Below are 144,179 nucleotides of genomic sequence, written 5' to 3'. Positions count from 1 at the left end.
ACTTTTGTTGTATTTTGTAAGTAGACTTCTTGTTTCTTTATATATTTTTAAGTATTTCTGAAGTCAGATTTTTATTGAAGTTTTGTAGTTTTTTTAGTGTTAATGTATTTTTATTTTTGTACTATTTCTGTAGTATTCCCGAAGTATTTATCATGTAGTATTTCCATAGTAGTATTTTTTTAGTATTTCTGTAGTACTTTTTTGTATTTTGTAAGTAGATTTTTTTGTTATATATTTGTAGTATTTTTGTATTATCACAATATTTTTATGATTATACTATTTTTGTAGTGTTTTTTAGTATTTTTGTGCTATCGCAGTTGTATTTTGTAGTATTTCGATATAAGAATGTTTGCTGTATATCTGCAGTATTTCTGTAGTATTTTGTAGTACAGTGTTATTGTAGTTTTATTTATGTTGTATTTTTGTAAAATTTTCATAGGAAATATTTTGTAGTATTGCGATAGGTGTAATTTGCAGTATTTCTGTTACAAACCTATTGTAGTAGTATTTTTTGTTGTAGTATTTCTTTAGTAGTTTTTTATATTATAGTATTATGTATTGGATTTTTTTCTATTTTCAGAATGAAAGCAAAATAAGATATGAGGTCCCTGTTTTTAAACACTATATTTGATATTTAGTTTTGTAGTTATTGTGTAGTATTTTTGTTGTATTTCTGTAGATGATGTTTGATCGGACACACAAAGTGACAATGGGGACAATGTTGGCAGCAAGAAAGTTAACCACTCTTGGGGGCCCACTAGTGGTTAAGCATCCGCTTAGCTCGCTTATGCCTTGGGCCGGCTCTGCATGCATGCGCCTCTGTCCGACTACGACTATATTAAATCTAACAATGCATAAAACTGCAGCCCCCTCTTTGGTCACTTGAATCTTAATAAATGGGGGACATTTACATATCTAATGATGCATCAGGGGAAGTAAAAAACGCATATTAACTGTGCTGTTAATGAGAATGCCAACGATGCTTGGCTGCACTCCTCTATAAGGAAATTGTACGAAGGCGTGGGATGTCAATAAGATTTTCATTGCAACTGACACTATTCAGAATTATAATCACCAAACTATTATTACTGTGGATATAATTTAAAGCTACCTTCAAAACCAATCTGAAACACTAAAAAACACATTTCAACGACAGTTCTTTGGAATTCAACATAATACGCCAGATGAGATTAGATCCAATAAATTTGTGTACTTCTCTGCAGCAGGGAAGTGTTGGCAATACCAGCCTTAAGAATCTCCAACCTAAAGTCCACTTGAGGCCTTTAAATCTTCAATAAAATAATCTTCTATCCTCTCCTCTCGCCCCAGACTTAATTTTATAGTTCCAGCAAAGGGGAAAGCAGATTTACAGATACTCCACAGCTCAGTGGATGAGCATCTTTACTAGTTCCCTGCTGATTTCGAATAGATTAAAATATTACTCCAACGTTTCTACTCATTGGGTCCTTTAAGTCTGTACACTTACCCGCCTCTCTCTCTGTCTCTCTCTCTCTCTCTCTTTCTTTCTCTCTATCTATCTCATCTATCTATCTTGCTATCTAGCTATCTATCTACAGATGGAATCCATCTATCCATCAGTTTCAATCATCTGAATGAGTCATTTTAGTCCAACTCCAATGGGATTTTACATGCTAACACACGGGCACACTCTAAAAAGTGAAATCTGGCCCACATATTTGGCAAAGTCTGATTACTTTGTTTTCAGGTAAAAAGAACATTCCCATCCACTCCAAGTAACCCTCACCACACAACAAATCTTTGTATAAGCCAACTCATTTGGGAGTAGTGTCCATGGTAACACACACTGAGTAGGAGCAAAAGAGAGTGAATATATTTCAAAGGGAATGAAGTAATGCGCTGATCGGAGTCATCCAGACTATAAAAATCCATGAAACGATTTGCAATCACAATATCGTGCAAAATAAACTCCAAGGAAGGTTTATTTAAAGTAATTCTATTTTAAATAGATTTTATGACTCATGCATATCCATCCTCTATCTAAAAAGTATACCAGACTGACATTTCTGTTAACGTAAGGTTTACCATAAGGAAACACCTTCCAGGAGGATTGGAAGGCGCAAGATGACAACTACCCACAATTATGTGGATCAGCGTTTTGAATAAAGTGGATATTATTGCCAGCTGCATTGGGAAAACACAAACTCCTCTGTGCTGTTCTCCGGAGTCACTCCGCGACATCCCATGGTGAGGTTTTAATTAAATCTTTACCACACACTCCAGCTCTCTCATCCTTCCTCATCTGCTATTTTGGCTAACGAATGATTCGCCCTTGTCACGTGTGCATGTTTGTCATAGGGTAGGGGAGGCGAGAGGGCTGCTGGAGGTGTGGTTGCAAAGAGCGTCTGATTATTTGAATTATTTGTGGTAACACTGTGTCTCTGTGAAATTCTTATGTAATACCGTCACATCACACCTACAGAAAAAACTCACAGTTTCCTTGGTTCTTTAAACAGTGACTTATTTCACTGCTCGCATTTTTAGCATACAAGCCGTCATTCAGGCCATTTTATTCAATAGGAGACAACAATGCGTTTGTGCTTCAGTGAGGAGGAAACAGTCATGCCCTTCTTAAGAATTGTTGTGTTTATGCTCCACTCAACAATTGTACAATGCAAGGACCTACTTCCAATAGGCCAAAGCTTTAAGTTATATGGAGTGACTGGTACAAGTCAATTTAATAAAGCAAAGTGTACAAAGGACCAATATGAATAATTAAATCAGTACATTAAATAAGTGACAAGTAAAATCATTTTCAAAAATTAAAAACAAAAAAATATATATTACACTGAGAACCGCCCTTTAATATGAAACACTTTGATGATAAAATTGTCTGCAACATACGCTATGCAATTTTATGTGCAGAGGGGTTTACATCTATTGATTTATATTCAGAATTATTTTATTTCACATATTTATTGTGATGCGTTTTGTTCTTAAACTTTTATAATCACTCTTATACAGTGTCTTCCCTAGGCCCATCACCACCCTAAACAGCACCCAAGATTAAGGAAAAATATGTATCTGGCTATGTAGAGAAAAATGAGTATTTACATCTCATTGTTATATTGCTGTTAAATATAATTGTTCTACGGTATCATTGCTATATTGTTTTGATACACTTACAACTTAAGCCAGTCTCCAAGCACTACCATGTGAATATTTGTTGGCTTTTTTTTTCTCTTTAAAGTCGTATTACATGTATACCCCAGAGTAAAATGTTTAATTCAATTGGATACAATGGTCACCATGTTGTTATCAATAAGAAAATAGACAGTTTTAATTTCAATTTCATTTTATTTTTGCGTATTTCGATATTAGTTTGTGCATATTGTGACTTATGTTTTGTATTTATATTGATTAATTATTTAATATGTTCATACAATTTTCTTTTTTCTGTTTACTTATTGATGTAATTATTTGGGAGAGGGAACTATTCCGTAAATTCTTTGGAAAGCAATTTCAAATTTACTCAGGAATAGGTCAAATGGAATTTCTGTTATTAACTATATTTCATGTTGATGATGTCTGTGTACTGTCTGTTCATTCTCCTCATGTTGAGGTTAGTGAGTTTTCATTTGCCTTCATGAAGGTTTTAGATCTGGGGATGGTGTGATAGTAGTCTGTAGTCTGTACAGCTTTTTAAGACTTCTTGTGATTAAGGGCTATACAAATGAAAAGGATTGGACTAGACTTGATGCTTTTGGTCCAATCACTTGGATTTGTTTCACTCACTTGGAGTAAAGATTCAATCAATTTATTTGATCTTCACATCACTGTTGCTTTTTTGCACATCAGCGAAGACATTTGCTTCCTGAAACAAAGTCATCTAAAAGGGTTTTTGTTTACAATTAAAAAAAAGATAAAAATGAGTGCACTGCATTGTCTTGTTCAGATCCCAATTGTGTATGTTTTAAAATAAAGCCAGAAATATTTTAACATTCAATCAAGTCCAGAGTTTTTAATTTTGCTCAGCCATCCTTCATATTTAAATTGCATATGAGTTTTGACATTTTCTTCAATTTGCTGATTTAATTGGACCTCAAATGGATAGCATGTAATTACTTATTGTGGCTGGCGGCTTCAGTCATCCAGATGCATGTTCACGCTCAGCTTCTGAGTGCAGTTTAAATGGGTCAGCTCTCGAAATAACCTGACTCTTGAAGAGGTGGTATTATTACCCCTCACAGCCCCTACACCGTCTCCCAACTTGTCATTCATATATCTATAACAGAGCATGGGTGTAGCCAGCCAGTTTTGGGGGCTCAAGGACCCCCAATTCAACCAAAGCACCCCTTAAAATTATAGCATTTTTTAAACTCTATTTTCCTTAATAAAGGACAGGACAGGGTTAAAAATAATGAAAAACTCTAAAATATAAAAAAGGGAAAACAAAACTAAAATGTGAACAATGGAGAGTCGGAACTACATCACGTCCCTGAAATGGTTCACTGACTTCAGTCCATTGATTCCCAGGACTGCATTCGCCCCTACCCAGCTCTCCTTTTGCTTGGCTAGTGTCACTTACGGCGTACTGTCTGTGGAGGCTTTGGTATATTATGGTGGGAATATATTGTTATGGAAGCCCAAGAGTGCTATTATTCAATTAAAAGACAAACATCCCCGATTCATAAAAACGGCCTTAAAACGAACATTCAGTTGATAAAAACAACCTTTCAAAACAAAAAGCCTTTAGCAAAATATTTTAAACAAAATGTTATCATAATTTAATTGTAAATGTTATATTACTTTAAGTGAATTAAGAATAATGTTTTTAACCAGCCAGACACTCAGCACCCCCAAAGCCATGAACCTTAAATCGCCCATGTAAGAGCAATTCATGTTAACAATCCCCTTCACTGTGTAACCCCAGACATAATTTTAAAAAGTCAGAATCTGAATGAGTTATAAGAGAATTAAGTCAATCAGTTAAAAAAAGAATGTCGTTTCTGGCAATTTCGGGAATCAAGTGTTTGAAGCAAACTTTAATTTGCAAAGAAATACACATTGGATGAGAAATGCAAGCAAACATAATGAAGTGGCGTCATATAACGTTGCTGTAGTTTTTATTTTGTTCTCCTGGCACTTGTCTATGATGAAAATGTGTGATGCAAGAAAGACATTGATTTGGTAGTAAATAATGAAACCTATTTCACACTACATAAAGCAACCATAGTGTTTAAGCACCCCTGTGCCAAATTTGAAATGGTGTGAGTTTGACCCCGGATCCCTTTTGCACTCTCATTATTAGAAATTACATTTTTTAGTAATTGTTGTTGTTTTGCTAATATAGTAGTTACCACCCACTTGGGATAATAAACAAGAAAGCCTGTTTTACAATGAGTGTTCTACTTAGTATGGTTAAAGTCACAGCTCAAAATTGTTCCCAGTGTGCTTTTTTTATTTTAACAATTTTTTATTATTTTACAAGCTCACTGCTTTTCAACACTTAAGGGGTGTCCAAGAACTGCACCCAAAACAAACACAACTTATATAACAGCATGACATTATTGCAACGAATCATTCTAAGTGTGCTGCATTTCTAATCAAGCAAGCCATTCTTTTTTTTCAAGACACCTCATTTATCCTCAGCAGTTGAGCATTCAATAATTAGACTCACAAATGATATAGAAAGCAATTTTTTAAAAAAATCTGTTTTTATCTATGTATTTTTTATCATTGACATAAGTGTTCTTTATTCTGTGAACTGCAACCTTGGATGTCCCGAAAGACGTTTCAAAATAATGTACTCTTGTTTTCTATTCCTCCTTGTGTGTTCACAGTAAGGGTTTAACAATGCTGTAGTATATTTTTCAACCCATCAATAATTCCAAACTTGACTAATATGCAACAACTCCTGCAACTGCAAAGCAACAATAATGGAAAAAAATGTTACAATGTTCCTAGTCCAGTGAATTATGAATACAGTATACTAACTTGTTCTTGACAGTTGCAGGCATGTAGGTAGAAAATTCACGATTACGCCACCTTGTGGCCATATATATGAAGATTTCATTTTGACAACGCATGAAAATTAGATGAACGATAGATAAAATAGCTAGATAGCTAGATAAAAAGTTGGTAATCGGATGACCAATTTGGAGTTCTGTGGTTGAAATGTTATGCTGTTTAATGCCATGAACTATTAGTTTTGTTGGTTCTCGACTTTATTGAGCATGTGCATATTTCATTAACATTCAATGTTCACATTATACAATACAAACATTGCATAAGACATCCAACTACATACTTTTATGATCCACCAAATTGTACAATACATATTATTTATATATGTCTGCACTTCAGCTATGTTCTTTATTTCGTTTATATCTGTGTTTTTGTAATGTGGCAGGCATCAATTGACATTTATTTCTATTTTCCACACACATCTACAAGCATTAAATCTTTCCACAATGTATAAACAATGGATATTTAAGCAAATAAATTACATTCACTGTCAAATACAGCAATCATAAATAAAAATGCTCAACATATTTAAGTCATAGGCAGTCTTTACCATGGAAAATAGTAAAACAACATAAAATATATCAATTTAACAGTTCCATATACTAAAGAAATAAAACAAAAATACAAATCTGACATAGAGACTATTTAGCCACTCCAAATATCTGAAGTCACGAATCACAAACCACAGCAATAAGTTAGAGCACCATAATGCCTCTAAAAATTAGAAACTTGAAAATTCAGACTCAACTGCACATTTGATTTCCATTCAATAATTCAAAATTTGAGGTTTCCAAACACGGCACATACACAAGCATAAACAGCAGCAGAAGATTGAAGGCAGCAAACTGCATCAGTCAACTTATGTGCAAACCAATAGTGTAATTGTTCAGAACAGTTACAGAACATTCAAAAGTTGATGCATCAAAGAGCAAAAGGGGTCACTGTTGCCACAACATACAAAGATAGCATGAAGACTCTAGTTTGGTAGTCTCCAAAAAGCATGATATTGCCGTACATACACATTCAAGTGGGAATCCATCCCCCATGGAAGACATTTTAGTAAGTTTGTACATCAATGACCAATGATTATAGGTGCAGAAAAATCCCATCTACCATCTATGCGGACACAACGTTGAGTAATGACAAACCTGTAGTGTTAATCTCATATTTGGAAAGTATGTTTTTATATTACAGAATGACCTTACAGTACATAAGTGACATTCCTTGGCCTAGTACTTTTTTTCTCTAGATGTGTCATTATTTCTTCGTCGTACACATTTCTATATTGCATCGCTTGTATATTGAGTAGATAACATTGAGAACATTTTTCATCCATGCTGTATAAGTGCATCAGGAAGAAAACAAAAACATTGCCAACCACAAACTGCATGCTCACCCACATCAAAAGTTCAACTTTAGTTTTATCCGACCAAGGACATTCTCCCAGTCCTCATCTGGATCATCCAAGTTCTCTCTAGCAAACTTCAGATGGTCCTGATGCTTCAGTATTTGAGTCGGTTACTGTTTGCTGCAGGTCAGTCACTTGATTCCTCCATGTGGTCCTGGAAATATTGCTCACTCTTCTTTTGATCATTTTGAGCCCACAGGCTGAGCTCTTGGGTGAGGACCCAGATTGAGGGAGATTATCACTGTCTTGTGTGTGTGTTTTGTTCCTAATATTTGCACCCCCTGTTGGATACTCCACACCAAGCTGATTGCCTCTTGCATGATTCAGACCTTTAATTTTGTTTCTATTATCCTTCTACAGATCATTAGTCTTGACCAGGGGTCAGGTACCAAAAATGTTTAAAGAGCCATATTTGACCCAAACAAATATAACACATAACGTATTTATTTATATTGGAAATGAATGTCTGGGTCGTGTTTGTCCTCCTAAATAAAACATATTTTTCCATTATCAAGCCTTAGTGAAAAAGCGTCATGGAGCCACTAGGTAGCGCCAATGAGATTTATGTGGCACCGAAACCGCTCGCTGCCAATCCCCAGTCTTGACCATAGAGTGTAATTGTTTCAAAGTTTGGATAGGTGAGTTCTATACACAAATAAGGACTGTTAAAACACAGAACAAGTAGAAGAAAAAGTAGCTTTTGAAATTTAGAAGGGACTTACAAATTATGCTTGTTAGTAGGTGACCAAATTCTTATTTTCAACCATAATTTACAAATACATTCTTTAATAATATCCAAATGTCATTTTATGTTAATTGTGAAGTCATGTATAGTTGGTGGTTGACTGTATATATATATATATATATATATATATATATAATATGTATGTATATATAAAAGAAAGGTATATCTATTGTTGCTTTGTCAGATTCTACTGTAGTTGATTGAAACCTGAATACATTGACTGTACATTATGTGATTTCAAGTATTATTTTGCATTGAATTGTGTGCAAGTGAATTGTATATGAAAAAAAAAGTTTGAGTGCATGCTTCTGTCATCCTTGGTCAAAAACACATGAATAAAAAGCTCATAATAAAGCCTCTGCTAGGTTGGATGCTTTTTGCTTTTTGTTAAGGTTTTGTACATAAAAATAGGAAAAATTGAGTCAAGCAACCCACTTACAAGTTTTACAAAGTTTACCTGGCCAGTCTATTGTTAAGATAAAGTACATAACAATACATTTACAATCACCGAGATGGGAAGATACAACCATTGCATTTCCTTGTCGTCATGCAGATAAAACATCACAACTAGTTGCTAACAACTCCACCACATTCTACAGGATGTGCTCAACAAAGAGCATAATTGATTTTGGGGGTTGGTACATGAAAATAAGATTAAATTGAAAGGGTTTTTTGGTACTGCTGGTTTAAAAATGAAAGCAAAATGTTGCGGCCATTCTTGTTTGCGTGTGCTAATGCATATACAGGCTTTTTTGGTCAGTTGTGTCTGTATAGTTGATTCTGGATTAGGTGTACTTTAGTGACTACGTGCAAATGTATTAGCAGGGATCAATTTTTCTGTGTGCCAGCCAGGCCAGTTTTCTTGCAGTGGGGGGAAGACATGGTAAATATGACGATGGCGTCTCAGTCTGAGAAGAGACTGGCAAAAGATTTGCGTAGGTTGCGAATGGTGTCAGCCTCATCCTGGCTAAGGCTGACTGCTGGCTTTGGGGTTTCTGGAATGTTGAAGGTATTGGTAAGATACTGCGATTAGCTATGAAGAGGAAATGGCAATAGAGGAGAATGAGAAGCTATTATCGTCATGCAGCAAACCCAGGGAATGAAAATTGTGGACAATGGTTAGCAATGAAGAGAGAGAGGATGAGTCTGAACACTTTCAATAGGTGCAATCATTTTCGCTTTTTGGTAGTGATCAAAATAATAAATGAATAATGTCACCGAGTGTTATGTGATGGTCATTGGAGGAAACAATGGCATTCATTTGAGCTCCATTTATTTTTTCCTGTTATATTTTAACACATTAAATGCAAGAAAGATTTTTATATGGTGCTCACATGAAAACATTGATCACTGCTATCGATTGTAATTCATGCACGTGTCTATCTGAGTGATGCTTTAATACAGTTCAGTTATTGGGACTTTTGTGTATTTTGTGTGTTCAGAAATGTCTAAGAAGGCATCAATTAAATTGAAATAAACAAATAAGGTAATTTAAAAATATGTTTGGCAATCTAAAAAAAGATTTTGGGGAATTTCACAGATTGCTGGGTGCCTAAATGTAACACAAATGAAAATTGAGATAAAAAAAACTTTAACTTTGGCGTAAGCAACATTTTTGAATGAGTTTTACATGAATCCATTTAAGTTGAGCTCCACTACCACAAAATATTGTCAAGTATTTTACCCCAAATAACAACAGATTTTTTTGACTATGTCCTGCACCCTAAAACTTAGGGCTAGTACTCGTATGTACTCACCAACAAAATAAAAACGTAAAGAAAGCTTTACTGCATGCTTTACTCATTCAGAAGCTGGTAAGTGGGGCTTCGAGGTCTCGGTACTTGCTACGTAGCCAGTAGTACTATAGTCAACTGTCCTGTTTTACTATTACAAAATAGAAATAAGATGGTTAGTAAATTGCTTTTAATTTCATGCAATTTTCTGAAAAATTATAATGTCAGGTTTTAAAGCTATTTCTTGAAAAAAATGCATTTTTGCAGAGATTTTTTAGGTACTACTGGTGTTGTAAATGTTGTTGACTAGAGAGTAAAAAAAAGGATATCAATACTGTCTAAATGAGTTTTGTGTACTTAAAACAGTATGACCAGAAGCTGCATTCAAAAAGTAGAGGACTGGGTTTTTTTTCTGAAAATTGCACTTGAACTTTTTGGCAAGAAAAAGAACCATGCACATCCCAGTGAATCTCTACAAAAACAAAATACAGTGTCTCATGCATATATCAATGCAAAAAGTCTGGGATGCATGCCATAACATTTGAACAGACTGGTTTCATTCCTACATTCGAGTTTGCAAATGTGCCGCCTAGACAGCGCCTACTTACTTCAATTAAGCAGAAGAGCCCACTGTCGTGTTGTCCTGGCTGGGCTTTTGAGGGTGCTGGGGCTTTTGCTGCAGTGGCGGGCGTCCCCCAGGACCCACTTGGCCCTGGACGGCCGGTCGTGGCTGCTGGATAGTGGTCCCACCCGGGCCAGCGTTTCTATGTTGACCCCCTTGTGATTGCTGTCTTGGGGGCTGGGCAGGTCTTGGTTGCTGGGGTTTCTGGCCGGCGCCCCCCGCAGGAGGTTTTGGTTGTTGCTGCGTGGCAGACTGTTGTCTTTGGGTCTGAGGTGAGCCTCCTTGATTTCGAGCACCTTGGTTAACCTTGGTCTGGGGATTCGGGTCAGTTAAACCCGAGTTTGCTGTAGCTTGCTGACCCTGTACAGCGGCACCTTGTTGAGGGCCACCTGATAGGAAAACAATCCCAGCATATGGACCTCTTTAACCCTCTTCCAGACATTGTTAGTTTTCTGATAAAACGCACCATGTTAACAGGTCAGAAGCCACCCTTATCTCAAACAATGATACATCTTCCATTCTTTCTCTTCGTTACCTTGTTAGACTTCCTTTATCCATGAAAATATTGTGGGTTTTTTTTTCTATATTTGTTGTGGGTCTCTAGTATACTCCTCAATTTCAAAAATGTTCTTCAAAAATGTATTTTTTTACCTGACAAACACTCGGTGGTATTACAACACAACTGCTAAATATACAGTTGTGGTCAAAAGTTTACATACACTTGTGAACAACATAATGTCATGGCTCTCATGAGTTTCCAGTTATTTCTACAACTCGGATTTTTCTCTGATAGAGTGATTGGAACAGGTAGTTCTTTGTCACAAAAAAAAGATTAATGAGGTTTGTTTTTTTAAAGACTCTATTATGGGTTAACAGAAAAAGTGATCAAATCTGCTGTGTCAAAAAGATACTAACCGCAACACGAATTAGCAATTTTGGTGACTTAGGAAGTTGTGTCAGTGAAATGAGCTTCATAGCATGGCCTCTTAACTTCTTGTGAGTTATTATGAGTGACTACGGCTGGTGACTTCTCCGAGGCCATTTAAATAGGGTTCATTGGATACAAACACCCACGGACACTGCAAAGGGATAGTCAAAGAAGCTCACCATGGATCATTGACTTGAAGAAGTCAGGAAAGTCACTTCAAGAGCCGTTTTAAAGCAGACGCATGTCCCAAGAGCAACAGTATAAAGTGTATGGCACTGTTTTGTCACTGCCACGGTCAGGAAGAAAATGCAAGCTATCATGTGCTGCTGAGAGAAAATTGTTCAGGAGGGTGAAGATTCAACCGAGAATCACCAAAAAGCATATCTGCCAAGAATTAGAAGCTGCTGCAACACAGGTGTCAGTGTCCACAGTCAAGCGTGTTATGCATCTCCATGGACTGAGAGGCTGCCGTGCAAGAAGGAAGCCCTTGCTCCAAAAGCGGAACCTTAAGGCTCGACTGAAGTTTGCTGCTGATCACATGGAGAAAGATAAGACCTTCTGTGGTCAGACAAAACAAAAATCGAGTTATATGGCCACAATGCCCATTAATCTGTTTGGTGGAGAAAAGGTAAGGCCTTTAACCCCAAGTAAACCATGACTACCGTCAAGCACGGTGGTGGTAGTATTAGGCTGTGGGGCTGTTTTGCTCCCAATGGCACTGGTGCTTTATAGAGTAAATGGGATAATGAAGACAGAGGATTACCTTCAAATTCTTTAAGATGTCCTCAAATCCTCATTGGATCTCGGGCGCAGTTGGCTGTTCCCACAGGTCAATGACCCCAAACACACATCAAAAGTGGTAATGGAGTGGCTAGATCAGGCTAGAATTGGGTTTTAGAATGGCCTTCCCATAGTCCTGACTTACACCCCATTGAGACCTTGTGGACAGTGCTGAAGAAACAGGCCCATGCCAGAAAGCTATTAAATTTAACAGAACTGCACCAATTCTGTCAAGATGAATGGTCAAAGATTCAAACAGAAGCTTGCCAGAAGCTTGTGGATGGTGACACAAAGATCCTAATTAAGGTGAAAATGGCCAAAGGACATGTTACCAAATATTAGGGCTGCTGTATGTATATTTTTGACCCAGAAGAGTTAATCATTAAAATAAATGTAAGTGGTGTTTGTATGCATTTAAAATCTAAAACGTGTCGGTGGCGACTCCAACACAAGAGGATGGTTTATGGTATTTTGAAATTAACATGTGTCCATTGTTAGAATGAATTAGTTGAGAAAATGCATAAATATATTTGGTTGATCTATCTCATACTTACAATCGTATATCTAAAGGCCAAACCATTTTAATCTTTATTCTAATCAGTAAACTAAATGGAGGCATACTTTAGTTATCGTTGAATTTATAATGATCTGCATTTGCTTTATTGTTAGCATTGATAGTTTTTCACTGTTTTTTAAAGTTAGCCCTATCATATTGACAGAGATTAAGTATTGCCTTTTTACCAGAAACGACAACATAAACTATTTCTAAGCCCAAAAAGAACGTAATTTTCACTTGGAGCCTCTTTATAGAAATTGTGGAAGTTTGATTTTAGGGGGTTTATACCGGTTCATAATTTTCTAAGACTGTTGTTGATTTTTATTGGTGTCATTGAACTATTTCACTCTATTTCAACCATTTATCTATCCATTATTTATTTATTTATTTATTTATAACAAGCAATGGCCTGGCCAGGCTCAATGTTGCCAAGCATTCTACCTGGGTGACATTGTTGGGCCTGTGATTTGTAAAAAAAAAGAAAAGAAAAAAAAGGGGGCCAGGGAGTCACTAGGGCGTGCCAAAGAGCCCCAGTTGTACACAAAGCAGATGTTTATCAATTTTGTTTGGTATTTATTTAGGGTGCCTTGACACAAAACCTAGCTAAAGACACTTGTAGAGGCCTACAATGTAACTGGTTACATTTTTGCAAAAATCGGTTGAGCCATTTCAGAGCCCAAATGTCAAATAAAAACACTTTCCGTGTCTTGTGCGTTTACAAGATTTGCTCCTACTTACACTATTTTTGGATGGATATAACTGTGGCATCCATTGTATATACATATGGATACACTGGTGCTGTTTTTGCCATGGGGACAGAAAAAAATAGAAATGTCCGAGAAAAATACCCCTGGGGCTTTTTTAGAGAGTAAGCCTGTCATAATCTGGTTTGGACACTTGGGTAGGTGTTTTGAGACCTGGTTTGTTTTATTTTATTTATCCTGGTTTTTGTCAATAAATACCATCCTTTGTTGAGTACACCTGTGTCCTGTGCTTCTTCCACGCAATTGAGTCCACCTCCGCAAATGTGACAAAGCTGAAGTTAATGTGTGTTCGTCTCTCTACTAAAAGTCCAACATTACTTTGGGAGAAGTCCCACTGTGCTTTAGAGCATTAAATATTCCTGATAAGGGGAAACTGCATGTGTGCACAAGAAATTATATTATGCAAATACATTTAAATGCAAGTGTAATCAGACAATGAAAAGACTAACCCAACAACTGAAATCGTAAAACTCTGTGTCAGACAAAGACGTTCATCCGATTGTTGTGTGTGTTTGGTTGGTTGGATCCCTGAACCATGAAGGTCATAGGGGCACCATTTCCTGTAGTGTGTCTTGGGCAAGCACAGTCTGGTGGCGCCCGTCCCTCTTGAGGCCAACATAAATTTTCACCTGGTCTCGAACCGAGGGCCTTTCATGCCTTTCTATAACCGGAATAATGACAATAATCTGTTTCTCATTGCCTGTGTGTAAATGAACCCAATGCTTTAATGGGATTTAAACTAGTACTAGATTGACCATCCTCTTCACACTATTCTTAACCGATTGCACTATTGGTATTGTATGTACTGAAAAAGTGTGACATGATGGATGGTCCACTGTGTTTTGCAGTTTGTTTTTTTCAGTTCAGCAAAGGAATCATTTACCCAAATAAAAACATTTTTAAAGTTCTTACCTTGTGGAGAGGGTCGTTGTTGAGACTGTGTAATTCTTGGTTGAGATAGAGGCTGAGGAGACACTGCTTTCTAAAATGCACAATAAAAGAAATATATAGACAACATACGTGATTTATTGCAAAGATAAATTCAATACATGTGACTTTTACCTTTGGTCTTTGGAAGTGGCATGTTTTTTGCTGACCTCACTATTTTTGCATAGATGCAGCCAAACATCAAGCGAAGTACCCATTTTCCACTCACAGTAAAACAACATATCCCGTAAGGAGATGCTTCAGCGGAGCGAGACATAACTCAAGGCCCCAACAGGGGAAATGTTGATGTGAACAAAATGCACATCAAGTTAAAAGTGTTCAGGACGATTGATTTAAAAGGATCTACCAAAATTCGAGCTAATATTTCAACTGAAATATTGTAGAAAAAATCATACTTTTAACTTCAAATCAAATCATTTACACAAGGTTTGTACACATTTTTCACAGCCAAGTTGCAACACTTTCTAAGGATTTTCAAAGCCAATTTTCCAATTTCTCCAGTACCACTAAGAGAAGAAATGCAGTGTAAGTCATGTATTTTGCATATCCACAAATACACATATAAATATTTTTGAAATCTCTACCCATTCAGGTGTTCAGTAAAAATTACAGTAATATGCAGTTTACTATTTCAGATGTAGGAAGTTCTTCCCGTTAAATTTAACACTGGGAAATGCTACCTTAATTTTTTGCAGAGTCCATAATAAACGTCCAAAATTGATGCGTGATCCTTGCACTAATACACAGCCTGTTTAGGTGTAGCATGCATCTGTTCTTTTGGGCTCAACCCATAAGACAATACCACACAAACCTTGCTGCCATTAATCACAAGGGGAGAAATGCAATGGCAAAGCAAAGCCACTAAAGAGTAGTGTCTGCGTCATTTGTAAGCAGATTGTTGAAACGCATGAAAACAATATCGAGCATTTACAAGTACTTTACCTATAAATCAAGCATTCTCAAGGATTTCAAGCACCCATATGAACCCTGGGTAAACAAAGTAATTTCACACCTGTGTAGCTGCGATGCGGCCAGTGGAAGAACTTAAAGCGGGTAGAATCATCTGGTTCATTTTCGAAACTACTAGTTCTGCAATCTGGACACGGTCCTCATCCTGCTGGTCACCGATCAGTGGCATTGAGCAGTCATCAACCTATGAACAGAAACGTAGATCAATTTCTTGTACATAACACCGCAGCATTTTCGACCTAAATTCGATGCCCTCGAGTACCTCTATGATGTAGTCCTTTCCATCTTTACCATGAAGCGCCTCCACAGCACAGATATCCAAACCTCCAAAGATGTTGGCGCAGGTGTCCACCCACATCCTGTATCTGTGATTGAACAAAAACAGATTCAGTTCTTGAATTACCAAAAAAGTACTGTGAGAAATGTCAAGGTAATAAATTCACTTTATTGTTTCAATGAAAGTACAAAAGAACCAACTTTTTCAACTCTCAAATAAAAAAAAAGAATTCTTACTGTATGTATTTTCATTCAGTATCTAATTATATATGTGTATATATATATATGTGTGTGTATTTGTGTGTGTATTTATATAGGAGCAGCACGGCGGCGCAGTGGTTAGCACGTGTGCGGCACAGTTCTGAGGTCGTGGGAACCTCCTGCGTGGGTTCAAATCCAGCTACCGGCCTTACTGTGCGGAGTTTGTATGTTGTCCCCGTGCTTGCGTGGGTTTCCTCCTCCGGGTTTCCTCCCACATTCCAAAGACATGCATTTCAGGTGAATTGGCCGGTCCAAATTGTCCCTAGGTGTGACTGAGCGAGTGAGTTGTCTGTCCACGTGTGCCCTGCGATTGGCTGGCACCCAGTTCAGGATGTCCCCTGCCCACTGCCTGGAGATGGCTGGGATGGGCTCCAGCCCCCCCGCGACCCTAATAAGGATAAGCGGTACAGCTAATGAGATGAGATGAGATGTGTTTATATATATACCAGTATATATATATATATGGATGTATGTATGTATGTATGCATGCATGCATGCATGCATGCATGCATGCATGCATGCATGCAATCAATTGGATCCTGGGTGTGGTCTATCTGTGGTCAATCCACTAATTCCCCATTGAGCAGCGTTTAAGTACCGATTCCAAGAAAGAACAGGAGAGATGAGCAGGTTGATAAAGTGAATGTTCCTATCCCTCCACGCCTCTGGGGTAAACGGCCAGTTGCCAAATCCTTTTTTTGAAGTAAGAAGAGGAATCTTCTTTTATTGGGATTGGAGACGAGGTGTTCTCAGCCCAGGAGGGCGGGGGGTTAAAGGACCAGTGTGCACCGTACAAATAATGAACAAAATTTTGCCCTTTTTCCACTACATGGTTCTGGCCTTCCTCCCCTTGCCTCGCCCGGCATTTTTTTGTTTGGAAAAACTCTGAGTTAGTTTTGGGCCTCACCCCCTATTTCTCCCGAACGTTTGGCAGTTAATAAAGTAATCTTTGTTAAACCCTTTAAAACTGTCTCTTGGTTGTGTAATTTCCCGGGTGTAAAACCCACCTGATTCCCCGAATGCCACAATTTTAACATAATTTCTGTGCAAAAATTCTCGAAATGAAAGGCTAAACATGGCAAAAACTTATACAAAGTCAAGCTTTTTTTTCTCATTTGCTTTTCAATTGGCTCCCTAATTGACTTTAAGCATTAGCACATGGCGAGCAATATTCCAAAAAGGAAGAATGTTATATATACTTAAATATTCAGCCATGTCTGTTTAATTGATCCTTAGATGTGTTTGGTTCTACGTTTAGCTTCAACTGAAGTTTTACTGGACATCTTAAAGGTTGCTGCTAATGCAATGCGAGTTTGTAGCATCCCAAATTTCTAATTTACACACGTCATTTTTTTCTAGAGTACCCAATTTTTTATGTCCCCCCCAAAAAGCATACACGAGGACACTAGTTCAAAGTCCCACTATTAATTATTCATTTTGAATAATGTTGAATAAGAATGAGAATTTTTGAATAAAAGACTGTTCTGATTTTTAATACTGTGTGCCTTAAGTAAAGGCACCACTTTTTAAATTAAACGTTCCCATATTTTATTAAGGGTAAGAATTAAAACAACAACTTCACCATAACTAAAAAAAAATCTGATATAATATTTATAAAAAGAACAAAAAAATAAATATAGTAACAAAGCTCTAACTTTCCCACCTTACAGTAACTGTTGGCCTGCCCCATTTTACATTGTGAGCATGCAAAAACGTACTTGTCAGACATGGCAACCTGCTCCAGCATTGATGAGCCTGTGTTGGTTTTCCAATTGCCAGAAATTGATGTTCTCCTGTAAGAGAAGATTGAACCATCTGAACGTTTGAGTTCTTGTTTACTTTTTTTTTAGTTGTTTTTTTTCATTTTTGTTTTTTAGAAAGGGTCCCTCGACTTATGAATCCACTCACATGTAGGCCTTGTAGTTTTCACCAATCTTCTGAATGCGGACGTCATACTTGGCATCGATGAAAGGCTCAGATGTGGCGTAAGTCTTGGTCAGGGCGACAACACTGGCAATATCTTGAAAGTCATATTGGTTGTCCACTTTCACCTACAATTGTCCAAAAGTAGGCATGTTCTCATATGCTCTTGTTACAGAATGAGAAATGTAGGTCTACCTTTCCCATTCCTGAGTGAGCATGACCCATCTTTATCACGACCGGGAAGTGAGAGGATGTTATCTAATGAAAGAGTACATTAGAAATTAGCTCCTGTAATATAGGATTAAGTAAATCACAATTTACCATTTCCTTGTGGTTAGGATAATAAACCTGGTCAATCAGTGGAAACTCCTCCGGTCCATGCAGTTTGTGAAGCCTTGACATCTGTGCAAACTTTAAAAACCAAATTGACAACCAAATTTAACCAAAATTGGTCCTTTGTATTTTTCTATTTTAATCTAATAATACAATATCAAACCACCTACCACCCAGGGTTTGTCACAGAAATTGTAGACGGAGTGCAAAGAATTAACGCTAGGCAGTCCGGCATACTGAAGACCGATAACTAAGTTTCGGTGGTCACCGTTCTTGTCCATGCTAAAGGCATGCTGTCTGATCAGTACAAAGTCTGGTTCAAATGATCTGCAATGAAACAAAGACAAAGGTTACCAGGAGCCAGGTCAATTCATTACATAGTACTGTATGTACCTAGTTTAAACACCAAATGAGTAATCTTTCACGTACTTAGTAACCTTATGGCCGTTTCTAATTGCATCAATGCTAACTGTGTAGCTTCCTGAAGAGTCAGCAACCAGGTTGATTTCGGAGAATTCTGCCTAAAAACAAGTGAAAGATAAGGCCATTTGTACTTAAAAGGGTTTACATATTACTGTGAATTTAATTAGAGGTTTTAAAATGACAGATTGAAGAAAAATAAAATTAATCAAATGTGTATTGGTGCTCATGAAGTACATTCTGTCATGATTACCGATATGAATCACGTGTGCCCGCTCATTTGGCGCTAACCGCTGCAGGCTCTGATTGGCTCCCTGTCCCTATTCAAACCCAGTCCTGTCACTCCCCTGTTGTCAGACCATCTGCGAACCTCTGTTGATACAAGGCTAGCCTTTTTTGACCCTGACTCCTGCCTATCCTGTTTTTGCTGCGGCTACGACCTGTTTTGATCCCGACCACATCTGCTCCCCCATCCCGGCTTACGACCCATTTTTGATCCGAACTAAGTCTACTCTACCGTCCTGGCCTACGACTCATTTCCGACCCCGACCACGTTTTTGCTATACCTGTCCCGGCTACCGACCTGTTTTTGCCGTCCCTGACACCACCATCACTTGCTACAGAAGATCCTTTTCCGTATTCGGATCACAATCCAAGTGTGAGAGAGACTTGCTTCCCGCGTTCAGCGACCACCACATCGTGGGCACCCTTCCTTTTTCTTTCAATAAAACTGATGGTAAACGTTACGCAATTGGGTCCGTTCTGGTCTTGACACATTCTGATTGTGAGAGCAGGCAATACTATAGGTTTTGAAACAAATTTTTGCCCTGTCCCAGACCCAAAACCACAGAAAAGAATAACCAAAAAACAGTTTGTACAAGCTCATCCAAAAGTGTGAGTTTTCCTTGCAGATTTATTTGGGGATATTCATAATAATTAAAAAAAAAAAAAAACATAAATCACTCATGAACCAAATAATAACATTCTACAGTCTCAAACCTACCTGTTCAACCTTGATATCATATTCACCATTGTGGACCTTTCTTCCTCTGAAAACTCTCACCCTATATGTGAAAATAAAATTGGGACAACTTGTCAACTCTAAATAAGTACAATTCGATCCAGGTGTTTGGATTCAAACAGAACTGAGCTTCATTAAACTGCAATTCAGTCAGTTTTATTATCAGTTGTACATTATATATAAGTAGTTAAAAATTACACTGACATGATAAACTCACGAGGATGTTTTCCTTTTTCTGTAAAAACGATATCAATTTGTATCACGACAGTATCTTCATATTGTTCCCTGTGTTTTTTTTTAATCTTTCTATTTGTTAGTGTAGCATGAAATGGTGAAAGTAAGAAGAGGCCTATTTCAAGTATAGTCCAAATACCAACCCAAAATCCCAGGAAGATGAAAGAAAAATAATTTATTTGAGTGCATCTGAGAAATGCACGTACTTGCACCATGAATAAGTTGACTAAGGCTACAATCGTGTCTATAAAAAAGGAGATAGCGGCAGAGAATTGAAGATTAAAAAAAAAAACATCTATATCCTGTACAACTCCTTTAAAGCCAAATTGTGTATTATTTGACAACAAATGTAACTATTTTCTGTAGTTGAACTGTAAAGGAGTGCTACAAACCACAAAGAAGATTACAAACTAAGGACATTTAAAGTGACTAAACCGCATCATTTTCTTATTATTTTTTGCCAAGCTTTTCAACAAAATGGGTATGGTCTCTCTCGGCTGTAAATTTTCAAGTTTTCAACATTTCACAAGCCAAGAAATATGAAGGCTTCACCGCTTCCACCGATTAGTCTAAATGTTTGTTATATATTTTTTAATTGTGTGGCTATTTTCATGCAGTGTTATGTGGCCGGCTCAGGGAGTAATTTAGTGTATAAGCACCACTGGCGATTACAATATATGTGGTAATTTGGAACAGGAAAGTAAATTTCAGATTAACACACTGCTAATCTGGGGGGGCAACACAATTATTTTTTAAATTCGGCGACTAGTTACTGTAACTAATCACTGGTGCAGGATGGATGACAGACGACATGGTGGCCCACATTGCATTGTATAGACGAGGCTGCTTCGCTCTTACCAATCGGTCTGCTGGTCGTCGACCACCAGGACGATTTTAGCGCTGCTAGAGACGCCTGCCCGGTCGGCCGCCTCGGACAAAGTTGCTGCTGCGGCGGCCGTGGTCTGTTTGACTGCATTGGAAATGGATGAGAAGAAGCTGGAGCTTCCGCCCGCAGACTGTTGCTGGCCAACAGGCTGGCGCCTCTCCGACGGCCCCGGGGAAACTGCCGGGCTTGGCTGCTGCTGCTGCTGCTGCTGAGGCTGCGGCTCGGCGCGTTGCGCATCTCCCGTGTAGCCGTTGGGCAAATTGGACATGAAATTGCTGTCCGAGAGTCGACGACGAAGGTAGTTCATGGTGGACAGACTGAGGAGAAAAAGAACAGGACGTGTCCGCCCACTAAATGCGTCGCACAAGTTGTCAGATGATGACGAGGGACTATTTATTAAAATGCACTGTATTCATGTCTGGATACTCTCTATGTTAGTCGTTGATACGCACCAATCCTTCGATCTGAATATTTTTTTAATATTCACAATGGAGCCTGAGTGAGTGAATTTACTGAATGAAGGTAATTATGAAGAAGCCTACCTGTGCGTGTTTTCGAGTGATCCGCCCTAAAACGATGTTGATGTCAAACAGACAGCGTTGCACAGCAGGAGCACTCTTCAGTTACGCGAAATTTAAATGACACACGCGTATTTTGAGATCTTGTATCAATCAAAAAAAAGTCCCGATGTCACTATGCTGTGCCCTGCGTCCTTTCCCTCCAGTCACAATTTTCCCCCATTGCCTTGCGTCACGATGAGGGGAGGAACCGGCGCTCAAGGTTGGAGAACTTAGGGAATCCTGTTTCCGATATTGAGAATAGATTTTCACATTTGGATGCTCTGATGTCGCGATCAACACAAAGATTAGTCCTTCCAACAATTATATCTTGATTTTCGTTGTTAAATGTATCTGTGTCTGATTTTTTACACCGTTATAGTGACTAAAATTGTTTCAATTTGATTACACACAGTGAAGCACTTCCGGTAGTTTTATGAGTTTGTGCAACTTGACAGTCAAGTGATGCTGAACAGAGGAGCCGCAAATGGCGCGTCGTTCTCCAACAGACACGATTCTCCTCCTGTTGCCTCAGCAGGCAAATCGATGATTTTTTCTCTTTCGATATGTAATCCGATACAGTTACTAGTTAACTGTTGAGAAATGTAATCAGTAACGCAATCCAAGTACCATGATATTGCAGTAATATAAAATGATTACATTCAGTAACTTTTGGATTACCCCAATACCAAACACGTCAATGAATTACAAAATAAACTAAATATAAATAAAATAACTAAATATATTTAAGATAAATCAGAAATGGAATCTTGAAAAAGAAATAGAGGAAACCAAGATCGAGTAGTTGCTTGTCCAATGAAAAGTGCTCACATTTTAACCACGTAGTATAGTGAATTGTGAAAAATTAAACTTTTTCTTTCACATGGCAGACAAGATATGTTCTGTTTTAGTTCACATTATGAACACATTAGAAACCCATGCTTTGTAGTATAAACTTTATCAAATAGTAATCCCACAAAATAATCCTTATTTTTTCTAAACATACCTTAATTTATATATCTAACTATTTTCTTTTGATACTGTAAAAAAAAAGTTACATTTTTGCATATTATTTACTTAACGCTGTTACATGTACTCTGTTATTCCCCAAGCCTGACCATAATGCACCAAAGCAAAGATAGAATTTGCACTCCAATGCAGTATGTCACAAAATTGAATACAACCCTCACGTTTCTGCTGAGATTGGATTATAATGTTTAATAGAACATCGATGAAGAAACGTCGTTTTGATACAATGTAAAAAAGTATGTAAACAAAGGCCATGGCTTATTGGAAAGATATCCTCTGGTACAGGGGTCGGGAACCTTTTTGACCCAAAGAGCCATTAAAGCAAAACATGTTTTAAAAAAAGATTGAGAGAGCCCCATCATATATTTTCAGACAAAATTGAAAAAACTGCCAAACACGCTCTGTAGACAAAAGTTAATTCTTCCGCACATTTTATTTCACTGTGTGTCATTTGATGATTTCATCAAATGTATGAAATGATAATAATGCCAAATCCTGTGTCCCAAATCAATGTAAATATGCCATTTACAATTGGTCTTCCACCTTAAGAGTGTTGAGGCCATTTTTTTCCATGAAATTTGTCCTTAATAACGGTTCCAAAACAATGTGCATGCAAAGTTCTTTTGTAAAAATGTCACAAAGGACTGCAAACGATAAGCATATGGTCATATTCACTTTGGATGTAGACTGCACTGAGCGAGCGAGAGAGAGAGAGAAGGAAGTGCCTTGCGCTGTGTGCAGTGATCCGCCCACCTGTACTGCTCACCCAATCAAAGTCCTTTGCCAGCGTTTTTATTTATCCGTTTAAATGGTTTCTTATCAAACTTCTGCATGCAGTTGCTTCGGCTTTATATAGACCAAAATCGGGATGAAATCACTTGACTTTGGAACGCCACAGAGAGATGTACAATGGATACATTCTATTTTGGAGTCATATGTACTCATGAAAAGAGCCATATATGGCTCCCGAGCCACAGGTTCCCTACCCCTGCTCTGGTATGAAGAGACAAATATTAATTTATTTGGCTCAGATGGTGTGAAGCATGTGTAGCGGCAACCAGGTGAGGAAAACAAACATGTTTGTGTCGGGCCTAAAGTCAAGCATGGTATTGGGAATGTCATGGTTCAGGGCTGCATAAGTGCAACTGGAGTTAGGGGTTGCAATTCATTGAGGAAAACATGAACTCAAACATGAACTGTAAAATACTGGAGCAAGGAATAATCCCCTCCCTTCTGAAACTGGGTCGCAGGGCAATGTTCCAGCTTGACAATGACCCCAAATACACCTCCAAAACAACCAAAGCTTTTCTAAAGGGGATAAGGGTAAAGGGGGATGGACTGACCAATCATGTCTCCAGATCTAAACCCAATCAAACATATTTGGGGATTCCTCAAGCAGAACGTGGAGAAGCACAAGATCTCAAATATCTCCAGCTCTGTCATGTTGTCATGGAGGAGTGGAAGAGCATTCCAATGGCAACACAGTACCATCTAGTGGTCAAATATTACTCATTGGGGCTTCAAGTTTTACACGGGTGTGCTTCACAATAATATGATCAATATTGTAGCACAAAAAAGCAACACAGAGAGTCAGTTATGTTTTACATTCGTGTAGACATCCCATTGAATATAAACTCATTACGCAAAATTGACCTATAACTTCTTTTTAAGGTACATTGCGAAATATTTGACCACTAGATGGCACTGTATTATTAAATGTGAACAAAAACCAGTCAAATGAGCACAATGTAGTGGTGAGATGCCAGACAAGTATGGTGGTGACTACTGGGTATGGATTCCGCCACGTAAAAGAAATAAAACAATTCTCAACTTATTAATATTTATAAAAAATAAAATTGGTATGATATTTATTGTATTTTTGCCCATTATTCAAATCAATGTTGTTGTTGTTTTTTTACTGCATTCTAGTTTGCTCTACCACTAGGAGGCTAGATTCAAATTCAGATTCAGATTCAGATCTACTTTATTGTCATTCTAGTACACGTGTATACAAAACGAAATGTCGATACATCTGACCCACACAGTTTCCTTGAATGTACAGATATAAATAAAATGTTGTATTGAGTTGGAGTATTGAGTACTAATAATATACTAAATAATTATGGCTATGTATAGTATTTTATAGTAGTGCAAAGAGTAGTGCAAAGAGTGCAAGAGGAGCAGCTAACCAGATGTGCAAAATGGGCAGTCAAGTAAACAAGTCAGGTAAACAGTAACAATAACACTGTAGTACAATAGTGCAGAGGAGAACAGATGTGCAAGGAGTGGCTAGCTATAAAGAACTGCCAGTAGTGCAAAAAAGTCAAACGAAACCAACAGATGTACAGATTAGCAGCAGTTTAGATTTACTATGTGTTTGATTGACCATTTAACAGTCTAATGGCCAGGGGGACAAGACTATTGTGGAACCTGGTGGTCCTGCACCGCACACTGCAGTACCTCTTCCCAGAGGCTAGCAGAGTGAACAGTCCATGATGGGGGTGAGAGGGGTCCCTGATAATGTTCTTGGCTTGGGATAGGCAGCGCTTCTGATAATGCACACTGTACTTTTAAGGTAGTTTTATTCTTATTTTTAAACTTAAAAAAAACTAAATAAATATGAAAGTTTAAATGCAACCTGTGTAAATTATCAATTAATGTGTTACTGATTGTTAATTTGTTTTCATATTGATTTATAACGCTACATTTTGTACATTTTATTTTGTGGAGAAATGTTCCCAAGGATATTAAATAACAGTGGAATATTTCACTGAGAGGTTTTTTTTTTGTGTGGAAAACACAATTCGGCCCAACCTCGCCTAGACCTCAGCTCCAGCAGCCCCTGGGTAAATTGGGTTTGCGACTACCAATGTATGAATTTTTTGACAATTAGATGTCGTCTTATTGTGTAGTGCAACCGAAAACCATTTTTAAAAAGCAAAGGAAGAATTCAAACGACTGTGACTAAAACCCACATGTATTCCCCTCATTTCTGTTCCAATCCTTTCGCTATTCATCATTGTTTTAAAAGGGTTTGGAGGGGGGTTAAACTGGGGGGGGGGGGGGGGGGGGGTTCTACCACTATGAGTAAGATAGCAGACAAAGTCATGTCTGCTCCATCTTGGTGAGCCCCATGTCATATAAAATAAATGCTAATATATCAACCTAAAATGCATACTTGTATAGTAGTCTATATATTTTCAAATCAATGTGATAAAAAAAAATTACCACTTGGAGGTGCTAAAAACACACTGTGCCTTTAAGGCATGACACATAGAGATTTTGTCATGATTACTGATTTGGGGCACCTGCGGCTGCCCCAGTGGCGCCAACAGCCCTGGTCGCTGATTGGTTCCTTGCCACTTTTTAAAAGCCCTGACTCCCAGTTAGCGGCGTCCGATCGTTGCGAATCGTCAGCTCCCGCTAAGGCAAGCCTTCCGAACCTGACTCCCTGTTTTTGACTTCCTACGGTTCCCGTTTTTCGACCCGTTTCTGAACCTGACTACGCCTGTTCTGCCCACCGCCTGCCTACGACCTCTATTACGAACTTGACATCGCCTCTGATCTCCAGCCCTGGTCAAACGACTTGCCATTCCCGCCCGTCTTCTTCCGACACGGATATGTCACTCCTGCCTTGCTTGCTCGCTCCCGCTCTCCGCCAGTCCTCCGATCAAGCGATCAAGCAAGCCTTACTCTCACTCTTTCAATAAAACTAAGAAACTAACGCAATTGGGTTCCTGTCTTCGTTCCTGGTCCCTGACAGATTGTGGTACAGTATGGCAGCCACTCCAGCAGCTCCCGTGTTATTTTCGATTGTTCTCGATTGTTCTCAGCTCAGGGATGCTGCTGGAAATGTGAATTTCCCTTCGGGGATGAACAAAGTATCTATCTATCTATCTATCTAGTTCAAACCTTACACGTGTAACATGTGTCACACTTTTGTATCATGATACATAATTGCCTCATGATAACAATATCCAGGCTAAAACATACATTGTAGGGAGAAAAAAAGAACATTTTTTTAATGTTTGTACAGTCTATTTTATAGTGACCATGTCAAAATGTGTTTTGCATTAGAAATACATTGTTTTAGTTCCATTTTCAGACCTTAACATTAGAAATGATAAGGAAAACGAGCAAAGTAGAGAATTAAAAGTACACTGCCCTTCTTGTAACCATTCCAACTGTCCCCAAACCCACACACTGTGTCAACAAGTTTTTTGTTGTGTAAAATCTATTTTTGTTTTAACAGCAGTTTGGGGTTTATCGCTTTATATTAAAATCATGGGTGACTGGGTGAGTGAAAAAGCACTAGCACGTTTCCAAATTAACGAATAAGTAGGTCACCACCAGATGGCGCAAAACATTAAACAATGTCCTTTTACCTCGAGACGCAATAGCTACCGTATTGATAAATATGCCACTCAAGGTCTACTTTGAAAACACATTTTATCAATAAAAATCTTGATTTGTCTTTAGAAGCAGACTGAATTAACGAACTGCTTTGCTAGACAGGTTCCTGGAGAACCAGAATCGCTATAGAAAAAGTTACATAAGCTAATATTTTCCACCAGTTTCCGCTAAGAAAATCAGGGAATGTATTTAATAGGAAAGATAAAGGGGTAGGAAAAATAAGCATCTGCTTCTGACTACCCCTTTTCGAACATGTTATGTGACATTATTCTGTTGTTGACTCATTGTTTTTGTCCTGTTTTTATTTTCATGTTCGAAATAAAAAGTTTTCATTCATTCATTCAAGGGACCAGCAATGGTGTTAAAAAAAATGGCCCAAGAGTGATTTATAGCCCACGGATAAATTTTAAGTGGCACCAAATAGGTAAACTCCTTAAGAATGAGTTTTAATAGAGGTTGATAATTTGCATTTAAAAACGTCATGATGATTCTGTTTTAATTAATAGTTAACATTTTCTTAATAAAATAAATCACCTTGTGAAGTTCTAAGGCACAATTATAGAATGGGTTTTAGTTATTATGGCTCGGTTGGTGTCACACGTTATATTTTACCATATTTTTCAAGTTTTGCCATATTTCTGACTTGTTTTTCTTTTTCTATGTTTTTTTTCATTGTAAAATACGAAAATTATAATTAAAATCAGCCTCCTGAATAGCAAGGTCATCAAACAAATTAACAAATATTTCCCTGTACCACCTCATGAGCATATAATTGGTGTATAGAAATAAAAAATAATAGTAATATGATGGCACCTCATATGGATGCCTCGGACGATCACTGAAAGAAAGCAAAGATGCTGAACAATGGCATGTTTTTTTTAATTGGCCAATTACCGGCTTTACGCACAAGGTCTCTTTTTGATCATTGCAAAATCCACCTAAGGTTGGCGCCATTTAGCCAAATATTATCAATCATGTTCCATGGTTTTACTTGAAGGCATGAATGAACCGCAGTCTTCACAGTTAGGCCTGATTCTGCTAAGCAGCCTGTACAAAACACATATCTGACACTGTATGTATCAAAAAGAATATGAGACAGGTTGGACCCACGCAGTACGAAAAGTTCCAGGACATGGAGAGTCTTTGTGTTCCAGGGACAAAAGCTTGTGCTTGAGCAGAGTGGCACATTGCAGATGTGTGCGTGTATGGACAGGTTGTAGGTGGGCTAGGTATTCCGGTGGGTTCACCAAATGAAAAAATGTAGTTTGGTGAGATTTCGATCCGGAGGAGGGTGCATGAAAAGAGGAATGAATGATCTTGGAGACAAAAAGCTTCAGTTGATGTTGAAAAAGCACTCAGGGGAAGTTTGAAGAACCATGAGTATGCTTTTAGAAGGTGCATACTAATGTTCAGTAAAAAAAAAAAAAAACACCAAGAAAATGACAGTTACAACCCTTCTGCTTCAACTTGTGCCTGCATTCCTCCTGAAGGACAACAACAACACAAGGTAATGGAGCGCTTCTGATTGGCTTACCCAGCAGCCAATTGGAATGCATGGCTGGGAAGCCTCATCTTCTGTTTGCGCTCACCTGATACGTTACCTGGCCGAGAGCACAGAGCAACAATCTAGTTCTTCTTCTCAGCGACTTCTCCAGTTGTAAAGAGTTCCTTTAAAAAAGGAAAGAAAAGGAGAGTGGATATGGCGGTGGCAAACTTTCACTACATTACTCGCATGAGTAGTGGCTTCAAGGTCTACATTTTAGAGGGTATGTAAGCTATTGTATTAGATTGTCTTGAGAGTAAACTTAACATTCAAATGTCGATATCTTGTCGTTTCTTATTTAACAGTGCCATTATTTCATTTCTGTATATTCCCATGAAAATTAAGTGAATATTTCTCATTTTTTTCAAGCTCAGATGAGTTATGTGTCAGTGCAGTGAACCTGATTAGTATTTTTGTTACAAGTCATATTCAAATAATAAAAAGAACAATGCAGCATAGGGTTTTCTGATCGGGGAAAATATCTATGCCCTAGGCAGTAAAAATTCAGCAAAGGTGTGGTTAAAACTGCCCCCACTCCCTTCACAATGGCTGTAAGTCACTCACAGGTGTTGGGAGCAGCAAGCAGCCGTTAAAGTTTGCTGGACCGCTTTTTATACTATGCAAAACAGATCATCCTCTAGTCTATTGTGTTAGATCAGAGTGCTGGTTGTTTTTCTTTTTGTGTGTTAAAATCATGATTTGAAAATATCAGAAGGACTGGCATCAATGAGAATTCTAACGTGTTGGGTATAAACAATTATCCCCCCCCCAAAAAAATTTGTCTCAATATACGTTCTCATTTTTTTCACTCGGTAATTTCAAAACATGAGTGCTAATTGAAACTTGATACATTTCTAGTACGCGACTGGCTGGCAATCAGTTCAGGGTGTTCAGGCTACCCACTACCTGAGGATGGCTGGGATGGGCTCCAGCAACCCCGCGACCTTACTGAGGATAAGCAGTGCAGATAACGGATGGTTGGATATTTCTAGTAACAAAAACACATGACACAAATACATCCATCCATTATCTACACCACTTATCCTCAGTAGAGTCGCGAGAGTGATGGAGCCCATCCCAGCTATCTTTGGGCTGAACTGGTTGCCAGCCAGTTGCAGGGCACACAGAGACAAACAAGTCACTCGCTCATTCGCACCTAGGGACAATTTGGACCAGCCAATTAACCTAAAATGCTTATTTTTGGAATGTGAGAGGAAACCCACGCAAGCACGGGGAGAACATACAAACACAGGAAGGTTCAATCTCATGACCTCAGAACTGTGCCGCATACGTGCTAACCGCTGCGCTGCCGTGCTGCAGACACAAATACAACCATAACGTAATAAAATGTACCTCATTTTCTACACTATAAAGCGTGCCAGGTTATAAGAAAAAAGTCCTGTTAGCTTGCTAACTATACAAATACATTCTAGACTAAGGAAGAACATGCTAAAAACAATGCAAACAAAAGTACAGAATTTTGTACAAAACGTAAGCATAAACAAATTCACGCTTCTCTTTTGTTTCTTTTTAGCAACAAAAAAATAAAATATTAACCACAAGGGGACACTCAAGGACCAATCTATGTGCTTCTATAAGGCAGAAGTTACCGTATGCAGTATCATTTAATTGTAACTATGCGTTTCCAATTTTATCTACTGTATTTTTCCAGTATATAAGGCACAAGGGATTAAAAGGTGTACCTTGTAAATTTTTGGCCAATTCAAGGTTTTTAATTTCAGAAAATACTGTATCTAGCTAAGATCCTTATGTGTATGTGTATTCAAATTCAAACCATAACCAAATGTTATTTGGCCATCATTGCCAAATGTGTCAATTACCCCTTGGAAGGTCTGAGTTGGGTCAAACCCCAAAATCATGCAGAAAAACAACATTTACCGTTAGCATTTAATCAGCTGTGTCATGTTTTAACCTTCACAGATCTGGTCCATCTAGTTTTGCAGCTTAACAAAGTTTACAATTGACAATGAGCCTAGAAAAAAAAACAATTTTCGCTCAAGTAGTCAAATATGCATATCAACACCATGGATCAAAACAGGCATTATTTCCGTCATCAAATTCAAGTTATACTGATGCGCCTCCTTTTTTTGCGTCCAGGTCAGCCTCATTTGAGAAGTGAAGACAGATTCCGACACATGACAAATGAACGAACTCGTACGCCTGCGGTCTATCCAAAACGCAAGCGTAGTCATGAACGATGTCTCACTCTGGAGGAAAGGTGAGCGTAGTCTACTCGCTCACACTTTCATTTCTTCATTTTTCGCATCAACAACATTTTTGTGTTTGTTCACCTTAGGCGGGAGCGGGTGCTGAGCAGAAGCAACACTAAAGCTGTGCAGAGAGCGGCTCCAGTCATGTTCAATAACCCGCAAAGTCCCAATTCCACCTGGAACCCAACACACAGTCCCAACAGCCCTCTGCCCTCTCATGTGTACTACACACCAGTCATGGATGAACCTCTTGCCCTAATCAAGAAACCCAGAAAGGACTTGGAGAACACAGAAGAGAAGACTAAGAGCACCAGCGAAAGTCAGATGCAGGTAATCAAATCAAATCAAAATGTATCTGCAAAACACTTTTCATTCAATTAATTGTCGCTCAAAGTGCTGTATATAACATTCAGTGTAGAATTGGAGAATAAGATCCCATCGTTTTCCCTCACCCAACAACACCTATTACACAGGCAAACACCACGGTTAAAATAAAAATAAAAACAAACAAAAAAAAGGAAATAAAATGAAAATATGTCAGACTACAGGTAAGATCTTAAACCCAAGCCCGAGCGCGGCCTTCAATCGTCACATTCGGGTTTGGGCCGGGCAGGGCTTCTCGCTCGCTCACATTATTAAAAGAAAACATGATCTACCCATCATTGTTCTTTGTCACCCGTCATTGTTATTTTCTTTTTCTTTGTGGAGCGCTCGGTGGAGCACCACTGATAAGGATAGTAGCAAAATGACTTCAGTAAGAATTTTCAGCCTTTGAACCACACCCAGCAGAGTGCCCCCAACAAGGAAACACTGGAATAATACAAATAAAAACTACAAAACAACAACAGGATAAAAACATGAAAATGTAAAAAAAAAAAAAAAGTATAACAGTAGATTGTTCAATGAATGGAACTAAATAAAAAATGGGTCTTGAGCCTCATCTTAAGAATAAAAGGGACCCCACAGCCTGTTCAATATTTGAGATCCAAAGTGCCCTAAATCCTGCTTCACCATAGATTTTGGTCCTCACTTAAGGAACAGTTAACAAACCGCTGCCAGAGGACCTCGGGAATCACAAGGGCTGAAATGAAGCAAATCAAACAATAATATGTTTGGCACCAAGAGGTTGTACTTGCCCAAGACACACCACATGAATTGGTGCGACCCTGGTGGTTAAGGGATTAATGAACCGTAAACTGAAAAGCATCTTAAAATGTATTCTGAAATGCACGGGGAGTCAATGCAGCGATTTTAAAACGGGTGTAATGTGATCTCTCCCCCAAGCCACCGTAAGCACCCGTGCTGCTGATTTTTGTAGTAGGTAGGTAGGTAGATAGATAGATAGATAGATAGATAGATAGATAGATAGATAGATAGATAGATAGATAGATAGATAGATAGATAGATAGATAGATAGATAGGTAGGTAGGTAGGTAGGTAGGTAGGTAGGTAGGTAGGTAGGTAGATAGATAGATAGATAGATAGATAGATAGATAGATAGATAGATAGATAGATAGATAGATAGATAGATAGATAGATAGATAGATAGATAGATAGATAGATAGATAGATAGATAGATAGATAGATAGATAGATAGATAGATACTTTATTCATCCCCGTAGGGAAATTCACACTTCCAGCAGTCTACCCTGTTGTTTATTAACAGATGAACATGATGCCCTAGGGGTGCTTGTAGCGAAGTGGATGACGTCACGCCAGTCCAAAATTTCGACATCCCTGCGGCAGATGGAAAACTTTTCTTTGTGAAAATCCAGGGATACACCACCTCGTGTTAGCAAGTCCGCCTCCTCTCCGATTCTCCCCGGTTTTCGTGTCTCTGTTTAGCGGCGTTGAAGCCGGATTGCTTCGGGTAGCTCCGGGTGGCTACACGTTAGCGTCCGGAATGCTAAACGTGAGCCACGTTTCCGCAAAACACAGCAACTGCGCTCCCTGTGCGCTTCGATGTTTTCCACCAGCACTCGATGATCTTATTTGGTCGTGAGTTCACATTTACCATGATTACGGATGGTACCGAAGACTTATAACGCCGCTAGCCGCTTCGCTAGCTCCGGCTTTTCCTCCACCATAGGCCCCTTCATCACGCCGGCACGAGAAATCTTCAGGGCAAGGAGTTGGAATTCCTTGAATAAACGCATTTCTTGTGCGTTAAAACCCATGTCCATAGGATAGAAGTAATCCATAGTGTAGTTGTCAAAACGGGAAGAAAAAACACCGAAGATAGGAGCAGACAATAAAACAACAGGGCAGCTGCTGGAAAAGGCAGCCGCTCGTGGCAGTGCCGCTTTGAAGATGTGAAGGTGGCAATGTTATTTTTGGGAAGACCACTGATGGAATCTTTATTTTGTGACAAAAGAAAGAAACGAAACTAAATTTGAAAGTCAATCAGGATGTCACCGAATACTGTTTTTGACTGTGTTACCTCAGTGTAGCTCCAGGCAGGATCACCTCATTTGTTGCACATTTCATGCAGTAAGTAGATCCAGCTGAATCCGTGCATGTCCTAGCTTGTCCCAGGTATGCAACCCAGCCAGATTCAGGAAGAAAATTTGAGCGATGGAGGGAAGGAATGCTATCAACAAGACCAAACAAACTGATCTTACCTTGACCCTGTTTATATACGGCGCATGCAAAACCAGTTGAAGCAGTTTTCAACACATATAGTTTTCAGTTTATGCCCTCTAAAAAGAGTGGGATGAATATAACACAATTTGGGTTAAGCATGGAGCATTACTTGGGCTCTGCGACCCACTTTCCTGTATTGTTTTCCAAAATTAAGTTTAGAAAAGAAAACAAATTTGATTCTGTTTGGAACAATTCTACATAGGTGTGGATTTCATTATAAAATCAGGTTATCAGATAATTGGGTCAAAAATGGACAGATACCTGGATTAAACTTTTTGGATAGAATTCAACTTTAAAGAATGCGATGAAGTATTCAGTGTTGTGTCAAACAAACCACCTTAATTCACACTGAGTTCTACAAACGACCAAAATTTGTCAGCATTCAAACAAATGACCGTATTTTTGAGGGTCAATTGGGAAAAAAAGGCCACATTTTTTGGAGTTTCTCACTCATCGCTTCGAGTCATTTAAACAAAAATAAAACTGTTTTTTCATGTATAATTAATGCTCGACCTGATTTGGGTTACTAATTTCAAAACAGCCTGTGCGTGAATCACCGTGTTGAAAAAAAACAACTAAAAACAAAGAATTAATAAATGTATGTATTGCATAAAACCGCCGTAAATAAATAAGTCATATTGTTCAAATAAATCAAAAGACAAATAGATAAAAAATATATTTTCACACATGATAATTTTATAGGAACAGTATGTATAATTTGTATTTACTAGTGGTGAAAAAAAATCAATTCATTAAAATTATATATATATATATATATATATATATATAGTATTTATTTGAATTATAAGTAAAAATACATAAACTTTCATATAAACATTTTTAAAATACTGGCAGGTTTATTTATTTATTGTCTCACATTTATTTTATAAAACATGAAACTCACTTGAGCCAATATAATATAATATATTATGTATAATATATAATTAAAAAAAAAAATCCAGCAAATGGCTTGTCTTAGAAATTCAAAGAAAAGTTGTGTGGTTTGCTTCAGTCTCTGTCGTTTGTATTCTCCGTCATACTTTGGGAACTCGTTTTCGGTTGTACTATACAAAACAGCAACATCTTTTGGTCAAATAGTACACAATGCCTCGTTTAATGAGCAAATATTATATTTAGTATACACTGAAAATTTTTCTGTGGGCTGCAAATGGCTCCCGTACCATATTTTTTATATCTTTGTTCCTACGCAGAAGCTGGTCTCTTAGAGGAAATTGGTAGAAAATTATGATAAATATTTTGCCCTAAACAATGTTGGCAGAATTTGTCAAAAAAAGATTGTTTGATATTGATTAATATTTAGCAATCTATGAAAGAATAGAAGTGTGTTTTAAGCCTAGATTTAAACAGTTCCACTGAGGTTGCAAATCTCAGGGGGCAGAGCATTCCACAACATCTGGGCCCAAATGGAGAATGCTCTCCGACCTGCGTTTCCTAACGGTATACATATTAGAAAGCAGCTTAAATCATGCGCAGGTGAAGAAGTGGAGACACTGTTTAACCTATTTGAATTGAATTGAACCAAGCATAGAATCAGTCAATTTTTGAATCAATTTGAGTCACTTTTAGATTTTGTTTAAATCAAGTCATGTTTATTTGTATAGCCCTTAATCACAAAGTCTCAAAGGGCTGCACAGACCACAGACTATTACTACACCTTCCCCTGATCTAAAACCTACATGAGGGCAAGGAAAAACTCAAAAACCTCAACATGAGGAAAATGAAGAAACCTCGAGAAAGGACCACACATGAGGTAATCCCACTTCCAGGATGACCAGGCTGCAATGGATGTTGTAATAACAATTAATACACAGATATTGTCAACAGGAAATATAGGTAATTCATAAGCTAAAGAATAGAAGTGTGTTTTAAGCCTAGATTTAAACAGTTCCACTGAGGTTGCAAATCTCAGGGGGCAGAGCATTCCACAACAACGGGGCCCAGATGGAGAATGCTCTCCGACCTGCTGTTCTCTTCTTGGCTCTTTGGATCACTAGTAGACCAGCATTTTCAGAGCGAAGGCTCCGGACTCTAACAAGCAAGCATTGAAAATAACCACAGCCTTGATTTTTTTTTTCAGATACGTCCCTCTGTTATCACTTGTGTTGCTTCACTAAGGAAACCCAACATGGGCATCACTGTCCAGCAGAATCTGCCATCAGGTTCGTCTCACGTCAAAACAACTGATTGTTCAATCATCCTAACCATATTACAACATTTTTAACCTTGACGTGTTTTCTTTTCCAGCAACATCCAAGTGCAACTATGATTATGTGGTTGAGGAACATTTTCAGAGGAGCCTCGGAGCAGATTACCAGAAAACTCACTCTCAGCAGCTGTCCATCAGCGTATCGGTGGATGACCATTTTGCCAAGGCCTTGGGAGACAAGTGGCTGCAGATTAAGTCCAAATCTTCCTCCTGCTCATCAACGCCTCCTAGCAGCCCGAGTGTTACTCACTCACCAGCTTACATGCAAAGCACACATCAAGCAACTCAAGAACCCGCAAGCAAATCGCCGCAGGCCTCCAACCACTGGTCGCCATATCAGAAATGACTTCTGACCTTGGCTGGGAATTGACTTTTATCATCAAACCTTTTCCACTCTTGTTGGGTATTGGACAATTTATTTGATTTAATGTGAGATTGGACCGACAATTGTAGCATCAACGGTATTGTCCTGATACATTTCCTTCTTCAGTCTGCCAAGGGTATGACTGAAAAATCTTCAAGTTATTCCTCCACATTTCTTACGTTTGTTTCTCGTCTCATTGCATTTCAAAGCGTGATATTTATAATCATTTCATTTTTGTGGTTTACTTGGCATTTCATGTGTATTGTTGTGATTGCATTTGTTACTTAAAAAAATACCTAACAATGTTTTTGGATTAATAAAAATGCTATTTGAAAACCATTATTGTTGCATTCGTACAGACACAAAGACAATACCAACACACTCAAGATGATTGCTTATTAATATGATATAACATATTTTTCAGACTAAAAGACACACATAAAAAAACAATTGGCCATAAAACTTAAAGTGCACTTTGTAACCCAATGTGCATTATCTACCGCAAAATATGGTGGATACGATTGGCATTGCATTTATTGATATAGGTGTGCGTTTTTTTATGAGGTTTTACGGTATACTAATGTGTCTGTGTAATGATAGATCATTTGATAATTATCGCTGATGAAAATTGTATAACAGTATCTGCAATGAAATTCAAACTCAGGTTGTGGCGGCGAGAGCACCAACATGTCACCACTAAACCACCAGGGGATCAGATGATGTAAGAAACACCATTAGAGCTTAGCTCATTATCACACTATTCTTACTGTGCCAGAAACACTGACTTGCATCGTGCTTTTTGATAGGTTAAACAGTCTCTCCACTTCTTCTCCAACAAATGTTAGAGAATGGAGAAAATGAAAAACAATTTCAACACAAGTCAATACAATCTTTTTTTACCTAACGTATTGGAGGATTTTATACATTTTATTATGAGGGATTTTATAAAAGTTACATTTATTGAATGCAATGAAGATTTTCACAGAGAAGGCTTAAGTTCAATGACAGGTCACGCTGTTCCGAATGCGAATGTTTTGTTTGGTTCTGTTGATAACAGGACTCTGACGGAGAAGGCCAGACGCAGGACGCCAGGCACCGATTTGATAAACGCTCGGGGTCCAGACATCGAGGCGAGGTGGTGGAGCCCACGTGGGAGGCTTTTCCTGACGCGCCCAGGAGCCGGGGCCCCGGCTTGCGGAAAAAGGCGTGGGCCGGGAGAACTTCAGAAGATCGAGAGAGACAATCGAGAGAAAAGGCTCGACGAAGACTCGAGCGACACTAATTCGGCTAATTCGATGGACTTCACTTAGTTAAATACTTTAAGAAAATAAACCTGCCCCCGTGTGAAAATGTTGGCTATTCTTGTTCATCTTTTCCTAATAAGAAACGAGCGCACATTGTTAGGTGGTGTTTGGTTACTGGAGTCAGATAACTAATTCGAACAGTTTGGTAAATGACACATTCTAATATTTAATTCCTAACAGTATACATATTAGATAGCAGCGTAAATCATGCGCAGGTGAAGAAGTGGAGACACTGTTTAACCTATCAAAATGTACTATGTAAATCAGTGTTTCAGACAACGTAAATATAGTGTTATAATAAGTTATAATGGCCTTTCCATATGACATCTGCACCACTAGTAGACTAGGAGTAAAGCGTCTACCTGGGTCCAAATCCCATTGCATATAATGTGATGTGATTATGGTCAGCAACACTTTTAAACTGCATTGATCTAGACAGTGCCCAGAAAAATAAACACGGTAGCTCTTACTGTAAGTCTCAATTTCATGCGCCTTGTAAGCTGGTGCTCCTTTTATTTGACAAAAGACCATGTTTTGGGAGTGCGCCTAATAATCCTGTGCGCTTTAGGGTGCAGAAAATACTGTACCTGTAACTCATTAAGATTTGTAAGAGCAGCGCCCCAGACATGTGCAGTGAGTCAGTATATGTCTGAAACACCTCCGGTGCACACATAGTGATTTACACGGCGTCACCACACACAGAGAAAATTAAATATATGTGTGAACAACGCACTCAGGATTTTTTTCCCCCTAATCTCTAATTGTAAATTTGCGGGAATGTAACCTGCTTGTAGAAACATGCACAATACCTTGCACTCTTACATTCCTGTCTCCTGAGAAAATGATCCTACAGATCCTGTTTGGCAAGGGATAGGAGGGAGGGAAGCGGGAATGGAAGGGTTGGGCTTCAGAACTAACTGTGAGCTTCGGTTACTTATTTGCATGCCCTATCTTGTCAGGCACTTAATATGATCACGTTTAAAAAGTTTACTATTTCCTCATTTGTGTTCAGTCAATGTTTTGTGTTTTCATTTGTATATAAAAGTGGCATTTAATTCATGAAATATCATGGTTTCAGGAGAAATATACCGATGTCCTATTTATACTTGTATGTCTTGAAACAAAATTCTTAATATGTGTGTTAAAATTAAAAATTAAAATTACAATTAAAATAAATAGGTGAGCCAAGGGACTGAAAATTTCTACTTGCCACTAAAAAGTCAGTCAATTTGTCATTGTGCCGAGTGACTTTAGCACCATCTAGAGGCATTAACTTTTATGGCAATGGTGTGAAATAATAAATACCTTTAACTGCCAGTAAACAATGCAATCATAATTCAAACCATATTGCGTATAAATGAATGCATATGACGATGATATTGGCCACACACCTAATCTATATTTTAAAAGGGACCATTAGAAGACTAAATACAATAAGAACATTTAATCCCAGAACTACGAAATCATGCGAACGGCAGAAGATAACATTCTCACGCTGTTGTAAAATCAAATGTTCATTGTATTGCCACTGAGCAGAAACAAAGGATTATAGTTGTTTTATTACATAAACACGGCCGAAAACGATGTTTACCTGGGTGTTCAGGTAAAGTTCGCTTCTGCCATTAACAAAATCTGAGTTGAACTGATTAAAACATGTAACCTCCACATACTAAGACCCAAGTAATTGAAGCAACTCTGTGGAAATAAAAAGTTGAATTGAATAAATGAGTGTAGATGAACCATGATGTGTTGTCATAAGTTGACGTAAACTGTTGTTCAAAGTTACATAAAAAAATTCATCTGAATAATTATTAACTGTCAAAACTACCAGTCTACCACCATTAGAAAAGATCAATCTTCTGAAAAAATGTCAACCTATCATGGCTCAACTGTTACCTTAAACCACTCCAAAAAATCAATAATAAGAAGAAAGCTATCAGCAGGTTTGCAATGACTGGAACATTTTAGAAATAAATAGTTTCTTTAAAGCAGGAGAATAACAGGTTCAACAATATCATGCAACACTTCACACAAAAAGTATTAGTTAACAGTTTTGTGTCTATTAAATAGTATTTGAGTCTGTAAATGTATAAAGAACATTTATTTTCCTGTAAGTGGGGAAATGAAAATAAAAAATACAAATAATTGTATATATAAATATAAATATATATATATATATATATATATATATATATATATATATATATATATATATATATATATATATATTCCAGAAAGTTCTGTTTTGGTCTCATCTGACTACAAAACTTTCTCCCATGACTTCTCTGTATCATTCAAATGGTACTATGCGAACTTAAGATGGGCCTTGACATGTGCTGGTTCAAGCAGTGTAACCTTTCGTTCGATGCATGACGTCTTAGTGTATTTCCGACAGTAACTTTGGAAACAGTGGTCCCAGCTCTTTACAGGTCATTGACCAACTCCCGTCGCGTAGTTCCAGGCTGATTCCTCACCTTTCATAGAATCATCGAGACCCCACGAGGTGATATCTTGCATGGGGCTCCACTCCGTCATGTTTAGCTTCTTTCATTTTCTAATGATTGCTCCAACAGGGTACTTTTTTTCACCAAGGTATTCCAGTTACTCTGGAACCTTTTTCAGCCTTGTGGAGGTGCACAATTGTGCCTCTGGTGTCTTTGGACAGGTGTCTTTATGCAGTTGACAACCTCAAACAGGTGCATCTGAGTCCGGATGATACATAGAGTGCAGGTGGACTTCAAATGGGCAGACTAACAAGTCTTTCAGGGCGTCAGAATTCTAGATGATACACAGACGTAAAAAAAAACTTATTTACAGCTGTATCACACACATAAATTGGTAAAAAAATCATGCATTGTGATTTCTGGATTTTTCTTTTTAGTTCATATCTCTCACAATGGACATGCACCTACGATGAAAATTACAGACCCCTCCATGCTTTCTTAGTGGGAGAAATAGCTAAGAACAGCAGGGTGTTCAAACACGTATTTTTGTCAGTGCATATATATATAAATATATATATATATATATATACATATATATATATATATATATATATATATATATATATATATATATATATATATATATATATATATATATATATATATATATATATATATATATATATATATATACTGGACTGTCTCAGAAAATTAGAATATTGTGATAAAGTTCTTTATTTTCTGTAATGCAATTAAAAAAACAAAAATGTCATACATTCTGGATTCATTACACATCAACTGAATTATTTCAAGCCTTTTATTATTTGAATATTGCTGATTTTGGCTTACAGCTGAAAAAAACTCAAAAATCCTATCTCAAAATATTAGAATACTTCCTCAGACCAAGTAAAAAAAATAATTTTATAACAGCAAAACTAAATCAAACATTTGAAAATGTCCATTGATGCACTCAGTACTTGGTTGGGAATCCTTTTGCACGGATTACTGCATCAATCCGGCGTGGCATGGAGGCAATCAGCCTGTGGCATTGCTGAGGTGTTATTGATGCCCAGGATGCTTCGATAGCGGCCTTCAGCTCATTTGCATTTGTAGGTCTGGTGTCTTTCATCTTCTTCTTAACTATACCCCACAAATTCTCGATGGGGTTCAGGTCAGGGGAATTAGCAGGCCAATCAAGGACAGTGATGCCATGGTCAGTGCACCAGTTACTGGTGGTTTTGGCACTGTGGGCAGGTGCCAGATCATGCTGGAAAATGAAATCCTCATCTCCATAGAGCTTTTCAGCAGATGGAAGCATGTAGTGCTCTAAAATCTCTTGGTACACAGTTGCATTTACTCCTGACTTGATAAAACACAGTGGACCAACACCAGCAGCTGACATGGCTCCCCAAACCATTGCTGACTGTGGGAACTTCACACTGGATTTCAAGCAACTTGGATTTTGCTCCTCTCCAGCCTTTCTCCAGACTCTGGCGCCTTGACTTCCAAATGAAATGCAAAACTTGCTTTCATCTGAAAAGAGGACTTTGGATCACTCTGCAACTGTCCAGTGCTTCTTCTCCATAGCCCAAGTCAGACGCTTCTTCCGTTGTCTTGAGTTCAGAAGTGGCTTGACCATGGGAATACGGCTATTGTAGCCCATTTCCCGGACACGTCTGTGAACTGTGGCTTTTGATACCTGGACTCCAGCTTCAGCCCACTGTCTTTGAAGCTCCCCCAAATTCTGGAAGTGGCTCTTCTTCACAATTTTGTTAAGGCTGCGGTCATCCCTCTTGGTTGTGCAGCGTTTCCGGCCACATTTTTCCCTTCCAACAGACTTTTTGTGGATATGCTTTGAAACTGCACTCTGTGAACAGCCTGCTCTTTGAGAAATTTCTTTTTGTGTCTTACCCTCCTGATGGAGGGTATCAATGATGGTCCTCTGGACAGCAGTCAGATCAGCAGTGTTCCCCATACTTGTGATTTAGTTTACTGAACCAAGCTGAGTGTTTTTAAGGCTCAGGAAACCTCACAAGGTGTTTCGAGTTAATTAGATGATTCAGGTGATTAGTTGAATAGCCTACTTGTATACTTTTTCATGATATTCTAATATTTTGAGATAGGATTTTTGAGTTTTCTTAAGCTGTAGGCCAAATTCAGCAATATTAAAATAATAAAAGGCTTGAAATAGTTCAGTTGATGTGTAATGAATCCAGAATGTATGACATTTTTGTTTTTTTAATTGCATTACAGAAAATAAAGAACTTTATCACAATATTCTAATTTTCTGAGACAGTCCAGTATAAAACCCTGACCCTAAAACCCTGACACCTTTAACCGTATGTGTGGCCCCTTCGCAAGGTTTCTTTATTTACCTTATTTTGGTAGGTTTTGAGTTTTTCCTTGCCCTCATGTAGGTTTTAGATCAGAGGATGGTGCAGTCTGCAGTGCGCAAAAATCTGTGGTCTGGGCAGCCCTTTGAGACTCCTTGTGATAAAGGGCGATACAAATAAACATGACTTGACTTGACTTAACCTTATTTCCTTTAAAGAAAAAGTACCCTTTCTTTAAATATTACATATCCCTTTAAAATCTTGACCATGTAAGAAACCTGAAAGAGAATTAACCATGATCAGCATCAGTCTCATGATCAGAGTTAAAAGGCGTGCACTCAATTCGCTCTCTATAAAAACTGTAGCCCAGCAGACTCTTTCTAACAGTGCAGTCAATGCCCAATCTGTTGTGCTGCCAATACTTTTTCTTCAACACTTTGAGGCTGCTTTTCTAAAAAAACCGGGACACTTAAAAAAGAACACAATCAACTTTTTTTTACTCCTGGCACAAATGTAAGTCCAAACTGTTTTTCCTCTTCTGTCCTGCGCTCGCATTTTTTTGTGTTTTTGGCCGTTCGGTTACTTAATTGGCGTTATACAAGAAGAGTCAAGCTGATTAAAATGCCACTCTTCAGTTATTCCCATTGCGATGGTGACTTTATTAAGTCCAATCCTTTTCAAATAGAAATACAGAAATAAAGTTTTTAAAAAATGTCATGATAAGATTGTCAATAGATTGTAACTCTTGATGCAATACCGTTCATTACGTGCTATTAATGAAAACAATTATGTGTCCATGTTCAAGTTTAAATATGATGGATGAAACACACCAATCATATTTCAGTAGAAAAATATTTAATGTTTATGTTATTGAATATTTATGTTCACGATGTGATAAATATTAAAGGAGTAGATCCTAATAAGTAAATACTTCTTCCTACACAAATTTGAAAATGAAGTGACCGTATTGAATATGTTGACTTGATTATTTTCGTTATCCTAAATGAACCTTATTTATTTTTTTCCATTGTTGTGTATTTATATTGACATTAAAGATAAAAAAACATTAAAAAACAAACTAACATTATATTATGTAGGTGTCACAGACAATCTGACCCTCCCCCAAAATAATGATTTATGTTATTACACTAGACCAATGTGCAATGCCAGCTGATGTCTGCATTCAGGGCCATTAGTCTTGTTGTCACTAATGATGCAAGTGCGTTCTGCTTATTGAAGTCAGAAGCGTGACCTGATTAGCCCCCTCCCTGTTCCCCCACCCAGCACAAAAACTGGTTGGACAGATAACACTTCAGTTGTTCTTGTGTTTTTTGTAAGACCAATCTTATATTGGCCATTTTGTCTCTAATTCTAATCAAGCCCATCAATGGCAGTGGTAGCAGACAACAATATCATGTTGAATTGCTAGTATTGCTGCGATATTCCATATAGTCTTTCATGCTGTGAGTAAATGGGTGATGTATTGTGTTTGTGAAATCTATTATTGCTTAACAGGGGGATTTGTAATAATTTATATGGGGAGCAATTGGCTGAGGTTGACATGTATGAAACGTAATGGTAATAAGGTTTCGTGGACAATATCTCTGTATTACTTGTGATTGCAACATCCTTTTCTGTCTGGTAATCCTGAAAGGGGGATGCTACATGTGCGGTCCCTTCTCAAGGTTTCTTCATTTTCCCCATGTTGAGGTTTTTGAGTTTTCCTTTGCCCTCATGTTGGTTCCAGATCAGGGGATGGTGTAATAACAGTCTGAAAAATAGTCTGTGTAATAACCTGTGCAGCCCTTTGAGATTCTTTTTGATTAAGGGCTATACAAATAAAAATGACTTGAAAAATGACTTGACATAGACACACCTCCTTTCTTGCAGCACAATGGATGCCATACCTTCTTTCTAGATACCCAACCATATAGGATGGATTCCTGCAAACACGCCAAGTGAACCAAGATAACGTATGTTTTATAACCTTCATCATATTTCCTTTAAAAATCACTGATGGATTCACCCACACTGGATGCCCCCACAGCTGTCAAGACCATGGTGGCTCTATTATCTCAGCCGAACATGTCCGCCTACTTGTGGCTCTTGATATTGGGCTTTGTAATTGCCTTCATCCTGGCTTTTTCTGTCGGGGCCAATGACGTGGCCAACTCTTTCGGTACAGCAGTCGGTTCTGGGGTAGTCACTTTGCAACAAGCCTGCATCCTGGCCACCATCTTTGAGACAGTGGGCTCGGTTCTACTGGGGGCCAAAGTCAGTGAAACCATCCAGAAGGGCATCATCGATGTCCACATGTTCAACGGCTCCGAACATGTTCTCATGGCGGGGTCCGTAAGTGCAATGTGTGGTAAGGCTTTAAGTCAGTGTGGTGTAATCTCATGGTCTAACCTGAAATCCGAATCAAGAAATCAAAAGTTCATTTCTCCTTTCGCAGGCTCGGCTGTTTGGCAATTGGCAGCTTCATTCCTGAGGCTTCCCATTTCTGGAACACATTGCATTGTGGGAGCTACAATTGGTTTTTCAATGGTAGCCAGAGGTCACTATGGTGTCCAATGGGTGGAGCTTATCCGCATAGGTGAGTATATTAAAAGTTTTGTCCACCCACATGTGATGTTTTGATAAGTTTTTCATTTATTATACACTCAAAACAAGGAGAGAAGGCAATGACTTGTGGGCTTGCAATGAGAACAGGAGAGGACTGTACAAAATCGTCAAGATGCAAATATAACAACAATTTCTTTTTGATAGATCTCCTAGGTTACAAAAAGCAGATCAGCCCTAAAGGATGTGGAATTAAAGAACAGCAACATGATTTGCCAATAGTGACAACGTTATAAACATTGCATACTGGTCAAATTAACGAATGACACAGGCATCCTAAGCAATCTATTTTGCAGGTGTGCATTAGTAAAAACAGAACATTAACTGTTTTAATTATCTGGTGAGGAGATGTTGATAAAAAAATGAATGCAATTATGTCTTATTCTGTTTTTTGCAGTGGCCTCCTGGTTTTTGTCACCAGTGCTTTCTGGCATGTTGGCATGGTTTCTATTTTATTTTGTTCGCAAATTCATTCTTAATAAGGTAAGATATATCCATCTTTGCCAGTAAACAGTTTACAAAGTATTTAGAAAAATTGAAAAGGGTGGCATCAACAATTTGATGAATGGTATATTTAATGAGAAGAATAACTGATTCACTGTTTTAGGATACAATAACTTCAATACTGGACCAAAAACAATGTCCATGAAAGACGCAACACGGTCGAACAGCGTTTTCACATGATAGAAAATCTTTCCATGATTTTGGTTACTGTGTTTGAGTTAGTATCAACAAGCCAATGTAAGTGGTGAGAAAATGTTTCAAACTTAGAGCACTGCCAGGAAATGCTAAATCGTGCTGTTTGTGTTTGGGTATATGTTCCTCGTAAACGCAATAATTTAATATATGATTGCCGCTTGATAACTTTTTTACCCTTATGTTATTGATTTTGTATTTTTTAAACATAATTATTGAGGTAGACACTACTTGTGACCTTGAAATACTTTTAATTGATTGTCAGACCAAATTTAACAGGAACAATTCGAAGGAGAATGGTGATTCATTTTACATTGACATATCAATAAGTGAAAATTTTTAATGATAAAATTGATCACGGGATGTGTAATTAATTGCCTGAATATTTTCCCAAAACATTTTCAAAGAAATACAGGATTTTTTTTTAATTTGCATGATGTCATGCTGTTGTTAATCTTAACTTTGTAATGTTGCAGGCTGACCCACTTCCCAATGGACTCAGAGCTCTTCCAGTTTTTTACGCTATCACAGTGGGCATCAACCTGTTCTCAACCATGCTTACAGGAGCACCAAGTGAGTTCTTCCTCTGCGTACACAAAACCTTAGCAGCATATACCCAACCAACTGATAATAACACAGAGGAGTGGCTGTGTTTCCACAGATTTTATCACTCCCCATAACCCCTGCACACATTTGCCTAGAAGCATTTATCACAGAAAACCCTCACTTCTATTCATTGTGGCAAACATGGGGAATAACTTTGGCAAACACTCATCTTTACGGTTCTATTTCATGTTTTTAGGCCATTCACAAATCTTTTTTTACTTATACTGCAAAAAAAATGAGAAGAAAGATGGTGCAAGTTGGTCACTTTGTGTCTCTGGAGTTTGTATTCTTCTTTATGCTCTGCAGCACTCGTTTTCAGTTGCACTGTCACAGATATTACAAAGTGTCCTTTTGAAAATGAACATTTCAAATATATTTTAAAACATGTATAATTTCCAATTGATATCTCTAAGATGAGACAATTTTTTTTGTGAAATCATTTAAAAAGGATCGATAAATGCGCTTTTTACTTTTGTGTCTAGTGCTGGGATTTGACAGGCTGCCATGGTGGGGAATGCTTTGCATCTCGCTTGGAGGCAGTATCTTCACAGCAATGGTCGTTTGGTTTCTTGTTTGTCCTCGCTTGAAGTTAAATTGTAAGTTTAAGTTTCATGGAGAAACAAAACAAAGAACTGCAGACGTTTTTTAGGTGGTACTGTTTTGTTTTTGGGAAGAAAAAATAAGTGCATCTCCTTGTGTGGCCCCACTGATGGAACAAAAGATTATTGGCATATCGATTGCACGCAACCCTCAACGTTTGAGCCCCTCAAAAGACAACACGAATGTTGCATTCCAAGTCGGAGATTCCCAAGAGGCGGATCTTGACATAGAGGTCGAATACTTGGATGGTGAGAAATGACAATTTGACTTAAATTCTAGATGTCTACACTCAAAGTTCAAATTTAAAAATAACTACACTGGCCTGCTGGAAAGTTCAATGAAATGGTTTATTTTACAGGACTAGCAAGTATCCCGTGATGATCGCAAACCCTCACAGCGGACGACTGCATGCAGTCCAAAAAGTCAAGTCTTCACAAAGACTTCCTTCACAAGCTACACATGACCAAAGTTGGTGACTGCATCTCAGATGGTGACGTCGAGGATCAGTCCATTCGGAGGAACAACAGCTATATCTCCTACACCATGGCCATCTATGGCATCCCAGGAGAGCCTAAAAATAAGGACGGCGAAAACTGGAAAAGGTCCAGAGTAGACAGCTACGGCAGCTATACTTCAGAGATGGCCAGGGGAAGTTCCCTGAGCGATGCAAATGAGTCCACATGGGCACATCCTCCTGAGGAAGATGAGCTTGAGCTCGACCAACCGGCCGTTTCATCCATTTTTCAGTCCCTTCAGATTTTAATGGCATGCTTTGGCTCCTTAGCACATGGTGGCAATGATGTCAGGTAAGTTTGGAAATTTTCTACACAAATATTCTCTTACATTAATTCCTTTTATGCCATCAATTTTTTTCTTGTTTATTGCTCTGTTTTGATTGTACTCCACAAACTAGCCTGACATTAATGTAGGCGCATACTTTCGTACTATTATGCTGAAAACAGCAGCCATACTGTAAAACAAGAGGATGTACACCAGGGGTGGGTAAACTATGGCCAGTCAGAATTTTTAACAAAAACCTTTTTTTTTTTTTTTTTCCTAAAGGACGCAAATAAAATGTTGTTTTGGTGACAGTCTAGTCCCTTGTGTTTCCTTGTGGTTCTCTAAAGATCTACATATCGCAATTAACATATTGTTCTTTGGAAATTAAGATGACTTTCTTCTAACTCGATTAGTCTTTGAACATAAAATGGCCACATGACGGTACTGATGTACAAATACCAGCAACCTTTGTAAGTACATAATAGTACCATGACACAAGACCTAGTGTCAGACTGATATGGACAACTGCAATAAAAACTTACCGACCTATATCTTTAACAAATAAATTTTCACTTTTCATATAATCACCAGCCTAGTGAAAAGTATGTATCTTTGATTACATTTTTTTTTTGTGGACTGAACTGTATTCAGGTGTGGTGCGTCATTCAAGTGTCCCTAAAAAAGTTGAAAGTTAAATATTTTCTCTGTAAAATATGGGTTACCCTGCACAACTGAGTTCCAAAGCCCTTATGCTTTATTTTCCACCGCACAATTCTGCTTTTATCTTACTTTTAGCGAGACTGTTCAGGGCGCAACAACATCCAGTTGAGGAAGTCAGCACATCCCCGAACAAGATGTTGACCATACTGCAAGTGACAATACGGAAAGCCCATCACAGTGCTCTGAAAACATGATCCCTTTGGGTATGGGCCCACCAGACACTGTCCTCCCAGACGAGACCCCATTGAACACTGACCATCCGGACACAGACTCCCCTGATACTGACTGTTTAGACTTGACTGTCCCAGACCCTCAAGCTCAGGTTATTTGTGCTCAACCTAACCGTTATGGTCTTAGGGTCCGCCAGTCCATCAGGCCTCCTAGTCGTCTTATTTGTCAGATGAATGACCAGTTGTGGGGGAGTACTGGAGACTTAGATCATGCTCTTTTTTTATTCTTTTTGTATGTGTGGCATGAAAATGGTGAAAGTAAGAAAAAGCCTACTTTAAGTCCAAACGGCAACCCAAACTCCAAGAAAGATGAAAAAATAAAAGGTTTATTCGAGTGCGTCTAAAAATGCACATACTTGCATTTGCATCATGAACAAACTACAAGGCAATAATCATAGCCAGAAGATGGCAGCAGCAAGTAAAAGATTTTCCAAATACTGTAGAGCTCCCTAAAAACAATTACAATAATTGTTATTTTATTTTGGTCTAGGTCTCACTGCCTCTGTCTCTAATTTTCTCACTACATTATTCCAAATTGATTACCACAATGCAGCCATCTGGATTTAATTGATTTTAATTGATTCACAACATCTTTTTCTAGCAATGCTATCGGTCCACTTGTGGCCCTCTGGCTTTTGTACAAGAGTGGGTCTGTTGCATCCACTTCTCCAACTCCTATCTGGCTCCTTTTATATGGTGGAGTTGGCATCTGCATTGGCCTCTGGGTATGGGGTCGCAGGGTGATTCAGACCATGGGTAAAGATCTTACCCCCATTACACCCTCCAGGTATATGACACAATATCATGTTGTTTTGACATTTGTTACACGACACAGTCTGTCTATGTCCTCTATTTAGTGGTTTCAGTATTGAGCTGGCTTCTGCTGTAACTGTCATCGTGGCATCCAATGTTGGGCTTCCTGTCAGCACAACACACTGCAAGGTAAACAGAAGAGGCGTTTTTAAGTGAATACTGAGCACATATCAAAATATGACATGGTGATCAATTTCTCAATCTCAGGTAGGATCCGTGGTCGCCGTGGGCTGGCTTCGCTCGAGGAAATCAGTGGACTGGCATTTGTTTAGGAACATATTTGTGGCCTGGTTTGTTACTCTCCCGGTCTCAGGGCTCATCAGTGCTGCCATCATGGCTCTTTTCATATGTGTTGTATTGTGATCAAATAAAATGTCAGTCATTTTTGTTGAAGAGATCTTTTTTTTGCCGTTTGTTTTTTTCAGTAACTGCAAGTTTGTTGAAATGAAATTGAGTGAACTCGGAAGGTGTAATCAGTCACACTTTCCCCTTTTATACACTAACTAAATAACCAATAGCAATGTCAGCCATGCAAGGCAACTACCTGCTCATAGGGGGCATAAGGGATTTAGTGTCTTGCCCAAGGACACTTCAACATATAACACGGAGAAGCCGGGAATTGAACATGCAACGACTTGATCCCAAAACAAGCGCTCTACCTCGTGAGCTAATGCCCCCCTAAATACAGTAATTTTATGTGGTGGTTTTGAATAACATTGTCTGTTTCATGATTCACGGTTCCCTTAACCACCTGGGTCGTTGGGGCTCCTCTTCCTGTGTTGTCTCTGGGCAAGCGCAGCCTGGCAGAGCCAATCCCTCTCCAGGTAGGCTTATATAAAAAACTAACGCTGCATTTACGTGCTGCCAAGGCCATGCTATATAGCTAAGAGTTATTTCACTCAATACAGGGATAAGTCAAAACAATATTTATCAGGGCCTTTGCCAGGCAGGAGTCTCAGGTGGGGCATATCAAATGCACAGGGGCACACAACTATTATTACCCCCCAAACGTTTTTTGCACAGCAGTTTCAAGTGTTTTTCAGGGATGTGTTTAACTTTTTATGTACAATTCATTATTGTATTCTGTAGTTTATTTGTTGTTGGGCTGAAAAGTCAATATTTTTAATAGAAATTTGGTAGTGTTAAAGGTGCTTAGTAAAAAAAGTTTAAATGAGTTAAAAGTTCATGGTAGAGTGAAAACAGGTTATTATAATATAGTAGAATAATAGATAATGGATAACGTAATTATTTTTGTGCACAATATTACATTATTACTATTATAATAAACAAAGGGACCCCCCAAAACCTCTCCCTTTTCCTGCTTTTTCCTATTCTTTATTTCTTTTTTCCATTTCTTTTTTCTTTTGTTTCTAACCCCAAGATTTTTACCTGGTTTTTCTGATTTAGTTTTCCATTTTCATAATTAATGTTATTTTTCTACTTTTGTTTTCTTTGTCCTTTGTCTTTTTTTTTCTAATTTTCTTACTGCTTGTTTTCTTCTTCCTTTTTTATTTGGTTTTGTGTCTTAGCTCTTATTCTTTTTTTCTTGCATTATTATTTTTTCTTCTTTTTCTCATTTTTCCTTTGATGTTCCCCCTCCCCCAGCATTTTCTATTTTTATTGCTTTTACCTCTTTTCCTGATTTTTTACCCATTCTTTTTCCTCTTTTTTTTCTTTTCTCTGTCATTTTATGCATCACATACATTCTTTGCCACGGGTCATGATTTTACTTCTCGTCTCTGAAACGCTTTCAAAGCAGATTTAAAATAGTTAGAGGATTTTTTTTTTAAGTAGCAAAGTCGAGTCGAGTAATAATTCAATTTCTATTTCTATTTCTGTATTCTCACAATTCTATGTGATCAAATAAATTATATATATAGTGTAATTTATGACCACAGGATGGCAGTACTGCAGCAAAAACTGTCAATAGATTACAGGCTTGAGTTATTCATTGTACAGTATAATAGTTCTGTACTATTTTTTTTTCCATTTTAGCAATGCTTTGTTTAACGTTCAGCGGTTCGTGTACTCACTGGTGTGAATGCAGATTGATCATTAATGAACAGCACATTTCTTTTACCAATGTTGTAATACACGCCATTCTAATGAAAATAAAATAGCCATTTCTTGAATTTTCCAATATTTTGTTTTCATAACTTTTTATTTCTCACACACATTTTGACAGAGGTTTGATTCCTCCATCATACAGCAACACAAACACAAAATATATACAATTGACATACCCATAAATAACAAAAAAAAAACATCAAAAAAAATGTTAATAAAACAAATAAAATAAAAAGTGAGTTGTTTAGACATCAAGTAAAAATTGTGTGATAAGCTTCCATCTTTTCTCGAATTGATCTAGTTTCAGTTTTTGTTTTAATTTGTCTCTCCGTTGTTTTATGTCAGGAGGTTGTGGTTTAAGCCAGGACACTGTAATCATTTTCTTTGCTACCAGAAGCATAACCTTTAATATATATTTATGTTGACCAGTAAATAATTCTTCTGACAAAATTCCTAATACGTAGGTAACTGGGTCCTACCGCAACTCCCAACCAATAATCAATTTTATTTCTGTCTGAATACTTCTCCAGAAATCTAATATTACAGGGCAATTCCAGGAAATATGCATAAAATCTCCGACCCTCCCACAGTTACGCCAACATAGATTTGAGGTATTTTTATATTTTGAAGTGATAGAGGGTGTATAGAAGAATCACATTTTTACTTTCCATTCAAACTCCCTCCATGTCTGGCTGCTGGTTATTTTGTGTCCCTCTTTCAAAGTTTTTTCCCATTCCCATACAATTTCCAATATTTTGATTCGACCCCTCTTATTAGGTAAAAAAATTATAGATATAGCCGATGCATCTTTTTTTCTTAGTAAACAATTGGTTGAATGGCATTCTAAGTTTCAAACGAATCAAACCAAATTTGTTGAAAATGTAATTTAAAGTCACATTGTGAGTACAGAAATTTTGGGAAAAAAAATCTAATAGGTGACATTTAAATCAAGAGCTTTATTTTTATTCTGAGTACAGGAACCGGAAACAGATTTGTCCTGATAAATTACTTGACAGCTCGGCTGGATTCCAACCATCCGGCATACAGGTGCGCTCGGGCATCGGCATATTATTTCTCTGATGTCGAAAATATGACGTGTTTTGTACCCTCCCGGCGGCTGATGTTATTCGTTTCTACGTCGAGGCACTCCAAAACGACGGTGCAACAAATCGGCAAAGCGGACTAGCGACGACTCCTCTGTTATCATTTTTGGACGGTTGTTGCGGTTTGACAAGACCGTTTTCACATTTTATCCATTAACACATGAGAAGCATCGTGTTGATTGGATTTTTTCTAAAAATATATATTTCTCATTTTACCCGACTGGTTTCATTCTTGATTTTTGAACAAAACCAGCGAAATGTAGCTTCTGTTTGACAGATGTGAGGCACCACATCTGCAGCCTACAGGTCTGTATGGCACAATCAATTCAACATGATTGTAGTGCATGTAAAATGAGCCTTATGTGTCATTGTGTAAAAGTATTTCCTTTACCTTAGTAGTTTGTAAGATCATATTGTTTGTGCGAGCATTTTGGGAGCATCAATAACCACATTCCAACCGTAGGATTATTAACCTTTTCCCCTTGATGTAGCTTAAACAAAAATTTCACAGTAACTAATTAAATACTTTAAAATAGTGGTCAGTAACCACCGGGCCGTGGACTGGTACAGGGCCATGCGTCATTTTTGTAGTACTTTGAATGTTTTAAAAGGTATCTTGAGTTGCAATTTGTTGCCTGAAAAGTGCTATTCAAATAAATCTTTAATTGATTAATCTTATCTCCATACTAATTTTACTCACAGTGCCAAGTTGTACAACAATGTTATGGATTGTGGGAAAGAGTTCAGCCAAAACAATGTTGATCAATGTGGTACCGCAAGTAAAAATAGTGTGATGATGAGATTAAAATCTAATGCCTTTGTCATTCAACTCCCCAAGGCCTAGTGATTACACATATTATCATTATTATTATTATTATTGTTTTCATTATTATCACTAATGTTGTCAATGGGCCGAGCCGGGTACAGAAAAGGATGCGCGCCACAGCTTTAAAACCAAGTCCCTTAACATACAATACAGGTTATCGATCCAACTTGGCTCAAAAAGGCTATAAGTTAGCATTTATTTACCATTGCACCTTCCTGTCATCTTACAGCAAGTCCGCCCCCACCTCCTGTGCTCATGAGGAGGATCTGCTGCAGCTCCTCAACATCTGCCACTTCGTACCCTGGAGGCTGCTCTGTTGATCAAGGAGCAGGCAGTTAGCCGTAGGCAGCCTGCTGCAGGAAGCAGCTAAGAACCATGACCCCTGCAAGCCTCCTTGCTTAAAACCAGACCACAGAAGTCATTCCGCTAATCTGGTTCTATCGCGGCGCTGATGACATGTTCCGAAGTGACATTTAACTGACAGGTCCTTCGGTGACTGACCTGCGAGGGACTATGGCTCGCCCAAGTCCGGGCTTGCTGCTCCCGGCGAATGGACTGGGCTACCCTCCCCAGAATCTGGCCAGAGTTGTAGTCTGGGAGTGGATGAACGAGCACGGGCGCTGGAGGCCGTACAACGCGGCTGTGTGCCATCACATTGAGAACATCTTGAAAGAGGATGCCCGGGGAACAGTGGTTCTGGGGCAGGTTGATGGACAGCTTTCTCCTTACATCATCGACCTGCAGTCCATGCATCAGTTTCGACAGGACACAGGTAAGAGACTCTAGAAGTAGTTGTTATTTTGACTGTGTTTTATTTGTCCTCATGTAGGTTTTAGATCAGGGGTTGGGGTCATAATAGTCTGTGGTTTGCAATAATCTGTGGTCTGTGCAGCCATTTGAGACTCTTTGTGATTAAGGGCTATACAAATAAACATGACTTGATAACAACTCAGTATGCATTGTTTATGAGATTGGACGTGGCACTCTATGATAAACGTATTAAAAAAATGTCACCAAAAAACAAAGATACAAAACGATTATAGGATAGGGAATATTTACAAGGTACTGCATGTAGACTGGCCTAAATTGTAAGTGCATCAGAAAATAGTGCAAACTATTAAATAGAATAGAATAGAATAGAATAGAATATACCTTTATTGTCATTGTTACAAAATGGGTTAACATATTGTGACAACGAAATTGGGCATGACACTCCAGTTCACACATTCACAGTGGGGTAAAAAACCCAAGAAGATAAAGGAAACAAAATTTACCCAAGAAATGTCGGCATATAGGATGTTACATACAGTTTGGTATCGTAGGGTTGTGCAATATGCATTTGGTGCAGAAATAGTCATCATAGTGCAAAAAATGGTTAACATATGCATTTGGTGCAAATATAGTCATCATAGTGCAAAAAAATGGTCAACATATGCATTTGGTGCAAAAATAGTCATCATAGTGCAAAAAAAAGATAGTCAACATTGTGCAAGGTGAGCAGTAAACATAGTGCAGTCAACATTGTGCAAGATACATAGACATGAGTACCATTTACGTTCGTATGAGGTAGTGTTTTTGTTATTAAGAGTCAAAAAAAATATGAATCTACATTTTTCAATACATAGGTTATTATAATCTTTTATGTTATATTTTTTTCACAATATTAGATAAATTTATAGATAGATAGATGGATACTTTATTTATCCCCGTAGGCAAATTCACACATATTGTGTCTTAGATGAGGGTGGTGATTGCCCTTGTCTCTGAGCCTCTCACTTCTTGTTTTAAAGAGACAATATTTAACTACTGGATGCCAATGGATTGTGTAGTGTAACCAAAATGTGTGAAGAGCACAAAGAAGAATATAAACCTTTTAAACACTTTTATTAAATAAACAAAATTGTCATTAAACAAGGATACAAAGTTAACGGTTTCAAGGCAAAAGAAAGTGCTGCTGAAATACAGTGATCCGTCGGTTATCGCGGTTAATGGGGACCAGAACAACCCACGAAAATTGAAAATCCGCGAAGTTGAGTCACACCTTTTACAAAGGCCCCAAAGGGCAAATTAACCTCGAAATGACGCCATTAACGACTGAGAGTATGTGACTGTAAAAAAATAAGTAGACGGAACACAGAATTGCAGTTTAATAAAAGGCTTTCTTGTCATTATACAGGAGGGCTTTACTTTTCAGTGCAAGAAATCGATTTAGAGAGCGGTTGACTAGCTCCTCGGATTGAGCCAAGTCTGCGAGATGATTTAAACACAACTGTCCCAAATGTAGCAATTTCCCATGAGTCGTAGCTCCAGGTCATCTGTTTCATATGTAATAGATCTGGCGTTGGTGACTAACGGGGTTCAGCTGTGGTGGCTAAAGAGAGTTGTTGGCCTAGTCGTAGGAGTAGGCTAGAGTCTAATATAATTAATTAATTTCTTTTCAATGTAACGAGCCCCTAAAACAGGGGTGGCCAACCCGGTCCTCAAGAGCCGCATGTCCTGCATGTTTTGGAGGTTTCTCAGGTGATGCAAATTTTAAGATTGTTTGCAAGCTGTGCGGGAGCTTGATAATGACCCAGGTGATTGGGATCACCTGTATTTGAACAGAGAAACTCCAAAAACATGCAGGACATGCGGCTCTTGAGGACCGGGTTGGCCACCCCTGCCCTAAAAGATAGCGGTCGCTTCCCAGTTTGTTATTCTTCGTCGCCGTTGACTTGTCTGCCCACTCACGCTGCCTATCACAATCACATACAGAGACTGTCACGCCCACTCAATACACACACACATACAAACTGCCCCTTCCTGTGTGCTCTCTTTCCAAACAAAATGAATGATACACTTTTATCAATGACAATAAAGACAATTCAATTCAAAATCCAAAAAGCAGTGAACCTTCAAAAATTTGTGGATAATTTATTTTTAAATTTGACTCAAAGTGACCAAATCGCATTCTTTTTCTACTTGAGGTGGCCAGGTTGTTGGCCATGCTGAGGCGGCAATTATTGTCCTCCTGACAGGGTATCCTTTGGTTTTCTGGACTGTGTTGATGAATCTCTGTATCTTTTTTTTTGTCTGCAACATGCTTCCAGCATGTTATGCGCTGTGGATCTTTCAAAGGACTTCAGCAGCTTCTGTTTCAAGTTTCTGTTTCAAGCACTCTCAGGAAGGGTCACGCCATATTTTGAGAACATTTTGTCCTTTTAAATCACAGAACTACAAGTACGTCATGGGATGTAAAAATATAGAGAGATCGACTAAAATGTGGATTTCATAACATAGGATCAAATTTGCTTTTATCGTGATTTCTCCAATATTCAACTCAAGAATAGTACCGTATTTTCCGCACTATAGGGCGCACCGGGTTATAGGGCGCACCCCCAAAAAATAGTTTTTGGTCCTATATCTTCCATACTTAAGGCGCATCGGATTATAAGGCGCTACAATGGGAACGTCGACAAAACAGTCAGATAGTTCAGTCAAACTTATTACCCCCTTAACATTCCGAAAGCTTGCAAAGAAGCAAATACGTGTCGTAGACACTTGCGGATGCGGTGTCCGTACGATGTCACTCAAATGCATCGTTCCAAATATCATTCAAAAGGTTAAAGTCTTGGGATTCAAGAAATGCCAACCATTCCTTAGTTTCGATTTTCTTTTTCGCTCACAACTTTACTGTGCACATGACAATAAACACTCGGAATTGAGTTTAATTTAAAAAAAGACCCATCACAGAAACATTAATATCACTCTGAAACAAGATACTGGGAAAATATATAGCCGGAGTAGCTCACCGAAGTCATGTTCAATAATAATGTGCAACCATGGTCCTCTTATATCCGTGAGTGTAGTAAATCCAGGAGAGTAAAATATTTACAAATACAGAATGGTAAAACATGTTTCCTCTATGCCCTAGACAACCATACTTGCTATTCACATTCATCTTTTTCGGCCAATTGCAGGCTTTGTTTTGTCCCTTTAGCCTATGCAAGCCTGTAAATGATAAAAAGGATCTGCCCCCTTACCTCCGAATAACTTTAGCCAATAGTGATCGATTCAACTGATGATTGACACATCTTTTTCGGCCAATTGCAGGGTTTGTTTTGCCCCTTTAGCCTATGCAAGCCTGTAAATGATAAAAAGGATCCGCCCCCTTTACCTCCGAATAACTTTAGCCAATAGTGATCGATTCAAATGATGATTGACACATTGGTTAGCCAATGAAACACCGGTATATAAATCCCAGCATACACCGCGGACTACTTCGCGTTCGGGGGAAAATCTAGTTGGCGGCTGCTTGCATTGGTGGCAAGACTTTGCGACTTAATATTGATCCATATATAAGTCGCACTGTATTATAAGGCACATGGTCAGCTTTTGAAAAAAATTAAGACTTTTAGGTGCGCCTTATAGTGCGGAAAATACGGTAAGTCTAGTCAAAATATGTTAAGATAAAATAAAACTGCTGGTTGGATCCCTTTTACCACTAGGGTCGTATGGGCACCATTTCCTGTGGTGTGTCTTGGGCAAGTACAGCCTGGTGGCGCCCATCCCTCTCCAGGCCAACATATGTTTTCACCCGGTCTCAAACCAGGGACCTTTTGCGAATCAGGCAAATGTGTTTACTACTTCACTATGGAAAGACTTAAACAAAATACAGGACTGAGAAATTGTGCCTCCTTAGCAGGTACTGTCATATTTCTCTTTGGGACTGATTAAAACCAAGCCTTGATGCCATTCCACAAAAATATTATGTAATGTTCAAGGGAACCAACAAGATGCTTTGGGACTTTGGTGGTAGAGAACCCCATGAGATGCCCAGATGAAAAGGTGCTGCAATCATTTATTAATTCCAAAGTGTGGCTGGCGTGCCACGACCTTGCTGAAGGGCACCGTGTCTGTAGGGGGATGCGTTCATCAAGAAAATGGGCCCAGTAGCTTGGAGCAAAGGTCTCTTCCCCAGATCCATGTATGTTTGAAGTAGACATGAGAATCGGTTTGCAAAACGTAAAATTACAGTTGGAACTGTGCCGTTCCTCTAATGTGTGCAATGCGGCTCCACTTGGAAGCAAGCTTGGCATGCTGCTTAAAAGAGCCGAGTCTTAGCTCACACGACATGAACAAAGTTTGAGTTTCGACATATAGCACATGATAAATGTACACCACAGACCACTTCAAAACCCTAGTCACCCAGACCAGCCTTTGTTTGGCGCAGTGTAATTTTTACAGATGAGAATTGGCCCTTTTTTTAAACGAGGCAAGATGTTTTTGTTTGGTTTTGATTTTTGCTCTACTGCATACGGGTTCATTTTGCTGTTGTCTCAGTCTTTGGCTGCAGGATACATTACCGGTCTCCATCATGTCATAGAGACCGGCCTATCAACGAGGAGAAAAACAACAGGAAAAGTCTTTCATTCTCTGAGATAATTAAATGTTACATAACATACAAAGAGCGATGCAAAGTGACTCGTGTGCAGAATATCGAAGGTGACCTCCAGAATTGATTAGTATTATGCAAACAATTACTAATTTGTTTACATCAACTATAGCAATACAGGTAACCCTGTTTTAAAAATAATTTTATCCCTTTATTTGATATCTTAGAGACCATAAGACTGATAATTTTTTTAGAAGGATTGATGATGCTTCTTTCAAGTTGTTAAGTGCCGTGATACCTTTTCTGGCGTGTTGCGGGAATTCGTCCTATTTCATGTGTTTGATGACAACTAATTAGTCATTATTTTAGAAGAAGCATGCCATTGTTGAATATTCGTGCTGTCTTCCAATAGCTGCAATATTCCTCTGTAGGTGCCTACAGATCTTTGATTTGTTTTTATATTCTTTGCTTATGAGGTGGTAGTGCACGGTCTAATCTGGTTTGGTGAACACATTTGATTCTGTTCTGCAAAAAACAAAAAACAAAAAAACATAGATAAATAAAATGCCCCAATAAGCAGGCTGGCGCCTTGCATGGCTGCACGGCCACTATTGGTGTGTGAGTGTGTGTGAATGGGTAAGTGTGAGCCACATTGTAAAGCGCTTTGAGAGGTCTTCATTGACTTGAAAAGCGCTATATAAATACAGACCATTTACCATTCAATAATCATGAATTGATAAATTATGTCCGACAATATTACCGTCAGATCATTTTGGTTAAGACATATTTTATATAATTTAGTGCCCCCTATTGTTAAAACAAAATCCTGCCCAAAGGAAACCCACTCAGGCAAGAGGAGAACATTCAAACGCCCCGCAGAAAAGCTGGTAGCTGGATTTGAACCCATGACCTCAGAACTGTGCTGTGGACAGGCTAACCACTCAGTTGCCGTGTCGCCAAAATTTGTATTTATTTTGCACAATATGAGGCTCACCTAGAGGGAGCTGACATAATTGTCGGTTCTCTTGCTGCTAAGGAAGACCAATAACCTTGTGAAAGGCTGGGCACAAAATGAGAAGAAAAATGATGCAGTTATTTTACTATAAGTCTCCATAGTTTGTATTCTTCCTTGTGCTTTATTGTTTTGATTTTGGTTACACTACATAACAGAGCAACATCTAGTGGACAAATATTAGACAGTGTCTTTTTAAGTACAGTAGACTTCCCGAATACGACATTAATCCATTCTGAGGTGGGATCACAAAAATAAAGAAGGGTAGCCCTTTGTGTGCCTTATTTGTATTCTCCCCTTAGCATTACTACAAGCGTTTGGAGCCATTGTCAAAGAATACAGTACAAAAAACACAGTATTGTGTTGTGAAAAGTCATTGTGTAACCCAAACGTTTTTTCAACTGAATCAACAGATGGAAATGTTTTGTGGGAGATAGTTCAGCATATCCGCAGATATTATTATGCCGTGATAAAAAAAGAGTTGTAGACCAGCATGTTATATGACGTCAACGGATAGCAGGAAAGCATCTTAAACAAGCATTTCGCAGGAATACACACAAACATCGCAAAGTTTTGTTTTTTGGTCAGACAAAATAATTTGTTGTTGTCTTTTAGTGGGTAAACCACCGTTAAAGACGTCTTAAAAAACATTGCTTATTTCGGGGTTCTACTGTGTTATTACTGTTAAATGTTCTTAAAAACAAATCAAATTAAAACATATACCGAAATACAAAATTACAGAAAATTTTGTGGTAAAACTTTACCTTTGCTACCTCCCTTGCCACGCTGGCTACAATATTGAAATACTGAAACTTCAAAAATATGAAACTGGAGCTTTATACAAATAAAGAACGTGTGCCTTGGTTGAAAAAAGCTTAGAGACACTTCTCTAGTGAAGGTACACCCAAGTGTCCTGTAAAAGCTCATGCAATATTCTGCGCACAAAAAAGGCATAGCATACACTTTGACACTTAATGTTTTAGCTCCCTTGGGCAGTACAAAAACAAATATCTAATCAATGAGGACTATTTATAATAACATATCACGATTCTGTTCCCACACCCTTAAAATATTTCTTCTGTTGGTATCAAACGCATCATTGGGTTTGCTTTATGAAAGTGGGCAGTGTCTATGTCAGCAGTCTATCGTTGACATGGTAACTGAGTGGTGTGCTTGTCGCCTGTAAGATGAGCCTAGCCTCATTTGTCAGAGAAGAGCATGGCACTGGGGCTTGACGTTTATCGCTCCTCGTGTGTTACTTTCCCTCTCGGCTTGTGTAAAACTGTCGCGTGAAGGTCTGACGAACGACGCTCCCTTCACCTGCAAGCATCTCCTCTTTGTTCGCCCTCCAGATCTTACAAATAATTGAACCACAGGCCACAGCCATCGATTTAAGCTCCCTTGATGTTTTCACAACCTACAGCGTGTTGGTGAGAAAGAGTATTGAATGTTTGCGATATTGTTACTCCTGTGGCTCTGGAGGTCAGCTGTTGCCATTTGCTGTCAGGGGCTAACAGAGAGTCTCATTGAAGAAGCAGTTTTATCGTAAGGTAAAACCTTGATCCTCAAATCGGGATATAAGCACCCTGGAGGAATTTGAAGGCACTTCCAGAAGTACTTGAAATTTTAAAATGCATCTTGAAGGGACACTGTGTAATATTTGACCACTAGTGGTCAGTGTTCCGCATGCCAGCTACTTACGAAATGACCAAGTCAAAATGATCTACCCATTTCATAAAATAGAGACTCAAGAGCAGCCCAGCATTAAATTGAGCCTTCCAATTAGTGGATACAAACGATGGTGGGCAGCACGGCGGCTGAATGGTTAGCGTGTCTGTGGCACAGTTCTAAAGTCATGGGATCAAATTTACTGTAGCTACCAGCCTTCCTGTGCGGAGTTTGCATGTTCTCACTGTGCTTAGGTGGGTTTCCTCCGGGCACTCCGGGTTCCTCCCACATACCAAGAACATTAATTTCAGGTTAATTGGCTGGTCCAAATTGTTTCTAGGTGTGAATGAGCGTGTGAGTTGTCTGACTGTGTACCTGGCTGGCAACACGTTCAGGGTGTACCTGCCCACTTCCCGAAGATGGCTGGAATGGGATCCAGCTCCCCCGCGACCCTACTGAGGATAAGCGGTGCAGATAATGGATGGATGGATGAATATACAGTATGCTTAAATCGTATATTTTTTAACATTATTTTTTTGATGATTTTCGCATTCATTTGTAAGGTATTTTGATAAAGCCCACTGCCATACAGTATATTTACATACCATTTACCATGGACCATTTACTAGTGTAATTTACATCGAACCGCGAGATGACGAACTGCTGTGCTATAATTCTGACGGAGACATGGCTAAACTCATCTATCCCGGATGACGCTGTTAGCATTGTGGGGCTAACTGCATTCCGCGCTGATAGGAGCGGCGAACTCACCGGTAAGAGCAGGGGTGGCGGACTATGCATTTATACCAACAACAACTGGTGTAGAAATGCTAGGATAATCTTGAATCACTGCTCACGGGACATTGAACTTTTGGCCGTGATTTGCAGACCCTTCTACCTCCCGAGGGAGTTTAGCACTACTATCATTACTGCCGTGTACGTGCCTGCCAGCGCTAATACAAAGGAGGCAATGGACGTTCTCTACCGAACTGTGAGTGAACTGCAGCATGCTTACACCGAATGCATTTTTATTGCTGCGGGGGACTTTAACCAGGCCAACATAAAAACAGCTTTCTTGCATTTACACCAGCATGTCAACTTTGCTACAAGAGGTAGGAATACATTGGACTTGGCCTACACAAATATCAGAGGAGCATACAGAGCAGCCCCCCGCCCCCACCTTGGCTCATCAGATCACCTTTCTGTTATGCTAATTCCTGCATACAAGCCCCTGCTGACCAGAGAAAAACCTACAGTGAAGCAGGTGAGGGTGTGGACTGAGGGGGCAATGGAGGCACTACAGGACTGCTTTGAATGCACAGAGTGGGACATGTTTAAATCGGCTGCCACTTACAACAACAAAATAAACATAGATGAGTACGCCATGTCTGTGTCAGCCTACATCAGTAAATGCGCAGAGGACTTCAGCAACACCAAAACCATCTGCACCCGCGCCAATCAGAAGCCCTGGATGACTGCTGAGATACGCAAATTGCTAAAGGCACGGAACCTTGCCTTTAAATCTGGTGATGAGGAGGCACTGAGATCAGCGAGGGCCAACCTGAACTGTGCTATCAGACTAGCAAAGTGACCGCACAGTCAAAAAATCCAGGACCTTTTCCTCAGCACAACCAACACCAGGGATATGTGGAAAGGCATTCAGGCCATCTCCAGATACAAGCCAACCACCGCCCCAGTGGGGGACACTAGCATGGACTTCCTGAATGACTTCAACAACTTCTTTGGGAGGTTCGAGGCACAAAATGGCACCCCTGCAGCGAAAGCGGTTCCACATCAGGACGAAAGAGCACTCCTCATGGATTCAACTGACGTGAGGAAGACCCTGAGAAGGGTCAACACGCGGAAGGCTCCAGGCCCTGACAACATTCCAGGGCGGGCCCTTAGGGAGTGCGCCGATCAGCTGGCTTGTGTCCTAACAGACATTTTCAACACCTTGCTAGACCAAGCCACGGTACCATCATGCTTCAAGATTGCCACCATCATCCCAGTTCCAAAGAATCCCCAGATCTCATCATTGAACGATTACTGGCCCGTTGCACTGACTCCCATCATAAAGTGCTTTGAGAGACTGGTTAAAGAGCACATCACCTCCAGTCTCCCTTCCTCACTCGACCCCTTTGAGTTTGCCTACCGGACAAACCGCTCCACCGGGGATGCCATCTCCTCTGCGCTTTACCTGAGCCTGACACACCTAGAGGAGAAGAACACCCATGTGCCGATGGGCGGCAGTAGCTCAGGAGGTAGCGCGCTCGTTTTGGGATCAAGGGATCCCAGTTCGAATCCCGACTCGTCCGTGTTACATGTTGAAGTGTCCTTGGGTAAGACGCTGAACCCCGAATACCCCAATAAGCAGGTTAGCGCCCTTACATGGCTGCAAGGCCGCTATTGGGAAATGTGGAGCACATTGTAAAGCGCTTTGGGAAGTCATTGACTTGAAAAGCGCTATATACATGCAGATCATTTCATTTCATTTCATTCTGTTCCTGGACTTCAGTTCAGCATTCAACACCATCATCCCACATCAACTGGTAGACAAACTGAGACTCCTGGGCTTCAACACCCCCCTGCGGAACTGGCTGCTGGACTTCCTCACTGACAGACCCTAGTCAGTGCAGATCGGTCAGAACATCTCCGATGTCATCACTCTCAGCACGGGCTCCCCCCAAGGCTGTGTCCTGAGCCCACTGCTGTTCACCCTGACGACACACGACTGCGTCCCTAGGTCAGCCACAAACCACATAGTGAAGTTTGCGGTCGACACAACCCTGGTGGGCCTCATCAGGGACGACAACGACGTGGCCTACAGAGAGGAGGTGGAGCAGTTGGTGGGCTGGTGCAGAGACAATAGCCTGGTCCTGAATGTTGACAAAACTAAAGAGATCATTATTGACTTCAGGAAAAACCAGCCCATCCATGCCCCACTTCTCATCAACAACAAGGCTGTGGAGTTTGTCAGCAGCACCAAGTTCCTAGGGGTGCACATCACAAACAAACTCACCTGGTTTGTGAACACTGCATCACTGGTGAAGAGGGCACAGCAGCGCCTGTACTTCCTGCGGAGGATGAGGAGAGCCCACCTGCCCCCACCCACCCCCATCACATTTTACAGCAGACCTGGGCCCTCCGGTCCTGGAGGGCCGTATGTTCTGCATGATTTTTGAGGTTTCTCTGATCCAATACAGGTGATTCCAATCACCAGTATCGTTAACGAGCACTTGCTAGCTTGCTAACGAGGTTATAATTTGTATCACCTGAGTTAAAGAAGAGCAAACTTCAAAATCTGGCAGGACGTATGGCCCTCCAGGACCGGAGTGCCCAGGTCTGTTCTACAGGGGCACCATAGAGAGCATCCTGACCAGCTGTATCTCTGTGTGGTGTGGAGGCTGCAGTGGCTCCGACTTGGGTAGTGTGAGGAAGGTGATGAGGACAGCAGAGAAAATCATCGGGACTTCTCTTCCCTCCATTCAGGACATTGGCCAGAAGCGCTGCCTATCCCACGCCTAGAACATCATTAGGGACCCCTCTCACCTCCATCATGGACTGTTCTATACAATTTTAAAAACATTTGATCGTAATAAATTAAACAAATTTTGAGTTATCCAATTTGTTATGGTAGCATGAGCAACATTGACGTTCGCGCTCTCATGCTGCACCTGACCAATATATGGCATCCGTGAACTACCAGCAGTGGATCATGATCTACTAAATGAGCACTCATGCTATACTGTGTATACTGCTGTAAAAAGCACTGGCAAGAATACAAACTACAGAGGGTCAAAGTGACCAATGCGCAACATTTTTTTTTGTCATTTTCTTTTGCCCGGTTTTTGGGGCTACCTGTATCTGCAAGATAGCAAACAATCATGTCACCTCCCTGTGGGAGAGCCTCATGTTATGTAAAATCAAATTTCTTGACCTCCGAGTTTTTAAAAAAAACAAAAAAACCATCATGTTTATGTGATAGTTCTTGGGGTTTTTTTGCTCGTTACTCAATGTAATATTTTATATCAATATTTCTACTAATACACAATGCCCCTTTAGAAATCTACATACATACTGAATCACAGCAGTTGTTTCCTGTCTATTTAAACTCCCAATAATTGGCAGATTTTGATAAATATTCTAATATATTGTTTGGAAATTTTCCTTATTCTTAATGAGCTATATTATGATAATTTAACTATAAATTAATAATCTTCATTAACTTTATAGCAGAGAATGAGATAAATTGTTGATTTTAAGAATAATTTCTTACGTTACTGTTTTGTTTTTTGTTTTTCAAAAAGTAAATCTATATCAATCTATCGATCTATTGCCTGCCCTCTGTCTATCGCTCGCCATCGATCCACAAAATTAAATACATTTTTTTTGCACTTTTAAGACAAGGATATGCAACTCATGCTGCTGTGTAATTTCATTCTGTTGAACAAATGTTAAGTGACAGCCCTTTCTCTCTCTACCCAATATCCCAGACAGTTACGTTCACAAACACACAAAGAATTTGATGGAAAAACATGACAAGGCAAAGACCAACCATGCGAGGATAGGTACGTAAGGGAAGCTCACCTGATTTCAATACAGTAGTAGCGGCCAGCAGCAGGAATGAGTTTGAAACCTTGCCCTCCCTCCATCCATTTTCTGCACCGCTTCTCCTCAATTGTTTTGCGAGGCCCTGGAGCTCATCCCAGCCATCTTCAGTCAGTTGGCAGGGGGCACTTAAACTGGTTGCCAGCCAGTCGCAGAGCACACAGAGACAGTCAACCAATCACAGACTAATTCATACCCAGGGACAATTGTATTCGCCAACTGACCTGCCATGTATTTGGAATGTCGGAAGAGACCGAAGTGCCTGGAGGAAACCCACCCAGGCATAGCGAGAACACGCAAAGTACACGCAGGGTGGCCTAGCTTGATTTGAAACAAGGTCCTCTGAATTGTGGGGCTGACGTGCTACTCACTTAACCGCCGTGCCGCCCAAGCCTTGCTTTTTCAGACAGTTTTAGAGTCTTTTTAGCTTTATTAATTAGTATTTTTTTTCTACTTTGAAAAGATTGTAGAATAATAGAAAACCTCTTTTGCAAACATTGGAGAAAGACAATTAAGCATATTTTTAAATATTACTAGACCTCCAGGCCAAAGTCCCATAGTAAGGTACTGGTTAGGTAGTTGAAAGCCTGAAAGGGATATTTTACGGGAAATACATTTTTGAAAAAAGGTTGAAGAACAGTTGCTCAAAGGAAGCACAAGGTTGTTTTTAGGCACTTATAACTGCAATCACACCTCATTTTCTTTTTTGCCTCACCTGTGAACTCATGTAAGTTTCTCTCAAGCGCATGCAAAGTGTGTGAACGGCTATGTTATTCTGACATTTCTCACAGTATAGTCCGAGTTTAGTTTAATGCATAATGTGGATGAATATCTGGTAGAAGGGATGTTTTGTCCCCCAGCCAGGCAAAATTGATTCTGTCCCTAAAGGGTTGTTCGAAACTCCAAACACTTAAGTAGATTGATCCCCTGTCACAAAACCCACTCCCACCCGCAAGCTTACAAATGAATTTGCTTATTTGTCATGTATCCATTCTTGTGGACTCAGTTTAACATTGTAATATTTTTGCACTTGCTTACAGTAATGTTTTGCCATAATGCACAAGAAACACAAAGACGAGCAAATTAGCTCTCAGGAAAGGTTGGTAGGTTGTCAAAAGGCAGGTCAGGAAAAAAGGTGCTGGTGTTTTAAGACTCCCAGTGATGTAATTATGTTCGGTAAAAGAGATCGGGTGATGAAAAGTTTCCTGAGAAGGACGTTCTGACACTGCTTACACGCAGCTGGAACAAGCATAAAAATAGCCCGCTCAAAATGTATTGGATCACTACAGCAATGTATTAAGGTCAAATTGTATAAATATGGTTTTAGAACAAGATGGAGGAAAGGTAATATTCAGTGGTAACAAAAGACTCCCATAATTGAGAATTTCTAGACGTAGCAAATTTGTGAGAAAAACACTTTTTCGTGAATTAAATTGGTAAATTTGGTACATTGCAAATTTAAAGGAACTTAAGTTAAGTTTTATATTAAGTAAACTATTCTCGGATTTTTGTGTCAGGTTACATGCGGAAGTGGATGTTTATGTTGTGGATGGTTGAAAATTATTTGAGTCTAAAATTTAATGACAATTGAATTATTTCCTGATTCATAACCTAATACACTACAGTACTTAATTTATTCATTCATGATGTCGTGATTACCTGACTTCTTGATTCAGATGTTATCATTCAGATTCTCCATTAACTCAGTCGTGTTTTTTTTTTGTAGCGAGAAAATTGGCTCATCATATCAGTTCCTGTTGGAACTGGTTCAGACAAAAGGCTCTTGTTTTGGGATTTTCCGCTCCATCTTACTCTTAGTTTCATTATTACTTAGCCGTAAGACTGCTCTCCCAGTATAAAAGTAATGGTCAGCCGTTTTGACTTTGCACTCGTGAATGTCAGCTCTTTCTACTGGTAACCAGCACCAATCACTTCCCTGCTCTGTCACTGCACCCTGATCTGTTCCACCTGTCTGTTCTTGTTTACCACCAGCTGTTCTGAATTTCTTGCCAATCAAGCTATGTATTTATAGCCCTGCCTTACAGCCCTACCTGTGTCAGATCGTCTGCAAAGCTTACACCTGGAACTTGTTTGTCCTCTCTCACGAACCTTGTTGCTCTGTTTTCTCTTCATTCCATCTTTCAAGCCATCTTCCTTAAAAGTAGTCCCAAATTTCCACTTCAAGATTACTCCAAGACCCTCTTTCCCGTTTCCCCCATCCCTAAATAAACTTTAACGTGACGCAATTGTAGTCCTCGTCTGTCTGATCCGTGACAGTGAATCTTCCAGCCATTGCCTTGTAACTCATTTGTGGCTGTATTATTCGATAACAAAACATCCAAGAAACTGCTCATCTCAGCTTTTATTTTGACCGTCTCACAACCCAGATATGAAGTCAACACGTGGAGGACAAAAAGTCGCTTACTTTTTCATTAGCCAAGGAAATTCGGTAGAAAATGATACAAGATCATTCTTCGATCGATCACTTCCACTTTTTGTTGCAGCTGAGTACATTAGGGAAAATTAATTCTGATAAAATAGAGTCACAAACACCTAATTTATTTCACAATTTATTAAAGAAGAATTTGTTATATTTTTGGTGAAGTTCTTAATACAGGAGATAGTAATGGCTTTAGTAGTGACCAGCATCTCTCCACTGTTTCTTTATCTTGATTCATCATCACTGATCGCAAAAGTGACTGCCCTTTGCTCTATTTTGATGTAATACACTTCTTTGCCAATAGGAGTGTATGTTAATGTTTTATTCTCTTCATTGTTTACTTGTTTTGATTTTAATTGAATTGAATTATGTGTGAATCCTTTTTTTTTCAAGACACTTGGTTGGGTTTTAGTAAAAATGGTTCTCAGGCCTACACTTTGTGTGAATATGGGTGTTGGGGTTGTTAAAAGAATTATGAAGAAAGGATTTGGTTTATGATTCTCAGTTGCAGATTTATAGCAAGAATTAACGATTCAAGAGTAGATACAGATGCATCTTCATATAGGAAATAATCTTTGTGTAGACCGTCCTTCTATTCAACTTGGAGGCACACAAACATCTGCACTCCTCACAAACCCCAAGTTTTATTAATCTTATCTTGTGTGAAAAAAATGTTCAGCCTTAACTCCCACATAAGGTATGTCCTTGCAGCTGGCAGTTTTCTGTAAACAATACTAAGGAGGAGGATTTCTGAACACTTCAGAACGGGAGTTATGTACCCAATAAGATAAGGGAAATGCAAGAAGTCCTATTCATACGCAACTCTCGCTTTATCGACTGTATGATTATACTTCACACAACGTTGGCTAAAGAATTGGAGCGTATAAGTTCACTGAACATATACGAAAGGTTTTCAAGAAGCGTATTAATTGTACGCAACAGTATAGGAATATGAAGCAAATGAAGTACTGGCAGTTCTGTTGCCTAACGTTATCTGCTGTTATGAGATTCTCTTTGTTGTTGATGGTTTTTTTTTCTTGTTGGGTTGGTGAACCAGGGTTGTATTTTTAGCAGTACAGTTTGAGTGTGGTGCATCAGAACCTACCTTTGATTTTAACTGCATCTTCTTATCTTAAACAGAATGGAGTGCACATGCATTCTGTAATGTTCAAGCTCCCCAAACCCAATTTAGTGGTTCACGTTTTGCCCAGTCTTCCTTGTAATTTCAAAGGAGAGGACAGTGCGCTATTTCTGATTCGGCTGAGCAAATCCTTTTAGTGAGAATGGAAGGAATGTGAAGATTTTTTCTAAGAAAGAAATCATCTATAGTCTGGTAATTGGAATTCCTCTGATCTTGCTTATAAATGTTATTACAATGACACCCTGAAGTATAATTTTCTGTTCTGCTCTTGTGACAAATCCTGGTTTGAAACGAACCAAGGAAATGAAGTATGACACTTCTAATGACTCATTAAAGTGGTTCTTTATTGTTTCCTTACTTCACTTCTACTGTGTGTATAACTATGATGTAAATCTTTATGGGAACTACAATAGCTTTCATATTTAAAAAAATAACTCAGACTTTGGGTATGCGTTATACACGAGGTTTTATGGTACTATATTACTCATTGGTGCAATAATTGATCATTTGAAATCGCTAACCACAATTGTAGAACATTTAATATTAGATGCAGTTGGAATCAAACCCAAGTCGCGGTTGTGAGAGCGTCATTCATCACATATGTCTCCAATGACTGAAATGGCTGAGGGAGGCCATTAAAGATCATTTTCTCAAGAACTAAAACTTGAGGTCAAAACTAAGATAAGATCCTCACCTGAGTGGGATATTTTACCTGAAATAAACCTAAGCTCCATGCACCCAAGCACCACAAGAACAAAAACAGACTTTTAAAGAATGCTACCTTAAAGAAAAGCCACACTGATAAAACCTGTGTTGCCATAACTTGTGGAGAACAGCACATCACATTTCGCATGGCTCTGCGCACTTAGGCCATGTGCAGTGGAGGCATGATAAATTGTTGAATACCAAATTAAAGCCCAAGGTGCTTTTGAGATTGTGTTATTGTCCCAGTGTGAACTCTCGCAGTGGGCTTTTTACACTTTCTAGAAGGGATATGACAGTCAGTGTGACTCATAAAGCAATTTTATACAATTATTAATGCTGAATATTCTAATGGGCCTCTGATGTTTCAGAAAACTGCCAAGTAAACATTTTAAGTGAGCACAGCAGTACTGACTGCAAATCGCATTGCCTAGAGTGTTTCGTTAAAAAAAAGTAATGAAACCCCATGTTTTGTTGTTTATGACTTGGTTTTTAATGACACAGTCTTCGTAATACGATCTTAATTGATGAAACTTTTTAAAACATAGACTTTTTTTCTGTCCATCAATAGTAGCTTTAACTTTAACAATGAAAAAGAAAACAACTTTTCAAATAAAAAATCCACCACATCCTAATTCTGTTGGTATAATCAATGCAGAGAAGAGCTCATGTAAAAATTAATTATTTGACAGCAAATCAAATAACAGCCATTTTTTTTAGTTTTAATTATTACATCTAGTTACAATGAATTTCTTAAAAGTTGGTTAATGAAGCACCATCTCGTCGTTTATTCCTTTTTTTTAATGTATCTGCCATCATATTCATGGGTGTAGTTACCGATGCAAAACTGCTAATGAGACTACTATACAACTTATCTTGGCTTAACTTTATTCACAATAATTCACATTCACTGTTAAAGTATTATCAAATTTTAACTTTTTGAGAATAACTTTTCACATTAATTAACAATCGCAGAATATGGGTCAGTCTCCTGAATGGAGAGCCTGTACTCATCTATTAGCCATGCTACTTCTTTCCGTTAAACTCTTTTTTCTCCTTTTAACTGCATTGTGGTGGCCTCATTGCATTCATAGCTCAGCACTTTTAACGCAACTACCAGTCGTGTGCGCATTAGGTCTTAAGAGAATGTTATTGCATCTTCAAGTTTCAAAGATTGATAGATATGCAAAATAGATGCATTATCAATTTATCTACCCTGGTTGTGTATGTGTTTGTCACAGCTAGACAAACACATACACAAAAACAAAGACAATTTAAAAACAGGGGAAAAGTAGCATAAAAACACACATACATTTTTTTTTTTTACCATGGCCAACCCAAATGCCGTAATTCCCAAACAGGTTGAGCACCTCGGCAACCAAGTTGGTCAAGTCAAGTCATTTCAAAAATTCAAAATGGCGGCGCCCTGTATGGCTGCGGATGCATCTGCTCCCGACAGTTTCTCACATTCTGGTCAAAAACCCCAATCTTCGACTCAGTTTATGAGGGCGAACAAAGACAACTCAAACTGCAGATTAATACTCCTATCATAATGAAGTGCTTTGAGAGACTGGTTAAAGAGCACATCAACTCCAGTCTCCCCTCCTCATTCGACCCCTTTCAGTTTGCCTACCGGACAAACCGCTCCACCAGGGATGCCTCAGTGACAGACCCCAATCAGTGCGGATAGGTCAGAACATCTCAGATGTCATCTACCTCAGCACGGGCTCCCCCCAAGGCTGTGTCCTGAGCCCCTTGCTGTTCACCTTGATGACACACGACTGCGTCCCTAGGTCCGCCACAAACCACATCGTGAAGTATGCTGACGACACAACAGTCGTGGGCCTCATCAGGGACGACAACGACCTGGCCTACAGAGAGGAGGTGGAGCAGTTGGTGGGCTGGTGCAGGGACAACAGCCTGGTCCTGAATGTTGACAAAACTAAAGAGATCATTGTCGACTTTAGGAAAAACCAGCCGAACCATGCCCCACTTTGCATCAACAACAAGGCTGTGGAGGTTGTCAGCAGTATCAAGTTCCTAGGGGTGCACATTACAAACAAACTCACCTGGTCCGTGAACACTGCATCACTGGTTAAGAGGGCACAGCAGCGCCTGTACTTCCTGCGGAGGATGAGGAGAGCCCACCTGCCCCGACCTTCCCTCATCGCATTCTACAGGGGCACCATAGAGAGTATCCTGACCAGCTGTATCTCTGTGTGGTGTGGAGGCTGCAGCGCTACCGACTGGGGTAGTGTGAGGAGGGTAACGAGGACAGCAGAGAAAATAATCGGGACTACACTTCCCTCCATTCAGGACATTGGCCAGAAGCGCTGCCTATCCCATGCTAAGAACATTATCGGGGACCCCTCTCACCCCCATCATGGACTGTTCACTCTGCTAGCCTCTGGGAAGAGGTACTGCAGTGTGCGGTGCAGGACCACCAGGTTCCGCAGTAGTCTAGTCCCCCTGGCCATTAGACTGTTAAATGGTCAATCTAACATATAGTTAACCTAAATCTAAACGGCTGCTAATCTGACTTTTTGCACTACTGGCAGTTCTTTATAGCTTGCCACTCCTTGCACATTTGCTCTCTGCACTATTGTACTTACAGCGTTATTGTTACAGTGTTAATGTTACTGTTTACCTGACTCGTTAACCTGACTGCCCATTTTGCACATCTGGTTAGCTACTCCTCTTGCACTATCGGCACTATGGTAAAATACTATACGTAGCCATAATACAATACAACTTTTACTTATATCTGTACATTCAAGGAAACTGTGCGGGTCAGATGTATCGACATTTCGTTCTGTATACACGTGTACTAGAATGACAATAAAGTAGATCTGAGTTCTGAGTTTTTATTTGTATAGCCCTTAATCACGAAGAATCTCAAAGGGCTGCACAGGTTATTACACAGACTATTTTTCAGACTATTATTACATCATCTCCTGATCTGGAACCAACATGAGGGCAAGGAAAAATTCAAAAACCTCAACATGAGAAAAATGAAGAAACCTTGAGAAGGGACCGCACATGTGGCATCCCCCTTTCAGGATTACCAGACTTCGTCCTTCCAGATGGAACGGGACACAAGAAAGCGGCCATGTGACTCGGGTCAGGGTGACACAACACACTCTTCTGTTCAACAGCAGGGCCCGACAGCTTTCACTGGTTTACCCCTGCCGCATCATACAAGTGCCCTGCCCATCCTTTAGAACACGTCCAAACATCCCACTATCCTTTCATCTAAGCCCCATAATATATATTTACATAATTCGTCAATTGCATGACCTTGAATTGATTCCAGTGTTTTTTTCTTAGAGTTCATATTAATATACTGTAGTTGCTGTTACTCTGGGTGAAACAAATCCATTGTAAAGATGAAAATACATTCCAAAGGTTATAATGCAATAGAAATTGTCTTCATTCTCCTCATTCATTCTCTTTGACCTTTTCATCAAAAAGTGAAATGACTCGCTGTTTCCTGTGTTAAGATGTGACCCGCTGTAGCCATAAAATTTCTACAAACCAAATAGCTGCACGGCAGTACCTGTCTCAAACAGTCCATCTATTTTATGGGGTACAACCCCAACCACTGTGTCTTGTACCAGTACCAGGACATGTGCCATTGGTACCACCAAACTAAATGAATTAGGAGTCACATGTTATCACTCTGATACAGTGAAAGCTCATGGAAAGGCCAGTAGCTTGTTTATAGGAGTTTATAGTGTTGTGTTATTATGTACCCTGAATACTCTGACCCACGACATGCAGCTGTCAGCAAGCAGCATTCTCGTTTTAACTTGTTAAGTAAATTTACCTCACTAATTGTGATTACTGTATTGATTACTGGTCTACTAGTGATTCCGAGCCAATAAGAGATCCGCAGGTTGGAGAGCTTTCTCCATTCTGGCCCCAGTGCTGTGGAATGTTCTTCCCTCTGAGACTCGGTCTCCAACCTCAGTGGAAATGTTTAAATCTAAGATTAAAACACACTCCTATTCTAAAGCATAAGAATAACCTATATTTTATGTAGACAATATCTGTGTATTACTTGTTATTGCAACATCCATTGCAGCCTGGTCATCCTGGAAGGGGGATTACCTCATATGCGGTCCCTTCTCAATGTTTCTTCATTTTCCTCATGTTGAGGTTTTTGAGTTTTTCCTTGCCCTCATGTTGGTTCCAGATCAGGAGATGATGTAATAATAATCTGAAAAATAGTCTGTGTAATAACCTGTGCAGCCCTTTGAGACTCTTTGTGATTAAGGGCTATACAAGTAAACATGACTTGACTTGACTATTATTGAACACCTCAAAACCCTAAATTGGCCAGAAATGTGAACCCGGTTCGCCTCATATAATGGAAAATACTGGTGGATACAATTGGAAATACATGTAGTGCTTCTCTGCGTTATTACACAAGCTTTTATGGTATGCTGCCTTATATGTTTATGCGGCGGTGAGAGCATTAAATCCTAACCCCTAAACCACCGATGTTGTAGATAAAACACAAAAAGCTATTCACTTTTGTCTCTTTACCACACTATTTTTACTCGCAGAACCATTTAGAGAATGGAGAAAACAGAAAGTCCTCCTGAAAAATATGAATAAACACAAAATCAGATTCATCATCAGATACACCAGAGTTGTTTCCCTCTTTTTGCGTTTCTTCAGATCTTTCTGGACAACTTTGTTTTTTCCATTCTCTAAAATGTGTTTATGGCACCGTAACAATAGTGTGATAATGAGATAAAATGCCTTTTTGTATGTCATCCGTATCACTGGTGGTCTAGTGGTTAGGTTTTGCCCCGGGTTGGAGTTCAGTTGCAAATAATGTATTGCAATTTTGGTCATTGATTTTTTTTTTTTAACTGAACAATAATTGCCCTAATATATATTGTAAGTGTATAAATTGTGCAACGTTTTATTAATGAATAATTACGGAAGCTCTTACTGTGGTTTTAATTACATGCGCCTTATATTGCAGTACATCTTATATACGATAAATGTATGCTAAAATACTTTTGGTGGGCTTTCGCCTTATGATCAGGTGTATTTTGTCGTGTGGAAAATTCGGTACATTTTGCTCCAAATAAACACAGTTGTAAGTAGTTTTATAAACTGAACCACATTCCTCAATATAGCAACTGTCGCAGTACGCGTTAGTTAGCTTTGTGCTGAGTTGGCTGCCTACGGTGATGATATAGAGTATGTCGCCCTTGTGTGTGTGGCCTGGCATGAAATACAAAAAAGTGTTGTCACACGCGGGCAAAAATTGTGGCCAAGATGGTTTCGAATATGTGTGGTATTAAATAGATGTAGAGTTGGATCAAGATGATGTTCATAATTGGAAACAGTGCTGTTAACTTCAATGGATTATATTGCTGTTTATGGTAAAGAGAATTGGAACTATAAAATTGTTTCCAAAACAGTCCCCGTTTGATTCATTTTTAAATCCTTGTTTATTTTTCTGTTTATTTTTAGCTATTTCCAATATTACCGGTACACAACTATGCAATCGTTGATTGGCAAGTGTCTGGGGCAAATATTGTTTCAAAATAATGGTCAATGTTGTGAAACAAACCAATTAAAGCTGGTACACTTAATCAAAAATTTTTTTAACGTAAGGAAGAGTCAACTATGGATAAGGTTTTGATATGTGTTTCTATTTCTACACCATTCAAAGTAATGCATACAACAGCAACAGTGCCGTACCACAACCGTCTGCAAGTGTGCGTTATTCTTTTCCCTGACATGCAGGTCTTTTCAGCATTCATGCATACGCAGGTAGACCGGCACATGTGCAGGATCCGTGGTGTCACTCCCTCAGGGTGAGTCAGTAAGCGGCGAGGACAGTCACGAAAGACAAAAATTGCCAAGGTTATTGCCGAGTCTGATGTTGGCTTCAGTGCTGGCATTAGCACATGGACCGATAGCAAATTCGGATTAGTTGCTTTACTATGCTTCTACATTGCGTGTTGTTTTACTGTGCAAAGTGTTAACAAAACGTGTAACAAAAACTGTAATTTTATTAAATTAAAAAGCTATTTATGTTTTGATTTAAACCCCTGCCTTCCTGACAACACTCGTGCGATCGTTTGTGAACCTACGCTACACGTTAGGCAAACTTTTGTGACTCCGGACTCTATCCTGCCCTGTTGTCGGCTGATTCCCATTGCCAACCTTCTTCTGAACCCGTTTACGTTTTTGCTCCTCCGCCCTGGCCATCGACTTGTTTTTTCCTTGCTCTCGGCTTTGCCTGCGCTCGACACGGAAGTGCCACTTCCGCATTCCCAGCGATCTGCTACCCGTGACCGATGATCCCCGGATCGTGGGTGCAAATCCTTTCCTCCTTCTAAATAAAACTGAGTAAAACGATCGCAATTTGTGTCCCGTCTCCGTTCCTGGTTCGTGACACAAAAATGATTTGACGATCGAACAATATAAGATATTAATTAAAAAGAACAAAATGTGCAAGGTTGTAACTTAACTGATTATTGTTGTAGTGCAATCAGAAAAAATGGTTGATTCATTAGAATAAATATACTCAACTACCTCGTGCGCTAATATATAAAAAATAATGATCTGCCTCCACCTACTGATGCAGTTAATTGTTAGTTACTCGGGTGGTGAATGAAAGAAAGCAACAATACTGAACGATGGCATTTTTACAAAGAAATAATTCAGCAATATCCAGCAGCACACTAGACAAGGTCTCATAGCACACCAGTGCGCCCAATACACTGGTAAAAAACTGTCACGTGGCGTGGTGGAGTGGAAGGGGTGACCGGACCAGAACGGAGGCAGGAGGCAGGAAGGGAGAACTCATATGCGTTGACGATCATAAGTTTTATTTAACAAAATAAAAGTCGCCCAATACTCCGGGACCAAAACAGAACAATACAGAGTTCCTCCGGCACGAACTCAACAGGACAAGGCATAACAGACGGAAAATGTTTAAACCTAAAACAGGACAAGGCATAACAGACCTGGGATTGTGTAATGAGCCAGCGCCCGCCAAACCCAAAATCCAGCCTTAAATAGCAGACCAGCAATCAGCTGATCTGCTGCAGCTGAGTTCGGGTGCGCGGCAGACTGGTAGCCATGGCGACCGTGACAAAAAACACTATGTGAATTCGAATTAGAATTGTCTTAGACATGGCACTCCAGGGTAAACCATGTAATAGAAAGACTTTGAAGAGAAAAAAAGATTAAGGTCAATCGGGATGAATAGGCAAAAAAATACAACATAGTGTTTAGAAAAAGTTGTAAATAAAAATAATGCAATGAATTATTGCATAATTAATTGATCTCCTTTGACAGAGCTCCTTCAATTGGTTGCTTCACCTGTTTTTCTTTTTCCTAGTTTCTCGTGCTTACCTCCAATCTTCATCTCTTGTGTCAACCGTATCAATGACTTTGGTTTTTTGCAACCTTCATGTTTGTTGTCTTAGACTAAATGAAGCCTGTGGAAATCCAACTGGCAGCTCACTACAGGAGTACATTGGAAGAAGCTGCAAATGAGCATTTGTTAGCAGCCTCCAAAATGAGCTCTAACATGTCATTGTGTGAGGGGGCTGAGCTGTGATGTTGATACCTACAACGCTGTTCCATAAGCCTAATGCCGGGCGTCATCATTATTACTCTCTGATCCCAGCTAGTTGTTAATGAGCAGCTAAACACTCTCACAGGGCTCTTCGTCTGCACAGGTATTACAACGGCAGCTTCCAAATGTAAAATGTACTTGTCAGCATTATTTTTATTCTTTTTTCCTCATGATTTGCACCTTAAAATTTTGTTTGATGCAGATGTTTTCTGACTACGAAGCTTCATTTTTGATTACTCATCTTTTGTTCCAACTGAAATTATTCAAAAATGTGTTTTTTTGGAAAAGGTTTATTTTCCTCTCTACATTTTTTTAAATTTCCAAACCTCTAATGGGTTTGAGTTGCTTTATTTAAAACCAAATCAATAAATTATTATCTAATCTGGACTGCGGTTGTTTTTATTTTTATGGACTTAATGTGCTGCGACTCCACATTAACCCATGATTTGTTTGTAGTCTTAAATATGAACGAAAAATGGTGAATGTACAAACTTGTCAAAAGCAAATATGAATGAGGTTTTATAATGTTCCCTAAATATTTGGTTGGATCCAACTCGGTTCACCTACAAAGAAATGGAATTTTTAAAAAAACATAACTTGCTTCTAGGTTTGGTGCAATTTGGTGTTGTTGTGTCAGTCATAAGTAGGTTACTTTTGCTGTGTACTGCAAAAGTGTCTCACTCCTTCGCAAAAATGGGTGATGAGGCTGAATTTATCCTCAGCAACCGCAGGTCCGATTAAAAACAAGATAATGTACATTTTTGAAAAACATATCTAAGAAAATGGGAAATATTACAAATCTAGATGTCACCTAGAGCTATGTTTTTGTGAGATAGTACGTGTAAGTTTTTGTGCATTTTTAGGTCAAATAGGCGGTAAAAGTCTGAAATGATATCTACATTTAAATTTTTGTGAGTTCCCTTTTTCAGGGATACCGTTTATGTTTTAAACCTGACCCGTGAAAATATTAAACTGCAAGCATTTCACAAACTGTTTTAATATGAGATCAGGCTTAATTTAATTTCCCTGGATGGAAGTTCTTGGTGCACGGACCGCTTCAGCGCCAGGGTCATCGAGGCTCCACTTCCTGTGGTGTTTATAAGGGCAGGTATAGCCTGGCAGCGCCCATCCTTCCCCAGGCTGTTTTTATAGGTAGGGGTTTGAGCTCACAACATGAAACAGTACTGGTTTTAATAGCTACAAGCCTCGTCTTCTGGTCGCTGTTGATTTTCGGTGTGAATCGTCATCCCGCTCTTTAGGATTGAGCCGGATCTCAGCATTGATGGGCAGTGGCGTGTGACAAAAATGTTACTTGATCCTAAATCACTGGGGAAAACTTTTTTTTTTTTTCGAAAAGTTTTCGTATCACATCCTACAAAACGCATTAAATCACATGTGGCTTTCATATTTTTGTTAGAAATGGTCATCCTGGAAGGGAGATTACCTCATGTGCGGCCCCCTTATCTAGGTTTCTTAATTTCCTCATGCTGAGGTTTTGAGATTTTCCTTCCCCTCATGCAGGTTTTAGATCAGGGAATGGAGTAATAATAGTCTGTTCTGTTCAACCCTTTGAGACCGGTTTAGAGCTATACAAATGAATATGACGACTTGAAAAACAAACTGATGCGATGACATTACGCCCCCTTTTTTGTGACAAATTATAGGCTTAAATGCTCTTAGTCCGGTGAAAAACTTTTCGTATTTTTTCGTAGTATATTCAATGTTATTTATATATTTAAATCAATTAAAAACTGCATGAATGAAACATCTGTTCAATTTAATTTCCTTTTGAGTCCTCCGAAAGATTGGAACAGAAAAGTTACATATCACCACTTTTTTTGTGATTGTGGTATTCCCGGATGGCTTTACTTCCACAGTGTCAGTTAAGGAAAATGCCTTTACAAGGTGATACAGGCCTTAACTCACTGACAAAGACATTTGTTCCCCGTCCAAAAGTTGAACATTGTGTGTGACCGGGACGCTGTCCAACGGGTGGAAAATGTGAGAAAAAGCTCAGAAAGACAGTATTTGTGCAAAGCCAAAGCAGAGTGCGTTAAAGAACACCAAGAAGTGGGCGGCTGACACCCAGCTCAGGTTATAGACTTTCACATGCCCTATACTATTATTGACACAACTAAGTTGGCCAAGGAATAGTTTTCATTACGACTCGCATGAACGTTTGTGACTATGCTTGTGGTTGACGTGTTGGGGAGGCAGCGTCAAGAAGAAGGATGCCTCTCGTCTCAATAAAATGGTGAGGAAAGCGAGCTCTGTTGTGGGCACAGAGCTGGACAGCCTGACAAAAGAGAGACGGGCACTTTAAAAGCTGCGGTCAATCATGGACAATTCATCACATCCACTACACAGCATTATCTCCAGACAGAAGAGCAGCTTCAGCGACAGACTGCTGTCACAGTCTTGTACCACGGACAGACTGAGGAGATCTTTTCTTCCTCATGCCATAAGGCTCTTTAACTCCACCCGGGGGAGTAAAGGCCCACGTTAAACCACACACCCCACATTGCATATTACCAAATTTTTATTGCAGTGTGTATTCTGTGTAGCACTATCCAGATACTCTATATAACACGCTACATTGGGTATTAACACGTCACATTGGGTTTTTGTGTATTGTATTCTTTTTGCTTTATTATTGTTTTGTTCTTCAGCGCAGGGATGCTGCTGGAAGTGTGAATTTCCCTGCGGGGATAATTAAAGTATCTATCTATCTATCTATCTATCTATCTATCTATCTATCTATCTATCTATCTATCTATCTATCTATCTAACATTTCTCACAAGATGAGCTCAAGGACCAACTCTGCTGTTTGTTGGCCACAAAGCAAGTCATTAGGCCCTCCCCAAAGTAGAATGCATTATCCGTAAAAAACTCAATAGTGTAAATATACAGATATTGATACAGGGTATATATTATATGTCAATTAAGGTTGCAACTTGCAACTAATATGTTTTATCTGTTGTTAATTTTTTGATGGATTAGATTACTTAAAAAAGTTAATATCAGTTGCTCTATTCTAAAATCTAATCGAAATCAAAATCTAATCCATCTATCTAAATCCAAATCTCATTATCAAATCTAAACTACTTGATAAACCCCAAATTGTGTGGGTGTGTGTTTGTATGTGACTTATAGGCGCCAAAACCGTTTAACCGAATTTCATGAACATTTAGACTGTTGTACTTGAGCCTCTGCAATTGTCTTTAGCTAGGTTTTGTGTCAAGGAATCACAATAACTACCAACAAAATTGATAGACATGTGCTTTTCAGTACAAGCAGCTCTGAAGCTGCATGCTGCTTTTTGGCTCTCTGGCGCTCTTTCAACACACCACGGCCCCAACAACCTCACCCAAGTAAAATGCCTGGCAACGCAGAGCCCATTAGATAGATAGATGAATAGATAGATACTTTATTCATCCATGTAGGTAAATTCACACTTCCAGCAGTCTCCTTTCTTGTTCATTAACAGATTAACAGGATGCCCTCGGGGTGCTTTGTTGTAGTTTAGCCACAGCGGAGTGGATGTCACACGCTAGTCCAAAAGTTCGACGTCCCTGCAGCAGATGGAAATCTTTAAGGCATACACCACCTCGTGTTAGCGAGTCCACCTCCTCTCCGCTTCCCGCAGGCTTTAGTGTCTCTTTCCAACAGCGCTGAAGCCGGGTAGCTACACCTTAGCGTCCGGGATGCTAGACGTTTCCGTAAAACACAGCAAACTGCACTCCCTGTGCGCTTTGATGTTTTTTACCAGCACAGCTAGTTCGTCTGTATTTGGTAGAGAGTTCACATTTACCATGATTACGGACGGTACCAATGACTTATGACACCACTAGCCGCTTAGCTAGCTCCGGCTCTCCATCCACGATAGGGCCCCCTCATCACGGCGGCACAAGAATTCTTCGGGGCAAGGAGTTGATTCCTCGAAAAAACGTATTTTTGTACGTTAAAACCCATAACGATTGGATAGAAAGTAATCCAAAGTGTAGTTGTCAAACGGGACGAAAAGCACCGAAGATAGAAGCAGACACTTAAAACAATAAATCACAAAAAGTGTGAAATAACACGGAGCTGCTGGAAAGGCTGCCGCTCGCGGCGGCGCCGCTTTGTAGAGCATAATTTCAAATGAACATTATTATAATCCATGAAATACAATTTAAGCACTATTAAAGCCTCTATTCAAAATTTCTGAAAAAATATAAGATTTACCTAATTATGACCTATGAGATTTTATTGGCTAAAAATAAATTGTTTTGAAACTGATTTTTTTTTTCTAATGGACTAAAGAAATCTGTGAATACTTAATAATTAACATAATTAGATTATTAATTAAATCAGATTCAATTTCCCCTATGTTCCGGTCCGGAGTCTTCGCTCTGAAAATGCTGGTCTACTAGTGATCCCAAGAGTCAAGAAGAGATCCGCAGGTTCAAGAGCCTTCTCCATTTGGGCCCCGGTGTTGTGGAATGCTCCTACCCCTGAGATTCGATCTGCAACCTCACTGGAACTGTTTAAATCCAGGCTTAAAACCCATTTATATTCTATAATATATGAATGACCTATATTCCATGTTGACAATATCCGTGTATGATTTGTTATTGCAACATCCGTTGCAGCCTGGTCATCCTGGAATGGCGATTACCTCGTGTTCGGTCCTTTCTCAAGGTTTCTTCATTTTCCTCATGTTGTTTTTCCTTGCCCTCATGTAGGTTTTAGATCAGGGGATGGTGTAATGGTGACGTGTAGTTATAATTATAATAATCTGGTCTGTGTTGCACTTTTAAGACTCCTTGTGATTAATGGCTATACAAATAAACTTGACTTGAATAGTGACAGTGGAGAAAATTGGATCATTTCTCAACTTAAAAGTTTTTCGAAATTACTAAGTTATTTGTTTTTACATGGTAAGATCATTAAAAATGTTGGGTGTGTTTCTGGCACTACTATAAAGGCCAAATCAAATCATGTCAAGTCCTGTTTATTTGTATAGCTCTTTTTTACAAAAAGTCTCAAAAGGCTTCACAGGCTACTATTACACCATCCCCTAATCTGAAACATACATGAAAGCAAGGAAAAACTTGAAAACCTCAGCAGAAGGAAAATGAAAAAACTTTGAGAAGGGGCCACACATGAGGTAATCTCCCTTCCAGAATGACCAGGCTGCACTGTTATAAAAAGAACATATATTTTTTAATTGTGTTAGATAATTGTCATGTGTCACTAAATATGTGGTAAGTTTTTTTCAGCTAATCATCACGTCCTTAATTTGATAATCACGTTATTCATAAGTTGTAATAAGACTTACCCTTATTATTATCTACATATTTGAATGAAAGTATTTGATTTGTGTGTTCACTTGATGTTTTACCATATCCATTCATTCAGTGGTTATATTTTTTCAAGTGATGTTCTGATAAGTCTGTCATAATCTTATCATACCACCTGCAATATACAGTTAGATTAAGTCTTAACAAAATATTGGACTTCCTTACTTGTAGTTTCAGTCTTGTCATACTATACCCCTTTCCTGTAAAAACAAGGGTCAGTCATTTCCTGTTCACAAGCCCAGGATATTCTGTTTATTTCTTATTTTGTTTCTTTGTCAAAAAAACAGCTGCTCTCTTCAACTCTTGTTCCTTCATCCAAATACTTGTTCGGAATCCTGAAGGTTTGATCGAACGGATTGTCTGACACCAACAATTACTTTTTACACTTCTAATTTCTGGATTTTAATCATGTAAAGAGGCTATGATCTTATTAGGTTAAAATATGATTGCACATTCTGGATTAGTAGGTGGGGTCCATTGAAGATCTTGGAAATCTTGTGAGAGTATTATATTTCTTAAGCTTCCTCTGAATTTTAATTCCTCTTTTTATTAAGACACGTTTGCCATCTGTAAAAAACTTAGCTCTGTGGAAAGGATTTGGAGGAGGAAAACCTCTCTGTTTCTTTTAGACTGCCTGAAGGCACAAAAGAAGCTCGTTTGTGTTTGATGTTTGAAAGAACATGATCAAAAACACGTTGACAGTGTTTGCAGTTAAATAAAACAAAGTAAAGGCCTCTGTGAACTCTGACCTCTCAAGTGCTTTTTAGGATGAACCTAGAGGGACTTCACATAATCCCAAATGTATTTTTATACATTTTTGATATGTTTTAAAGTCCATGGCATGTTTTTATTTGCTATGGCTGGTGTCTGAGGACAGTCAAGGACGTTGCGTCTGACTCATTCAGCCATTTGAGAGTCATTCAGTCGGGTCTCCGGTCATTGCCAGAGAAAAAGTTATTAGAAATGGGATCATGCTTGACTTCCACCAACAAACAGACTGCAGGAAGTTTTTCTCCAGATAAAGCCTGAAAGGGCATTTGAGCTCTCCATGTCCCGTCTCGGCCCTGAGTGACGGCAGGGCCTGAGTCCATTTGTGGAGGCAATACATCAAGCAGCTTGTTTTTGCTTGATAGGGAGGTAAAGACAACTGGAGGACGATGAGGGCAGGGCAGGAAAGATGGCTCCAAAAATCACACAGGACCAGTCAGGAAGCGGACACTTTCGCTCGGTTTCCTGGCAGGAAGGACACAGAGAGTTGTGGTGAGAACGTCAACAAGTCGTGTTGGGTTTTACGTGTTGACACTAAAGCAGATGGAGTGGGCTTGACGTATGCAGTTCTAAAACTAGTAGCTAAATGATTGGCCTGTTCAGTTTGAGACCACCCACCATTCTTATTTATGAAAAAAGTTACCATAAATTTCGGTCTACAAGGCGCTACTTTTTAAAATACAGTTTAAACACAAAGGCTTTAACTACTTTTATTGTGGCATCATTTTTTTTTGCCCAGCACCAGTACATCAATAAAATGTTCACAGAGTTCCGATTGGAAAATGTGATGAATCACAACTTCTGTTATCATAAATAAGTCACTTGTACTAACCCTTATCAACATGGACAATACTGAAACAAAAGCTTATTATGAGGTTTTTAAGTTGAAAGCAATCACTATGGCAGTTGAAGAAAGAAATTGAGCTGCTAAACTTGACATAAATGAATCAATGGTGAGAAGGTGGAGTCACTAGCAGGAATTCTATGTATTTGTATAATACATAACAGAGGGAAGTATGACAGTAATTTATTCAATACTGACTATGTACTAACTTTATTTGAACTTTTTCACCCACGGGTAACATATTTTCCTCACTATAAGACGCACCAGATAAGAAAATGCACCCCCTGAACTTTCATATGTAAGGTGCACCGGACTATAGAGCACATTTAATTTAATCGACAGTAAGGATAAGATTGCCCTGACAATAAATAAGTACCATACTTGTGTATTCATTGATCAGTCAAAACCAGCTGGAATAAAACCCGGATCACACCAGGGAGAGCGCTGGATCCTTTCCACTTTACTGCGAGAGAAAAAAACGACACACAAAAGGCATTAGGTCTTGTCATCATCACACTATTTTAGTCACAGTACCAGGTTGTAGAATATTTTTGAGACCAAGTCCTATTACAGAATAGGACCTGGTCGCAAAAATATTTTTAGACAACAATCCGTGGTACAGAAAAGGTTGGGGACCAATGAAATACAGTATTGCATCGTCGACTTACAAATTCTTTATGAAAAGAAAGGCATTTTGGGAAGTAATTCAGTCCTCTTAAAAATATAAATGCATGGCTGAATGTATTCGACTATATGTATATCACTGTAACTGTTCTGTTTTAACATATTTATCTGGTAAAAATAGTGCGATAATGACCCTTTTCCTACCTTTTCTATTTCCCCAGTGGCCTGATGGTAAGGATCCAGCGCACTTATTGATTCTACCTGGGTCCAATCCCGTTGCCACAATCGTTATGCAAATGTCGTCAGTGATAAATATTGCCTGATCAATGAATAAAAATATGATAATACACCGGTATGCGCTGCAATTTTTAGCCAATTTGCGGTTTTTGGATGCGTCCCATTGTCCAAAAATTATGGTACTCATTTTTTACATTTTAATTTAACAGCAGTGGAAGTTATCTAACAAAAGTGCTTTTGTTCTCTTTCCGTATCCTTAGAGTCATAAGGTTGCTGGAGTTTCCTTTAATCTGTTACCCTGGCAACCACCAATGACAACAGCACAAAAACCACATCTGTGTTGCAATTTGGCACTATTCTCCACAGTATGGTTGCCCTGACGCTGTCATCTAGAAATATAAGGCTCACATTTTATGTGACACAGCCCTCTTTCGTGTTTCTTTCAGCGTAGTAGAAAATATGTGCTTGATAGCTCCGGTAGTCTCAATTTTGAATGGTCATATGATCCGAAAACACATGATGTAAACCACTTGGAGTACAGCTAAACAGTTTAAGGTGTGCGTGGGCACAACGCCGTTAGTGTTTTCTACGTGCGCGATGTCACCTGGAATTTATGGTTCTTTTAGTACAGCCAAGCTCTCAAGGAGGGTCCCTAGGTGTATGCGTGCAAGTTTTCGGGCAGCTCAAAATAAAACTGGCCATCCGGATAAATCCTTCACACAAACACGTGAGTCTACAGTGTTCATTGTGATGCAATACTTTTCTGTAGCCCTTATGTTGTTACCAAAAGAAAGTGTGTTCATGTTTTTTTAACTCATTCTCAAGGTCATTAATCTTCACTTGCTCAAATCAGGCCATAGCCACTCCCGTCCTATCAGTGAATTAGGAAAAGGACATTTTGCTGATTGGTGAGAGCATTTCCCAAGTGACTGTTCTAGTGTGTTGTAATGAGTAAGGTGCAAACTCAACCTGACTGGAAGGCCATAGGTGCTTTCATTAGTCGAGTCTAGAGAATGCAAAAGCGGAGTGTGGGGGCATGTCTTATCATTCTCTGAATATTTGATGGTCCTGCTGAGTCTCCTGAGGGTTTTTCTGAGCTTACACAACCTTGTTTTGTGATGATCTAGCCGAAATCACTTGAACCACTGATCTAATGCGACAATTCGTAATTTATGCCCCCAGCCTTGAAGACATGTATCACAACGTAATCTTCATTAGCAGCTCAGGTTCATGCCTCAGCACCTATTCATGTCCTAATTGGATTACTCAGAGTTTGAATGGAGGTTAAAATAGTAAATATATGACATTATAGTAATGACATTGCTCAGCATAATGATGAAATTCAACATTGGTTGGACAGTTCCACAAAATAGTATTTGTCTTTTTAACTGATTCAAATATCGGATTACAGTAGGACCTCGCTACTTCACGGTTCGACGTTCGCGGCTTCAGAGCTTCGCGGTCTGTAATGGTTTAAAAAAAAAAAAACACATTTTTTTTTTTTTTTTCTTTTTAGTGGAAGTAACGGGATTGGACCCAGGTAGAATCAATAAGTGCGCTAGTTTCTTACCATCAGGCCACTGGGGAAATCGAAAAGGTAGGAAAAGGGTCATTATCGCACTATTTTTACCAGATAAATATGTTAAAACAGAACAGTTACAGTGATATACATTGTCGAATACATTCAGCCATGCATTTATATTTTTAAGAGGACTGAATCACTCCCGGGCCGCGCGACGGAGAGAGTTTGGCAGACGCGGGGTCACACAGCGCGACGCGAGAAAAGGCGGCGGGCGTGATCGGGCTACCCCCGTAACTGCGGGGAGCCCGCTCGTCCGACGACCCCAGTAGCGTGGCGCAACAACAGGCGGCCGTCCGCGCGCGCCGGGCGAAAGGCGGCGGACGTGCGCGGGACCCCCGTAATTGTGTCGGTGTCGTGCGTATCGCGCCCGAAAGTACCCGCGCCGATGGGAGTGACCGAACGGCACCTGCGGTGCGACGCAAGTAGAGACCCTGTCGTGAATTTGTCTCAGATCGTCTCGGGCGGACGTAAAATCGCCCAGCTGTACGACTCTTAGCGGTGGATCACTCGGCTCATGCGTCGATGAAGAACGCAGCTAGCTGCGAGAACTAATGTGATTTGCAGCTGCGATTGGCTGGCAACCAGTTCAGGGTGTCCCCTGCCCACTGCCCGGAGATGGCTGGGATGGGCTCCAGCTCCCCCCGCGACCCTAATAAGGATAAGCGGTGCAGATAATGAGATGAGATGAGATTTTTTAATGTATTTTTGTTTGGTATTTAATGTTTATTACAAAAATAAAAAAACAGACTTTTTAGTGATATAAGTATTTCAAAAGCAAAAATATTTTTTTAAAACGAAATGTTTGATATTAAGATGAATAAAGTTCTTTGTAATAATGAAGTACACCAGCAAAAATATACTAAAGCTTATTACTATATCATAAAACTCAATAGAAACTGTAATTATTTTTTATTTTTCACAGATAACCTTTGTCTAGAAAGGCTATAATGTAGCCAAAGTTAAACAATATACATTTGTCATGAAAGTTTTTGATTGGAAATCATTAATAGTGGCTTGGTAGCTAGGGTCATTTATTTTGTTTTTTTCCCAAGTTTAACTAGATACTTACTTTTTAAATGGCGAACAAGAAAAATTATAATTAAAATTACCTAATCATATGACAGTGGAAGAGATTTTTAAGAATTTTTGTTTTTTCTAGTAAGATAGGGAAAATAACATCTAAATCAATATGATTTAAGCTTGCATCACACTAGCTTAGAAACACTGCTAAAGGACCACAAATCCCAAACTAAAAGATACAGAAATCAAAGTAAAATCCATGTACAATTTATCCCTTTTTTGCTGTCTCATGTGTGCACATATATATATATATATATATATATATATATATACTCCGTAAATTCCGGGCTATAGAGCGCACCCGATTATAAGCCGCACCCACCACATTTCGGGAGGAAAACCGATTTTGTACATACACAAGCTGCACCTGTATATTAGCCGCATGCGCCCACATTGAAAAAACGCAACACAAACACGAAATTGGGGTTTTGGGGTTTTTAAGGGTTATTGTTCTATCTTCGTTATTCATTATCCATTATCCGTTATCGGTCAGTTCATAATACGCTACAAAGCCTAGGAGCCGGGACACTTACTCTCAGCCAAAAGGCCAAGCTAAGGTCCTAGCCCTAAAGCCTTGATGCGATCATTGCGAATGCACCGTTCCCGGAGGTACTGCAATACTGGGCCGATGCGTGGAGTGGACAGATCAAGCTCTTATCCAAAAGGCCAAGGTAAGGTCCTAGCATTAAAGCCTTGCTACACAAACACGAAATTGGGGTTTTGGGGTTTTTAAGGGTTATTGTTCTATCTTCGTTATTCATTATCCATTATCCGTTATCGGTCAGTTCATAATACGCTACAAAGCCAAGGCGCAGGGACTCTTACTCTCCGCCAAAAGGCTAAGCTAAGGTCCTAGCCCCAAAGCCTTGCTGCGATCATTGCTAATGCACCATTCCCGGAGGTACTGCAATACCGGGCCGATGCGTGGAGTCGACAGAGCAAGCTCTTTTTTTTGGTTTGAACAAATTTATTGACACTAAAAACAGAAAACAATCATGACAATCTCAACAGCAATTAAGCACATTCACAATATTATATTCCAATATTATGTTTTTAACAGCAAACACAAAGTGAGGTTTGAACAAACCTTCTCGAAAATCTTATTAGCAATCAAACATATTCACAATTTCATTATATAACATCTTTGTTAGTGTCAATAGATCCGTCCAGGCCAAAGTCGATTATCCTCGGTCTGAACAAATCCACCGACACCAACAGCAGCAAAACACAGTCATCAAGCATATTCACAATTTTTTTATATCTGACAATATGACGTGACGATATGACATTTTAACATTTTTTCCTGACATTTTCAACATCAATTAAACAATTTCAGAGTTATTTTCTTTTTACAGTAGTTAACCAGCGTGTAAAAGGCAATACTATTGTGCAAGGGCATAGCTCTGACATCCCACCCTCCCAAGCAGCATTCTTCCAGTCCTCTGTGTGGGTCCTCTCCCTTCTGCGTGGGTCCTCTCTCTTCTGGGTTCTACAACCCAAGCCGTTGCTGCCGGGACTCCCACAGTGTAGCTCCGGCTCCCCCCTCCGGGTGGGTGCAGACGAGTCTTCTTTATGGCTGCGTCCTAGGCCCGCCGCTCGCAGATTGTATGGTATCTGCAGCCATTTGGAGCACAGCCACGGGGGGATCTGCCTGCACCTCCATACCAGCAGGTTTCTGGAGGTCCAGATGGCGTCCTTGATGGCGGCGAGAGTGAGCCGGTCCCTGGCAAAGTCGTTCCGAGGCCTCCTCGACCGACTCACCCCGTAAAGCACGTACTGTGCATCAGGGACCTCTCCTGCTGGCAAGTCCGGGAACTTTCCTAGTTGTTTGGCCATTGTCCACAAGACCTGGGCAGCGCTGCACTCACAAAAAAGGTGCCTCACCGACTCCTGGGCGCCACAGCCAGGTCGAGGGCACGTCGAAGTCGCTGACATTCCTCGGTGGTGCATTACGGCTCTGACTGGGAGAACTTCATGAGCCACCATCCATGACAAGTCTCGTAGTCTGTTTGGGAGGGCAGGATGATTGACGTTGCTCCAAACCGTTGTGGATTCGCCAAACGCAAGCCCCCGCACAGGGCTTACTGTTGCTCGCTCTTGCACAATAGCAATAAGGGCCCTGTGGTTTTGTAAAGTGTGACATTCTTGTGTTTCCAAATCAAACTTCTTCAAAAAATCCCAAATAAAGAGATGTGTTGGTGGCAAGTTAAATGAAACTGGAATCAAACGATTGTTTGGTACAAGCTTTAGCTTCCGCAAATATGAGCCCATCCAAAACCGGGTCATTGCTTGACTTTTCGGGTTGTTGGGTGGGCCCACAGCGTTTTGGAAGTGGAGAGAGACATATTTGCTTCCCAGGAAAAGCTGGAGGTCAGGCACTCCTTTCCCCCCTTTTTCCTTTTTTTTTTTCATTGTATCTCTTTTTATCCTTTCCCACTTTGAGCCCCAGACAAAGCGAAAGATGGCTCGGTCCAGTTGTAACAGCACGTTTCTTTTAGGCATAAAAATTAAACTGATTGACAAAAGCATGATCGCTTTGATGATTAGGACCTTCCCCTCTATTGTCAGTTTTCTTAGTGACCAAAAAACAAGTTTTTGCTTAACTTTCCTTGTCACTTCATCCCAGTTGGTCTCGCCTCCTCCATCCGCATTTAATTTTATCCCTAGGATTTTCTGGTCTGTCTTTAACACCGTCAGCGGGAGTCCTGCCTTTTCTGTCTCTTTCCACATTCCATAAAACTTCACTTGTGATTTTTCTCTATTTAGCCTTGACCCAGACGCCCTCCCAAACAGGTCAGTCAAGTCAAGGGCTCTTCCAACAGATGCGCGGTCAGTACATAAAATATTAAAATCATCCATGTACAAAACACACTTGGTAATTTGTCCCCCACTTCCTGGGATATTGATCCCTTCGACAAATCTATCTTTTCTTAACATTTGTGCCAAAGGTTCAATGCAAAGAACATAGAGAAGGGGAGACATAGGGCAACCTTGACGTACACCGCAGTTGATCTCGATTGCTTCCGATAAATTCCCGTTAATCATGAATTTGCTGTAGATGTCTCGGTATAGCAGTCCTACCCACTTGATGTATTTTTGGGCAAAACCACATTTTTGCAATACCCTGAAGAGGTATTGGTGCGAGACTCGATCAAAGGCTTTTTCAAAGTCTAGGTTTAGGACCGCTAGTCGCATGTTTCTGTCTCTTGCATAACAAATGGTGTCACGGATCAGCATGAGACTGTCGCTGATCTTCCTTCCCACAATGGCACAGGTTTGGTCTGGATCAACCAAGTCTCCCAAGACAACAGACATTCGTGTTGCTAGAAGCTTGCTGAAAATTTTACAGTCCACGTTTAAAAGAGTTATGGGTCGCCAGTTTTTTAAGTCAATTTTGTCTCCTTTTTGTGCAATCGAGTAACTATCCCTATTCTGAAACTGTCTGGCATATGGTCTCGACTGGAAAATTCGTTAAAAACAGTTAACAGATCTGGTGCAAAAATATCCCAAAAAGTCCGGTAAAATTCGAGGTTGAGTCCGTCCTCCCCGGGTGATTTGCCTTTTTTCATAGTCTTTATGCAATCATTCAGTTGGTCTTGGGTAAAGTCCGATGTTAAAAAGGGGTCTTGACGCACTGATCTTGAAATATGATCTAATACATGCCCCATTTCATTCTCATATGTTTCTTTCTTTTCAAATAATTTTTTGTAGTAGTCTTCGACCAATCTGGTTATTTCACTACTTTCCTTAGTTATTTGCCCGTTTTCGTTTTGAAATTTAAAAAGCCCCTCATTTTTGCCCATAATTCTTTTAAAAAAATAGCGTGTACATTTTTCCCCTTCTTCTATTTCTCTTTCTCTGCTTCTTATTATGATGCCTTTGCTCTTTATTTCCGCCAAAGCGTTTAGTTCTTGTTTGGTCTCTTTGATTTCATCATTAAAGTCCATCCCCTTTTCTGTTAGGATGAAATAGCGTTGGAGTCTTCTTTGTAGTCCCGACATGCGTTTCATCTCTTTAAGTTTCTTGTTTTTCCCTGCATTTTTAAAAAAGGTCTGTGTTCGTTTCTTTGTCATTTCCCACCATTGTGCTCGTGAATCATACGAGTCTTGAAGGGTCTGCCAGTCTTTGTACAGCTCCCTGTATTGTGCGGCTAGAGCCTCATCCTCCAGCAGGGATCAGTTTAACTTCCACAAACCCTTCCCAACAGTCATACCTGAAGGAAATGAGAAAGAGCAGGACAGTAGCAAGTGATCCGAAAAAAAAACTGGAATTAATCTTGCATCACTCTGTGCTAAACCCCTCGTAAATATGTAGTCTATTCGAGAGGCTCTGGCATTGTCACTACTGAACCAGGTGAAGCCCTCCTCTCCTGGATGTATGGATTTGAAACAGTCCACCAGTTTAAATGTCCGGCACATGTCTTGTAATAAAGTTGATGTTTTATCTACTTTAAACTCCTCATCGTTCCTCTTTCTATCCTTCCTACTTAGGATGCAATTAAAATCTCCTCCCACGATTAGTGGTTGATGGCCTAGCATATGCGACTGGATGTCCTCTAAAAGTTCGTACCTGAGTTGTCTGTCGACATGGCCGTATATGTTAATGAGGTTAAAATCATTCCCTATATAAGAAAGTCTTGCTAAGATTGCGCGTCTCTCATCACAGTACTCCCCTTTATGATGAGTTGAGGGTTGTTTATTAAAATGGCTACCCCATCGTTACGGTTTTCATTCGAGCCACTCCATAATGACGGATATGGCCAAATCTCTTCCCACTGTTTATAATTTTTTAGAAAGGGGATGCAGCATTCCTGTAGTAAAAACACATCTGTTCTGATTGTTTTTAAGAACGATAAAACACTGTGAGCCTTAACCTTTGATCTCACACTTCTCACATTGATAGTAGAGAATGTAATGTTCATAATTGTTGTTAAAGTATTTAAACTAGTTAGACAAAACCGGGGGATCTGAGTCCATTCTTTGGTGATCATCGAGATCATCGAGAGTGTCACCTGTGTCAGACACATCACTTAAGAGTAGTACCTCATTTTGAGACTCACTGGGGAAAACTCTGGGACCCTCTGACTCTCTGTCTGTGGTTCCAGGTCTTCCCCTTTTTTCTGGGTTAGGGGGTGAGCCAGAGGACCTATCAAGGGGTCTCTTACTTCCCTGCCCACAAAGGGTCAGAATTTTTCCCTCCCCGACTTCCTCCGTCTCAACTTCATACAGTTCCCTTGTGGGCTTATTCACCGGCAATCGGCTTTCTTCTAAATCTCTTATCTTTGTTTCTGTTTTTTTCACCACTCCCAATTTTGTCTTACTTTTACCCCTCTTTCCAGTGCCCGTATGGGTTTTTGGAGAGTCATTCGCCTTTTCGATTTGTTTGTCTTCTCCAAATCCCGGCAATGGCGTAGCAAACAAATTTGCTAATTTGGACTCTCTTCCAGGCCCTTCCTGATTAATATGTGTTTTCGGAGTGGCAGTTGCTTTTTCTATTCGTTTGTCATGTCCAAATTCAGCTATTTTATGAGAAATCGAATTAGAATTTCCAGGTTCTTCCTGTTTCAATTTTGATTCTCTGGTCTCTCCTCCAGGGGTTTTGGTAGGTACATCTGTTTTTTCAATTTGTTTGTCTTGTCCAATTTCTTTGTGCATTTCTTGATCAATTTCATTGGGTATATCCATAACTTTATTCATTTCCTGTTCATTTTCATTTTGTATTTCCATGACTTTATTAATTTCATTGTCTTTGTTATCTTTATTCATTTCATTGTCTTTGTGACATTTATTCATTTCATTATCTATGTTGTCTGACATCATTTCATTGTCTTTGTTGTCTTTGTTAACTGCCTTCCTAGCTTTCAATTTGTTAGCAAACGAATTCGGGCAGTTTCTAAAGAGGTGATTCGTTTCTCCACAGAGATTGCATGTTCTGCTATTGATAACTTCCTCAAAGGAATGTCCAATTGTTCTGCACTTTCCACAAAAAATTCGATCACATACCTCAGCCAGATGCCCATGCTCACCACATTTGCGACAGAGTTTCGGTTGCCCTTGATAGTGGATAAAGCCACGGTTTTCCCCCAGGAATATAGTCGACGGGATTTGTTTCAGTCCCTGAAAGCCCTGAGGATCTTGCCTTAGTTGGACTGGTACCCTCCAGGCACCAGTCCAATAGCCTTTCTCACACCTCACCTTCATAGCCTGGCCTTTTACTGAGCAGTATCTACTCAACCAATAACAGACGTCATCAGCACTGATTATTTCACTAAACATTCTAACAATGACAATCTTGTTAGCATTATCAGTCAGCTTCTCCACTGTAAATCCTGAAAACTGGGACCTCACTCCCTCAAAGCGATTCCAAAACTCTTGATAAAGAGCTGCCGTTTCAAAACTCACATCAAAGCCTTTGCCAGAAGTCATTTTTATGACAGCATGTACCTCCTCCTTTTTAAACTTCAGAATCTTTTCAACAAACTTGTTAATAAAATCCATCCTTGACATTCCCTCCGAAATTGCCACAACATCTTTGAGCAAGAATCTCACGCAGTTACGTCTCCGCCCGCCGGTATAATGCCCGGCCATGGCAGGACTCGGCTGCTTTACTTCTAACTATGTTAAAATGGTTAGAATTGTAAAATTAATAATTAACAATACTCTTAAAACCGACGCTAATGACAGTATAAACGCATAGAACGAGCAGTGCTAACCTGATGCCTCCACTATAGAAATGATCCCTAAGAGTATAAGGTAGCGCCTTTCAATGAGATTTCACGCGAGAGATCTGAAGTCATACCCGATACAGTTCAAGAAACACAGCCGGCAAAATGAACGGAAAACGATACCGGTACTTAACATTTAATGCAGACCTGCAGAGTCCAGGTGCCCGTTGAAAGTAATCCAAGGAAAAAAGTGTATATTTCCAAAGGTAAGGGTGGGAAAAATATATATCCACTGTTGTCGGCCGTGTCCACAAACACGTCTCACATATACTCCACTTCCCGTCAGCCCGCGTTTGCCCCGCCCCTTTTTTCTCATTCGTTCGTGCAAAACATCAGAATAAGTTTCTAAAATAAATACATTACAAAAATATACCGTTGCAAATACAAATTATACATGGTTACACATATTTACAAAGAAAGACGGTACACCGTGAGGGTTTTCAAAGCTTTAATAATAACATAATAACTTTCATCCCAAACCGTGCCTGTGAAGGGTAGCAAAACGCTACTAGGAACACGCTCGCAATACAGCAGACAGCGCTGTTAAAAAAACAAAGTCGTCTTCCTTCAGTATGGGAAAGAGACTTTGTCGTGTAGACGTCGTGCCACGCTCCCTTATTCAAAAACATGCTAGTGTCACGCTCGCAAAGTAAAGTTTACGTGCGGTAGCTCTGTCTCCTTCTATATCGGACTGCTGGATTGCGTTTAGCTTGAAAGTTGCATCATGTGCCTTTCTTATTGCAATTTGCATGATGAGGATATGTCTGCGCTAATTTAATTTGTGCACAAGTTAAGAAGTTGCAGTCTAAATCTTACCTTTTGTACTCGAGCGCCCCTGGCGGCCGTTAGATAGATAGATAGATAGATATATACTTTATTCATCCCCGTAGGGAAATTCACACTTCCAGCAGTCTACCCCGTTGTTTATTAACAGATTAACATGATGCCCGAGGGTGCTTGTAGCGGAGTGGTTGACGTCACGCCAGTCCAAAAGTTCGACATTCCTGCGGCAGATGGAAATCTTTTCTTTGTGAAAATCCAGGGATACACCACCTCGTGTGATACTCTTGCCGAAATGCGCTTGGTGAATTTGTGACCGGGGAGGTGGCGTGCGCTCTACTTGGGCTTAGTAAGCGAGGTAATGGCCGCCGAACGTAGGGCTCTAAGCCTGAGCGGGAAGTATTAGGAACTGCCCATGCAAGGAACTGGCACTCACTTACAGATCAAAAACCATCGAAAAGTGGTCAGCATGTGAGGTACTAGAGGTGCTGAATGAATACCACGCTGAGAAGAGCTACAAAGCAGATTCCCTACAACAACCTGCGAATAGAGCGGAAATTGCCGTACACAAAGCTGAGGTGAACCATGGTCCAACCCTCGTGCACGAGCCACCTCAGACTTCGAGCCCACAGTATGTCTCTCTAACGGACGTTATTAGTATGTTGGAGAAAGTTCTGATACGTGTTACCTCGAACCAGTTTCAAGAGAGAGGGGGAGCTCCAACCAGGCGACCTGGAGCCAGAATAAATGGTTTCACTGCCAAGCCATGTATCATTTGCAAAGAAGTCGAACACAGTGCTCTCTCTCATTGCCGAGACAAAAACCTTTGCTTTCACTGCCATGCCCCAGGGCATTCTCGACGTGATTGTCCAGTGACGAAAGTTGTCCCGCTGCCTCAGGGAAACTAACTGATCTGCGCTTAGGGGAGAACAGTGCAGATCAACTGAGTATACCTCCCACCACTAATGTGAAGCCTGACATGCAAGACAATAAATCAATTTATGAGTTGTATAGCAACAAGATACCTCCATCGAAGAAGCTGATCTTTCAGGGGTTTCAGAGAATAGCGGAGACTGACGAACTGTTTTACACACCTGTACTTGTGCAAGAAGGCCCCACTTTCAGAGCACTGTTGGACAGCGGGTCGATGGCTTGTACAGTAAGTGAGGACACAGCTAAGTACCTCCTGCAGCAATTCCCTGATATGATGAGTTACACGGCCGATGATTATGTCATTGTAGGCTGCGGTGGACACCAAGTTTCTCCCAGAGATATGTACGACATTCACGTCACAGTTTACGGGTGCCAAATGATAATACCAGTAATGGTGGTGCCAGGCCAGACAGAACAGATGATCCTTGGCAGCAATGCCATCAAATATATTTTGACTCAATTGAAAAGTACTGATGGCTATTGGAGATTAGTTTCCACACCTGACAACGGTCTGTCCGATAACCACAGTCAATTCCTGTCAATGCTTTCCAACACAGAGAGATGGAGAGGTGATTGCATTCCAGACAAGGTAGGGACAGTAAAGATCAAGAGTTGCGTGACGCTGAATCCACGGACCGAGTACGTTATTTGGGGCAAGTTACCTGAGTTGGCCGGGGCATCAGCGGGCAGCACAGTGGTCGTTGAGCCAACCCAATCTAAGGCTGCGCCCAGACAAGTCCTTGTCGGACGAGTTGTTACTCCACTCTGGGGAGATGGATGGGTGCCTGTTAAAGTCTTTAATCGCACGGACAGAGTTGTGGTGCTGAGAAGAAACAGGAAAATTGCAGATGTGTCTCCTTGTATCGCAGCGGAAGACCTGCCCAATGCAGAGGAGGTCAAGTGCAACGTGCAGAGTGTACAGAGCAAAGAGGTCCGACCCAGGTCAGAAGAGGACATGATGCGTGCATTGGAAGCTCTGGGACTGCAAGACATTGACCTGAAGTCATGTGAGGTTTCGCTGCAGTGTAAAGACAAGCTCCTTCATATCATCGAACAATTCGAGTCAATCTTTTCTCGCCATAAGATGGACTGTGGAGAGGCCAAAGAGTTTGTACATCGTATCCACCTTGTTGATGATAAGCCGTTCCGTCTACCCTACAGACGTATACCACCAAGTCAGTATGAAAAACTGAGGACGACTCTGAACGAGATGGAAGAGAAAGGAATTATTCAGAAGTCGACTAGCGACTATGCATCTGCGCTTGTTCTCATATGGAAGCGGAATGGAGAACTAAGGGTATGTACTGATTTCAGAAGGCTTAATGCAAGAACCATAAAGGATGCCTACCCACTACCGCATCAAGCTGATGCTTTGGCCGCACTTGGGGGAAATGCCTTTTTCTCCACAATGGATCTGACGTCAGGCTACTACAATGTCCCCTTGCACCCTGACGACAAAAAGTACACGGCATTCTTCTCACCATTCGGCCTTCACGAGTACAACCGGCTCCCTCAGGGACTTTGCAACAGCCCAGCAACATTTATGAGGATGATGATGTCAATATTTGGTGATCAGAATTTCATGAGCCTATTATGTTACCTCGACGATCTGATGGTGTTTGCCCCCACAGAGGAAGTTGCACTCCAACGCCTGCAGATGGTGTTTACTCGCCTTAAGGAACACAACCTCAAGCTCGCACCCAAAAAGTGTTTTTTCCTCAGACGGACTGTGAAATTTCTTGGGCATGTCATCAGTGAGGATGGAATTCGGACTGACCCCGAGAAAGTGAGAGCGAAAAATGACGTACAAGTCGCTGATCTAATGGAGTCGGATGGCAAGACGCCATGCCCTAGTAAAATCAGATCTTTTCTAGGCATGGTGATGTATTTCCAAAGCTTCATTGAAGCATGTTCTGCGAAGGCAAAACCTCTGTTCAGGCTCACATCTGAATCTGGTGACAAGCATAAGCGCAAGAGAGACCGCAAGAAAGGTCAAGTGAAGCTGACGCCTGCAGATTGGTCCGATGCATGCCAGAACGCCTTTGAAACACTGAAGCACGACCTCGTGACAGGTGTCACTCTGGCGCACCCAGATTTTGATGCGCCGTTTATTCTGGCTGTCGACGCATCCTTTGATGGGATTGGAGCAGTCCTGTCACAGCTGCCACCTGGTGGAAAAGTAGCCAGACCAGTCGCCTTTGCAAGTAAGACGCTCTCTTCCTCTACCGCCATCATGGGTCGCATGCACGCTCCCGGAAAGGGCTTCCTACCAGGCGTGAGAGAGCTGTCGAGTCGCCTAGTGTGATGAAACTACTGAAGCATTGGAGCAGACTCACCATACAGAATGGCATGCTCTACAAAATAAGGAAAGATCCTCACATGGCCAAGAAAATCTTCCAGTTTGTGGTGCCTGATTCATTGAAACAGAAAGTCCTTCAAGGTTTACATGACTCAGCAGGTCACCAAGGCCAGAACCGTACTTTGTCTCTGGTGAGGCAACGATTCTTCTGGAATGGCATGGAACGTGATTTTGTGAATTATGTCAAATCCTGTCAGCGCTGTGTAGTAGGGAAAACACCGGAACCACACAACCGTGCACCACTCAAGAACATAGTCACCTCTGAGCCTATGGAGTTGGTCTGTATAGACTTTTGGACTGCTGAGCAAGAGAACAAGTCTGTAGATGTCCTGGTCGTAACTGATCATTTCTCCAAGATGGCGCACGCCTTCCCTTGCAGAAATCAAACCGCCAAACAAGTTGCTCGCCGTCTGTGGCAGGATTTCTTCCTTGTCTATGGTTTCCCACGGCGTATCCACTCTGATCAGGGAGCTAATTTTGAGAGCAAACTGATCAAAGAGCTTCTAGAGATGGCAGGGGTGCAGAAATCCCATACCACTCCGTACCACCCCATGGGAAATGGTATCGCAGAACGATTCAACCGAACATTGGGAGATATGATCAGAACCCTTCCCCCTCAGCCCAAAGCAAAGTGGCCACAAATGCTGCAGCAGCTCACATTCTGCTATAACTGCACAGAGCATGAGACAACAGGGTTTGCACCGTTTTACCTAGTGTTTGGTAGGATCCCTCGTCTCCCTGTCGATGTCATGTTTCAACATGCTAATACCAATGATGCTGTTGTCAGCTACTCTGACTTTGTACGCCATCTGAAGAAAGATCTACATGAAGCTGCTCAAATTGTACAGAGGAATACTCTCAGAGAACAGACTCGTCATGCCAAACTGTACAACCGTAGGGCCAAAGGATCACCTCTCGTCGTGGGAGACCGGGTGTTGATCGCCAACAGAGGTGTCCCGGGGAAACGCAAAGTTGCAGATAAGTGGGAGTCAACCCCGTATGAAGTCATATCAGTCAAGCCTGATCTCAATGTCTACAGAGTCAAGGATTGTCTGACGGGCAAAGAGAAGGTAGTTCACAGGAATTTGCTGCTCTCTGTTAGCTTCTTGCCCTGTGAGGATGATCTGGCCAGCGAATCTGAACACTCAGAGTCTGACGCTGCTATGCATGGAAGTGATGTATGCCCTGATTTACCTGACGCGGTTGAAGACAGTGATGTCCGTACAGTAAACTGGGTGATACAGGCAGGTGAAGAGCAAGTTCATCCAGAGGTAGAGGATAACTCACTAGACAGCAGATCTGATGCCCAGTCCGACTCTCGCAGTGTTGATACATCCAGTCGAGGAAGTCAGCACATCCCCGAACAAGATGTTGACCATACTTCAAGTGACAATACGGAAAGCCCATCACAGTGCTCTGAAAACATGATCCCTTTGGGTATGGGTCTCCCAGACGAGACCCCATTGAACACTGACCATCTGGACGCAGACTCCCCTGATACTGACTGTTTAGACTTGACTGCCCCAGACCTTCAAGCTCAGGTTATTTGTGCTCAACCTAACCGTTATGGTCTTAGGGTCCGCCAGTCCATCAGGCCTCCTAGTCGTCTTATTTGTCAGATGAATGACCATGTGGTAGGTGACAATCCTCTGTCCGCAATATCTGCAAGTTCCTAGTTTAAGTTCAGTAGAGATGCACTTTCAGTTTGAGTAACAAAGCTTGAGTAAGAAACAAGAATTGTGCCTATGTGAGCACTTACAACTACAGGAACAATGTTTGATATTTCAGAGATGTAACAGGCATCTTTGAGTCTGTGCTTAGTTAGGAGTTTGATCGCCTCCTTTCTTTTCACACTCCTTTTTGGGAGAGTTTTAGAACTGACATGCACTTCAGTTTGTTCCTTGTAATACTGTACCAGTTTTCGTGTCCTCTTTTTCATCAGTATTTGCCTTTTTGGCATGTGATTTTTTTTCTGTTTAGTGTAGCACTCCCATATTTAGCAGAATTTCAGGGGGGTGTATGTAACGGGTGTAATAATAACTTTTGTTTTATTGAAATTTCTGCTAAACTATGTGTATAGTTTTTGGTAAATGTCCTGCAATGCTGAGTCCAACAGTGCCATCTGCTGGTATGGGGTGGGGTTTGGTTTTGGCTTCTAACATGTGACCAGGAGGCGGGGTTTTGTCAGTTTTACCAGAGTACTACAAAGGTAAGACATATCTTTTGGTGCTCCACAAAATAAGTTAATTTTAAACTTTATAACCCCAGCTGACAAATCTCTCACCATGCATAGTAATGTGATTGATATTGTCAAGCTGTTTAGGTTTATTTTCGTTTTGTTTCTGTTTTACTAAATATTAATTCCCCTTGTAGAGATCAAAGAGATCAGACCCAGCAAAAAAATTACATAAATTGGCCGCATCACTGAATAAGCCGCAGGGTTGAAAGTTTGGGAAAAAAGTAGTGGCTTATAGTCCGGAATTTACGGTATATATATATATATATATATATATATATATATATATGAACAAGACAACTACACTACTTTTTAAAAGCACAATGTTTTAAAGATAAAGTCAGTTGTGGAAATAAAGTGTTAACAAACTGGTTCAAATTTGTATGCATAAGGTTAATACTTAGTAACATTATCGTAGTTATAGTTGTAATTGGATCACGGTATCGATCCCAGGACAATATTATTCATCTGATCCAAGTACCAACTTAGTATTAATATTATAGATTTTGATTGATTTGCCCACCCTTAGTCTGCATAGAAACATTGGAAAGAAATATCCTATTTACAAGGTGACCATGCTAATAAATCTCATTTTTCTTCTCCTTTCAGGCACCATGAGACCTGTACAGAGAAACTTCTACGAACCATCCTCTGCTCCAGGCAAAGGTGTAGTGTGGGAGTGGGAGAACGACAACGGTTCTTGGACGCCGTACGACATGGAAATCTGCGTGACTATTCAGAATGCTTACGAGAAGCAGCACCCATGGCTGGACCTGACTTCCCTCGGCTTTTGTTACCTCATCGATTTCAATAGCATGTCCCAAACCAACAGGCAGAGCCAACGCAAGCGCCGCCTCCGCAGGCGCATGGATCTGGCATACCCGCTCATCATGGGTTCGATCCCCAAATCGCAGTCTTGGCCGGTTGGAGCCAGCTCCGGCCAGCCCTGCTCCTGTCAGCAATGCATCCTGGTCAACAGTACCAGAGCCGCGTCAAACGCTATCCTGGCTTCTCAAAGAAAGAAGCTCCACAATGGCACAGCAGCCGGTTCGGGTGCCGCCAGAACCCTGGTGACAGTGCGGCAAAGCAACACCTTTGCTGGAACTTCCCTCTGGTCCCCGACATCTTCAGCGACCAACAACGTCAGCGTAGGTGGCGGGCAAGCCAGAGGGGAACAGGTGCAGGTGCCCTTGTCCCCAGCCAATTTTCCTGTGATGTCATCCCACGACCAAAATACTATTGCACTCAACGGACAGAATAACCTAAACCGACCTGGAACTCAGCGCGTTTCTATGGCCACGCCAAGAGGAATTATTCCTGCAGGGTAAGTTTGATTTTATTACCAAATTCCTAAACATACAAAATGTGAGGATATAGTACATGTTTTCTCCATAAAATCTATACATATTTTATCAGTATTTTTTAATTATTTTATGTCTTATATTTGTCATCTGAGTTGTGACGCCATTGTTAAACCAGCGTTCCAGCAAGCCAGTCCCTCTATTGTTTTACTTGTTAATAATTCGAAAAGGTTACGAGTGTTTTATGCCCATTTTTTTGTAGTTTTGTGGCCAATGCCTAGGCGTTGTCTCGAAGGTGGGTACAGTATTGGTTCGAGAAAGGGTGAGTAGCCAAAAAGGGACTGCCTGGCAGAAAAATGCACTGAGTGCCACCAACGGGGGGCTAACCAGGACCAACGAAAGGGGGCCTCAGCAGTAAAAGTGAAGCTAGCCCACCAAAAAACACGCTGTGAGCAGCTAGGCCAACCAACAATGAAAAGCGACTACGCCGATAAACAAGGAGCCGGCTGGAAATAAACCAAGAAACACTGCATAATGGGCACTAACGCCAGGCTAGCTGACTAAATAACACACAGTGGGCAGCCAACTAGCGCCAACCGGGAGCATACAAAACAAGAAAGCCCTCAGCAGCCGTGATGCTAACAGGGAGCTAGCCGGACAAAATTATACCAACCGTGACATACGTGGTGAAAAACACAACAAAAAGCCATGATCGCTGACTTAAAAGAAGGAGAAAACAAGGAATGCACGCTGTTAGTGTGGCTGGTAAACTTACCCCAAGCAGCTTTCAACAGGGTTGAAGCACGCAACAAAACAGTCCTAAGGCCCACAGTGACTGGGGTAAGCAAAGTTCCAATTTCTACAAGCAGAAATGAACGGTATGCAATCACTGTTCACTACAATCACTGACTGTTTCGGAGCTCACCTAATTTTGACGTTTTCAAAGTTTTGTGTTCCTTCAAGGACGTGACAGTTCAACAGCAAACGTGCCAGATTAGTCAACTTTGAAAACAAATTTCCCCCGGCGCCTGGAATATTTAGAATAGAATAGAATAGAATATACCTTTATTATCATTGTTACAAAATGGGTTGAACATATTGTGACAACGAAATTGGTCGTGGCACTCTAGTCACAATATGTTCAACCCATTTTGTAACAATTATAATAAAGGTATAATATTTGGCAACATATTTACATAATTGTAGGGAGGAACAGTACACGTTCTGTGCCTAATTGAAAATAACAAATTCTGCTTGGGAATACCTTTTACTAATTTATCTATTTGGGTATAACGCGCATTTTCTTTTTCTTTTTTTCACATAAAAAATAACTCAATATTGTGGGGCGTGATATCTAGGACGTTTTACCGATTGATTAGTCGAAAAGTATCATTGATCATAATCGCAAAACACTGGTATATAAATGCGGGTCGCGGTTGGGAGAGCACCTAACCCATACGACTGGACAACCAGTGGTCAGCAACCACCAGGCCGCAGCCCGGTAGCATGGGTCGTTTGGTACCGGTCTGCATAAATAGAAAAGAAATGATTCAGTTTTTGCCTGTACCGAATTAATTCATGCATACGTGCAATGTGGCTTCACGGTAGTATATCACTGTCGGTCGACAGATATCGCTCACCTCATCTGCACATAATTCGATGCAGTGGGAATTGAACCCACACTCCGGAGGTGATCTTATCCAATCCTAGCCACAATCTTACTAGGTTCGTAGGTGCCAACGCAAAAAGCCGTAGGTTTTATCTAATCATCACACTAATTTTACTCAATCAGCCAAAACGTAATAAAAACGTTCATCCAAAGCAATATTGTACAACGCGGTAACATGAGTAAAAATAGTGTGATGATAAGATCCCCAATGGTTTAGTTGTAGCTCAGTGGATTTCAGTTTATTCATATTATTAATATTACATATATTATTAGGCTGGGCTGCGAAAATATAGTTGGACATTAAACCGGTTTGTGGTACAGAAAAGGTTGCCAACCACTGATGTAGATGATGGATGAAAAGGCATTAGATTTGATCTCATTATCCCACTATTTTTAGTCACAGTACTTGAAAGGAAATAAACATGCATCTCTGGTACTATGACTAAAATTAGTTTGATAATGAGATTAACTCAATTGCCGTTCGTCTGTCATAAATATCACTGGTAGTACAGAGGTTAGGATCTGGCGCTCACCCAGCCGTGATCCAGATTTCGATTCCCGTTACACCCAACTGCAATATTTGAACTGAGAGAAGTAAAACAAAATTTATAAAGGTTTTCATTAAAGGAAAATTATAAACGAGTGCACCCGAATAAATACGGTATGTTCTCATTGCAATTCTCATATTTAACATGTTGAAGCTGAATTATTTATACAGTGTATATACAGCCACAGGTGCTCCTACTTAGTGGACTGTTAACTGAGCTCATGAGTAGAACCACCTGCCTTTAAAAGCAAAGAGAGGCTAAAGGTAGGCTGTGACCAATGAAATGCTTGTACTTGCCTGGATTCCCTGTATCTCCATTTTAACTGCAAAAATGTTGTGTAGCAGCTTTTATCCCTTTCTCCATTTCAGCGCATTTTTATTTTTAGTTATTTTTATTTTTATTTTTTCAACATTTGAAAAAGTCAGTTTATCTTACCCTCAAAGTGGTGGTCCGCTTTGGTTAAAATAATGAAAATCTGCGTCTGATAAATCGGCAATGCATGAAGAAAAGATATTTTTTTCTCATACTTATTTATGAATAAATATACATGCATACATCTACATATACTGCCCATTTTTAACCCATTAGCAACTCGGGGGTCCGCCTGACTTTTGATAAACAAATACGTGTCTGTACAATGTTACCAGTCACTCAAATACGTTTAGCCACATTTGGAAAGCTTAAACTCTTGGGATTCAAGATATGATGAACATTTCAAAATATACTCATCGCAGAAACATCATGATCAGTCTGAAACTAGATACCTAAAAACTATAAAGCCGGCGTAACTCAAAGACGTCGTCTTCGAGTCATCCAATTCAATGAAAGTACGCAGCCATGGCTTTTTTATATCCGCAAGAGTCTAGTGAATCCATCCATCATCTGCACCGCTTATCCTCAGTAGGGTCGCAGGGGTGCCAAGCCCATCCTAGCCATCTTCGGGCAGTGGGCAGGGGACACTCTGAATTGGTTGCCAAACAGTTGCAGGGCACACAGGGAGAGACAATTCGCTCGCTCATTCACACCTAGGGACAATTTGGATCGGCCAATCAACCTGACATGCATGTTTTTGGAATGTGGGAGGAAACCGGAGTGCCCGGAGGAAACCCACGCAAGCACGGGGAGAACATTCAAACCCCGCACAGGAAGGTTGGTAGCTGGATTTGAACCCATGACCTCAGAACTGTGCCGCACACGCGCTAACCACTGCCCCGCCGTCTAGTAAATTCAACCGTGTAAAATATTTACTCCAAAACACATGATAATGCTGAAAGATTAAAACAAAAAAACATCCGCGTAAAAGCATGTCCCCTTCTTTCGACGTTTCCTCTTATGATTCATTCGTTTCGCTCCAAAACTCTCCTTTAAAAAAAATAGACTTGAAAAAATAATTCCTGATATGGTCGTCAGCCTGACCTTTTGATTGACACCGCTCTCGTCCAATAGCAGGCTTGTTTTCACGGTCCAAAGCCTGTATTAGCCTATACGGGCCTTCTTGATAAAAGAGACATCGCATTCTATAGTTCCGAATATCTTCAGCCAGTAGTAACCAAATCGAATGATGAGTGCCACATTGGTTAGCCAATGAAAATCCAAACAAAATATTATGAGTGTATTCAAATCGGTGCCGAAAATAATTTGTGCATGCCAAGCCATGATTCATTTTTACCCACCATTATTACGAGCAGGTGTGCACATTCATCAATTTCACTTCTGGAAAGAGAAGTCAAACATTAAGAACTCACAATCTGTAAAAAAAAATTGCTAAAGTAAAATAAACATTTGCAAAGGTTTCATTGTTGTAAACTGGCCGTCTCCAAATGGCCACTTTTGCAAACACCTAAACCTACCCTTTGAAAAATGTCTCAAGTACAATGTTTTGTTTTGTCAGATTGTGATCAAATTTTACTAGGCTTCAAGCAATTGTCTCACCTGTTTTTCAGCTAAGATGCTCATGCTACACTCAATTGCAGGCATTTAAGTGCAAAAAAAAATCCTGTGAGAGTAAAAACCTTTTATTTCTGTGTTCCAACTCAGATTACTCAATATTAGCACTACTTGCAGTGTTTTTTTCAGTTTGGGACAAAGCTTCAGAATCTTAACTTCCCTACTTTTCAAATAAGACCGTATTCTCCAAATGGTTCAAAAACTGCAATCATTACATTTTGGATATGTCTTGGACTGGGATTTAGGTGAATTTTACAAGGGGTTAACTACCTAATTAAATATAAGGCATTTTTTTGTATGACATCTGATAAACATCTTAATGGCATTAATTTATGAGAAAACAAAACACTGGGAGGCAAGGGACACTGTTGACAAGATCGCCACATTTTTTATTTTTGTAATTTTTTTAAACTTTTGGTTCGGCGGGTGGATTAAAAAGCCTGACGAGCATGTGCGCTGCATGCTGCAGTTAGCTCACCCCTGCTCCAAATTTTAACAGGATGCGAAGAATAACACAAATGCATACTAGTAATAGAAGCAAAAGAATTTCAATCAATATTCAAATATGCTCCCAAAATATTTCTTACAATCTTAGGAAGTGTCTTTTTTATGTTTGCTTTTTTGTTTTGTTTTTGCATTTCTATTTTTTTTTACAAAAATACAACCGGCATTTTTATGTGTGTTTTCTTTTTCTGCATTTATCATTCTTTTCTTTTAAGTGGCACCCGGTCAACTTTGCACAATATTTGAGTGTTCCCAAGAGTTACGAGACTGTGACAAAATTCTAACAATCGGGCCAGAGAAAATAATTTTTCAGCATCTCCTTGTCCAAACTCTTCAGTAGAATCATCTGTTCATTATGGAAATTTTAGAAATGTCGCTTTAATCATAAAACAGCTTTTCTGCAGCGGGGTTTAGAGTCAAATTGACAGACGGCCACAATCCGAGGGCCGGTCTGATGGAATGTTTACATTTTTTAATATGACGCACATATTTTAATGAACAATTATATTCCAATAGGATCAGATAAATTAAGCAATATTTTCTTATGGCACTGACTGAAACCTTAAATTTTCAAAAGACTTGCTTGACTTCGACATATGTTCTTCAATGGGTGGAGAGGTGACGCTCTTGTGATTGACAAGGAAACTGCAGTTACTTTTTGGGCCAGTCTGCAGTAAAAAAGAAAGGAGCCACAATATCTGCAGTGCATCATCAGGGTTAACATGCTAATGAGTATTTTTACTAAAATGAGTCCAACTGGGAGTGTCTCCCAAATGTGATTTGGAAATAGCTGCTCAATATTTGGACTATTTTAGTCCCACTCAAGATCAGTGCAGATGATCCCCCTGCTTCTTTTCCTAACTTATGGATCTTTCTCGATTCTGTTGTCTTACTGGTTTGATTAGCTTTGGTGTCTTTGTGTGTGAGGAGTATATGGAGCGCAAGAGGTTGGGGTTGTGGCATAGTTATGGGGATATCTTAGCCATAGAGGAGATGTCATTCCCCCACATGTAAGCCCCAATGATAACAAAAAATTGCAGTATTTTAGCTTCAGTGGAAAATACGATCACGGATTCTGTCGTATTGATCCATCCATTCACACATTAGCGAAATGTGCCTTTGCACTTCTGTACATGTTAAAATGAGATCTTCAAGCTCTTAAGATTTCTCTAAGAGCATTGATGTGTGAGAGCTTTCTCACCTATCACTTTTGTGGGGACCAAAAAAACTGCAAAAGAGGCCTGGGTAAAGTGGAGAACAAAAATTCTCAGGCCAGTGGCTTGACATACAGGATGCACGTGGTTTACACACTCTTGGCTGGATGCACAAACACAACACGCACTCGTTCACTAGTGGGAGGCAAACATACACCAGGAATCTATCTATGCAGAATGTGAGACAACAGATTTTTTGACGCACGGCAGAATATTAAAGCAGATTTCTTACCCGTTATAGTTTTTTTTCCACATTATCATCAAGCTATGCTTTTGTCAGATCTTTCTTTCATAATAAAAAGAGCTTATTTTGCACCAATTTTACAAATAGTACTTCTATCACTGACTATCTACACCAGGAGTCTCCAAGGTGGTGCCTCTGGGCACCAGAGTGCCTCCTAGAATAGCTGAGGTGACTGTAGACCAGGGGTCAGCAACCTTTTCGGTGTGGGGTGCCACTTTCAAATTTTCTTGTAAATCAGTGTGCCACACCAAGATTAATGACTCGCACAACAATTTTTTTTTTATCCAACAGAGGTGTCATTTTACACCAGTCCGAATATACAACATGGATATAGATTGAAATTGTATAACTGACCAATTTATCTTCCACTATTCTTGTTCATCAACAAACTAAAAAATTACTGTGAGCAACATGTGGAAAGGCCTGTAGACATCCATGACTTCAACTATCCTTCATCAACAATGAGCTACAATCAAAGTCAAGTGATATGGCAGTGTCTGAAACTCATGACAAAAAGTTACCAGACATCTGGGCTGACAACTCTGAAAAGTTGCCTGCCCAGCCGTAAAGTTGCCTGCCCCATTTTTCACAACTTGAAACACAATAAAACGACTAATGGCAAAAAAAACCATTGTTGCAAAGTATTAAGGATTGATAATCAGAATATATAACACTGTAGCGAGCAGAGACGGGAGTCGGCGGAGTGTCAAACAAAGGTGCCAACGAAAGCTGCTTTAATGACATTTAAACTTGCAATAACAAAACAAACACGAGAGTGGCTCGAGCCGGCCGAATTAAGAGTCCCCCTAGGATCTCGCTAACTTAACAATGGTTCCGTGGGTGAATTATGTAAAACCCACTACACAAGCCCCCCCAGAATTCACCCATAGTTAAAGTCTCTGTGCCTGGTTGGGACGCTGACCCGGCCACTGCGGGTACAAGGAGCTGGAACAGCGGGGGGGTGAGAGCTTGTGGACTCAGTTGGAGAGCCCACAGTTGCTGGGGGCGGAGGGTCAGAGTGGGTACCCACGAGGCCGGAGGGTCGTGCCGCAGGAGGACGGCCGCGCCGTGGGGCTTGGGCCAGTTCCAATGGCTTGGACATATCCATGTGGGCAGGCTTAACCCTGTCCACGGATACAGTCTCTGGCCTACCACCAATGTCCACGACCATGGTCTTGTCACCATACTGCAGGACCTTAAACGGTCCATCATAAGGAGGGCGCAATGGTCCGCGGTGGGCATCGTGGCGAATGAAAACAAAACCAGCCGAGCGCAGGTTGGAGGGAAACCGTGAAACTGGCCTGCCGTGTCGCGATGTGGGGATAGGCACAAACGCTCCCGCAGTGCCCTGCAAGATGGACTTCTCCCTGGATGCAGCCCAGGGTGTCGTTGGGTCTGGGATGAAATCACCTGGCACCCGCAGCACTTGACCGTAAACCAACTCAGCTGAAGAGCACTGAAGGTCCTCTTTGGGAGCGGTCCTCAGTCCCAGCATGACCCAGGGTAGCTTATCGACCCAGTCCCCATCGGTCAGGCTGGCGCGCAGGGCCGCTTTGATCGAGCGGTGGAACCGCTCGCACAACCCGTTAGCCTGTGGGTGGTAGGCAGTGGTGCGGTGAAGTTTGACTCCCAGGCTCTCGGCAACCGTGTTCCACATCTCGGAGGTGAACTGTGCGCCCCTGTCAGATGAGAGATCTGCAGGGGGTCCAAAACGGGCGACCCATGTGCCGATGAACGCCCGGGCCACATCGACAGCTGAGGTGGAAGTCAGCGGAACTGCTTCAGGCCAACGGGTCGTCCTGTCCACCATCGTCAGGAGGTAAGTGAAACCGTGTGAAGGGGGCAGTGGGCCCACCAGGTCAATGTTAACGTGGTCAAACTTCCGTTTGGGGATGGCGAATGGTACCATTGGGGCCTTGATGTGACGGTGCACTTTGGCGCGTTGACATGCCACGCATGAGTCGACCCAGTCCCGGACGTCCTTTCTTATCCCTGTCCACACAAACTTCTGGGCCACTAACTTAATGGATGCTTTCCTGCCAGGATGAGACAGGCCGTGTATTGCCTCAAAAACAGCCCGACGCCAGCCAGCAGGGACCAGCGGCCTAGGCCAACCCATGGAGAGGTCACAACAAAGCTTGGCCACTCCACTCTCCGACCGCAACCTCCTCCAGCCGCAAACCAGTGTCTGAGCTCTTGAGCGTTTGGACGCCGTTATCAGAAGCCTGGTCCACACTCATACTGGAATAATCAAGCCCCAATTGCACAGCGCTGATGGTTGCTCTGGACAGGCAATCCGCAACCACGTTGGACTTCCCAGCAATGTGCCTGATGTCAGTCGTGTACTCCGATATGAATGACAGCTGGCACTGCTGGCGGGCGGACCACGGTTCGGACGTCTTGGACATGGAGAACGTAAGAGGCTTATGATCAACAAAGACGATGAACTCACGGCCCTCCAAGATGAAACGGAAGTGGCGAATCGCCAACCAAGTAGTTCTCTGTCGAATACACTGTATTTACGTTCTCTGGGGACCAGCTGGCGACTAAAAAAGGCGAGTGGCTGCCAAGCATTGTCAACCCACTGCTCGAACACGGCACCCACTAGTGCGACTGGGGCTCCGGGGGCTGGGTGAGCCAGCATGGCTGCCTGGCACAGCGCGGTTTTTGTGTCCTCGAATGCTTTGGTCCTCTCAGCGGTCCATTCAACAGCTTGATTGGGTGACCTACCCTTGAGGGCCTCGTAGAGTGGGCGCATGACAGCAGCGGCTCGGCGAATAAACCTATGGTAGAATGTCACCGTGCCGAGAAACTCCCTGAGGCCCCGCGCTGTTGGCGGCTGAGGAAAGGTAGAGACGGCCTCTACCTTAGACGATAGGGGGGAAGCCCCATCCTTGGTGATGAGATGCCCAAGGAAGTGGATGGAGGGTACGCCAAAAACACATTTCGCGGGATTTATAATCAGGCCATGCTGACTGAGCTTGGTGAAGAGGTCTCTGAGGTGCTCCAAGTGTTCCTCTTCTGAGGAGCTGGCAACAAGGACGTCGTCCAGGTTGACGAACACAAAAGGCATGTCCCTGAGCACTGAATCCATCAGCCTTTGGAAGGACTGAGCGGCATTTTTCAGTCCGAACGGCATCCTGAGAAATTCGAACAACCCAAATGGAGTTATCACGGCCGTCTTCGGTATATCTGAGGGATGCACTGGCAGTTGGTGGTATCCCCGCACTAGGTCCACCTTGGAAAAGAGAAGTTTGCCCGCCAGGTGTGCAGAGAAGTCTTGAATGTGCGGGACTGGGTAACGGTCGGGCGTGGTAGCCTCGTTAAGGCGGCGCTAGTCCCCGCATGGGCACCAGCCACCGCCTGGTTTCGGGACCATGTGTAGTGGAGAGGCCCAGGGGCTGTCTGATCGGCGAATGATGCCGAGACGTTCTATGTTAGCAAATTCGGATTTAGCAGCTGCCAGTCTGTCTGGATTGAGTCGTCGGGCCCTGGCATGAACCGGGGGCCCCTTGGTTTCAATGTGGTGCTCAACCCCATGTCTGGTCGTGGAGGCTGAGAAGGTGGGCTTCGCCAGACTGGGGAACTCGGCGAGGAGCCGGTGGTAAATATCACCGTCCAAGAGAGAGCTGGACAGACCCTCAAAAATCCCTTTGTCGCGGACACATGCGAGAGAGGAGAAATTCAATGCGTCAACGAGGCGGCCATTTTTCACATCGACGAGTAATCCATTGGCACACAGAAAATCTGCACCAAGAAGAGGAAAAGCAATATCCGCAGTGACAAAGTCCCATGTAAACTGCTGACCCCCAAAACACTCGTCCACTGTCCGTGTCCCGTATGTGAGGATGGGGGTGTCATTGGCAGAAGTTAATGGAGGTCCATGTGTTCTCCCCCCACATCGTCCACAGTGGCAGGGAGGACGCTCCTCTGGGCGCCGGTGTCACACAAGAACTTTTGGCCGGAGATGGCGTCCCGGATGAACAGTAGCCGGTTTCTTGCGCCTGCACTCACGGCCGCTACAGAGTGTAGGCCTTGAAGTTTCCCCTCGCGTTGGAGGTGCAAGGGGGACGGCACTTCTTGGCCCTGGGCCCAAAACGTGCATGGTAGTAACACAGACCTGACACATTCTGATCGTCAGTGGCCGCGCGTGCCTTGCTGGCTGGGGGCGTCGCACTTGGTGGTGTGTAGGTGCGTGTAGGGGCCAGCACCTCATTTGTGTATCTATGTGTGGCCAGGAAAAACCGGTCCGCTTCCTCTGCCAGTGCACGCGGATCTGTAATGGTTGTATTCGCAAGCGCCGTCTGGACATGCGGCGGCATGTCCAGCAGAAAAAGTTCAGTGAAAAGAAAATTTGGCTCTTCGGTGCCAAGCAAGTTTAACATCATTTCCATGTGATCCGATGGCTTACTGTCTCCTAAGCCCTGAATAGCAAGGAGGCGTCGAGCACGCTCAGAACGCGACAGTTCAAAGATCCTGAGGAGATATGCCTTCAGTCCCTTATATTTATCCAGTTCAGGAGGGGATGTGATGAAGCTCACCGCTCTGGCTGCAGTTGGGCTCCCCAGAGCACACACCATGTGGTAATAGCGAAAGTCATCATCAGTGATTCCGCGCAGGGCGAATTGAGCCTCTGCTTGTGCGAACCATGTTAACGCCGATGACTCCCAGAACTCGGGGAGCTTGAGAACGGGCGCGTATGCCATGTCGGTATGCTCAGTATTATGCACGGCCTCGGAAACTTCCACGAGACTAATGTCGGGGTCACCAATGTAGCGAGCAGAGACGGGAGTCGGCGGAGTGTCAAACAAAGGTGCCAACGAAAGCTGCTTTAATGACATTTAAACTTGCAATAACAAAACAAACACGAGAGTGGCTCGAGCCGGCCGAATTAAGAGTCCCCCTAGGAACTCGCTAACTTAACAATGTTTCCGTGGGTGAATTATGTAAAACCCACTACAACAGAACAATACTTTAAAATTAAGTTTGTTATAAATCTACTTATGACATTCATTGCATGGATATGACATGACTGTTTTACATCAGCCATCAGTACGTACCTGTGTTTACTCATCTTCATTCATGCAATGTTTGCTACAAGCCACGTGAACTCCTCTTTCTACGATGCTTTTAATGTATGTTTACGTTTTGTAGCGTCATAAATTTTGCTTCCTTTGAATATTTATTCGTGGACTGAGGTTTTGGCTTGATTCCTAACCACTTCTCCATTTTTCTTGTGTTCTCTGTGCGTCTACTTTTGTTAAGATTTGTCAATTTAATAGTGCTCTTACTCGTGATATTGCGGTAAGAAGTTTTCCATTGTGTGACGTCATTACGCGCGCACCATTTTTCGTTTTGCTAATTTTTGATCGCCATGTTGTATTGAATGGAGTCGTGTTCTTTTTTTGCTTGTTGTTGAGGAATAAATATGCTTAAAGGCTGGACCACAATGTCCTGCTTTTCTTCTCCCACATAAGGAAACTACACACTCTGACATATCCTGAACAACTTTGGAGATTTATATGCAAATGCGCGACCTTAAAACGCTCAGGGAAGTCCGGAAGCACGACGTTATTCGATGTCTTTTGATCGGCTGCCGAGTATGCAAATTGCTAAACAAACGGAAATTCCGAAAATTCCAAAACGAACGCAGATTTCGAAATCGGAATAAAGCAAACGTTTGATTTGAAAAGAGGTTTTTTTCTTTCTTAAAAAAAAGTTGTCGGCCACCCAAGCAGAGACGTGAAAAGTTGTACGCCCGACGTAAAAGATGCACACCCTGGGCGTCCGGGCAGACGTTATTTCAAACACTGGATATGGACAGCTACCATACCATTCATCAATAAAATCTTATTTTAGAAACTATCAAAACTTGAAACACACACACACACACACACACACCTTTAATGTATTCGCCATCAGTAAATGGTTTTCCGTGCTTTGCCACGCAGTGAGCAATGTCATGGCTTGCTTCAGTTGTGGCGTTTGTAGCATTGACAAATCTTTCAGGGTCTCTGTTTGTTTGCCGTATCTGGACACAACGCGTTTTAACGTCTCTGCCATGTCAGACTCATCATTGAATTCATGTTCATGTTTCGTCTTGTCATGACGTGTAACACTTGATGTGTGAGGTACAACGAGGCATAATGCTCAAACAGCGCGGTCATTTTTTGCACAAAGCCTAGGTCATCTGTCCACGCTGGCTGAAGCAAACGATATTTTTTCGCTGGGTGAGCTGTTGTGATTCGTTCATTTATCGTGCACCGGTGTTCTTGTGGGTGCGTTAAAACACGGATTCTCTGCGAGGAGCGGCGCAGACATGCATTCAGGAAGTAGAGGTGGCGGGGCGTTACCGTAAAGTCTCTAAATAACACAGCGCGCAACTGAAAATGTCTGAATTTCACCTAAAAATGCGCATGAAAAAAAAACATTATTTTACCGTACGCTCGCGTGCCAATGGTTAACCCCTCGCGCGCCACTGCTGGCACGCGTGCCATGGGTTGCCGACCCCTGCTGTAGACCTTTTCTGAAAATAGCTGGGTCATTGTGATTTTCTATTAAAATAAACAAACCATTTTTAGTGGTTGACCAATACTATTTACCCCTACTTACATAGTACCAGCATAGTAATAACATGATAAATTGTTATTTTAGAAATGCATATCAAACTGGTTGCCCGTTGCGCGATTTTGTAACAAAAAGTAGCTCTAAGCTTGAAAAAGGTTGGAGACTCCTGATTACATCGTGTCATCAGAAATTACAGGCTGCAAATTAGGGAGTTTGTTTGGCAAGATGTTGTTGCTTCTAATTGTTACTTGCTCGCCTGTACAAATATTAGCAGTTTAACCATCTGTTTGCTTGTGTCAACAAATTAGTGGATGGACATACGAAACTGTAGATCTCAAATCAATTACATGCTGCTCTAAACAACCGATGAGGCTTATTATAAAGCTGATAACTGAAAGATTACATTGCAAGTTTGCGTTGTACTTAATGAACAAATACAGTTGCCCTTTGGCCCTGAACTGACAAGTATTGGTGAACTTTTATGGACTACATATAAAGACCGTAGTCTTTATTAACTGATAGCACATGGTCAGATGTTGGAGCATTCACGGTTCACAGATCCCTTAACGGCTATGGTCGTCGGGGTACCAGTTCCTGTGGTATGTCTTGGGCAAGTACAGCCTGGCGGCGCTCATCCCTCCCCAGGCCGTTTTTGGGGTAGGGATTTGCTCCCCCACATGAAACAGATTTGGTTTCTATGCTTTCCAGTAGCAGGATAAACCTCCTGAGCTGACTCAGATAAAGCCCCTTCATCATCTGGTCATTATTCAATTTTCTGTGTAAGGCGCCATCCCAAACATTCAGAGATGGGCCGGACCTCAGCATTGACGGGCAGCGGCGTGTGACAATACTGATACTGACAATAAAGTCAAGTCAAGTCAAGTCATTTTTATTTGTATAGCCCTAAATCACGAAGAGTCTCAAAGGGCTTCACAGATTATTACACTATATTACAGACTATTTTTCAGCCGACGAGAAGAGTAGGTTATTCATATGCTATGGAGTAGAAGTGAATTTTAAGTTTAGATTTAAACATTTCCACTGAGGTTGCAGATCGGATCTCAGGGGGAAGAGCATTCCACAGCATCGGTGCCTGGATGGAGAACGCTCTCGAACCAGCAGAACACTTCTTTGCTCTGTTCTATTCCAAAATAATCAGTATCACATTGCAATATAAGCATTGCATAATTTGTTGTTTTATGTCAATTAATACAGCACTTATCAAAGACACTTCTAAAGAAGGGTGTCCAATTTTTCTTTTCTTGGTTTTCAGTTATTAAGTATGGGGAACATTCGCTCATTCTGAGAAAAAATTCAAGATACGAGCATGATCCGGTAAATGATTAATACGCCACCTTTAAGGTTATCTTCGATTTTTGTCATTAGGTACATAAGATGGGACAGTGAGCCACAAAATGGACCCCCTTGCTTCAAGTAAACCTATTTAGAAGACATGGACAACTTCATACAGACATTAATGATGGATCATATAAGGTCTTTCTCTTTTTTTCCTTCTTCAAAGGACAAGTTGCAAACAGAATAAGTGAGTTTAAACCTCTCATTTCTTAACAAAAATCAACACTGTTTAGAGTTTTATTTCTATTTCAAAAATTGAAAACACCCAGATCATGGGAAGAAGGGACTAAGAAATGTTTAAAAAAGAAATGTGTTAATTTGGCAGAGTGCATTAGATGTCAAAGTGGTAAGGTTCATCCTCTGACAGAATCAGGTGTGCTCAACCAGTCTTTCCTTGTTTTGAAGTTTGAAAAGTCTTTGAAAAGCGCTTTGAAACAATGTGTACTGTATAAAAATAAATAAAAGGAACTAAGCTGCATTGGGATAAAGTGTTTGCTTGCTTTTTTCACTTTAGCTCTCACTCTGATATGTGTTTCAAAGTCACAACGTGTACTGTTTTTTTTTTTTATCAAATCACATATTTATGATGTAATATTCTCCAGAGCTCATGTTGTGATTTCTGCTTCAAGTCAATTGCACCCAAGATAAAAAGGATTCCTAATTAAAGTTACAAGCTGTTGGTGCCGCATGGGAGTAAGATATTAGTACAATGCTTGAAAAACATTTAGTCCATATTGATGAATTGGTTGTGATTGCTTTCTCCTGCTGGTGTACAATATGTATAAAAATATAAAAATGACTCAATTTTTTTTATTGTCCTGGGAGTTTTTGAGATGCGATATTGCGCTCATGCTCAAACTGTGAGGGGCAGAAAAAAATTACTTGCACAGCTGGAGTAAGCAGGGCTACAGTGTCTCAACTGGAAAGCACTATGCTCGGGGTTTGTTTTGTTTTTTTCTTTTGCTGGCACTAATAGATGCTCACGCTTAGATCAAAGAAGTCCGCTGATGTGGCTTAAAGAACGTTACGCCTCCAAAACCTCAGCCCCCACGAGCTTTATGAGCTGGCATAGAGTGGACAAAGTGAGCAGCCTCACGTTTACTAGACATGGGGATGCTGACTTTTAATTTGGGAGGTCATTTATTGGGCTTTTGTACATCAAAAAGACACAATAGCCTCTTTTACAGTCATTGAGTATGGTTGGGTGGCGTCTATCTACATTAGTCCTCAATTGTTTTCTGTCACGCAAACTACTCAAAATCAATAAATGATAATCCATTCAAACTTATCACCAACATTACTCAAGAGCAAAATATTTAAAAAACCTGAAAAAGAAAATTGTATAAACTAATTAGTGCCATTGCTTTTTTAAATAAAGAAAAAATATGAATGAATCGGCACGTTTTGCAATACAGGTTTCTGAAAGAGAACCAAGCAATTCTCCGCTCCTGCTCATTTATACGATGCCAACAATTTTTGCTGGTTTACTGACGTATAAGTCACAAAGCAGGATTATTGGAAATACTGGGTACCAAGGACGTAGGTTTGGGGTTGGCATTATTGAGGACCAAATCCTAACAAAACATAAGTCTCACATAAGATAAGGGAAAACTGCCGTCAATACATTGGTCCTATGCATCAGTGCTTCAGGAAAGACCTGATTGAACCTTTTGCCGCTGCTTTGATTGATTGATATGATTTTTTTTTAAGTTATTACATAATATTGGAGGGGACAAAACAACAATTGCTCGATATTGGTGGTACACATCACCTCCGCCAATGTCTTATCTCTGCTTTTCGCTGAAAAAAAAAAAAACTCAAGCGTCTTATCAGTGTCATAGGTGAGCAATGTCTTGAAATGACAGCTTAATTTATTTGGTTTTATGCTGTCCGCTACCAACATTTTTTAAATAGCAAGCTATCCGGTCTTTCCTTGTCTCAGACTCCGTATTTGCAGTTGTCAAAGTTCCTCGTCTTAGTTTTTGGGAGGAGAATATTTTTCACTTTACCCCAACTCTCTCTTTGCCGGTCTCCTCATCTGAATTAAATATTTTGATAATGGGTCACTTTAGGGCCCGCTCCACTTCCTGTCTACACTTCATACTTTATGCTGTGCGCTAAATGCACTGTGGGAAGGCTAAACGTAAACAAAACACTCTGCCGCAACTGCCTACTTAGTGTAGTTGGGGTGCAATTGTACTTGATTCCCCACAGTCAAGCGCGCCTGCGCCCTCTTGATGGAGCCTGACCCCCAACCCCCACGATTTGAGAGACACTGATTTACATTGAGATGAATGCCCCTACAGACAAAAAGTCAAGTGTATGTGCAATAGACACATTCATGCATACCCATCAAGATTTTTTCATTTGTGGAAATATCTTTCCTTGCAGGATCCCCGCGCTTCCGGTTAAAAACTTGACTGGGTCTGGACCACTGCATCCAGCACTAGCAGGTTGGGTCAGCTGCAATTTTGTCTTTGTGGTGAACCCATTTTAAAACTTTTCATGTCATTTTTCTTTTTTTTTCTATGTGTGTATTTGTGTGTGTTGTTACATACGCATCAGGTATGACAGGTATCCTGATGTGCGCTGTAGGTCTCCCTGTTTGTCTGACCCGCGCACCCAAACCCATTCTGCACCCACCGCACATCAGTAAGAGCGATATGAACCCTGTGCCAGGATTTAATGGTATGAGACGCAAGACCAAGAAAAAGCATTTGAGGAAAGGTAAGATGACAGTGAGCATTGTCGGTCAGGAGTCATGGGGGTCATTAGCTGAAAAATTATAGATATCCACTACTTTTAAAATCTTTTGGGTCACCACGACAATGGTATATTTTCCATGAAAAGGAACGCTTTTTCATTAATCAAACGAGTTGCAAAATAAATTAAAAAGATAGTAAAGGCTTTGAAAAGGTTAGAAATAATCATTTTTATTTTCAAAGAATGAAAATTTATAAGTAACCCCAAACTTTTGAATGGTATAGAGTATAAGTTACTCTGGACTCCAAGACAAAAATGCAAAAATATGTAAAAACAAAACCTACATATAATTTAGTTATGAGCTATTTTACACTACAGAAGAAGGTAGTTTTGGGCGTTGAATAAAAAGCTAATTTACTGCGTGAAAGGCCGATAAGGCAAAGAACAGACATGTCTAATATACCACCCGAGGTCTAGACCCGGCCTTTCAAAAGTTGTGATTTTTTTATTTTTTAATGTAAATTAAATGCTCCCTGTGGCTGCTAGAGGGCAGTAAAGGATATATTGTCGGCTTTAGTAGGCCAAACCTAGTAGTTTGATATAATGTAGTCTAATCTTATTGGCCATGGAATGCTTAAACTTTTATTTTTTATTTCTTTTGTATTCCTTTCAAACCAGTATGACAATCAAGGCATTTTTTCCCATAGCTCGCATTTGAGATCGTATAGTGAATTGGTTCAGGTGTAAAACTGTTTTCACTCAACAGTTAGAATAAACCAGTTAATGCATTCAATGCCAAAAATAAAAAAAATGTTACCCCATCCTTTGTGAATAAATATGTTATACTTAGAAAACATCCATTGTCATCCATGATAATAATTTGTAAACTACTAAAGTAGGCTAAATGATAAAACATAATACTAAAGTTCTCCTACTGATCCAACCCCTGAACCAAACTGAGTTTTACATCCCTGGCCTAGGAGAAGCAAGTAGTTCTTAGTGTAGAAGCTCAATTTTTGATGTCGCTATAACGTGGTTTACTTTTCATGGTTTTGCTACTTCACAGAATTTCATTGTCCATTGTGTTCTACATTATGATTGGCTAAACACAAGATAGTAGTTAAGTTAATGTTGACAATAGACAGTACTTTTTTTGTTAAGCAAAGGCTTAGGTCTTCAAGAATGCTTTTTCTTTGATTTTGATGCATTTTAGAGTATTGTTTGTATAATTATTGGATAGTAAATTTAAAAAAAAGTTTCTCCTTGATGGATTTTGCCTATCACGGGTTCATTTTGGAACCTAACCTCAGCGATAAACGAGAGATCACAGTGAAAGCTGCAGCTAGCTTTTGGTGTAGAAAAAAGATGTTAGTTTTGGGCAGAGATTAAGATGTATAACAGGTAGTTAGTTCTGTATGTTTTTCTGAAAATATCTGATTCCACAACTTTGTATTGGCAGCAAATGACGTGTTCTGTCAGGCATATATTTTTCTATGAGTGGCTCGAAAGAGTATGTTGCAGAAACAGCCAACAAATAATTAATGCGCTACATAGTAATAGAAAATACAGTGCCGTCCAAATATTGACCCTGATCTATTTCGGAACAATAAAATATCTTTCCGAAAGCTTGCGGATTTCACAATTATGAAATGACTATTTCATATTCCTGTTCAAGGGTTCGCGTCTGTAAGAATTTTATTTTTAAATGATGCATGTCTTTCTGGGTTTTAATTTTTGTTCCAATTACAGACTCAGGCTTACTCACCTACTATAAAAACATACTTGGTGGTACATTTGAAATTATTATTTTCCTCTAATAGTGAGTACAAATAGTTGTTTCTATTTCATTGACGGGAGACTTGAGACCTATTTCACTCAAGAGGTTCTTAGTAAACTGACATTTTGGCCAAATTATACAGACAGAACCCAACTAAATTGTTTTACTCATCAGTTGAGGTAGAAAGCATTTACAGACCTTGGCCTGATTGAAAACTGGTCAGTCTAAGCCATGAAAACTCTGGACTTCCCAAGGGAATATCTTTCCTAATTGATCAGTGAGGCTTTCATTGCGAAACTAGACTGCCCTCATCCTGCTCACTGGCCCTTTACAGCTAACGCTGTGTTTGTATTCTTTCACCTTAACTGAATCTAGATTTTGCACACCAAAACCCTCAGGCTGGGTCAATTTTTTGCAGGTCCTTACTCATGCATCAAGAAACAAAACATAAATGGTTTGTTTTTAAACCCAAGCGATGTGCGTTTTGCTTTCCAATGATACAAGTTGTGATTTTTCACTTTGCCATTATGCCACTACAAGTGTACTTGTATCAGAATAAAACATCAGTGTGATGCAAAATGCATTGGAATAAGGCAGAATAGTGGAACAGATCTCTTTCTCCCTGACTTAATCAGATTGGATCTTTCTCGAAGTAGCTAAGCTATACAGAAGTTGTTATCAAATCATTGTTATTTTTTAATACGAGGTTATATATAAAAATACAAGTGGTATTGGTACTTGATATTGATGACTATTTAAAAAAAGAATTGGACCACTGGCAATGTTCCCTCTAATTTTCCACGGGTCTGAGCGTTCACACAAAGTCAGTGAGCAACGCTTGAAACAACAGTGAGCAACAGCAAGATCAAGCATGGCAACTAAATCATTATCAAACATGTCCAAAACTTGACATCACGTTACATTTTGCTAAGTTTCCGGCAATGCAAAATTATTTTTCACTTTTGAATCAATTGACCAATGTACAATTGCAAAGGTTGCAGGGCCTACAAACGTCATTTGTTCCTTATTCCTTTTTTAAAAAAATCTCATTGTGTTTATTTTTTCCTAGCTGTTACTTTTTTCTTGCTTTTTTGTGCTCTATTACATTTTTTTCCCTTTATTTGCTTCTTTCTTTTCTTCTGGCTTCTTTTCTGAAATTTTCTTGCTCTTTTTTTCTCTTTTTCTCTCCTTTTGTTTTGTTTTTTTCTCAGCTTTTCACTACTTTTCCTTTGTCTTTTTTATTTTCTGTTCTATTTCTAGTTCTAGTTCCTTTAAGTCATTTTGTGCACAATTTTACATAACATTTGGTCATGTAGGGATTAAAGAAGCAAAAACAACCTGAAAAGCTGTTTGGGACCCGAAAGAGCCGGTTCTTTTTAGTGAGCCGAGCCAAAAAAGCCGGTTCTCGAAAAACTCTACTGACTTTACTCAACTTCGTTCTACTTCGACATTCACTTCAAAATACCGCATTTAGAACACAGCGCCAGGGGAACCCGTGTATTTTTACCTTCATACACTGTAACTTTGACTTAATTCGCGTTTTTATTAGCAATTTCGAGCCCTCATTTTTGTAAGCTGGCTAGATTTTCTTGCGCGCTGAAAAGCTCTGGGTAGTGCGCAATTGCGCACACACGCAGATTAGAGGGAACAACTAATATTAAAATTTTAGGGCTGTTTAATATAGTAATTTTTCAGATGAAATTAACACTCAACTCTTTCAATACCATCTTCTGATACTACTAGCACGAAAAGTTCCACCACCACTCTCTCTGTCCACTAGAGGTAGCTAGCTGGTATTGGTATCTACCGTTGCTAGCCTCAATTACTCAAACGGATACTAATAGTTTGTACTTACTCATTCCCTCCTGATAAAATTTAACTCTAGTAGACACTCAAACAAAAGAGAGAAGACATCAATCTATTTTAAAACTGCAATGAATACTAGAAAGGAAGCCTCCAGATAAGAAAGTCCAACCTGTTCTAAAGAAGAATGAAGAATTAAGCAGCTAGGCCTTGGTGGGTTCAGAATGTGGTGAGTTTAGTGGGTCTGGCTGATCTCAATACTGAGCGCTGTTGAACTGACCTCTCAAGTCGACACAGATAGAGACGTCTCTAACTTGACCTTTGCCAACGCATTGAATACAGTACCCTAAATGTAATCAGTCAAAGCTAAATGTTGGTCCTCACATTCCTTACAGCTGCTGCTACCAGCAACAGTATGATCAAAACAACAGAGCTGGAAAAAAGCTTGTGATTGAAGTGGGGGGCTGGGCAAGGCTCTCACTTGGTCTCGTAACTCACTCTCCGTTCACGTCCAATCACTTTTTAAACTTTTAATGAGAAAATGACTTCAAGAAAGTAAGGAGGAGAATAATGGGGAAAGAAAAAAAACCTCAAAACGTATAAAATATTCATTGCAATCCAAACGGACTAACAAATATTTGTCATAATGATGTAAGATATGATAATTTGTTTATATGATTGATAGAAGAAGCATCCAAACTTATTTTTTCATTTGATTTGTTTATTTTGTGATCATATTTTTTGAAAAGAGAAAAAAAATAAACGAAAGAAATACAAAAGAATGAGGCATTGATGGCCACTTAAACATGTTAGCGCAACCTATAAATGTGGACCCTATGTTATTATTTTTTCTTTTATCAGCACAGAAGGAAAAAGGCTGAAATGTAATAACTTTAAAACTTGTACTTAATTTAATTGTCTTTTGTGTGACAAGGCAAAACCCCAGAGGATGTTGTCAAAAGATACACCGACAAGGTTAAAATGCCACCAGATGAGGTAAAACATACACCACAAGTGAGAGAATTGTAGAGGATAAAAATCTACAGGTATGGAGTGAAATATTATTTACAGGACTGTACCATCTGCATGGAGAGACTGGCCATTGCATCAGGCTACGAAGGCGTCCTACAGCACAAGGGCATCAAGCCAGAGTCAGTGGGCAAACTTGGCAAATGTGGCCATATGTACCATCTGCTGTGCCTTGTGGCCATGTACAACAATGGCAATAAGGTAGGTAAAAAGCTTGCCAGCCAACTGTTGGTACGGTGTCACTCTCTAGGCTCGATTTACAAAGCGCCCTGCCTGTCGGCTCCACCGGGCTCGCAAAACACTGACCGTCAGATTATCCAACTAAGCAGTTAGTTCCAAAGATTGGAATCTTTTCGAATGGTGCTTGTGCGTCTCGAAAGACCCATTCTGGGACTTGCAGGAAATCATCATGAATTCAGCTAATTTTGGTGCAGTTGCATGAAATATTAACAGCGCCCCTTTTATGCTTATGCAGAAGCAGAAGATGCAAAAGCGATTTGTTTGTGCTAATTTAAATAAAAACGAGCCACTGCTTGGACTTTACACACCGAAGTGGCTTGTTGCTTAAAGATTGGAGAAATACGAAGCAAATGCGGAAGCTGTTTGCACAAAACTACTGATGCGCTTTGTGTGGAACACAAATGAGTCAAGAGTTCCAAAGGGAATAGATCGAGGGCACTTTTGAAGCAGAATAATCTTTAAGCAGTAGGGGGGAGCAAGCCTGGAAATGTATGTCATGATACGATCCAAGTAAATCCATGGGAGTTTCGATCAATGCCGATCCAATACTGTTACTTTTTGCTTGTACATAACATGATTATTGTATAATAGAATCCTCCCCTTCAGTGAGTTTATATTCATGATAAACACAGCACAAATATTTTAGACAGAAGAAAATTTACCTTTTTTTATTAAATAACTACCAATCAAAGTTTAACAGGGATAGGTCTGTTACAACTGTTTCAGAGAAAGCCAATAGAGTCAAATAAAAAGCAGAAATTTATTGAGAATACAAATATTACTATGTCAACATGTCAACTATGCATTCCACTGCACAATATTTTGAAATAAAGTCAGAAAGTGCAAATAGTGTAAACCATAAAATCTACTACACTTACAGAGCAAAAATCAAGAGAGTCAAACCAAAAAATTAGCAATTTAATGAACAAGCCCCTTTGGTGACAACGGATTTTCAGGTTTTTGTTTGAGGAACACTCTGCATTTGTGGTTGCAGGTCGTTGCTCCTTGTCGGGTCAACTATTTTACTGTTTATGTAAATTTGCCACAATAGCAGACCACTGTTAAACACTGAACTGTGATAATTCTTATTGGCCGAGCACTCCATCACTCAAATGACAAACTAGAACTATAAATCACTAAAAGAAAAACCTAGTGTTTTGCGGTTACACCATCGTACTACGTCACATTGCGGTATTAGACTTTGGTTCATCGCGCAGCCCTGCTTCCCGTTTTCCTCTTACATATTTAGCATCTGAAAATGGTGTTGTGTGTAGATTTGGCCCTCTCTTCTGCCTGGTAGGCGAGGTGCAGCAGCAGGCCAGGTAGGAAGGTGTGTTAAAAGTGTGCCTGTCAGTCACTCTAACAGGCATAAACTTAAAGTGTGGCTGAGGGCACTGGGTGGGAGAGGTCTGTGTTTTATACATAAGGAAGCAGCGCTTTGAGGAAATTGCTTAAAGGGTGAAGCATTGATTCTAAGACAGTACTATCGTGCCTAGTATCGGTAATATTGATATTTGGATGCGACCGACCGACCCAATCAGCTGTGTTCCCTTGCTCCCTATCAAAGGCTTGATTCCCAAGACACAAGATGATTGACTGGATTTCATTTGCCGCAGGAAAACAGCCACAGGTCCCTCTTATTGCTTGACAATAGATGCTGATGAACAGCTTCCTCTTGCTGTATAATCGTCAATCACTTGCTATTACTCAAAATATAGACAATGAAGAGCTCATATTTCCGCATGTAATTGCAAACATTTCTCCCGAGCAGGACGGCAGTCTTCAATGCCCGACGTGTAAGACCATTTACGGAGAGAAAACGGGCACTCAGCCTCCTGGGAAGATGGAGTACCACGTTATCCCGCACTGCCTGCCCGGTTATCCGGATTCCAAGACCATCCGCATCATTTACGACATTGCCGCCGGTGTCCAGGTTGAAATTTATCTTACTTGGATAATCCTTTTTGTGCTGTCTTCCGCCTGCTTTCTTCTCGAAATCGCTTGCCTTACAGGGGCTGCTTTATCCATTCATATGTAATGAATCTTGTACCAAGGTGAGCCGTTGTTTTGCTTTCCCGAGACTCTCAATCAAAAAGATTATCAGTGGCTGTTAAAAGAATCTTGTAATGTGCTGTCCACTGTATATGTTCAAATATACTTTAGCAGTACGCTAAACTCCTTTGTCTCATCCAAACTCTGAAGATGGTGCGGTGTTCGTCCACAGGTTTATCGATTTGAAAACAGTGTAAAACTGACAACAGAAAAAGGAGCACTCTTACTAATATATCGTTTGTACATATTTTAAAATTGCAGTTTAGCATACATAAATCAAATTACTCCTTAAAACATGTTAGTGTACATGTGCTCACATATCAAATGCCTATTTACTGCTTGTTTGCTTATCAACAAACAAACTGGTTTCCTTTTAATATGTAGTACTACTTTGTCTACTATATGTCATTCATTTTTTAAGTTTAGTATACAGCTGTTGCACACATACAAAATGCATGAAAACACCAAAGCGTCACCACTGACCAAATGAACATAAAAAGGGATTACATACAGATTATCATTATCTTATTCATCATTTGATTGGCAAAGCAAGAAAGCAATATACTGTATAGACATTTTATTGTCTTACCTTACCTTATTAAAGGAGTCTATCTGCTGCTCCAGTTTTTAAAAAAAATGTAATCAATTGATAGGTAATCTGCCATTATTACAAAAATTTCATGCAACAAGAAAAAAATATATACTGGATAATTTGACTTGCATGGTAATACTATCACTAATTCCATGGCGGTAACCAGACCGTTTTCTTACACCCTCAAATTCAACCCAAGCAGACCCAACGGAAATTTGTTTTGTATGAAACTCTTGGGGAAGATCCTTTCTGACAAATCAGTGGTCGAAAGTGACCCACTCGATGTTTTAGTCCCCTGAACCGACCGTGTTTTGGAACCTCGATAGAGGTGGTACGAAAAACAGTGGTGCCAATGACCTAGTACCAGGTACTTTCTTATAATAGAAAACCAAAAAAAGCGAGGCGAGGAAGGCTGGAACCATATAGCAAAAAAGCACCTTTTGTCCTGATTTTATAGATGTGTGTGTGCTCTATTAGAAATACATGAGTAAAAACTGGACATTGGTAAAACTGGGTAATTGTGTTTCTGCTAACCACAAAGTCTAATGTGATGTTCACAAATGAGATGTGACACTCCTGAACAGTGTTGAATGAACCCAAATCACTTTAAGTGAAATGGAAAAAAACTAACCCGACACTCTGGGTGCTCAACACCACCAAATCTCTGAACCCAAAATCGCCCCTGACTAATTCTCTTTTTGGCGCTGAGGTTTGCACCATATCCTTGGTCTCACAATCGCATTTGCCATGAGACAAGAGAATTCCGTCGCTCATTCTGCATCTGCAGACGCTCAGCCTGGTAATATCTTATATACTAATTGTATTATTAATATTCACAATGTCTAAATTCATCAGTTTTGATAAAGAAAATCACAAAATTATGAAATGAGAACATCTTTAACCCTAAATAAATATAACCATTTAATATATGTTTGATTTTTTTGTTTCCATTACTTGTCTTGTGTTACTCGTTTGTTAGCTAGCTGCTCACGTTAGCCACTTGGCTATGGTGTATGGCTTGCTGCAAGCCGCTATTATTGTAAGCTGCTCTGTGTAAATAAACCTTGCTTTGGCTTTCAGTGTCATTTGCTTTTCAGAAATGAACGATTTCTGGTTTGGTCAACTATTACTGGCCTTTTTTCACTCGTTTACTTTGCTAGTTAAACATGAGTCACTTTGCTGGGGCCTACATCTGCCACTAACCGCTTTTGGTATTGTTAACTGCTCTGTGTAAATAAAGCTTGCTTTGTCTTTAGGTGTCACTCACCTTTAGCTGGTGAAAGAATTATGGCTTTCTCAAGCAAACTTTTACTGGCATTTTTGAGTATTTTCTTTTAGCTGTTTAACTTAGCCTCTAGACTAGTTTTGGGCAAAATGAACAACTGAGGGGCCTGGCTACAAAGAAAAACATTTGTGGATTGATCTGACTTTTTTCATCTGCCGGTCTCAAATCCAATACCTCGGCAATACATGAGGAAAAAAAATTATGTATGTCTATCCAATTTTTTTCAAATGTATCTATAAATAAATATGAATGCAGACATCTACATTTACATTTTAGATTTCATCTTATATCTGTTCATGAATAGACCATTTCATTGTATTTCTTTTGAAAGTTTCTGGATGAAAGTAAAATAATGCAAATCCTTTTTTTAAGTACTAGAATTTGTTTAAAAAACTCAATTGAACACAATAGAGCTAGCTCAAAAGTGTTTTTTGCATGAAATTTGATAAATGTCTTAAAACAAATGATATAAAAAAGTAGTATTTACATAAAAAAATGTAGCAAGCTTTTTACACATTGACCTTAAGCGCATTCCACAGGAAGGGGCACCAGGGACCAGAGTGGCACAACATTTTAATTAGAGGTCGACCGATTATCGGGCGGGCCGATTGTCGGCACCGTTATTTAGGAATTGGACGGATATAGCTATCAGCATTTTTATTTATTCAACGGGGCGACTTAATATGTTTAAAAGTTGGTTAATTAGGCTCAGATGTATTAGTATTTACTGTAAAAGGTTTCATTGAGCTATTAAAATTGTATTTGAATTTATAACAAACGTTTTTTTTAACAATTTCTTATGCCAATTTTTAAGCTTACCTCAAATTAATATCGGCTACAAATATTGGTCATTAACCTCCACTTAAAATTAATAAACAATATCAGTATCAGCCCAGAAATACCTATATCGATCGATTCTTTATTTTAATTGGTTATACTTTTTTGACAAACATATACTGTATAATGTATCAATTACAGTAGAACCTCGGTTTTTGACCATAATCCGTTCCAGAACCCTGTTCGAAAACCGATTTGTTCGATCACCGAAATCATATTTCCCATTAAAAATAATGAAAATCATTTTAATCCATTCCAACACCCTGAAAGTTTACCGTGAATGTTTAACGTTAACATAAAGCTAACCCAGGCTAATCGTTCGTCCGCATTATCGTAATCTTCCGTACGAAAGATTACGCTAACATGAACGTTTAAAAATTTCAAAATCAGGTAATTTACAAGTTATTTAGCACCCGGGTCTCCACAACAAGTAGTGAGCGGTTCATTGGAAAGGGGGCTCCGTCCCAACACCCTGAATTTTGGGCTCAGTTCCAACACCCTGAATGTTTACCTTGAATCATAAAACTAACCCAGGCTAATCGTACGTTCACGTTATCGTAATCTTCCGTACGAAAGATTACGCTAACATCAACGTGTAAAAATTTAAAAAAAAAAGGATAAAGAAAAGAATTATGAATAGGATTTCTTACCTTTGTGGTGGTCCGCAGAAAGCGCAGGTGGAGTAGTTGTACGCACGACTTTTTCCTTTTTCACCTGTAGCAACTTTGCTGCTTGCACTGATTTTCTTCGGAGGCATAATTAGGGGCTAAAACACTTCGTACACCTATATTAAAAGGGAAAGCAAAACAAAGCACGTCTGAGAGGCGTTCGAAAACCGATGTTCCACTGTATATTTTTACCGTTTTTGTTTGGAAGGCCAGATTAAAAAGCCTAAGCGGATTTGGTTTGCCCACCCCTGCACTAAACCATGGCCAGCTCTCAGCATGTCTAACTATTCACTATTTTTAGCAGCTCCGGGTAAATCCAGCTTGCTTTCTGCCATTTTTTGTCGCGTGCAGGTAATCACACTGGCTTTCATTTCCTGATGTAACTTGAATTTAAAAACAGAATAATGTAATTTGGGTTGAAAATGGTGCAGAAGTGGTCAACTTCAGGCTTTTGTAATGACTTCAAATGCAAAAGCTTCTGCTCAATATTATGATGCAGTGACCTCTAGTGGTGCAGTATTGCACACTGTCACTTTAACAATGGCCATGTTGAATTCTGTACATTATTTTGCTCCCTTTTTTTTAAAATAACCAAGAAGATAAAGGGGTTCTTATTTTGTCATGACTTTCTTGTGCAAATGACTGTTGAAAACGCGCTCAGTCTCCCAAAGGCGACAAGAGAACTCATCTGTCATGTTAGCATAGTAACCATGAGTGTTGCTTGATGGGCACCTCAAGCTCTCTTCCTCATGCTGGTGCACCTTTCTTTTTTCTGCTAACCCCTTCTCAAGATCTATGTTTTTGACACTGAGCTGACAAACTATACCTACTAATCTCTCATTCTCATCTCATTAGCCGTACCGCTTATCCTCAGTAGGGTCGCGGGGGGGCTGGAGCCCATCCCAGCAATCATCGGGCAGTGGGCAGGGGACACCCTGAACTGGTTGCCAGCCAATCGCAGGGCACACAGGGACAGACAACTCATTCGCTCATTCACACCTAGGGACAATTTGGACCGGCCAATTCACCTGAAATGCATGTCTTTGGAATGTGGGAGGAAACCGGAGTGCCCGGAGGAAACCCACGCAAGCACGGGGAGAACATACAAACTCCGCACAGAAAGTCTGGAGCTGGATTTGAACCCACGACAGGTTCCCATGACATGAACTGTGCCGCACAAGCGCTAACCACTGCGCCGCCGTGCTGCCCATACCTACTAATGAATTGTTGTAATGTTTTTTTGTTTCCAACTGGCCTTACTATACCAGAAAGATAGCAGTAACGTCGAAAAGCTTTATTAGTTTTGATCACTCATTGTTTGCTCACAAACCATGACATCCTAAATTGAAAATGATTGTTTTTGTGTGTAGGGGAACTGTTTTTTTTGTTTTTTAATCTGCTTTAGCTGCCTACATCGAAGCAATATTGCAGCATTGTTGAAAAAGTTTTATCTGCATTGATCACTGTGATTTGTGAGCAAAAAATGACATCCTATATTGAAGACAATGTTATTTTACTGTATTTTCCAGACTAATGAGCACCCAAACCCTGGGAAGAAGTTCAGCGCGAGAGGGTTCCCACGGCAGTGTTACTTGCCAGACAATGAGAAGGGCAGGAAGGTGAGCAAAGCAGTTTTTTTTTCTTCTTTTGGCTTCATATGTTTAAATTGTATTATGCCAATTGTTACGGCTGCTGTCTTGGCTAACCTTGCCTATAGTGCACACGTCAAGAGATTTTTGGAATGATTACATAATGTTGCAACATTGCAAATTGATATTCATGTTGGAATTTAAGTGGAGCTTTTTAAACATCTAACCCTAACAAACATAGCATAACAACAAATACTTGCCCATTTGCAAGAACGTTTGCAAATTTGAGGGTTTTTTTTTTTTTTCATTATTTCTTCCATGTTACTTACTGTCATATGAAAACTAAGTAAATTTGTTCTTATTTTACTTTATTTAAAATGTTTATGGGCGGCATGGCGGATGAGTGTTTAGCGTGTCCGGGGCACAGTTCTAAGGTTACGGGTTGAAATCCAGCTACCAACCTTCCTGTGCGGAGTTCGGATGTTCTTCCTGTACTTGCGCGGGTTTCCTTTGGGTTTTCCTTGACGCTTTCCTCCAACATTCCAAAAATCGTGCATGTCAATGACATGCATGATTCTTGGAATTTTCAGGTGAATTGGCCGGTCCAAATTGTCCCTAGGTGTGAATGCGCGAGCTAATTGTATGTCTCTGTGTGCCCTGCGACTGGCTGGCAACCAGGGTGTCCCCTGCTTACTGCCCGAAGATAGCTAGGATAGGCTCCAACGACCGCGCGACCCTACTGAGGATAAGCGGTGCAGAAAATGGATGGATGGATGGATAAAATGTATATTGCAAAATAAGAAACATCCCAATCAAAGCCAAATGAATTGATATGATACTCATCCGATATTTTTTTTCTCATTTCTTAATATTGTATAAATAAAAATAATAAGAAACTTTGAATTTTTTATCCTTAGATAAGAAAAAAAAAATCACTCGACAACTGGGCATTTTTTAAATTGTTATATAAGAAAAATAATAAATAAGATTACCTAAATTGTGCATTATCAGGTAATACTGCTCATTTCAAGTATTATTCAAATTCATCTATCCATTATCTTCAATATTTATCCTCAGCAGCCCATCCCCCTATCTTCTGGCATGTAGTCAAATGCTTAAAATAAGCCCCATCAGCCTATGTCATCAGAATGAATGTATACATAAACAAATCACGTATTACCTATATATGAGGCAAAATGGCATTTTATTATTTTATTTATGCATTTAGTCTTTTATTCCGCTATTTATTTATTTTGTCATGTGTTTTGTCATTGTAAAATTCCGTTGTTTTTTGTTGTTGTATTTTGCCGTTGTATTTTTTTCATTTTATTTTTGGCACTGGATTTTGTCGTCTTCTTTTTTTTTTTTGTCACAACAAAATTTTATTAAAATAAGGGGGCCGGTTCTGTTATGATCAACCGATAAGTGAATAGCTCAGACGTTTTGACCCGCCTCCTAATTTGAATAACATGTTGTTGTGAGAAAATACAACAACAACAAAATATGACAACAGTATACAATAACAAAATGAATGATGGATGAAAGAAAATGCATTTATGTCATAATTTCAAGTATGCCATGAATCATTTGTTTATATGAAATATACTTGTAGGTACAGTACTTATTCATTTATACTTTTGTTTCTGCTCATGGAGGATCAGTCTTCCATATTTGACCTCCAGGCTTCATACGGGTGCTTGAAAACCTTGACAATGCTTGGATTTCTTCTTCCTCCGTAATTAACTGCAGCTGGCATTACTTTGTAGGCCAGTGTCCAATGAATCGTAATCGCCCCATACGGTCCACAACAAGGGGACATGACACGTGCATGCTACACAAAAAGAGGGCACTTTGAAATTGTTATTAGTGCAAGGTTTATGTATCCATTATAGAAAATTATTATGGGCCATGCAAAAAAATTAAGGAAGCATTTGCCACTGGTAAATTTTAATTCAAAGAACTTCCTGCAACTCAAAATAAAAGCTACATATTACTGCCATTTTTACCCAACACCTACAGTATATGTCGAGGGATTTGTCTTTAAAAAGAAAATGGCGATTTACTCAAGAATTAAAAATCATATGTCTTCATAAATGAACACGGAAGATTAAAAATTGCATATGCGAATTGCAAATATAGCTCCGTAAAATAAGTTATTGACACCGGATTTTTTTCTTTTATTAACGGTCCTCTAGAAATTGGACAATTGTCTTTGAAAGTCCTTCAAAATTTTGAATTTGACCATGAAAAAGCTGCTTGAACCCTGTCACCGCTGTCTCATAAATCCCTCCCAGGTTCTAAAGCTGCTGATCGCGGCCTGGGACCGCCGCCTCATTTTCACCATCGGCACCTCCAGCACGACAGGCGAGTCGGACACAGTGGTTTGGAACGAGATCCACCACAAGACTGAATTCGGCTCCAACATTACGGGCCACGGCTACCCCGACCCCAACTACTTGGACAACGTCCTGACAGAGCTTTCAGCCCAGGGAGTAGGCGAGGACAACCTGAAGGACTGAAAGAACGTCTCGCTTCTCCTAGGAAACGGTCACGCCAAAACAGGCGAGGCACCAGCGACGCTAACAAAAATATTATTGGCGTCACTTTGTTTTGCTTTAGATTTTCTTTTTTCACGTCATGCCCTGAGCTTTTATGGTTACCCTTGAGGCACGTGCGTGTGCCGCCTCAATCAAACGAGTCACCCACCCTCTTTGGAGTCCGAGCCAAGCATCTGCCGGTAGCGCAACAAGGCCAGATTGTGACCAACGCTGCATAACGAATGTTGAGAAAATTACTGCAATAAAATGAGGTGCCAATGACGCTTTTCTAACAAATTTTAACGGATTATACAGTCCATCCACATCATTTTTATGAAGAATTTGGTTCTCATTTTTTAACTGTGACATCATGTTTGAGGAGATATTAAAAAATGTAAAGGAATATACATTTTAAGAAAAAAATTACAAGATATAAAGACCTAAGTCTGTGACTTGAATACATTTGTGAAGTTGAGGTAAGATCTTAGGCGTGAGCCAGCCCGAAATTCAGGTCGGCCTAAAATATCAATCATTACGTTTGGGGTGGGCCGGGTTCCTCTGTAACTGACTTTTTTTCTTTCTTTTTTTAATTATCCACCCGCCATTGTTCTTTGTTTCTTTTTTTTTCTTCTTTTTTAGGTGGAGGATCTGTACAACACAGCACGAGAAACTGGCGTCTGGACCCAGAGAACTTCCTATTCCTGAGTCCTCCCAAATAAAACGTGAAAATTCGGGGGGGTTTTAGGCTCTGTCCCTCAAATCAGAAAACATGGTCGGGCTTGAATTAATTCCGGCTTTAATACACGCGGGCCCAGATGTGCTCGGCCTGGACGTTTTAGGCCCAATCTTAACTCTATTGCGAGAGCTTATTGTGGGGGTCAATTTTGCCACTTCATAAAGTTGCAAATTCAGTACCTTGTAATTTAGACCTTTTATATATATTTTTTTTTTCACAAATCTGTTTCTTTATATCTTGGGAATCTGGTAGTTTTTCAACACAATTTTACCTCCTTGTAAGTTCTTTAATTGGTGTCTTGCTTCATCGTAAATTTGCTGGGGGTTTGGAAGTTGGGGGGCGGCTTAGCACTCCTTTCCAACTTCATCATTGTTTTAAATTCACAAGTTTATTTTCATTTCAGTAACCGGCTTTTTTTTTTAGTAAATTTTCCACTTCATAAAGTTGATCATTTAAGTTTTTTCCGCATATACCATTTTATAAAGTCGAAAGCCTTCAACCATATCTTTCAATTTTGCCGCTTTAGACATTTTCAAATTGATTTTGTCACGGAACCGGACCAGGAGGGTAAGTGAACTCAATGCTGGACATGACAGATTTCTTGTAAATGTATTTTTTTCTCTCACACTTTTGTTTCTGTAAAGTATTATTTACCCCTCTATTTCTTTTTTTCTATTTACTATTTTATAAAGCCTCCAAAAAATTTCCCACAAAATTGCAATTTTATAAACTAAATTCAAACGGTTATGACTTATTTTCTCTGAAATCTGCCAAATTATTTCTCACGAGATGAATTGGAGTCTTTTTAAATGCCATTTTAGTCAAAAATCTTGAACTGTATTTGTCACAAAGTTGTTTTTTGAAATTTTGCCTTTTTTAGATTATCAAATTGATGATTTTTTTCTCATTAATTTGGCAAAACATTTTGTCACAAAGTCCCATTGTATTCCTTATATTTTTATTTGAGCAAATTTGCCACTTTATGAAGTCACTTTATGTGCCCAGTCTTTTTTGTAAAATTGTATCAAATCTGCCATATTTGAGGGTTTTCTAGCATGAACTGCCTGTTTAAGGTCTCACCTCAGCATCTCAATTGGATCTAAGTCTGTGCTTTGACATGGCCATGACAGATCCTTCATTCTGAGTTTTTTTTCTTAACTATTCAGAGGTGGACTTGCTTGTGTGTTTCGGATTGTTGTCTACGTGATCCACGAGCGCTCTAGTTTGAGGGCACTAACTGAGGGAGAGGTGTTCTCTTTCAGAGTGCATTTTTCCGTCAACTACAGCAAATTGTCCAGGTCCTTGGGCCAAAAAACCACCAGCATTTACCACTTTATAAAGTCACACATTTGCAGGTTTATTTCCTGCAAAATTACCACTTTATAAAGTATAGTTTGTGACTTCGTACTTGGAAATTTCCTTTTTTCGTGATTTTTTTTGATATTTTTATCAGTTTTGAGTGTTTGTGACCTTATTTCTTGTTAATTGTGAGGTTTTTTTACTAGGAATCTATCACCCTTCCAAAAAACATTCCCATTTATAATCTATGGCCCTTATATGCTGTCATAGTTGACATACGATGAAACTATTCTTTCAATTTTGAAACATGCCTCGTCATCATCACAAGGGCCAAAGAAAAGTATGTTATGTAGTACATTAGATTACAAAAGCTATGAATTGTCTGCAGATGTTACATTGTTAACCTTGTGGTCTGCCTCCCGAATATCTGAGCAGACATTTAAATGCAACATTGGCACCCACATTTGCTACATTCCAAGGTTTAGCTCGTTTGTTTTGTTGACACTTTGATAAGGCTGACCTCTGTGAATGTGAAGGCCCCATACTTGTAAGCTTGCAAGAAAGTGCGGCCTTGAGTCTATTCATCATGCCGCCACGTGCAAGCTAGAGCATGTGCGCGTTTCGAGGTCTGAAGGTGTTTACATTCTCTGGACGAGATCCATTTTGCGGAGCTCATCTCCCCCTTGAGGTCTTGTGGTAATTTGTTTTTATGGGGAGAAGTGAGATTAGATTTCTTCTTGGTTCGGGTTGTGGTCATTAGCGGCAGACATTTACAGGCATGCAAATGATGTATGTGATCCCTGATTTTATACCTGGGAACAAAATACTTTTTGAAGATCCCCGCTGGGGTTCTACTTTTTGATTTTAAGTATTTGAGGGGCTCATTTCCAAGTCAATCACAGTCTTCCACATGAAGTTGATATGGCAGCACTGCTTCATATTTTCTCATTTTTCTTATTTCTTGTCCCCAAATCAGGTTTTACACAGCGAAAAATATTTTAGTTACACTATTTACAATTTTTTCATACTTTAAGTATTTTTCTTCTACACCTTTTAATGGTTATTCTGTAATATATGACCACTAGATGTTGCAGTGCTGTGAAGTGCAACCAAACACAAGTTCTATAAAGCAAACTACGGAGGCTCAAAGTTAACATAACGCACCATTTATTTATTTTTTTCCTCCCCCAAGCCTTTTACAAGGTACTTGTTTTTGGGTGCACCTGTAGTAAAAAGATGGCAGACAATCATGTCAGCTCTCTAAAAGTAAAGTCATGTTATCTAAGATAAATAGTTGCATAATAAGTCACATGGTTTGAAGCTCTCCTATCCCTTGGGCACATGACAAATTATAGAGAGGAGACCAGGTATTTATACTACGACAGAAAGAGACTAAACAAACTTCTGGATTTTAGTCAGTACATTGAGTTTTGTTTCGAGGATGTTTCTGTCCCAAACCTGCATTTTAAATTAAAATTGACTGCTGTGCTATTTGATTAAGATTGACAGCTGCGGAAACAGTTTGCAAAACATTACTCAATGTGTTACTTTTCTGTAGTAGACATTTCTCCGCTGATTCTTCCAAGATCGCAATCGTACACCATATAGACAGCGGGTATTTCATTCATCCATTGATGCGTGTCACTAATTAGATAAGGAGGCATTTAGCTACCCAACAAAGTCATTGTTACTTCCGCCGTTTACCCTTGCTTAATTAAACTTCTTCTCGTTGACATTCAGAGCATTGAGCAGGAATCATATTGCGTCAATACCTGCCTCAGGTCATCGCATTGCTTTGTTTTAATTAAACAGTTGGAATCCCTGGTCTACACCAGTTTTAAGCAAGCTGCTAGGCTGGGAACAAAAAATATAAAAAAATGGTGCGATTTGGTCATTTTGACTCTCTGCAGTTAGTCTTCTTTCTTGTGCTTTGTAGCACACATTTTTGGTTGCACTACAAAATATAGCAACATCTAGTGGTCAAATAGTAAACACTGCCCCTGTAAAATGAGTAACATTATCTGCTAGTGGAACAACTCTTGGAAAAGGGATTATTGACTTTTTTCACTACATGTTTGTAAACTTTTTGCAGTGTTGTACGATTAGGGGGAAATTGTACAAAGATAAGGTGATATATGTACCCAACAATTCAAGCTGAGTTTGATTGTTAGGTTAGTTTATTTTTCTATACTCACCTTCATAGAAAAATAGCAGATGTCAACATTACGCATAAAATCTGACCATTTTGTCAGGTTGTCAGGGACAGTTCGATTATGTATAACATGTCATTGGACGTCTATAATAAAGTAGTGTTAGTGTATGCTACTGTCCGTATCTTTCATGTAGAATGTGTGTAGTTGACTTCAATAAATATAGTCAATGTATCGTTATCATTAGCGGGGGAGCCTTAAAAGCATGAGTATTGTCATTCTCCCCAGATATCTATGGATGGAGCTCTCTTTTTTGTTTAAGCTTTTCATCAAAAGCATGCAAACAATTAGGTTTATTTTGGCTGATGGTGTTTTCAGTTTCTAAAAAGTAGACAGAACAAGAAAAGTGTATTTGATTTTTAAAGACCCTGATTTTTTTTACTAATTTGTGTTATATACAGTATATGCAAATGAACATTGGCACATAGTGCTTTACACTCACCATAATGCGCTTTAGAGAACATCACACACACAGTTATTCATTCACCAATGTGTCTCTGTTGCCATTGGGATAACTGCACTAAACCTCTGTGTTCCCAGGGTTCAGTATCAAGTCCATTACTTTTTAATAAGAGAAAAGTGATCACGATATACACTATTAGATTCCATTGTTTCGTAAATTGTTTTTTTCTCAGACAACTTTGTTCTTCATTCTTATTGGCCCCATTTGAAGTGAATGACACAGTTTGTCTTATGCAAAAATGCGTCTTTTAAAGCAATTTATTTTTAAATGTAAATGACCAGCTTCATAGAAGTAATGTGTTTTCTTTTTCAGTCTAAAATATTTAAGTGCATATAAAATGTTTTCTCATCAAAATAGGTTTCATGAAAATACTTTTTCAGGGGCTTTAAAAATGTTTTTTTTTCTCATCCACTTGGTAATTGACTACAGTAATAAAGGGACAGTGTGCATTATTTTGTACATCCAGATGGTAAAAAAACAACAATGTTGATATAAAGCCGGGGTCTCCCCCTAAGAGCACCTGAGTAGCCCGCAGACTGATTTTGAAAAAAGCTCACCAGTAATGGGTCATAGTGATTTTCTAGGAAATTTAATTTCCAACCGACATGAGAAACCAATGACACAATTAGTGTCTTTAAAAACTATGTTTTAGAGGTTGACTGTGCATAGTTCAACCCTACTTGTATATTGTATTCTTTTTGCTTTATTACTGTATTGTTTCTCAGCACAGGGATGCTGCTGGAAATGTGAATTTCCCTGCGGGGATGAATACAGTATCTATCTATCTATCTATCTATCTATCTATCTATCTATCTATCTATCTATCTATCTATTTCTAATGATTGCCACATGGTAATAACATAAAAATATCATGTAACAACGTAAGTTGCTGTTTAAGAAATTAATTTAAACTGCTAGCCCTTCTCGCTAAACAGTTACAAAATAAGGATTTCTCAGGTTTAAACAGGTGATTAATAGAATGAGCAATACATGAACTATCACATGCATTTTTTAAATACCTGTTGGTTGAGAAATTCACACATATTTTACATAACATGGGCCTTGCCTATAAGGAGCTCACATTATTGTCCCCAGTCCTGCTGTGCTATGGGTACCCCAAATAAACAAAAATCCCCGCAAAAGGATCGGCAAAAAAAAAAAAAACTGAAAAATCTGAAGTAAAATGGTGCATTTTGCTCACTTTGAGTCTTCTTAGTTTGAATTCTACCTTTTGCTTTTTGGCACCTGTTTCCGGTTGCACTAATCCATACAGCGACATCTTGTGAGCAAATAATACACACTGTTCCTTTAAACAACAAGCATGTTTTTTGGAATAAATCCTAGTGTGAGCAAGAAATTTGCTGCATATACATTATATATTTTCTATGGTTCATTTTGTTTTAATGCAGTGATGTAATTTTGGCCCTCTTCTTTCCTACCACTCTCTGTGGGGCAAAATGAACTGAGATGAAGAATTGTTTGGACCTCCTTGACTTTTTAGGCAATTCCGAACTATCAGGGAAACCTTTTGTGAAGTTTGAGGAGCTAGGGAAAGCTAAACGCTTGCTTCTCCACATTTTATCAGCCCTTTCGATTTTCAGGTGTGTACAGACTCCCGTTGCAAGACAAAACACGCTGCAGTTTGTGCCTATCGACACAGAGGCTGCATTTATGCAATTTACTATTTCCCGGATGTACAACCTAATTTATTTGTAGCAAGAACTATTTTTTTGTTGTCTTTTTCTGTGGAGTGCCTCACTCCTCCACAAAAGAAGGCCTATTTGAAAGCATATATTTTTGATGTATTTTGTGAATAATGATTGTCTTTGCAACAGAACTTTGAATATTCGATTGAGAGTGGGAGGTCGTTACTTATACAGTATTGTGCAAGATGTAGTGTTTTCTATGAGAAGCAGTTTGAGAAGTAAATCAGACATGCGCTAGTATATAACATCATACTTCCACACATGCACAACTAAACTTATACTGGCAGAGTCATACAAACCCATGCACACGCCCTACTATACTTACTCATACACATTACTCTATCTCACATACTACTACACTCTAATATTCACTATGCTATAATTTCTCACATATATAGAATTTAGTAGTATGTGCGTGAAAGCATAGTAGTGTGTGTATGAGAGCATAGTGTAATATCCTCTTAACTACTATAATCTCATACATACATGAGAGTACAGTCTAATATTCCCTTAACTACGGGGCGGCAGTGGCTCAGGAGGTAAAGTGCTCGTCTTGGGATCGAGAGATCTTAGTTCGAATCCCGGCTCCTCCGTGTTACATGTCAAAGTGTCCTTGGGTAAGACACTGAACCCCTAATTCCCCCAATAAGCAGGTTAGCGCCTCACATGGCTGCACGGCCGCTATTGGGAAATGTGAAGCACACTGTTAAGCGCTTTGGGAAGTCTTGACTTGAAAAGCGCTATATAAATGCAGATCATTTAATTTACTATACTTTTATACATACACTGCTATACTCCCTCATACATATACTACTATATGCTCTCAAACATACCAATATAAATTCATATCCCTACTACTATACTGTAACATTATACTCTCACACATCCACAACTATACTAACATACAAATACATATATACCCATGCATAAACGCTACTAACTCATGCACACTACCCTCTCAAGCATATTATTATACTCTCATACACACTACCCTCCTTTCACACACATACTACGCTCTCTATATGTGTGAGATAGTATAGTCAGTACATTAAATTTTATTTTGTTTTGTGTTACAGAAAAGTAATACAGTGTGCTACGATTAAGACATTCATTTGTGGACTGTGTCGGCAACTGTCAATCTTTATCAACTAGCTCACCAGTCAATATTATTAAAAAAGCATTAACATACCTGTATACGCAGGTTTCAACGAAAAAATTCTCGCATACTCTCACATTACTTTTCCCCCTTACAATGCGGAACTATACTAGTCTTTAATACAGACACATGCACAAACACAACATATTCATACACACTTCTCTAAGAGCATGTAATGGTATTTACAGTGAAGAAAATAAGTATTTGAACACCCTGCTATTTTGCTATTCCTCCCAGTTAGAAATGGAGGGGTCTGAAATTTTCATCATATGTGTACATGTATGTGAGAGAGTATAATAGTGTGTGTAGGGATTTCATCACAAGTGTTTAATTGAACAACACTGAAGAAACATCACTTGACACAATAAAAGGTAGTCTGTGTAAAGCGTATGAAGCGATGTAAATTCATATTCCCCTCAAAAAAACTCAAAGTATAGCCATTAGTAGCTAAACCCCTGGTAACAAAAGTAAGTACACCCTTGAGTAAAAGTTCCCGAAGTTACCATTGCCATTGGAACGCTCTTCCACTCTATAACAGAGCTGGGGGAAATTCAAGATCTTGTGCTTCTCCACCTTCGGCTTGGAGATGCCCCAAATATGTTCTATTGGGTTTAGATATAGAGACATGTTTGGCCAGTTCATCCCATTTACCCATTTAGAGAAGCCTTGGTCATCTTAAAAGTGTATTCGACATCATTGTCAGGCTGGAACACTGTCCTGAGATCCAGTTTCTGGAGAGAGGGGATCATGCCTAGCTCCAGTATTTATTAATGCATACTTGAGTTTGTGTTTGCCTTAATCAAATGCAGCCCCAAACCTTGACATCCCCAACACCATGCTTTACTTTAGGCACTACACAAACATGTTTGTACTCCTAACTTGCATGCCGCCACACATGCTTCACACCATCCGAGCCAAATAAATAAATATTTGTCTCATCAGACCAGAGGATATATTTCCTGTAAGCCATGGCCTTTGTTTACATACATCTTTTTATTGTCTCAAAGCAATGTTTCTTCATTGATGTGAGGGGTGTACTCACTTTTGTGACATACTGAATGTGTATGAGTAACTATAGCACTATTTGTGCATGGGCATGACTGCGTTTCTATGAGAGACTAGTAAAGTTGTGTATGTGTGAAAGTATAGTAATATGCTTGAGAGTGTCATGGTATGTGTAAGAGAGTATAGTGGTGTGTGTATGACAGAGTACTCTGCATGAGAGAATAAAGAAGTGTTTATGAGAGTAAAGAAGTATGTGCGACAGAGTACAGTGGTGCTTGTGCATGGGTATGACTGTTTAAGAGAATAGTTGTGCATGTGTGAGAGTATGATGTAATATGTGAGAACAAGTATGAGTTACTTTTTAAACCGCCTCTTATACAGTAGTTTGCTACTTTAATCCAAAATCCTAATCGTTCATTACTTATCTCTTCACAATGTACCGTGAACATTTAGTGTGGTTATAGCGTCTATTGGTATCTCTTTGTCCTTTTGAGTGTAACACAAAATCGCAAATTGTCCTTTGAAAAGACATGAGTCAATTTATTGGTACCGCGTATGAATATATCAAAGGGTCGTTTTCTGGAAGGTTAGCCTGATGATGTCTTTTAGCGCCTGCTGCGCGTCTTGCCTCCCAAATATTTTTATTATTGTGTTTAAAAAAAAAGAGTGTGTTTGGCTGGTTTCTTTGGAAAAATGGATGTATAGCCTTTAATGGCACTGTGTTAAAACATTTTGACTTCATTTGAGCAGCCTCATTTATTTATGTTTGTAAGGATAAAAACAGAAATTAGCTCATGGAGACACAAAGATGATTTAACTATAAAGGGCTTTTGAATCAATAATCAGTCTATCTTGACTCGTGTTGACCTTGTTGCATGTTTGTGTCTTTCTTGTGGACAAAAACGTAAAAATAAAAGTATCCTCAATGGGGGGATTTTGTTTGACCTGTGTTACCTTGGCCATCATTTTTTTCTGTTTGTACTATTTCTTGGCATTGTATATTACATGCATTTATTGTTGCTTCAATGGTCATCTGAAGCTCATGAAGTATATCAGTATTATTCAACCAGTGTGCTGTGAGACCTTCTCTCGTGTGCCACAGGAAATTTTAACTTTCTTCGGTATACAGTGGGACCTCGCTACTTCGCGCTTTGACGTTTGTGGATTCAGAGCTTCACGGGCCTAAAAAAAAATAATATATATATATATATATATATATATATATATATATATATATATATATAATTTTTTTTATTTTTCTAAGCATTTTTGAAGGGGCGTCGCTACTTCGCAGATTTTCACTTTTCGCGGGAGGTTTTGGTCCCCATTAACCGGGTCTAAGAAATAATAATAACATTGAAAAAAAAAAAAATTTTTTTTTTAAGGTGCGCCTTCGCGGATTTTCACTTATCGCGGGTGGTTTTCCCCATTATTTAATTCATTAATTTCCCTTCGGGGATGAATAAAGTATCTATCTATCTATCTATCTATCTATAACCGAGGTCCCACTGTATTTGCTTTCTTCCAGTGATCAGTCAAGTAACTAATATTTTTCCATACCAGTGGGTGGCAGTGGATTACTATATTTTTTTGTTTTTGTATATGAATTATCTGCTCATTAGGTATTGGAGGGAAATTGAATAAATAACGTATTTTGTTTGATGAAGGGTTTCACCAATGGAATGGAAAACAAATATATATATATATCAATAAAATACAAATCTCTGCTGATTTTAGATATGCATCTCTTAGATGCATTTGAATAAGCTTTTTTTTTCTTTTATCATAATTTGGTTATGGGTTGGCGCTTGGACTGTATTTAAAACAGTAGTTCTTACTTTCACCTTTGTCATGCTACGCCAACAGAAAACCACAAGCAGGAGCAAAACCACTATCCACCCTTCCCCGCCTTTCCTACTTCCTAATGTGTTGCGAGTCCCAAACAGCTTTAATAGAATTAAGATAAAAGTAGACGGGTCAATAGAAAAAAAAATATTATAAATACTGTTTGAACTTAGTTGGGCATTGTTAACACTTACTTCATAGAGAAAATATTCTACTTTGAACCTTTTAATGGACACCTCAGACAACACACCCCTTTTTCAATT

At 39.8% G+C, this 144,179-nt stretch overlaps 4 protein-coding genes, 1 long non-coding RNA gene and 1 pseudogene across 8 annotated transcripts; 4 read left to right on the top strand and 2 right to left on the bottom strand.

The window, feature by feature from the left end:
* Positions 1-6,188: 6,188 nt before the first annotated feature.
* Positions 6,189-21,562, bottom strand: syn1 (synapsin I). 2 transcript variants are annotated; one of them, XM_088335404.1, is made up of 14 exons: positions 21,356-21,562; positions 20,786-21,130; positions 19,676-19,736; positions 18,682-18,773; positions 18,423-18,579; positions 18,241-18,330; positions 18,115-18,177; positions 17,905-18,047; positions 17,715-17,789; positions 15,722-15,824; positions 15,503-15,643; positions 14,455-14,524; positions 10,501-10,903; positions 6,189-9,154 (listed from the first exon to the last, which is right to left on the bottom strand). In XM_088335404.1, exons 2-13 carry the CDS (start codon positions 21,118-21,120, stop codon positions 10,506-10,508), a joined length of 1,728 nt encoding a protein of 575 aa, XP_088191530.1. In that variant the 5' UTR covers positions 21,121-21,130; positions 21,356-21,562; the 3' UTR covers positions 6,189-9,154; positions 10,501-10,505. The 2 variants fall into 2 exon arrangements, with proteins under 2 accessions (XP_088191530.1, XP_088191529.1); XM_088335403.1 differs by having other exon boundaries at positions 6,189-10,903.
* Positions 21,563-28,405: 6,843 nt separating this feature from the next.
* On the top strand, positions 28,406-36,159 carry vgll4l (vestigial like 4 like). Its single transcript, XM_088335009.1, has 5 exons — positions 28,406-28,578; positions 30,474-30,594; positions 30,673-30,916; positions 35,328-35,409; positions 35,495-36,159. Exons 1-5 carry the CDS (start codon positions 28,512-28,514, stop codon positions 35,800-35,802), a joined length of 822 nt encoding a protein of 273 aa, XP_088191135.1. The 5' UTR covers positions 28,406-28,511; the 3' UTR covers positions 35,803-36,159.
* A 7,758-nt stretch (positions 36,160-43,917) lies between these two features.
* LOC148365023 (sodium-dependent phosphate transporter 1-A-like) lies at positions 43,918-49,352 on the top strand. The gene is given in 12 exon segments (XM_088335402.1): positions 43,918-44,269; positions 44,357-44,497; positions 44,921-45,006; positions 45,696-45,792; positions 46,308-46,425; positions 46,464-46,465; positions 46,500-46,673; positions 46,759-46,846; positions 46,848-47,231; positions 48,757-48,942; positions 49,013-49,097; positions 49,176-49,352. Coding segments are annotated over 12 exon segments (1,869 nt in total). The 3' UTR covers positions 49,332-49,352.
* Positions 49,353-52,061: 2,709 nt separating this feature from the next.
* Positions 52,062-143,015, top strand: dtx1 (deltex 1, E3 ubiquitin ligase). Of its 3 annotated transcripts, none has more exons than XM_088335399.1 (10): positions 52,062-52,444; positions 53,194-53,736; positions 101,644-102,358; positions 118,776-118,837; positions 118,980-119,111; positions 123,602-123,663; positions 123,739-123,897; positions 125,708-125,869; positions 130,900-130,989; positions 133,254-143,015. In XM_088335399.1, exons 2-10 carry the CDS (start codon positions 53,478-53,480, stop codon positions 133,476-133,478), a joined length of 1,866 nt encoding a protein of 621 aa, XP_088191525.1. In that variant the 5' UTR covers positions 52,062-52,444; positions 53,194-53,477; the 3' UTR covers positions 133,479-143,015. The 3 variants fall into 3 exon arrangements, with proteins under 3 accessions (XP_088191525.1, XP_088191524.1, XP_088191527.1); XM_088335398.1 differs by having other exon boundaries at positions 118,950-119,111; XM_088335401.1 differs by lacking the exon at positions 133,254-143,015 and having other exon boundaries at positions 118,950-119,111; positions 125,708-125,990.
* On the bottom strand, positions 82,818-103,197 carry LOC148365021 (uncharacterized). The gene is made up of 3 exons (XR_015850465.1): positions 103,111-103,197; positions 84,861-84,942; positions 82,818-84,100 (listed from the first exon to the last, which is right to left on the bottom strand). It is a non-coding gene; the product is annotated as an uncharacterized LOC148365021 (long non-coding RNA).
* On the top strand, positions 87,410-87,555 carry LOC148365022 (5.8S ribosomal RNA; annotated as a pseudogene).
* Positions 143,016-144,179: the final 1,164 nt, after the last annotated feature.

This window comes from Urocampus carinirostris, chromosome 5 (assembly GCF_059441175.1).
Source record: "Urocampus carinirostris isolate Australia breed hairy pipefish chromosome 5, RoL_Ucar_1.0, whole genome shotgun sequence".
In the NCBI taxonomy this organism is placed as follows: Eukaryota; Metazoa; Chordata; class Actinopteri; order Syngnathiformes; family Syngnathidae; genus Urocampus; species Urocampus carinirostris.
Note: the sequence above shows the minus strand (reverse complement) of the source record. Positions and strands in the feature narration are given on the sequence as shown.

What these genes read in the sequence shown, in the direction of transcription:
- syn1 (XM_088335403.1), bottom strand. Translation starts at nt 21,120, where the DNA reads ATGAACTACCTTCGTCGTCGACTCTCGGACAGCAATTTCATGTCCAAT. An exon ending in ATGATATCAAGGTTGAACAG is followed by an intron (nt 18,774 to 19,675) that starts GTAGGTTTGAGA and finishes ACTTGTTTTTAG; the next exon opens with GCAGAATTCTCCGAAATCAA. An exon ending in GAAAACTACAAGGCCTACAT is followed by an intron (nt 17,790 to 17,904) that starts GTGAGTGGATTC and finishes CTTCTCTTACAG; the next exon opens with GAGAACATCAATTTCTGGCA.
- vgll4l (XM_088335009.1), top strand. Translation starts at nt 28,512, where the DNA reads ATGGCGGTGGCAAACTTTCACTACATTACTCGCATGAGTAGTGGCTTC. An exon ending in TGTCTCACTCTGGAGGAAAG is followed by an intron (nt 30,595 to 30,672) that starts GTGAGCGTAGTC and finishes TGTTCACCTTAG; the next exon opens with GCGGGAGCGGGTGCTGAGCA. An exon ending in CCAGCGAAAGTCAGATGCAG is followed by an intron (nt 30,917 to 35,327) that starts GTAATCAAATCA and finishes TTTTTTTTTCAG; the next exon opens with ATACGTCCCTCTGTTATCAC.
- dtx1 (XM_088335398.1), top strand. Translation starts at nt 53,478, where the DNA reads ATGGCTCGCCCAAGTCCGGGCTTGCTGCTCCCGGCGAATGGACTGGGC. An exon ending in TCAGTTTCGACAGGACACAG is followed by an intron (nt 53,737 to 101,643) that starts GTAAGAGACTCT and finishes TTCTCCTTTCAG; the next exon opens with GCACCATGAGACCTGTACAG. An exon ending in ACAATGAGAAGGGCAGGAAG is followed by an intron (nt 130,990 to 133,253) that starts GTGAGCAAAGCA and finishes AATCCCTCCCAG; the next exon opens with GTTCTAAAGCTGCTGATCGC.